Raw genomic sequence first — 115,364 nt, forward strand, 5'->3', positions numbered from 1 at the left:
CGTTTGTTATGGCTGTATCAGCAGCTACTTGTAAACAGAAATATAAATTGCTGTTATATTTTAGTTTCATTCTATAAGTGTTGATGTCAAGAGCAGCTGAATAAAGTCAGCAAACAACACGGACGTCTGACATTGTCATTTCGGAGCTTAGCTCGCTGTCCAGTTAGGACTTAGCTCCGACATCTTGGCTAGCACAGTGCAATGACATATAATACATGTTTTTGGATAGTTTTTTTTTTTTTTTTAATTTAGAGGGTGTTTTGAGTTATTTAAAGGGTTACTTCCGACTTCAGCGGAAATCTGGTTTACATCGCCAGCGCAGGAACGGAACTCGTTCGTGAACCGAAGACTACCAGTATTACAAAAAATGTAGGAAGTGAATTAGAAAAATGCTGCTTTCAAGAAAACTGAGCGAATAGTTGTTGTTGTTTTTTAAATGTTGTCCGTTGAAACCAAAACATGTAACAATTTAATACAAAGAATATAATAGACCAATTTGAAAATCACTCAAACATGTAATCTTTTTATTGTTGGTTCAGAATCTCCCTAGTTGAAAGCATCCCCGAGGGCTTGCAGTTCAACTCCAGCGACCCGTCTCACGGTTCTATCTACAACGCGTGGCTGCAACTGCTGGTCCAGGCCCGCAGTAGCATTGACATCGCCTCCTTCTACTGGACACTCACCAACCAAGACACAAGCACTCACGAGCCCACGGCAGATCAGGTGTGAAAACCCATTCGGATCTCATCCATTCATCGGTCAGTTAACATATTTTGCACATGAGCACAGGGCGAGAACATTCTGAAGAACCTAGCTGAGCTGTCGGGTTCCTTATCGGTCCGCATTGCTGTTAGCGCGCCGCAGCATGGGAGTCAGCCGAATGAAGACCTCAAACGGTTAAATGCTTCAGGTAACCTTCATCATTTTTTGGACTAGACGTCACTCCATTGTTTATTGGGATCTAGTCAAAAAATGCATCATGACGTCAAATAAATGTCGTCATTCACCAAGGAGCTATATGCTGTAACTATTATTACTTCAAAAGAAATGAACAGGGTGACTTGATGTCAAAACCACATTCACAGCTCAGTTGCTCACTCCTGCTATGCTAATGCTAATGTAAAGTTCCCTTAGATTAGCAGCTAATATAAAGTTCCTTTAGATTAGCAACTACATTACAGCCGCTTGGTGAGGTTTTTTTTCCCCCCAACTTTTGTAGCATGTACACAGCCTTTTACTCACAGTTTGGGGTAACTGTCCGCATGCCGAGAGTCCCGTTAGCTTAATTTAGCTGTAGTAACTTCACGTTGTCCATATTAGCTCCCGACTTTGGTTACTAGTTTCAAGTGATCAAGTTCTCGTCCAGCTTGCCTCCAAGACATTCGTGAGTCGTCCTTTCACCACTCAAGTCACATATCTTCCTTCTTTTGGCTCCAGAGACAATTTCAGACTGTCCAGATACTTGTGTAGCTTAAAAATCTACCCCTGAGTGGTTGGGAAAAAAATAAGCTTGATATCTTAATAAATGATTAAAGGGACATGAAAAAGCACATAACACTTAATAAAATAAATCAACGATCCTTTCAAATCGTTACTGTTCTGGCTTATTTCATATTTATTTATAAATTCTAAAATCACTTGTGCTTCTTAATCATAAGCCAAGAGTTTCCTTTAGCGGCTGGTAGTGTGTAAAATTTACTCCATGGTCGACCAAAGTTAAATAACATTTCAGACAATGTAAAATTTTATATGTGAACATTATATAAGTTTCAGCCCCAGCCAAACCATGATTTAAAAAAAAAAAAAAAAAAGCGACCTATAGACCCCATTCACCAACGTCACACAATGACGTGTCGCTGTATCCGGCCGCCATATTGTCCGTCATTGTTTATCTGTATTCTCAATGGTTTCAATTTGTCGTGCAATTTATAGTGCAATTCATGGAAGCCCCGGTGCTTTCAGACGCTGTAAACTCATTGGAGGCATTGCATAAAAGGCGTTATGTGGAAAAGCTTCAGTCTATCCATTCGCCAGATCCATATTTGATGCCTAAATCAATATTTTTCGACCCGCTGTCTTCGCCGTATCTGCCTCACATCTGCTACCCTGATATCTACAACTGTCTTGTCCACAGAAACTCAGCCTGTTCTCACGAAACTTTGAAAAACTTTAAGAGCAGCACTCTAAGCAACATTACCCCGTGTGACCCTTTACTTCCAATTTTCTAAAATGGCGACAATCAATAACAAAAATAGTTGACTGCGATGGCCGACGCTTCAAGGATAGGTGGATATTGGACTATTTCTTCAATAAAATACGCAACAACTGTGTCTGCCTCATTTGCAAAGAGACAGTCGCTGTTTTCAAAGAGTTCGATGTGACGCGATATTACCAAACAAGACACGCTGACTTGTACAACATTACAGGGAAGATACTTAGCGAGAAATTATAGCAACTTGAAGCTAGTTTAATTTCACAGCAGCAGTATTTCGCAAGAGCCCGAGTGTCAAAAGAGAACGCCACAAAGGCGAGATTGTTGAAATTATGAATTAAAAAAATAATAATAAAGCAAATGTGACACACAGAAGGGCTGCTTAAATTTGTTTAAATATATTGTTCTACGTAAATCAGCCAAGGTAGCCCCCCACATTTTTACCACACCAAATCTGGCCCCCTTTGCAAAAAGTTTGGACACCCCTGTTTAACTGATGATCCGGAGACGAAGCCAGCTTCTTTCACTTGGTACCAGCTAAATATTATTCAAAAAATAATGACGCGGAAGAAATAAACATCTTGAATTTGAAACTGTATGTTGTCGGCGATTTGCCTCGCAATGATCTTAATTGTGGTTGTCAGCCCAAAACCCTCTAAATATATATTAAATGCATCTTACCAGATATAAAATGACTACTACAAAATCTGGGGTGATCGTTTGGTGCCCAGTTTTCTCGTCCAATTGCAGCAGTCCATCTCGCTCTCCTCTCCGGGTCGCTCGGAATACGGTAGAACTTCAGGTCTCTCCGTCTATCTTCTCTGTTACTGCAACCGACCGCCGCACACGCCTTCACCATTTTGATTATTAATGTTAACGAGCAGAAAAACACGCCATAATAGGAGGAATTTACGTTGCGGTAATGCATAAACACGACAAGCTGACAGACAATATGGCACGGAGGCGTGATTGTGACGTCATGTGAGTGGGGTCTATAGTCCGGAAAATACTGTGGTGGGTAAAATGAACATTTAAACAAGCAAAAAAAATAATAATTGCTGACCTTCTCCAGTGTTGTGACTCATCTAAAAATTTAATACAAATATCATTATGTTAGGAGCTGCCATACAGATGGTTGATATGAAGGATTTGACCTCAGGGGTCCTGCACACAAAATTTTGGATCGTGGACAAGAAACATATTTACATAGGAAGCGCCAACATGGACTGGAGATCCCTCACACAGGTAAGATGTTTCAAGTCCAGCTATACCTAGAAAACGCCACTAGATGTCAATATTGCATAAAAAGCCACCATTATGAGTTCACATTATGGATTGGGCATATGATAATCAGGTGAAGGAGTTAGGGGTAGTTGTGTACAACTGCAGCTGCTTGGCAGCAGATCTGGGTAAGATCTTCGAGGCCTACTGGTTTTTGGGAGAGAGCCAGTCTATCCCGGCGCCTTGGCCTTCCAACTTCTCTACCGACTACAACAAGGAAACGCCGCTACAGCTGATGCTCAACAGTACGCCGTCCAGCGTCTACTTGACGGTGAGTCTCAACACTAACTTAAAGTGCCTGTGACCGCATAAAAAAAATCTTAAATAGCATTATTATGTGAATTATAATCATATTTTGAGACTATTTGACTATATACAGTGGGGCAAATAAGTATTTAGTCAACCACCAATTGTGCAAGTTCTCCTACTTGAAAAGATTAGAGAGCCCTGTAATTATCAACATGGGTAAACCTCAACCATGAGAGACAGAATGTGGGAGGGGGGAAATCACATTGTTTGATTTTTAAAGAATTTATCTCCAAATTAGAGTGGAAAATAAGTATTTGGTCACCTACAAACAAGATTTATGGCTGTCAAAGAGGTCTAACTTCTTCTAACGAGGTCTGACGAGGCTGCACTCATTACTTGTATTAATGGCACCTGTTTTAACTCATTATCGGTATAAAAGACACCTGTCCAAAATCTCAGTCAGTCACACTCCAAACTCCACTATGGCCAAGACCACAGAGCTGTCGAAGGACACCAGAGACAAAATTGTAGACCTGCACCAGGCTGGGAAGTAGTGATGGGATTTTCGGCTCTTTTCGGTGACCCGGTTCATTTGGATCGGCTCAGTCAAAAGAGCCGGCTCTTTTTGGCTCTCAAACGGCTCTTTCAACTTTAGCTTTTCTTTTAAATATTTATGACAAATTTAGCATATATTTTGATAAATGACTTTGTGAACTAAATATTGCACTCTACTGACTGCAAATAGCAACAATGATCAAGCAAAGAAAAGGGTTTTTACTTATTTTATTGAACATCAAAATACTTCACGAAATACTTCAACTTTGACAGGCTGATCCGGCTCCTTCTCTCAGTGATTATTTGTCCCGTCTTTTAGCTAAATCCAGATTTTTTTTTTCTCATGGAACCTGCAGATGCATGTGTTGACTTGCATCAATCATTTAAAAAAAAAAAAAAAAATCAAATTTCAAAATATTGAAATTCTAAGTATCAAATGTGTTACATTAGGCTATAAGGGGGTTAAATTTGCAGACACGGCATTCTGCCCTATTGTCATCTGACTTTAACCAATTTAAATGTCTCCAAATGTTACTGCGTTTTCGGCTCATCTTGAAGGCCTACAAACCGCGTTCGGGTGTCGTCTTTTCCTCCTCCTCCTCCTCCTGTGTGTCTGTGGCTGTGCACTTGCAGCTGCGCGACGGACAGTGCTCAGTGTGGCGTGCATTCCGTGGCGTGGCGTGGCGTGCAGTACTACCAAGCCCCTGGCCCCTCCCCTTTCTCTTCCTTTCTCGCACTCTGCGCACGGCACTCCCTCACCTGAGCCACTGCCACACCTCGCTTCAGACACGTGAGAAAGCGAGCGCGAGAGAGGGGGGGGGGTAAAGAGCCGGCTCTCGAGGGAGGGTGCCGGTGTTGTGCCGGCTATCTTCGTTCACTTCAAAGAGCCGGCTCTTTGTACCGGCTCGTTCGCGACCGACACATCACTACTGGGAAGACTGAATCTGCAATAGGTTAAACACTTGGTGTAAAGAAATCAACTGTGGGAGCAATTATTAGAAAATGGAAGACATACAAGACCACTGATAATCTCCCTCCATCTGGGGCTCCATGCAAGATCTCACCCCGTGGTGTCAAAATGATAAGAACGGTGAGCAAAAATCCCAGAACCACACGGAGGGACCTCGTGAATGACCTGCAGAGAGCTAGGACCACATTAACAAAGGCTACTATCAGTAATACAATGCGCCGCCAGGGACTCAAAATCCTGCACTGCCAGACGTGTCCCCCTGCTGAAGAAAGTACACGTCCAGGCCCGTCTGCTGTTCGCTAGAGAGCATTTGGATGATCCAGAAGAGGACTGGGAGGGTAGTTGACAATTACAGGCCTCTCTAATATTTTCAAGTGGGAAAACTTGCACGATTAGTGGTTGACTAAATCCTTATTTGCCCCACTGTACAACAATTTAGCAAAGCGCAGATGATGAGAAATTGGTCTTTTAATCTGCCATTTAGACCTGCCTGTCATTATAGCAATCTTGCGTCCCCAGCTGGGTGATGCCGTCAGCAGGGTCACGATTTCATCTGATTTAGAATTCAGCCCATTGAGGGGGGAAGATTCAGGACGAGGAAAATACGACAGAGAGCAGCAAAATATCATGAATGTTTCAATCTCTCTACTCCAATATTTTTAGAGGATATTCTTTTTATCTAAGTATTTTCCCCACATTGCTAAATAAATGGTATAAAATGAATGAAATATTTGTTGTCATCATCATCGGTATCAGGAACCGAAGAAGAAGACAAAGGCAGACGGGAGGAAGCATATGCTTATCAGTTTCCCATCCTCCATACAGCTAAAGACACACAATCAGACATGGTACAGTTACATACATCATATGGCCACAAACTGTACAATAACACTATCAACAATCTGGGTTTACTCAGCGTCCAGTCAAGCAGCTCGATTGCGGTTGTTGACACAGCAGTCTCTTGCACAAGATTAGTGGTCTGAGTAGATAATCCTTAATGTGTTCAAAATTCTTGTAGAGACTCCTGCCGTTGATAAGTTTCAGCCTACCGTCCACATCCACGGAGTTGTTATACTGGTCCGCTGTGTAGTGTTTACAGTTATCCAGCTATTGTAGAAGTTGTGGTCCAGATCAAGCTACTCATTTGGGTCATCATGGCACTCCTCAATCTGTTCATCCAGTTTTAATCGAAGTGTGGTTTCAGATGGGAGCTCGGAGGAGTGCGTCTGCACACAGTTTGAGCTGAATCAAGAAATGATGGTCATCACAGTTAGCAGTCTTTCGCTAAATGGAATATTAAATATTAAAAATGCATATATAAAGTTCGACAGGGCAAAATTACTGCATAATGGTCAAAACTGGCAAATGCCACCGGAGTTGGTCCGACTTTTGTCATTTCCCGGCTTCGGAGACGGAGGAAAGAGCGTCATTCTTTTGCGGCCACGGCAGTGCTCGTCCCCGGGAACGAAAGCCGAAAATAGCTCATTCTTGGTGGACAAAACGGCTGTTGTCGGAGTGGGGTGCTGCTCGTGGCCAGGCCGAGAAAAGCGCATTCTCGGCGGGCATGCAAGTATGACCGGGCAGGCTAGATCGGCCAGTCAAAACGGCTGTCGTCGGAGTGGGGTGCTGCTCGTGTTCAAGTGAAAAAAAGCGCATTCTTGGCGGACACGCCTTTATCGGCCAGCAACCACGGTGTGGGACAAGCTGCCGGTCATCGGCTTTTGGCCTTCTCGGTGGCCAGGGAGTATTTTCAGTTCACCCACAAAATGCAAGCCACCTCCTTATTAAAGCGTGTGCCATGATCTCAGTATTTGACATAATATAACACGTAGCTTACTCCCCTCACAATGGTCCCACAGTTGTCGGACTTGGTTTGGCCATTATCCGCAGTGACTGGTACTTTTTGAAACTCAAAACGGCTCACACGCCTCTCCTTGGTGCAGCAACCAAAGCCTGCAGCAGACTGGGCTGGCGTGATGCTAAAATTAAATGAAATAATGCGCAAAATCAGCTTAATCCGTAGTCGTTCTGCATACTGGAGTTAGCTGTATACTGAAGATGTTTACCCTGCTGACATCACATTCACATTCTTCGTAAATCCAGGAAGTCACTAATTTTCATGGCGTGGGAATGAAAAAATTGAATAAATATATAGATCACATCCAAGCGGTCCATTTCAATCAGGAGCATGAAATAAACATGCTTTTTGCTTTCATTGGCACTTTAACTATAAATTTGGGTCTTATGGTATTATTTTTTTTGTCAGAGTTCTCCTCCATCTTTCTGCGCCGCTGGCAGAACCTCGGACCTGGATTCCATCCTGAGTGTGATGGAGGACGCCCAGAGTTTCATCTACATTGCCGTCATGAACTACTTGCCCACCTTGGAGTTTTCGAATTCCAAAAAGTAATGTTACATTTACGGGAAAACGGGGCTGGTTGTCTTAATTTTTACTCATAGTTTCATTCCCATCCGGACGTTGTTAGAATAGTCATTTAAATTTTGAAACTCGCACTTAAAAAAAAGTACAGTGGTACCTCGGCGTACGATCGCTTCGACACACGACATCCGACGTAAAATTTGACTCGCTGTTTGTTTTTACATCCGACGACATGCTCTTAATACGACGATCTATGACAGCACCGTAGTTTCTTTGCTTTCCCGCAAGACGGGCGCATGGTATATTTTCTTGTGAGAGAAATCAACATGGGTTCGAACAATGTTAGTGGGGGTGGTGGAAAAAAAAAGGAAAAAGTTGATGCTTACTGTTACCATTGACACAGAGGTTGCGCTAGACATTTTCGTTGTCTGTCATTTTGACTGACAGGGTCATAAAAATCCGGTCATAATCTATTTTTACCCGTCACTTTTTAAAATGATAATAATGACATATTCAATAGTATTTAGTTTTCATTCATTTTTTTTAATTAATATTGTAACGCTTGCTTGGCGGCGAAAAATAAGACAAGGAAGTCGTATTTTTCTCCCTCTTTTTACTCTGCTTACCGCCAACAACTCCACCCCCAAAGAAAAAGAGGCAACTATATAGACCCAATCACCAACGTCGCACAATGATCTTAATTGTGGTTGTCAGCCCAAAATCTTCTAAATATATATTAAATGCATCTTACCAGATATAAAATGACTACATAGTCTGTGGTGATCGTTTGGTGCCCAGATTTCTTGTCGAATTACAGCAGTCCATCTCGCTCTCCTCTCCAGGGCTCTCAAAATACGGTAGAACTTCAAGTCTCTCCGTCTATCTTCTCTGTTACTGCAACCAACCGCCACACACGCCTTCACCATTTTGATTATTAATGTTAATGAGCAGAAAAACACGCCGTAATAGGAGGCATGTACGTAGCGGTAATGTGTAAACACGAGGAGCTGACGGACAATATGGCGGCTCCAGTCAGAGGGCGGAGTTGTGACGTCATGTGATTGGGGTCTATACACAGGCGGCAATCTAGTCCACCAATTGGATGACGCGCTGGCACACCGGGTGCGCCAATAAGAACCTCGCGTTGATGTGTCAATCACGGTGCCGCCGCCAGACCCCGGTGACGCTACAATATTCTGACTGAATAGCCAACGACGTCATGAATTAAGAGAGACAATAGCTAATTAATATGCTCACTCGCCACCCTGTGGTCTGGGGTGTGAATTGCAACCTGTCAAAATGACGGACGGACTTCAGTTTTTTCCGTCACCGTTTTAAAAAACCGGTCAACAACAGAAAATATTCAGTTAACGCGACCCCTGCATTCACATGAAGATAGATATAGAATAGATTAGAATAGAAGGCCTTTATTGTCATTACACAAAGTGTCATGAGATTCAAAGCTTCCACCATACAAGAATGCCTATATTTAGAACAACTACTTGGTACCATTGATTATTATCAGTACACTCCAAAAACTACACGATGACAACCAGGGACAATCGCTCTTGCCAAAAATCCTGTTAATAGACAGAGATGCAAGCACGTAGACATAAAATACCATTTTATTGGATATACTGAGATCAGGGAAGAGTAACATTGACGTATTGTCCAACAGATGACATGATAGCTGATATCATGACAAAACGTTTGACAGTGTTATTTTCGGAATTTGAAATGTAAACATTAATTTGTTTGTTAAAAAGGGCATCAACATGAGAACAAATGTGGGTGTTGAGAGAAATGTTTTGTATTTATGGATGTGTCCTCAGTTGATGTGGAAATAATGTTCCTATTCCGTGTTATTATTGACATATCTTTTCGCCACAAGATGGCATGGATGGGACTTAATTAATACGTCATTTTTGTTTGACTTTGATTACTTTGATTTGTGGCATTGCCTGTGAAGACAGCAATGAGAGTGGATGTATCCGCATGTCGGTGTAAATTAAATAGAAAATTATGAGCGTGAGGTGCACTTCCGTGATATGGCTCGCTTAACAATACAGCCGGCGGAAAACACAGACAAGACTGAAAAGGCAGTTTCTGCTCTTGATCTCCTCTTTAAAAGAAACTGCTGTATTTTAAGCCAAAAGAACTGTTGTGTTTGATAGAACAATATGTCTATATGCTGCCATAGCAGATTCACGGCGCATTAAGCCCCTGAACTATTTTTAATTTGTCCGTTTTACCCAGAAAACCCCCGTTTACAGATGTTGCGCAACCGCTTTTGTTTCAACCCAGACGTAAAACGAAGGTAATTATATTTATTATTCAAAATGACTGTCGGTTTTGGTTTAGAATCATTAATTGATGTCTCATATTTAGTTAAAAAAAAAAAACAACTTTAAAAAAGTATTCTCTCATTTTAAACTTTTAAACAAATTATGTCAATGAAAAAAATGGCATCTGTAAAAAAGTCACGGATATCTACCTCATAACTATCGCTTAATTGTATTTTTTTTTTTGGGTGACTCGCATTTTCTCAGATATTTTATATGATAAATAATAGATTCAAACAAAGAAAAAAAAAGTTTAAAAGGGTAAATATATGAAAATTAAAATCTCGACCACTCCTCGATGTCTGCGATTTCTGCATCGCAACCCTTGTTATATTACCATGTTTCACCCATAAAATCCCCCAAAAATCCAGCTGTGGCCATTCACAGCTGTGTCTTGACACTCAGTGATACTTGCTACATGGAGTTTTGGGATCGAAACAAGAAAATGTAGATTTTAAGCTGTCCAATTATGTATCACACATGCATATCGGACAATTTTGAAATTTGGCCAAATTGGGGGTCTCAGAGCGGAACTTCAAGTCACCTGAGTGTTTTCCGCCAGCCGTAGACGGTCCTCTTCCATTCGCCACCCTTTATAAGTTAAGGTGGCAATTATTATTGTGATAACATCGCCAAAGAAATCACCTGCTTCGTCAGGTTTCTAAACATTTATTCCATCAACATCAACGCCAGCATCAAAACATTAAAATAGGGAGTAAAATAGAACCGCACTCTTATCTCACCATCACTCACGTCACAAAAATTGTCCTCCACGTTAGAACCCGATTCATTACGTTATTACAGGTATTTTTATTTATTATTATTATTACTACTATTATATTATTTTTACGATTTTTATTCATAATTTATTTGTTTTGCTCTTTGTAATTGCTATATGCCAGGGGTCATGAGTTAAAAATCCTCTGGGTCTGAAATTAAAAAATTACAACAATCTCGGGTCCGGAAATATTTTTAATGCGTCTTTTTTTCCAAAAAATACAAACGTATCTTTACGTGGCCATGCTGATAATTGCATCATTCAAAAATGTAAATAAAATATAAAAAACAAATGTATCGTAAGTAATAAATGATATTTAATAATAATTAGTTAGTAATAAATAATAAAGCGATCATATTGAGCCCTTAATTCCGCTATTTTTTGAGAACAGATGGCAGAGTTCATAGGGAAACTTTGCGAAAAAGCTGCGTGCTTCGTTTCATAGTGCCTTTTCAAATGGCTGCTTTTTACAAGCGCTTCCATTGTTCGGTCGTTCCTTTCTACACGGCGAAACGTCTACACAACGCTCAGCGTGCTTGCGCAAGCATCCACATGCATGCGCACATCGGTTTGAAGCGGCGAGTACTCACTATTTTTGTATTTATTTAGTTTTTTAGAACCTTTTCATTGCCTGAAAAATACTGTTTGCATGTATTACCCTCTCATACTTTTAACCATTGTGGTTTTTTGTGTTGGCTTTGAAGCAGTTGACCACATTAGTCACATAGCGTATTTAAACCGTCCTTATTTGGTATAACTGCATTTAAATATTTTCTTAAGGCATTTTTTAGTACGTTCTGCCTGTACGCATCCAAACAAAACAAATTTAGCGAGCACGGTAGTACTTTGGGTGTCAAATTCGACTAATGTAGGACGTTTCGCCGATGTAACAGATTTGGGCAGAACACCATCTCTGAACAGATGAGCATTGCGGTCTTGTGGTGCCGCCAGGTAAAATGAACAAAAATGTGTTGGTCTACTCCTCCTTAAACACTCTGTTTTCTGGATCAATCTTGCGTAGTTTTGAGCACGCCATTTGCCGTACCTTTTCGCCTCTTCCTCCAACTTCATTTGGCTCAGTTTTTGGGTCCGATATTTAGAATTATGACGTCATCCCAATAAATCCAATAACAACATATATTATCGGGCCTATTAATATTAATTTTGGCACGGTGTCGGTGGATTGGGATGTGTGTGTTTGTTTCCACTCCTGTTTTGCCAGTATGTAAAGTTTTTTTACTGTTCTAGAGGCCGTATTTTTCCATCACTAAGTGATAAACTTTACTATGGCAATTAGCAAATGTTTGCATTTTACAGTGTTATTTTTACAAGTTCTTGAGAGGCCTCGTGGTTATTGATAGCTTTGCTGTCCTATAATTGCCAGGTTAAGAAAGTTGTTTCATGGACCAAGACCACAAAAGTCTCCTTTCCTGTTGCACGTTTTATCTGCTGACAAAGCACAATATTCAAATCCACCACTAGTATTTTTGACCTACAGGTGTTAAAAAATTCAGATGAATATTTTCATTTTAAAATTATATATATAATTATCGGTTATTGTATTGGTATCGGCTTTGAGGAACAGGAATTTATCGGTTTCAAAAAATGGATATCGTGCACCCCTACTAAAAATAACTTTCAAATGCTTCACTCCCATTGGCTGGCTCACACGCGTCACCGCTAAGGTTTTTGTTTGTTGCCCATCTCCGCTCTGCAAACCCGCAGAAAAAAATGATTTTTGTTGTTCGACGGGTGTTAGTCCAGACAGCTTGAGATCCGTTCCAGATGGCTTGGGGGTCGGGAACCGGACCGAGGTCCGCGGTTCCATGACCTCTACTATATGCAATAGTAACAGCTAGAGGATGCCAATCGATCGGGTCCGATCACATCATTTTCGAAGTATCGGAATCGGCAAAAAATATCGGCCTTTTTTTAATATATGTGTATATATATATATATATATATATATTTTTTTTTTTTTTATTAAATCGTTTTCTAATTGTATTTGATGTTACAGACATAATATGTTACACTCATCCAGAGTCTTTAGTTTAGGCTTAAGGTAGGGTTATCAAAAATATCCCAATAACGGTGGCAATTAATTGATTAAAAAAATGTGTCACGTTAAAATAATTAATGCAATTAATGTATGCGCTGCACGACCCTCTCACTCATTGTCGCGCTCAATCTGTAATGACGCTGTTTTACCTAGAGAGATAAAAGGCAGCGCTAAATGAGTAGAGTGAATTTTGGCAGCCTTTGGAGCCTTTCTTCAATTGGCTAAAGCCTTGCAATCCCTCTCCCTTAGATTAGAAATATCATGGGAAGCAATGTGGGGAAGCAAGGTGGCAATTGATCTTTGTCTTAACACTTTGTTATTTCCCATAGCAGAGAAGATATATCCATTGGTAGCATGACGCACAGTCATGGTTCCACTTCCCATCATGCATTGGGGCATGGCTGCAGTATCATTTACTGAAAGCTCAACAAATACACTAGATGGCAATATTTAGTCACAATATACAAAGTCACACGTCTTTCTATCCGTGGATCCCTCTCACAGAAAGAATGTTAATAATGTAAACGCCATCTTGAGGATTTATTGTCTTAATAAACAAATACAGTACTTATGTACTGTATGTTGAATGTATATATTCGCCCGAGTTTATTCATTTTTTTCTTAATGCATTGCCAAAATGTATATGATCGGGAAAAATTATCGGGAATGATTGGAATTGAATCGGGAGCAAAAAAAAAGCAATCGGATCGGGAAATATCAGGATCGGCAGATACTCAAACTAAAACAATCGGGAGCAAAAAAAACATGATTGGAACAACCCTACCAGTAACAGCAATATTTATTAAGGATTTAGTGTAGGTTTTTGGGCTGTGGAACGTACTAATGGAATTATAATGTATTCTTATGGGAAAATCCTGCTCGACCTACGACCATTTCGACTTACAAACAAGGTCCTGGAACGAATTAACTTCGTATGTAGAGGTACCACTGTAATTGCATCTTAACGCAACGTGATGTGACACTACTGTAAAGGGAATGTAGATTTGTTTTATTGGCGCAATTCTGATCATTTCATTACTGATATTGCACAACATTACCCTCTGGTGGCAAGTGTAGCAACCAACCCATGTGACAATCAACGTAGTTCTCCTTTACTAAATTTGTACCCAAAAGTGAACGGCTACATGTGGCGCCCCCCGTAGGTACTGGGGAGAAATCGACACCCAGCTACGTCGCGTAGCCTACGAGAAACGAGTGAAGGTGCGCTTGTTGATCAGTTGCTGGTCCAACACGTCGCCAGCCATGTTCTCCTTCCTCAAATCGCTCGATGCGCTCTACGAGCCAAAGAGCAAGCTGGACATCCAGGTGGTGAGTAACCATCATGTTTGCAGTGAATAGCCGCTATGTTTATCACAAGCTAAATACAACCGCGTCACCTTAGCGACTCTTCGTGGTTCCGGCCAACGCCGAGCAGAAGAAGATCCCCTTCGCCAGGGTCAACCACAACAAGTACATGGTGACTGACCAGGTTGCCTACATTGGTAAGAAGTTCTTGTGGTGTCGAAATCTGTTTTTCAGTTTTTCCCTCAAAACAAAATTGTTTTATTTTTACCGTCAGGTACATCCAACTGGTCCGGAGACTACTTTGTGAACACGGCTGGCTCTGCCCTGGTGGTCAACCAGACGGCATCCTCGTCCCTGCAGCCCAGCGTCCAATCACAGCTGAGGGATGTATTTGAGAGAGATTGGAACTCCATCTACAGCTCCCCTCTCATGCAGCACAGCGTTATCAAAGACATGTGTTAGGCCACATGCTTCCAACTTTTGCTGCTGCCGAGGTGGCGGAACATGACACAACATTAGGAAAAGCTGCGCCTTTTTAGAACATTTTAAAGAATAACATCATGACATCCTCCATTATAGCTCATCTCAGGGACAAAATCGAGGTGATTTTTTGTTTTGTTTTAAGGGGTCTGCTGTAGGTGTAAATAAAGGAAATCACATTCAAAATTAATTTTAAAAAAACTGATGTTTCTTTATGTATCACCAGATGATTCTGTGGGTAGGATACAATCAAGGTACGACAATGACACAATTAGGATCATAAAGACATGATTGTTACTTTGATTTACGATTTTATACCGTTAGATGGAATTTACTCAAATGCAGTGGGGCAAATAAGTATTTAGTCAACCACTAATTGTGCAAGTTCTCCCACTTGAAAATATTACAGAGGCCTGTAATTGTCAACATGGGTAAACCTCAACCATGAGACCGAATGTGGGGGGAAAAAAACCCAGAAAATTACATTTTTTGATTTATAAAGAATTTATTTGCAAATCATGGTGGAAAATAAGTATTTGGTCAATACCAAAAGTTCACCTCAATACTTTGTTATGTACCCTTTGTTGGCAATAACAGACGCCAAACGTTTTCTGTAACTATTCACAAGATTTTCACACACTGTTGCTGGTATTTTGGCCTGTTCCTCCATGCAGATCTCCTCTAGAGCAGTGATGTTTTGGGGCTGTTGTTGGGCTACACGGACTTTCAACTGCCTCCTCACCGTTGAGGAACTTTGACGTTGGCGTCAAAACGATAACAAGAACGGTGAGCAAAAATCCCAGAACCACACGGGGGGACCTAGTGAATGACCTACAGAGAGCTGGCAATAACAAAAGCTACGATCAGTAACACAATGCGCCGCCAGGGACTCAAATCCTGCACTGTCAGACGTGTCCCCCTGCTGAAGAAAGGGTACACGTCCAGGCCCGTCTGCGGTTCGCTAGAGAGCATTTGAATGATCTAGAAGAGGACTGGGAGAATGTGTTATGGTCAGATGAAACCAAAATAGAACTTTTTGGTAGAAACACAGGTTCTCGTGTTTGGAGGAGAAAGACTACTGAATTGCACCATACCCACTGTGAAACATGGGGGTGGAAACATCATGCTTTGGGGCTGTTTTTCTGCAAAGGGACCAGGACGACTGATCTGTGTAAAGGAAAGAATGAATGGGGCCATGAATCAAGAGATTTTGAGTGAAAATCTCCTTCCATCAGCAAGGGCATTGAAGGTGAGACGTGGCTGGGTCTTTCAGCATGACAATGATCCCAAACAAAGAGCCAGGACAACAAAGGAGTGGCTTCGTAAGAAGCATTTCAAGGTCCTGGAGTGGCCTAGCCAGTCTCCAGATCTCAACCCCATAGAAAATCTGTGGAGGGAGTTGAAAGTCCATGTTGCCCAACGACAGCCCCAAAACATCACTGCTCTAGAGGAGGTCTGCATGGAGGAATGGGCAAAATACCAGCAACAGTGTGTGAAAAGCTTGTGAAGAGTTACAGAAAACGTTTGGCCTCCGTTATTGCCAACAAAGGGTACACAACAAAGTATTGAGATTAACATTTGGTATTGACCCAATACTTTTTTTCACCCTGATTTGCAAATAATTTCTTCAAAAATCAAACAATGTGATTTTCTGGTTTTTTTTTTTTTCCCCACATTCTGTCTCTCATGGTTGAGGTTTACCCACGTTGACAATTACAGGCCTCTCTATTATTTTCAAGTGGGAGGACTTGCACAATAAGTGGTTGACTAAATACTTATTCGTCCCACTGTGCATTTTCCCCATTAAAACATATTTTTTAGCCAACCAAATTTTCATTTTAACGGGAAAGACGATTGTGGTCATATCTCAAAGCGCCAATGTTTTCTGATTCATCTGCACAGTTCTCTGCCTGTTCCTTCCTTTTAACTCACTATCATTGACAGCAACAAAAATTCCATTTGACGGCAGTAGACATCCAATCCATTTAGACTGAGATTTGGCAGTGATCGAACGATTTGAGAAAAAAAAAAAAAAAAAGTTAAACGTAATGTGAATTTAAAAAGCCACTATTTCTTGGAAGTGAGCAAAAAAGGCCAGGACTTTTTTGCCGAATTAAATGCAAGTATTTCGCATTGTCCCACCCACTCATCACACATTGGTGATTGCCAACTATAACATACATGTCTATTGGAGAAACTTTGGGTACAGTGGTATGAAAAAGTATCTGAACCTTTTGGAATTTCTCACATTTATGCATAAAATCACCATCAAATTTGATCTGATCTTTGTCAAAATACAGATGAAAAAAGTGTCTGCTTTAACTAAAACCACCCAAACATTGATAGGTTTTGATATTTTAATGAGGATAGTATGCAAACAATGATAGAAGGGGGAAAAACAACTAAGTGAACCATTACATTTAATATTTTGTGTCCCCCCTCCTCCCTTTGGCAGCAATAACTTCAACCAGGCACTTCCTGTAGCTGCAGATTTGTCTGGCACGTCAATCAGGACTAATATTGGCCAATTCTTCTCCACAAAACTGCTGTAGTTGAAGTCAGATTCCGGGGAGGTCTGGCATGAGTCGTTTTGGTCATGCCACAGCATCTCAATGGGGTTCAAGTCTGGACTTTGACTTGGCCACTCCAGAACGTGTATTTTGTTGTTCTGAAACCAGTTTGAAGTTGATTTACTGCTGTGTTTTGGATCATTGTCTTGTTGCAAAATCCATCCTCTTTTTAGCTTCAGCTGTCTGACAGACAGCCTCAGGTTTACCTGGAATACATCCTGATAAACTTTGAATTCATTCTTCCTTTAATGATTGCAAGTTGTCCAGGCCCTGAAGTAGCAAAACAGCCCCAAATCAGAATGCTCACTCCACCATTCTTCACGGTGGCGATAAAGTGTTGATGTTGGTGAGCTGTTCCATTTTTCTCCACACATGACGTTGTGTGTTACTTCCAATCAATTCAACTTTGGATTCATCAGTCCACAAAATATTTTGCCAAAACTTCTGTGCAGTGTCCAAGTGCCTTTTTGCGAACAATAAACGAGCAACAAGTTTTTTTTGTTTTTTTTTTTCCCTGCAGTGGCTCCCTCCGTGGAGTCCTCTCATGAACACCATTCTTGGCCATAGTTTTACATATAGTTGATGTGTGCACAGAGATATTGGACTGTGCCAGTGTTTTCTGTAAGTCTTTAGCAGACAGACACTCTATATTTTTTTTACCTCTCTGAGTATTCTGCGCTGAACACTTGGTGTCATCTTTGGTGGATGGCCACTTGGGAGAGAAGCAACAGTGCCAAACTCTCTCCATTTGTAGACAACTTCTCTGACTGTCGATTGATAAACATACGGACAACAAACTCTCTCCATTTGTATTTTGTAGACAACTTCTCTGTCGATTGATAAACATCCAGACTTTTAGAGATGGTTTTGCATCCTTTCCCAGCTTTATACAAATCAATTATCATTGATCGCAGGTCTTCAGACAGCTCTTTTGACTGAGCCATGATGCACATCAGACAATGCTTCTCATCAAGACATTTCTTACCAGGTGTGTGTTTTATAGTGGGCAGGGCAGCTTTAAACCACTCATCAGGGATTGGGCACACAACTGAGTTAAAATGTTTGGTTTAAATTGCTCTTTAAGTCTCCTTAGACAGAGGGTTCACTTACTTACTTTCCCCCATCTGTCATTGTTTGCATGCTATCCGCATTAAACTATGAAAACCTATAAGTGGTTGGGTGGTTTTAGTTAAAGCAGACACTGTATTTTCATCTGTGTGATTTTGCCAAAGATCAGATCACATTTGATGGTGATTTTATGCAGAAATGTGAGAAATTCCAAAAGTTTCAGATACTTTTTCATACCACTGTACCTACTATAATACAGAGGAACGCACAAATGGAAACTGTATTGCGATTTATTTGCGGAAAAATACTAGTCCTTCTAAAAAATTAGCATATTGTGATAAAGTTAATTATTTTCTGTAATTTACTGATGAACATTAGACTTTCATATATTTTAGATTCATTACACACAACTGAAGGAGTTCAAGCCTTTTATTGTTTTAATATTGATGATTTTGTCAAAAGAAAAAGTCAAGAAAAAACAAAAATCGCTATCTCAAAAAATTACTATATTTCATCCGACCGATACAAAAAAGTGTTTTTTAATACAAAAAAAGTCAACCTTCAATTAATTATACCAGCTATGCACACAATACTTGGTCGGGAATCCTTTTGCAAAAATGACTGCTTCAGTGCGGAGTGGCATGGATGCAATGAGCCTGTGGCACTGCTGAAGCGTTATGGATGATTCAATTGCGGCCTTAAGCTCATCCACAGTGTTGGGTCTGGTGTCTCTCAACTTCCTCTTCACAATATCCCACAGATTCTCTATGGGGTTCAGGTCAGGAGAGTTGGCAGGCCAATTGAGCACAGTAATGCCATGGTCAGTAAACCATTTACCAGTGGTTTTGGCACTGTGAGCAGGTGCCAGGTCGTGCTGAAAAATGAAATCTTCATCTCCATTAAGCTTTTCAGCAGATGGAAGCATGAAGTGCTCCAAAATCTCCTGATAGCTAGCTGCATTGACCCTGCCCTTGATAAAACACAGTAGACCAATTCCATCTCCCCAGTCTTCCTCCAAACTCTGGTACTTTGATTTCCGAATGACATGCAAAATTTGCTTTCATCTGAAAAAAGTACTTTGGACCACTGAGCAACAGACCAGTGCTGCTTCTCTGTAGCCCAGGCCAGGGGCTATGGCCACTGTTTCAGGTTCAAAAGTGGCTTGACCTGGGGAATGCGGCACCTGTAGCCCATTTCCAGCACACACCTGTGCACAATGGCTCTGGATGTTTCCACTCCAGACTCAGTCCACTGTTTCTGCAGGTCCCCCAAGGTCTGGAATCGGCCCTTCTCCACAATCTTTCTCATGGTGCGGTCACCTCTTCTGATTGTGCAGTGTTTCCTGCCACACTTTTTCCTTCCCACAGACTTCCCACTGAGGTGCCTTGATACAGCACTCTGGGAACAGCCTATTTGCTCAGAAATTTCTTTCTGTGTCTTAGCCTCTTGCTTGAGGGTGTCAATGATGGTCTTCTGGACAGCAGTCAGGTCGGCAGTCTTGCCTATGATTGCGGTTTTGAGTAATGAACCAGGCTGGGAGTTTTCAAAAGCCTCAGGAATCTTTCGCAGGGGTTTTGAGTTAATTCCAGGCATGCAACTTGCCACCTTTCGGCGAAATTTCGCCATTTTGAAATCAAAATGGGTCATTCTTCTGAATCACGTAGATCCGAGGAGCAAAAAATGGGGCAGGGTGGGGTGGGGTCTGTCAACGAGCGAGTGAAACCGTTAACTTCAAAACCATAGTCCATGCTCAAAACTACACTCTAGTCCAGGGGTTCCCATCTGCCGGGCCGCGGACCGGTTCCGGTGCGCATTTACTACCGGGCCGCACAGAAATATTAATTTAATAACGACCGCATTCTGGCCGAATTAACCCTGTGCCCCTGCTTAACACACCAATATCCCTGTCTACTCTAGATATAATACTATGGGATCGATTAGAATGCCGTCATAGGAATCCACTGATTGGACTGCTAGCAGTACATCTTGTTTGTGTATATAATATACTGTATCTATGTGCGCTTGTCTTTGCGTATTACTAGGCCGCGGGCGCAGCACATTTGTTCCCGGAAATAATTAGCCCCCACACGAGCGAAGATGACTGGAAAACAGACGTCTTTGGAGATATTTTTACGGCGAAAAGGGCACCTGACGAGTCTACAACCTAGAAGACCAACGAACGGTGAAGGAGTGGATTCGTGACCCGTTTGTGAATAAAACCGAGTGATTCGAGCATGTCTGTGCAACAGGAGGATCAACTTGTAGATACCACAAATGACGGCGACCTTATTAAACGTACATTTGAGACAACAACTCTACCAAGGTTCTGGATTAAAGTCATTCCGGAATATCCTGACATCGCTACGAGAGCATTGAAAACCTTGCTGCAATTTCCAACATCGTATCTTTGTGAAGCGGCCTTCTTAATTAATGCTTAACGACAAGGCGAAGTCGTTAATGGTGAAAGCGGTGTGCAGTTTTTTACGTGCAGCTAACATGGCAGGATGTACCTGTAGAGAACTTTTTTACAAGTCCTTTCATGATCAAACGTAAGTTAATATTCCTTTCTTTCAAGAAAGTTTGTGTAGTCTTGACTTTGAAATCGCTGCATTTGCGCATTTTGCGGCTATGTTTAACGTTACGCGCATGTGCAGAACCACATCGTTGCAATTTTTGAAGGGTTGCAAAATTTGTCCGAACACCGATCCGTGAAAAAAAGACCCAAATAACAATGGTCCGTGGTGCAAAAAAGGTGGGGACCCCTGCTCTAGTCCGATGACCTAGTCCTAGACCTATCACCGCCACTCTCTTCTCGTGACAACAAATGACTGACAATAGTGGGAGATGGGAGTACAGCTGTTCTCTGCTTAATGGAAATCGGACATAACCGTACATTTTATAATTTAGATTTTGTATAATTTGCCTCTTAATGCGTCTTATATGTTCTGATTTCAGGATGAGAGATTTAGACTTGTATATGTTAAATTATTATGTACTGTGTTTAATTCGAGATGTCTCTGGTTGCACTATGAAACGCACTTTTCCGCGCATGCCTTGTGTCCATGTTACTTTGTCACCTTTTTCACCCCTAACCATTTTGCATGCCTGTAATTCGTTGAATCAGATGTTTAGGTTAGTAGCTTCTTTAGAGTACCTTTTCATGATATGCTAATTTTTTGAGATAGGGATTTTTGTTTTTTCTTGACTTTTTTGCCAAAACCATCAATATTAAAACAATAAAAGGCTTGAACTCCTTCAGTTGTGTAATGAATCTAAAATATATGAAAGTCTAATGTTTATCAATACTAGAGATGTCCCGATCCGATATTTGGATCTGATCGGACGCCGATATGGCCAAAAAAATGCGCATCGGTATCGGATCAGAACACGGGAAAAATTCCGATCCAGACTTCCGATCCAGTTTTTCTAAAAAGTCCGGTCCGGGTTTTCCAGCGCACTGATTTACATAACCCATTCCAGTTTTTGCTTCGGTTTCCCTAAAATCCGGTCCGCATTTTACGGCACACTTTCAACGCACTACATTTACATTACCGTTTCCTAATTTACCGAGAGACTTTATCGGTAAAAATGTCAGCTGTGTGGGATCATTTCAACTTAAAGGACGACAAAGACGAAGAGGCAGAGTGCAACATATGCCACAATAAAGTCAAGTGTAGTGGTAAAGCTGTAAGAAGTTTTAATGCAACCAACCTAATCAAGCATTTAGCGAAATACCACCACAAACAATATGAGGAGTATGTTAAGAAAACCGAAGACAAAAAGAAAGGTCCTACGCAACTAACGCTGGCAGAAACTTTTGCTATGCGTGACAAACTGGCACTCGACAGTCCCAAAGCCCAGGGAATAACAAGAGTCATTGCCGAAGAATTCATTCTGGATGACGAGCCATTATCTCACGTGAGTAAAGACGCACCATCCAACACGCGATTCGGCCGCTGAAGATTCGAGAACGATTCACAAACATCCAAATTCCGATTATTGAAATATGTCAAGTAAAGCCGAACTAGTACACAGCGCGGTCTTCGGGACGCAATGAGAAACTGACCGCATTGCGTCCCGAAAGTAAACATAACTTGTCTTAGACCCGGGTAATGCCAATGCTCAACTCACGGCTTTAGCTCAACTCATGCCGCTCGATAAAAAACACAAGAATACCTGACTTCAGCTGACAGCTGCAACAAACTACGTCAACGTCGTTTTACTGGAGATAATAGATATCATATGTATATAGAACCAGATGCTACACGACAGACTCGACTGCGTTAGCAACATTGAAGTATTGAAAACCAGATGCGTTAGTAAACAGCCGCCATCTTAAAGCAGAAGATTTCCCAAGTAGGCTGTTGTGAACCTTCCAAGCGAACCTAATTAACTTTTTATCTAAAATACTCCTAAATCGGCAAAATCTTGACTTGAATCTATCTTCAAACAGTTTAAAACTTTCACATGTCGAAAGTAGACAGAAGGGAAATTATGGAATAACGGGAGCAATTTTAACAACTTTAACAGTTGATTCGCAAAATTAAATGAATTGAATGTAGTTTAAAGCTGCTGATACAGAATGGGGACTTGAGTATTTTATTTACTGTTTTAAAATGTTAACTTGATACTGAAATAGTCGTTTATTTAAACCTGAGAGGCTTTTTATACAATTTTTGTAACTAATGCACAAAACATTAAAAGCATCTAATAGCTTGGGGGATTTGGGGGATTTTCCACTGAGGTTGTTGGTGTGTTTTGCTTTTTTAAGACAGTTTACAATATTATTTGCACGTTTTACTGACTGACTGACTATGCCATTTCTGTTTGTTATTTATAATGTTTTGTGTTTGTCATTGAATAAACAGGTCAGTTTCTTGTGACCAACCGTTGTGTGTTATTCAAACTCACCTAATTCAGCTGGCTAGTTGTTATCAAGGGTACTAAAACCGTTTTCAACATGAGTCTGACAACTAAGTAAGGAGGCTAAATAACTTTAAACTTTAACACATGCTCAGATAGGTCTGTATCGGTATCGGCATCGGATCGGAAGTGCAAAACAATATCGGTATCGGATCGGAAGTGCAAAAACCTGGATCGGGACATCCCTAATCAATACATTACCAGAAAATAATGAACTTTATCACAATATGCTAATTTTTTGAGAAGGACCTTTAAGTTTGAGGTTTTTATGTAAAATTTCCGCCTGGTCACTTGTTGTCCAAATGGGACTGGACATATTTCAGTCACTTCAACAACGGAGAATAATGTGTTGATTAAAAAAAAAGTGTTCTGCTGCCGCAGTAATCAACGCGGTGGGGTTCAGTCTGCCATCCAGTATGCAGCCTGCGCTAAGCCCACCAACAACAGTTCACGCTAAAGCCTCCCAACGTTAGCAACAATGAGAGCTTTACGGGGACACTGAGCAAACTGCTGACTGTCCTCAACTGCTAATGCATGCCTATTCTGTGCTGTCTACACGCATACACACACTGGTCGATGATGCAAAGTTGGGTACTGGATAGGACCACCTCCCATCTTTTCCATCCCTCGGCGTGAGCCGCACAGAGAAGGTCGCTGGTGCGCCGGCCCCAAAGCTTCAAAGCCACCCCGGGATCACCTCCGTCTTGAGAGCCCCGAGTGCAGGCTGCTGTGTTGGTGTGCTCCGTGGGCGTCTTCCTACAGACCATGTGTGAGTGTCTCCGTGGAATATTCCGAGTCACCTGGACACCTTCCTCCGATGCAGGTCAGGATGAATAACGGTCGATCTGGATCGGCACAAAGTAGCAAAATTTGAATACCGCCACAGAAATCCACCAATATTTAGCTTTGTATTGAATGAAATGCAAACAAAGTAAGGTGTGACATCAGCTAATTGTCACATTTAGTGGAAATGTCTTCATTTATTTTTGTTCATGTTGATTATTCTTCAATTGACCATTAATCAATGTTCCAACTTCTTTTACTAATTTGCTAACCAACATCATAGGAAGACAGGTTGAAATCGGGTGACGTCACTATGAAGTTAGTTAAAATCTTTCCAGGATTCCTGAATGAATAGATGTTTTGGTTTCAGTGTCCATGTAGAGTCATGGATGCACTACAATGGGGCAAATAGGTTTTTCGTCAACCACTAATTGTGCAAGTTCTCCCACTTGAAATTTTTAGACAGGCCTGTAATTGTCAACATGGGTAAACCTCAACCATGAGTGACAGAATGTGGGAAAAAAACAGAAAATCACAGTGTTTGAGTTTTAAAGAATTTATTTGCAAATCGTGGTGGAAAATAAGTATTTGGTCATTACCAAAAGTTCATCTCAATACTTTGTTATGTACCCTTTGTTGGCTATAACGTTTTCTGTAACTCTTCACAAGCTTTTCACACACTGTTGCTGGTATTTTGGCCCATTCCTCCGTGCAGATCTCCTCTAGAGCAGTGATGTTTTGAGGCTGTCGTTGGGCAACACAGACTTTCAACTCCCCCCACATATTTTCTATGGGGTTGAGATCGGGAGACTGGCTAGGCCACTCCAGGACCTTGAAATGCTTCTTACGAAACCACTCCTTTGTTGCCCTGGCTGTGTGTTTGGGGTCATTGTCATGGTGAAAGACCTAGCCACATCTTCAATGTTCTTGCTGATGGAAGGAGATTTTCCCTCAAAATCTCTCGATACATGGCCCCATTCATTCTTTCCTTTACACAGATCATTCGTCTTGGTCCCTTTGCAGAAAAATGGTAAATGGACAAATGGACAGTATTTATATAGCGCATTTATCTGCATGGTTACCATGTCCAAAGTGCTTTACATGAGCACACATTTACCCATTCACGCACACATTCACACACCAATGGGGCTGCTGCCATGCAAGGCGCTGTCAACCCATTGGAGGCAAATCAGGGTTAAGTGCCTTGCCCAAGGGCACTTCGACAGTGGGCAGTCGTAGCCGGGAATCAAACCACTGACCCTTCGGTCCAAGGACAACTCCAGCTACCAACTACCAACTGCGCCACGGCTGCCCCAAAAAACAGCCCCAAAGCATGATATTTCCACCCCCATGCTTCACAGTGGGTATGGTGTTCTTCGGATGCAATTCAGTATTCTTTCTCCTCCAAACACGAGAAGCTGTGCTGCTACCAAAAAGTTCTATTTTGGTTTCATCTGACCATAACACTTTCTCCCAGTCCTCTTCTGGATCATCTAAATGCTCTCTAGCAAACCGCAGACGGGCCTGGACATGTACTGGCTTCAGCAGGGGGACACGTCTGGAAGTGCAGGATTTGAGTCCCTGGCGGCGCATTGTGGTACTGACTCGCCTTTGTTACTGTTGTCCCAGCTCTCTGTAGGTCATTCACTAGGTCCTTCCCGTGTGGTTCTGGGATTTTTGCTCACCATTTTTGTTATCATTTTGACGCCACGGGGTGAGATCTCGCATGAAGCCCCAGATCGAGGGAGATTATCAGTGGTCTTGTATGTCTTCCATTTTCTAATAATTGCTCCCACAGTTGATTTCTTTACACCAAGCGTTTTACCAATTGCAGATTCAGTCTTCCCAGCCTGGTTCAGGTCTACAATTTTGTCTCTAGTGTCCTTCGACAGCTCTTTGGTCTTAGCCATCGTGGAGTTCGGAGTGTGACTGACTGAGATTGTGGACAGGTGTCTTTTATACCGATAATGAGTTAAAACAGGTGCCATTAATACAGTTAATGAGTGGAGCTTCGTTAGACCTCGTTAGAAGAAGTTAGACCTCTTTGACAGCCAGAAATCTTGTTTGTAGGTGACCAAATACTTATTTTCCACTCTAATTTGGAAAAAAAATTCTTTAAAAATCAAACAATGTGATTTTCTGTTTTTTTTTTTCACATTCTGTCTCTCATGGTTGAGGTTTACCCATGTTGACAATTACAGGCCTCTCTAATCTTTTCAATTAGGAGAACTTGCACAATTGGTGGTTGACTAAATACTTATTTGCCTCACTATATATAACTTCACAGCTCGGTGGCATTAATCCTGATCCTATTTTTGCACAGAAAAGCCGCAAGACAACCAACCACAAAACCCATCTCATAAACCCTAATGCCAAAAACTTGCCCGAGCCCAGATACCCGAAACCTTTTGCTAAATAAACGTAAATCCAGGCTTTGTGGATCAAAGCTCATGTTTGCTGACACAGTTCTGACAACTACTCCATTGTAACATCATTCTGATACCACACCACTCCAAGCCAGCACCACACAAAGACGATTGTGATACACAAATCATACGATTCTTAAATTTCTCTTCTGGGGTTATCTTTTCGTAAAACATTGAGACATCCTTGCAATTGAACTGGCAACTCGTTTTAGCTGTACCCCACGGATAGAAAAGATTGAGGATATGAATGGATGATTGGATCTACACAACCCAAAATGTGACATCTCGAAAAAATTTCCACATCATTTTACCATCATCTCTGAAGCATCTCAATTGTATCCTAACACAGTGATGTAGTCTCTATAACATTGACAAATCCCATCACCATTCCTCCGATATCGTCACAAATTCCTTAATAATGCCATAAAATCTCCAGAACAAAATCTACACAACATCCTAAAAAGATATCAACACCATCCCCACAAATTCTCAAAATCATCCCACAAATTCAGACTAAATCCCCAGCAGGATATCCACAAATTCTCCAGAACATCCTGACAAAATCCCAATTTAATTAAAAAAAAAAAGTTCTTTATCTTAAAAACATCCTAACACAGCCACATCATCATCATCATCATCATCATCATAATCCCAACAACATATCCACAACATCAAAATAAAATCCCAACAGAATTTCCACATTATCTAGAACATCCTGACAAAATCCCAATCAAATCCTAACAAAATTTCTATATCTCAATAACATCCCAACTAGGCATGATAAATATCACAGTTTTACGGTATCACGCTATTAAAATTACAGCTCTAAAATGTGTTACTTTGAGATATCTGAGTTTAAAAAATAACAATAATGAATTCCATTGAATACGATTTTTATTTTTCAAAACATACTAACAAATTGGAACATAAGTATAATGTTAAGTTAAATTTTGGAAATAAAATTAAAATAAATGGAGTCCTTTAGGTGAGCCTAAACCCACAGCCACAGCTCAACATTATTACCATCAGAAAAAAAATAATTGAATTATTTTCCATAAAAAGCAAGTGTGTATGACTCGTATCATGTTTACTTTATACACACACTCTCTTTCTCAACACGGACAGTTGCCAGAGGGAAAGAAAAACATGTTTTACCACCGCTAGTTACACTAAATACGCTGGAGTTGACTGTTGTAGCTGCTGGGAAACGTTCACGACAATGTTACCTTTAATTTTGTATAAATGCGAAATCGTATTGGAGGTTTTGCCTCCTCGGCAGCCCCCCTCCGCAAACATGTTTTACATGTTGGTTGGCCTTCCTCCTCTAGGCCGCGGCCGTCAGTAACTTTTCTGTAGCCGAAGTATTCCCATACCAGCGATTTCATTTTCTTTTCACTTTCATTTTTCAAAGTTCAGGAGTTTCACCTCCTCCAGCTATCGTGTAGCACAGTTGACTCACTGACACTGAGCAACAATCGGTGGGGGAGGGTTGAGATTTACAGCTGCAAGCAAGGGATTTCTCCATGCATTTTTTGAGACATAAAAAAATAGCTAATACCTTAGGGACGATATGACGGAAAATGTTTGCGGTTTTAAAACCTTGACATTTTCCAACCACGGTATACAGTTAGGCAAATAAGTATTTAGTCAACCACCAATTGTGCAAGTTCTCCTACTTGAAAAGAATAGGGAGGCCTGTAATTGTCATTATGGGTTTAACCTCAACCATGAGAGACAGAATGTAGGAAAAAAAACTGAAAATCACATTGTTTGATTTTTAAAGAATTAATTTGCAAATCATGGTGGAAAATAAGTATTTGGTCAATACCAAAAGTTCATCTCAATACTTTGTTATGTACCCTTTTTTGGCAATAACGGAGGCCAAACGTTTTCTGTAACTCTTCACAAGCTTTTCACACACTGTTGCTGGTATTTTGGTGTTTTCACTCTTCGCTTGGTGTAAAAAAATCAACTGTGGGAGCAATTATTAGAAAATGGTAGACATACAAGACCACTGATAATCTCCCTTGATCTGGGGCTCCATGCAAGATCTCACCCTGTGGCGTCAAAATGATAACAAGAACGGTGAGCAAAAATCCCAGAACCACACAGGGGGACCTAGTGAATGACCGACAGAGAGCTGGGACCACAGAAACAAAGGCTACTATCAGTAACACAATGCGCCGCCAGGGACTCAAATCCTGCACTGCCAGACGTGTCCCCCTGCTGAAGCCAGTACACGTCCAGGCCCACCTGCGGTTCGCTAGAGAGTATTTGGATGATCCAGAAGAGGACTGGGAGAATGTGTTATGTACAGATGAAACCAAAACACAACTTTTTGGTAGAAACACAGGTTCTTGTGTTTGGAGGAGAAAATACATCCAAAGAACACCATACCCACTGTGAAGAATGGGGGTTGAAACATCATGCTTTGGGGCTGTTTTCTGCAAAGGGCCCAGGATGACTGATCTGTGTAAAGGAAAGAATGAATGGGGCTATGTATCGAGAGATTTTGAGTGAAAATCTCCTTCCATCAGCAAGGGCATTGAAGATGAGACGTGGCTGGGTCTTTCAACATGACAATGATCCCAAACACACAGCCAGGGCAACAAAGGAGTGGCTTCGTAAGAAGCATTTCAAGGTTCTGGAGTGGCCTAGCCAGTCTCCAGATCTCAACCCCATAGAAAATCTGTGGAGGGAGTTGAAGGTCCGTGTTGCCCAACAACAGCCCCAAAACATCACTGCTGTAGAGGAGATCTGCACGGAGGAATGGACCAAAATACAAGCAACAGTGTGTGAAAAGCTTGGAAAGAGTTATAGAAAACGTTTGGCCTCTGTTATTGCCAACAAAGGGTACATATCAAAGTATTGAGATAAACTTTTGATATCGACCAAATACTTATTGTCCACCGTGATTTGCAAATAAATTCTTTAAAAATCAAACAATGTGATTTTCTGCTTTTTTTCCACATTCTGTCTCTCATGGTTGAGGTTTACCCATGTTGACAATTACAGGCCTCTCTAATATTTTCAAGTGGGAGAACTTGCACAATTAGTGGTTGACTAAATACTTATTTGCTCCACTGTACCTTGAAACTGGTAATCGGCACATGTCTAATCCCAACACAAAACTATTATCATCGCCACATAATCTCCACAACATCCTGACAAAGTCCCATCAGGATCCCCACAAATTGTCCAGAACATTCCGAGATAATCCCAATTTCATTCTAACAAGTTTTTTTATATCTAAATAGCATTCCAGCACAAACTCAACATTATCCTCACATAATCTCCACAATATCCTAACAACGTCCACCAATCTAAGACCCATCCAAAATGTCCTTACACATTACCATCCCACTGCTGACGACTACATCCCTAAAGCATTTGGAAAAAAGGCTAACAACATTCTAACGATATTCTGACAAACATCCCAACAACATCCCAATGTCACCTTGACTACACCACAACAACATCCAAAAACATTCTAACACTACTAGCACGACGCTGGATGTGATTCTTCTTGGTTCTGGATGAATTCAATTCAATTTTATTTGTATAGCTCTATATCACAAAAGGTTGTCTCAAAGGGCTTTGTAGAGGCAATATGATACGCAGTCAGAAACAGTAGATGAATTAAACAAAGTCCAAGTCCTGGGCATCCCTCATCCTTAGACCCTCCATGTCGGCAAGGAAAAACTCCAAAAACCCTTTGGAATAAAATGAGAAACCTTGGGGAGAACCACAGTCAGGAGAGATCCACTCCCAGGACGGATAGACAAGATGCACCAGGACTGCTAATGGGAATTAGCAGACGGAGTTACAGTTTGTAAAGATGCAATAGAGTGAGGGAACAAGAGGAGGTCCATCTATAGCCTGGTACTCCAGACTCACTGCTGTTCCAGCTATTGAGTCTGGCCACCATTAAGCGGATAAAATTTCCAGGGCGGAGCAAGGCTCAGCAAACAGACAGCGGAGTTGACCAATCAGCGACGGGCGGGACGAGGGACTTGCGCGCGGAAGTAAACATACGAGGAGAGCGGAGTTTATTCAACATGGCTAGCGCGAGACAGACTGTTGTCAATGACTTGTGTCGATGTGTTTTTGGTAATTTAAAACTGATTTTACCGCAGATTGGAACATATTCTCGGCTCTCCTGTTCGCCACCTGTGTTGTTGTGGAGACGACTTCCGACGCGGAAGAGTGACGTTGCTCGTTAAGAACACGTCACGCAAATAAACGAATCTGATTTGTCAATTGATTTTGTACTTGCTGGAGAGGCCGTTAATGGGCTGGGTCCCAGACTATAGACCCCACTCACATGACGTCACAACCACGCCTCCGCGCCATATTGTCCATCAGCTCGTCGTGTTTATGCATTACCGCTACGTAAATTCCTCCTATTATGCCGTGTTTTTCTGCTCGTTAACATTAATAATCAAAATGGTGGTACCAAGTGAAAGAAGCTGGCCTCGTCTACGGCTCATCAGTTAAACAGGGCTGTCCAAACTTTTTGCACAGGGGGCCAGATTTGGTGTGGTAAAAATGTGTGGGGCTACCTTGGCTGATTTACGCAGAACTATATATTCAAACAAATTTTAGCAAGCCCTTCTGTGTGTCACATTTGCTTTATTATTATTTTTTTTTAATTCATAATTTCAACAATCTCGCCCTTGTGGCGTTCTCTTTCGACACTCGGGCTCTTGCGAAATACTGCTGCTGTGAAATTAAACTAGCTTCAAGTTGCTTTAATTTCTCGCTGCGTATCTTCCGTCTTGTCGTACATGTCAGCGTGTCTTGTTTGGTAATATCGCCTCACGTCGAACTCTTTGAAAACAACGACTGTCTCTTTGCAAATGAGGCAGACACAGTTGTTGCGTATTTTATTGAAGAAATAGTCCAATATCCATCTATCCTTGAAGCGTCGGCCATCGCAGTCAACTTTTTTTTTTTTTATTGATTGTCTCCATTTTAGAAAATTGGAAGTATAGGGTCACACGGGGTAATGTTGCTTAGAGTGCTGCTCTTAAATTTTTTCAAAGTTTCGTGAGAATAGGCTGAGTTTCTGTGGACAAGATAGTTGTAGATATCAGGGTAGCAGATGTCAGGTAGAGACGGCAAAGACAGCGGGTCGAAAAATATCGATTTAGGCATCAAATATGGATCTGGCGAATGGATAGGCTGAAGCTTTTCCACATAACGCCTTTTATGCAACGCATCCAATGAGTTTACAGTGTCTGAAAGCACCGGGGCTTCCATGAATTGCACTATAAATTGCACGACAAATTGAAACCATTGAGAATACGGATAAACAATGATGGGCAATATGGTGGCCGGATACAGCGACACGTCATTGTGTGACGTTGGTGAGTGGGGTCTATACTCTCAGTGTTTGGAAAAACACAGGGAGAACAGTCTGGCCTTGCCAGGCAAGTCCATCTAGCCAGATGAGATGGGGGGGGGGGGCAACGAGGACGTCCATCCAGCCAGGGATCCGGATAGTCAGGAGGCTGCGGCTGAAAAATAGCCCCTTCTCAGAGGGGAAAGGGGACACCGGATGACTAGTGATGAAGAGACTAGTCAACTAGATATTAAAATTAGAAAAGAGAAATAAAGTAAAAGTAAAGTCGAATAGGAACGTTTTTAGTCTAATCTTAAATGTACAGACTGTGTCGGCTTCTTTAATACTAGCTGGAAGCTGATTCTACAAGACAGGAGCTTGGTAGCTAAAGGCTCTAGCTCCTACTGTACTTTTAGAAACCCTGGGAACTACCAGTAGACCTCCATTCTGAGAATGGAGTGTTCTGTTGGGGCGGTCTGGAACCAGAGCATCGGTGAGATATGGCCCCAAACCATTAGTGGTCTTAAATGTAAGAAGGAGGATTTTAAATTTAATTCTAAACTAGACTGGAAGCCAGTAAAGGGCCTGGAGCACAGGGGTGATGTGCTCTCTTCTATTAGTTCCTGGATGAAGTGACCAAAACGCTCCAAAATGTGTCATGTGACCAGTCCAGTCCTGATCTCAACTTTACACAGTGTCCGTTTCAGCTGAAGGGAATTCTTGGAACATGTTATGTTTTGTCATCAATCCACCTCATCGCAACGCAGGAATTATATGCCGGTCCTGTTTGTGCAGTTGGGAAGACTTCAATGTTTACCACATTACTAACACAGACACACACTAATAATAGAGACGCATACACAGCTGCTGGAGCATAGTGAGAGGAAGCTTCACCCTTTCTCCAAATCCTGCTTTCTAATTTTAGACCTTTGCTTTAAAAATAATCTCAAAACATCTCCCACAAGGACCGTCATTCCGGCGCAACTTTCTCACCACATTCCCAACGTTCCCAAAGACAACATTAGCCAAAAAGATGATTGATGAGTGTACAAATCTGTGCTAGTTGACAATGTAGAAAGGCAATCAAACTTCTCATATAGATGTTTCACTCGGGCCTATACTTTATTATCACTTTCTCCCTCCCTACTTTATCAGTGACACAGCCCCGCCTCTCAGTACCCAAATATGAGGTAACCCCTTCCTACAAGCCAGTCAAAAAGGCAGCTCCGCCCCTTCTGGTGATGCTGTGGTCCCGTGTCGGGCCTGAGGCTTTCAGTGAGGGGAGCGACGGGCTGCCCAGTGACACGGGGGTCGATGTTATCGAAAGACGAAGGGGGGGAATTCAAGAAATATTGACAACAAGAAAGAGAGACTGGAAGTTTTAGCGCAAGAAGAAAAGAGGTTGAGATTGAAGCTCAAAGGCTGAGAAGGTAGGATGGACCTTCCGCTTTCTTCAAAGCCCAATTGCTCCATCTCCATAATTCTGGAGAAAAATGTGAAGTTTGTGTCCTGAAGTCATGCGAAGATTAATTGAAAGTTGTTTAGCACGTGCAGAGCAGAATGACTGCACATTGCTAAACAATGGCATGCTGTTTCAGCAAACACTTGAGTAGTGTGTGTGTGTGTCACCATGACTTTAAGAGTGTTGGCTCAAGAAGCTCAGGGAAGTGACTGGTAGCTACCTCATTTTAGTCTTTAATAAACAATATTGGGTGGGATCTGAAGTATTTCAAGGAAAACAGGCTTTGTTGTGGTCCAAAATTTATCTGAATGTTAAATGAAGCGGAGCTGTCAGAGGTGCTAGCAATGCGTTGACTTTGTTTAGTCTTGATCTTAGCATTACACACCAGTGACAGCTGCAGCGTGATGGTCATTGGATCTGTTTGCCCCCTCCTGCACCGAAATGGACCCCCCTTACCCAACCCCAGCCTGGTATGTCGGGATGGCGAGGGCACAAGGATGACACCCAAGATAGTCGCGTATGTCGCTATGATAACTCCTTTGTATACTAGCATTGTATCGGAAGGGCTTATAATGTTTTGTCACTGGGTGGTAGCTTCGATGGTTCTTCAGGAAAGGGTTCTGGTACTTTCAGTTGGAGGTTAGCCAAAACAAAGGTTTGCAAGATAGAAAAACAGAGGTTTGGGAACTTGTGAATTAAGGCACTACTGTACTTACATCAAATCTGGTTGGTTTGGACCGAAATATGCCAAGATATTTTTCGATCCCAATTAAGGGGTAACCTTCAAATTTGTAAACCCTTACCCATGAAGTTGATTCATTTGTAGTACTATTTGTCTGGACCAGTTAAAGAAACTGATGGACTTAATTGACTCCTGGGAAAGATACAGTGGTATGAAAAAGTATCTGAACCTTTTGGAATTTATCACATTTCTGCATTGAATCACCATCAAATGTGAGCTAATTGTCAAAATCACACCGATGAAAAAAACTGTCTGCTTTAACTAAAACCACCTAAACATTTATAGGTTTTCCTATTTTAATGAGGATAGTATGCAAACAATGACACAAGGGGGAAATATAAGTAAGAGAACCATATTTTGTGCAGCAATAACCAACCAGACGCTGCAGATCAGTCTGGCACGTCGATCAGGACTAATCTTGAACTATTCTTCTCTACAAAACTGCTCTAGTTCAGTCAGATTCCTGGGATGTCTCGCATGAATCACTGTCAAGTCATGCTAAAGCATCTCAATGGGGTTCAAGTCTGGACTTTGACTTGGCCACTCCAGAATGTGTATTTTGTTCTTCTGAAACCATTCTGAAGTTGATTTACTTCTGTGTTTTGGATCATTGTCTTGTTGCAGCATCCATCCTCTTTTTAGCTTCAACTGTCTGACAGACGGCCTCAGGTCGTCCTGCAAAACATCCTGGTAAATTTTTGAATTCATTCTTCCATTAATGAATGCAAGTTGTCCAGGCCCTGAGGCAGCAAAACAGCACCAAATCATGATGCTCCCTTCACCATGCTTCACGGGGGGATGAGATGTTGATGTTGCTGAGCTGTTCCATATTTCCTCCACACATGACCTTTGTCAAAATCATACAGATGAAAAAACAGTGTTTGCTTTAATTAAAACCACCCAATCATTGATAGGTTTTCATATTTTAATGAGGATAGTATGCAAACAATGACAGAAGGGGGAAAAATAAGTATGTGAATCATCACATTTAATATTTTGTGCCCCCCCCCCCCCCTCCTTTGGCAGCAATAACTTCAACCAGACGCTTTCTGTAGCTGCAGATCAGTCTGGCACATCGATCAGGACTAATCTTGGCCCATTCTTCTCTACAAAACTGCTGTAGTTCAGTCAGATTCATGGGAGGTCTGGCATGAATTGCTGTCTTTCGCTCCTGCCACAGCATCTCAATGGGGTTTAAGTCTGGACTGTGACTTGGCCTCTCCAGAACATGTATTTTGTTGTTCTGAAACCATTTTGAAGTTGATTTACTTCTGTGCTTTGGATCATTGTCTTGTTGCAGCATCCATCCTCTTTTTAGCTTCAACTGTCTCACAGACAGGCTCAGGTTTACCCACAAAACATCTTGATAAACTTTGAATTCATTCTTCCATTAATGATTGCAAGTTGTCCAGGCTCTGAGGCAGCAAAACAGCACCAAATCATGATGCTCCATTCACCATGCTTCACGGCGGGGATGAGCTGTTCCATTTTTCCTCCACACATGATGTTGTATCTTACTTCCAAACAATTCAACTTTGGTTTCATCAGTCCACAAAATATTTTGCCAAAACTTCTGTGGCGTGTCCAAGTGCCTTTTTGCGAACATTAAACGAGCAACAATGTTTTTTTAGACAGCGGTGGCTTCCTCCGTGGAGTCCTCCCATGAATACCATTTTTGGCCATAGTTTTAGGCAGAGGGTTCGCTTACTTATTTTTCCCCTTCTGTCATTGTTTGCATGCTATCCTCATTAAAATTTGAAAACCTATAAATGTTTGGGTGGCTTTAGTTAAAGCAGACACTGTTTTTTTTCATCTATGTGATTTTGACAAAGATCAGCTCACGTTTGATGGTGATTCTATGCAGAAATGTGATAAATTCCAAAAGGTTCAGATACTTTTTCATACCACTGTAAGAAATATGGAGTTGGTTTCTGGAACAGTTCTTCAGTTCTTAATCCTTAAATTTCTACATGGAGTATATGGCAAGAATTTGAATGAGAGCTGCTCGTTTTCTGTGTAGGACCTTTTCTGCACTGCTTCATTGTGCTATCATTGGCTTGTTTGTCATGTCACTGTTAATCGTTTCTTCTGATTGGTCAGGATTTAGCATGTGTACATGCAAATCGTCGCAATCTGATTCATCGTAGGACTGGTATTGTTTGACCACATGTGCTTCCTGTTGAAGTAGCGAACAGAGTTGGTAAAAACTCTACAAGTGCATTAACAAAGTATTTAATTCCCATCTTCATGGTCCTCAAAGATCAGATGTAGTGTCACGCTGCCTCAGACATGTTCGGCATCCAAAGCCTTCACGAGTCCAGCTGGCGTGTCAGATAACAAGAACTAAAATCTCCCCAAAAAATGTTCAGAAAATGGTGCGGTAAACACAGCTCTACGCTATCATATGAACTCCTTGACACTTAAGCATAAACAAAGACTAGAATTTATATGATGGACGGTGACGGAGGTTTCCTGATGTCCGGTTTTGGTCGGTGGTGGTTATAGGTGGGGTTGGTTTTCGAGCAGGAAGTTGGGTCAACAGTGGTTCAGTGGCTTGGGAGGGAGCCCCACGTGAGGAAACTATGTTTGACATTTGCTGGACGGTGAATTTCCCTGCGCACGTCAGTGAAGGAAGAGTCAAGTAAACACATCATTATGTACCATGAAACATGTCATGTCATCAGAGCGAGGTTATAAAAGTTTTGGAGGGATGGCTCAAAAAGTAACTTGCTTTGTTTCTTCTTGGTGACAACACTAAATAAAATGGCTCACCCTGTTATTCGTCGACAGATCAGGAGGAAATTTGGTAGATATATTCTAGAGATGTATGCACATGGATCTTTCGATGCTAATTCTTAATTTTTGTCTCAAGGTTGATTACAGTGATTCCTCATTTTCACGGTTAATGTAAACCAGAACCAGAAAGGTGAAAAACCGAGAAGTAGCGCCCACCCTAACAAAAAAAAGATTGTGTGTGTGTGTTCCAGGTATTTATTCAGATTTAGCATTAGAAAGAGATACATATAAGACATGTTTTTTCACTTTTTTTCCCAAAGTATAATTGAAAAAAAAAACTTTCATCAATAATAATAAGCACTTTAAATGTAATAATTATAAGTTTAGAAGGAATCTGAACTTTTAGCCAAATTGCTGGAATCGCATCAGCTGAACCGCCGGCCCCGCAATGGCGCAGCTCCAACGACCCGGGCCAATGCCTACAACCCGGCCAAAAGGCCAAACTCCGCACGTTTACCTTATTCTTAACCCCTTGTACTGACTCCATTTTGAAAGCGGGAGAAGGGCTTCGAAACATAACTTGACAATTTATTCTGAGTCGACGGCAATCAAACAGCACGGAGGGACCTAGGCGAGGATAAAGGTCACTATATTACAAGTCAACAAAAGGTTCCCGACAAAAAAAATGGCAATGCCTAGTTAAACATTCAGTTTTTTGAAGGGTCTCGTGGAGCGGGTCGAAGGCAGGCAGAAGGGTGTGTATGGGCGTTTTTTAGGATTATTGTCTGTTTGTGGAATGGACAGGAGGATTCGGGAGATACTGTTGTCAGGGCAACGAGGGTTGTGGATTTTGCCACTTCAGCGTCTAAGGGGCTCTTGGAGTCTTGTCAGTCGTGTTATCAGTTGGATATCGGGCGTTCTCCGGTGTTCCTTGTGTTGGGACAGGGCGTCCCGTCATTTGTTCTGGACTGTCGGGAGAACTGATTGCGAGAGTTGGTAGTGCAGGCGTGGGCTAGTCAGCGTGAATCTTGCCCAGTCAGCTGCATGATGCAGAAGTTGGGGCTCCGTGAGAAGAAGGCGTCATGTAGCTCTTATGCCCAATGTTCAGCTTGTTTTCCTTAAACTAGGGTGTAAGTGCTATTTATTTTATATTGAGTGTGTTAGAGTAATACAAACAGTTGATCGGTAAATATACTATTATAATGCTAATAATGCAAACAGTCAGACAGTGCCTACGTGAAAAGGTACTATCTTCTTCATTTTTAAACATGTTACTGTCCGACCAAATTAATTTTAAACAAGAATAAACTAGAAAAATGTGTCTTTATTAAATGCTTCATTGAGTGAGTCCACTCAAATCCGCTCAAGGTTCTCACTTACAAAATTACAATAAGTTGCCACAGTAACTGTTTAACAAGTTAAACAATGGTTGACTCATGCAGCGCTTTGAAGCTTCGACTTCCGAGCATCTGGCAAGATCAAACATTACATGTCTGTCAATCATCGTTAACTGTAACAAGCAACTCCAGTGCACTGCCTGACCAAGAAAGTGCAGCAGTAGGCAGAGTTAGACCACGTGATTGGCTCAGGATGGCTAATGTGTTTTTTTTTTTTTTTTTTATTGAAACAAAATCTGCGATGGACTGGGGACGCGAAGTTTGAGGGATCACTGTAATTATCAGTGTATTGAATAATTGTGGACTTGTTATGAAGTCACTCCAGTTATCCAAAAATGTCAGTATTTCATCCCATCTTGTTTGCGTACCGGGTGGTCATAGTTTATTTGAACTTTTTAATCATAGTTTAATTTAGTTTAGGATTTATTTTCTCTGATTTAGTCAGCTTTAATTAGTTTTAAAATGGATTTGCCACTTTTTATTCATTTTGTTATTCTTGAAATGATTAGTTTTACTTTCATTTTTATTAGTTTAAGTATTAGTTTTGGGTTTTTATACTTTAGGTTAATTTTCAGGTGAAGGACTCACCTATAAAAAATATAAAAATAACATAAAACTGAACAAAAGATGACTTATTTTAAAAAAAAACATTCCAGCATTTTGAATTTTTTTAGGAAAAAAATGTACAAGTTCAAAGATTTGAGTCTTTAGTTTTGTGAGCAAACAAAACAGTCTCACATTGTTATGCTTTTTTTTTTTAGGGCTATCAAAATTATCGCGTTAACGGGCGGTAATGAATTTTTTTCATTAATCACGTTAAAAAATTTGACGCAATTAACGCACATTCCCCCCTCAAACAGATTAAAATGACAACACAGTGCAATGCCAACTTGTTACTTGTGTTTTTGGGAGTTTTGCTGCCCTCTGCTGGCGCTTGGGTGCGACTGATTTTATGGGCTTAAGCACCCATGAGCATTGTGTAATTATTGACATCAACGATGGCGGGCTACTAGTTTATTTTTTGATTGAAAATTTTACAAATTTTATTAAAACGAAACATTAAGAGGGGTTTTAATATAAAATTTCTATAACTTGTACCAACAATTATCTTTTAAGAACTACAAGTCTTTCTATCCATGGATCGCTTTAACAGAATGTTAATAATGTTAATCCCGTCTTGTTGATTTATTGTTATAATAAACAAATACAGTACTTATATACCGTATGTTGAATGTACTGTATGTATCCATCTTGTGTCTTATCTTTCCATTCCAACAATAATTTACAGAAAAATATGGCATATTTTATAGATGGTTTGAATTGCGATTAATTACGATTAATTAATTTTCAAGCTGTAATTAGCTCGATTCAAAATTTTAATCGTTTGACAGCCCTACTTTTTTTCTTTTAGTTTTTATCTATTTCAGTTAACTAAAATCCTTTTTTATTTCTAGTTTTCCTCATTTAGTTAATTTTCGTTAACGAAAATAACCACGATTTAGAGGCCTCTTGATTTTAAGATGTCGCTGGGCTATTTCTACGTTGACTTGCTGATTTAGTTATGTTTCAGTGCCGTTGACGGGGAGACAACCAATCCATTTGAATTGGAAGAGGCTAGTAGCGAATGATAGTCTTGGTCTTGAGACCACATTTCAAGGTTATTGGTCTTGACTCTTAAAAGTCTTGATCTTGTCTTGGCCTCTGATAGTGTTGTCCTGAACACAACACCAGTATTTACCAACAAGATAGGTGGAAATCTTTGACAGAAATATCACTTTCCTGTTTACACAGAGGAATTTCCTGTCCAGAGATGTGATTTGTGGACTACCAGAAGTCAAGCTGGCTTTGCACACTGAGGATGATGGTTTAGTCTGCACTTGTTATCGTTTTATCTCAACAGTTAAACAGGAAGACGGAGGACGTGTGTGTATCCGCGTGTACTGGCGGCGGAAGGTCAGGTGACAAATGCAAATGCATACTGTAGTTACTTGCTGTAAGTAGTTGTTGTTTTTTGAATGTATTTCTACTTAAATCTACATTTCTCTGGTGACATCTTAGCTTACATTGGAAAAGAGATGCAGTATCTGTACTTTCTATTTGTTACTTGATCAATTCGGCTTGTTGCTTTTTCAACGTCTGTGAAGGACACAGCTGGGATTGACAGAGATTCTCTGGATATTATGAGATTGAAAATATACTATTCCTTCCCCAAAAATTTACATACTGTGATAAAGTTAATTATTTTCTGTAATGTACTGATAAACATTAGACTTTCATATATTTTAGATTCATTACTCACAACTGAAGTAGTTCAAGCCTTTTTTTGTTGATGATTTTGACCAAAAAAAAAGTCAAGAAAAAACAAAAATCCCTATTTAAAAAAATTAGCATATTTTATCCGACCAATACAAAAAAGTGTTTTTTTAATACAAAAAGTAAACCTTCAATTAGTTATATTAGCTATGCACTCAATACTTGGTCGGGAATCCTTTTGCAGAAATGACTGCTTCAATGCAGCGTGGCATTGGAGGCAATCAGCCTGTGGCACTGCTGAGGTGTTATCGAGGCCCAGGATGCTTCGATAGCGCCCTTAAGCTCATCCACAGTGTTGGGTCTGGTGTCTCTCAACTTCCTCTTCACAATATTCCACAGATTCTCTATGGGGTTCAGGTCAGGAAAGTTGGCAGGTCAATTGAGCACAGTAATGCCATGGTCAGTAAACCGTTTACCAGTGGTTTTGGCACTGTGAGCAGGTGCCAGGTCATGCTGAAAAATGAAATCTTCATCTCCATAAAGCTTTTCAGCAGATGGAAATATGAAGTGCTCCCAAATCTCCTGATAGCTAGCAGCATTGACCCTGCCCTTGATAAAACACAGTAGACCAAGACCAGCACCCCAGACCATCACTAACTGTGGGTACTTAACACTGGACTTCAGGCATTTTGGCATTTCCTTCTCTCCAGTCTTCCTCCAAACTCTGGCACCTTGATTTCCAAATGACATGCAAAATTTGCTTTTATCTGAAAAAGTACTATGGACCAGCAACAGTCCAGTGGTGCTTCTCTGTAGCCCGGGTCAGGCGCTTCTGCCACTGTTTCAGGTTCAAAAGTGGCTTGACTTGGGGAATGCAGCACCTGTACCCCATTTCCATGTTTCTGCAGGTCCCCCAAGGTCTGGAATCGGCCCTTCTCCACAATATTTCTCAGGGTGCGGTCACCTCTTCTGGTTGTGCAGCTTTTCCTGCCACAATTTTTCCCTCCCACAGACTTCCCACTGAGGTGCCTTTGACAGCTCTTTGGTCTTGGCCATCGTGGAGTTTGGAGTGTCACTGACTGAGGTTGTGGACAGGTGTCTATTATACCGATAATGAGTTAAAATAGGTGCCATTAATACAGGTAACGAGTGGAGCCTTGTTAGACCTCGTTAGAAGAAGTTATACCTCTTTGACAGACAGAAATCTTGCTTGGTTGTTGGTGACCAAATACTTATTTTCCACTCTAATTTGGAAATAAATTCTATAAAAATCAAACAATGTGATTTTCTGTTTTTTTACCACATTCTGTCTCTCATGGTTGAGGTTTACCCATGTTGACAATTACAGGCCTCTTAATCTTTTCAAGTAGGAAAACAATTGGTGGTTGACTAAATACTTTATTTGCCCCACTGTACCATAGTTTATGGAAAACAAGCAAAGGGTATAAGAGACACATGACACCTTCTTATCGCAGAACCCCAATGTTCGCATCATGCAACTCTGTGAACAGCCTATTCGCTCAGAAATTTCTTTCTGTGTCTTAGCCTCTTGCTTGATGGTGTCAATGATGGCCTTCTGGACAGCAGTCAGGTCGGCAGTCTTGCCCATTATTGCGGTTTTGAATAATGAACCAGGCTAGGAGTTTGTAAAAGCCTCAGGAATTAGGGTTGTTCCGATCATGTTTTTTTTGCTCCCGATCCGATCCCGATCGTTTTAGTTTGAGTTTCTGCCGTTCCCGATATTTCCCGATCCGATTGCTTTTTTTTTCTTCTTCTCCCGATTCAATTCCAATCATTCCCGATAATTTTTCCCAATCATATACATTTTGGCAATGCATTAAGAAAAAAATGAGTAAAACTTGGACGAATATATACATTCAACATACAGTACATAAGTACTGTATTTGTTTATTATGACAATTAATCCTCAAGATGGCATTTACATTTTTAACATTCTTTCTGTGAGAGGGATCCATGGATAGAAAGACTTGTAATTCTTAAAGGATAAATGTGACTTTGTAAATTGTGACTAAATATTGCCATCTAGTGTATAGAGATGTGACATATTTATGCACACTGCTGTTGCCATAGTGTGCACTTCCTGTGGGTGTGGTATTACAGTATAAAAGGGAATCTCTGTTATGTCTCTGTGACATATATGCTTAGAAGCACACTGAATAAAGAAGTGTTGTTCCATTCAAGTCTTGGCCTTACATGTACTTAGATCAAGGAAGTACATAACAAATACTGTAGCCATTTAACTTCTGCCCAAATGCATGATGGGAAGTGCAACCATGACTGTGCGTCGTGGTACCAATTGATATATCTTCTCTGCGTTGGGAAATAACATAGGGTGTTAAGAAAAAGATCAACTACTACATTTCTTCCCCACATTGCTTTCCACAATATTTCTAAATGTTGAGAGAGGGATTGTAAGGCTTTAGCCAATTAAAAAAAAGGTTTCAAAGGCTGCCAAAATTCTCTACTCATTTTACGTTGCCTTTTAGCTCTATGTATATGTAAAACCGTGCCATTTTAGATTGATCGCGACAGTGCGTGAGTAGGTAGTGCAGCGCATGCATTAATTGCGTCAAATATTTTAATGTTATTACCGCCGTTAACGCGACAAATTTGATAGCCCTACTTTAAGCCAAAACTAAAGACTCTGGATGAGTGTAAGACATTTTGTCTGTGACGTTAAATACAATTAGAAAACTATTTCATTCATTCATTCATTTTCCGTGCCACTTTTCCTCACGAGGGTCGCGGAGGTGCTGGAGCCTATCCCAGCTAACTACGGGCAGTAGGCAGGGGACACCCTGAACTGGTTGCCAGCCAATCGCAGGGCACAAGGAGACATACAACCATTCACGCACACACTCATACCTACGGACAATTTAGAGTGTTCAATCAGCCTACCATGCATGTTTTTGGGATGTGGGAGGAAACCGGAGTTCCCGGAGAAAACCCACGCAGGCGCGGGGAGAACATGCAAACTCCACACAGGAAGGCTGAAGCCCGGGATTGAACCCTTGATCTCAGAACTGTGAGGCGGACGTGCTAACCACTCAGCCACCGTGCCGCGATTTAATTTAAAACGATTTAATTAAAAGAAATATATATATATTAAAAAAGGCATGTCTGATATTTTTTTGCCGATTCCGATACTTTGAAAATGACGTGATCGAACCCGATCTTTATCAGGAATCTTTCGCAGGGGTTTTGAGTTAATTCGTTGATTCAGATGACTAGGTTAATAGCTTCTTTAGAGTACCTTTTCATGATATGCTAATTTTTTGAGATGGGGATTTTTGGTTTTTCTTGACTTTTTTGCCAAAATCATCAATATTAAAACAATAAAAGGCTTGAACTAATTCAGTTGTGTGTAATGAATCTAAAATATATGAAAGTATAATGTTTATCAGTACATTACAGAAAATAATTAACTTGATCACAATATGCTATTTTTTTTTTAGAAGGACTAGTAGATGGCACCCATGGCATTCTTCATGAGAATTGTTTGATATTGTCACGTTTCGTATCTTGTGCTTTTTTAAAATTCCCAATTTTACCATCTTATAGGTAAAAACACAAGTAAATCGTAAGTTGTTATCTTTAGCTGATTTGGGATTTGTGTTGCTCAGTTGACAACTCATAAGTTTAATTGAGGTAGTCCCCGGGTTACGAACGAGTTCCGCTCCTAGGCTGGCGATGCAACCTAAATTTTCGGAAGTAACCCTTTGACACTGGAAGTCCCGTTTTTTTTTGGGGGGGGGCTTTAAAGAAATACCAGAAAGGTTCGAAAGTTCCGCTCTGAGACCCCCAATTTGGCCAACTTTCAAAATTGTCCAATATGCATGTGTGATACATCATTGGAAAGCTTAAAATCCCAATTTTCTCAGGGAAGAAAAACTTTGAATAGGAGGGCATTTAAAAAAAAAAAAAAATTAAACAGCGAAACCCTATCTGGAGGTGAGAGCATGCAAGAGAAGAATTAAAGATGCCATGACTTAAACAACATATTATCGCGTATATACCTTGCTTCGATCCAAAAACTCCATATAGCTTGTATCACTGAGTGTCAAGACACAGCTGTGAATGGCCACAGCTGGATTTTTGGAGGGATTTTATGGGTGAAACATGGTAATATAACAAGGGTCTCGATGCAGAAATCACAGACATCTAGAAGTGGCGGAGATCTTTTTCATATATTTACCCTTTAAAACGTTTTTTTTTTTTCAATTTTTCTTTGTTTGGGTCGATTATTTATCATCTATCATATCGAAAAAAATACGACAGTAACAAAAAAATATACAATTAAGCGATAATTATGATGTAGAGATCCGTGACTTTTTTCCAGACACCATATTTTTCATTGTTAGGTAATTTGTTTAAAAGTTTGAAATATACGAGTGAATAATTTTTTAAAGTCTTTTTTTTTTTTTTTTTTTTAAAGGAAATATTATACATCAATTAATGATTATAAGCTAAAAATGACAGACATTTTGAATAATTAATATAATTTAATACCATCGTTTTATGGCTGGGTAGAAACAAAAGGGGTTGCGCGACATCTGTAAACGGGTGTTTCCAGGGTAAAACGGACAAATTAAAAATAGTTTGGGGGTTTAATGCGCCATGAATCTGCTATGGCAGCATATAGACATATTGTTCTATCAAACACAACAGTTCTTTTGGCTTAAAATACAGCAGTTTCTTTTAAAGAGGGGTGCAAGAGCAGAAACTGCTTTTTCCGTCTTGTCTGTGTTTTCCGCCATATGCATATGGTCGATTAAATATGACAAGCTGATCCCTGGGTCAAATCTTGAAACGTTTTAACAATCTTGTCAAAACCCAGCCCTTAATTTTTATACAGCTGTAGTAGCTTTTAGATTGATTTGAAGTTGAATTGATTCAAATCAAAGAATTTATAGAATCTAACATCAAAGCCTTTCCTAAGAATGGCTCGTCTTGAGGTCACCACGGACCTGCAACTATTTCATCTGATCACTTTTTAAGAACCTTGCCTTGGCTATGTATGTGCATCCACCTGTGTGCGTGAGGAATGGCTAGCCCGTTAGGAGCGCGTAAGCGGGTGTCTGGTGTCCAGCGGGTCACAAGATGACATAATTTGCATTCTCAGTGCTCATTTTCAGAGCAAGCGACCCTTGCTGTAATAAGTGCCGAGCTTTGAATTTGTCGACCGTTTAGTTTTCCGCCTAAAGTGCGTATGACAGGATTAAAAAAAAGTCTTAAATAGCATTATTATGTGGATTAGAATCATATTTTGAGACGACTCGACTATGTACAACAATTTGGCGAAGCGCAGATGACGAGAAATTAGTCTTTTAATCTGCTGTTTAGCCACGCCTACCATTAGAGAGCCAATGCCGTTTTGACTTGGGATAGCAAGTGTTGGAGGCAGTCTTTCAGGTCCTCCGTGTGTTCGTTTTCAATTCAAGTGAGACTGCTAGACTGGATTGTTAAATTAAGACTGGAGGCAAGACCTCAAAACTGCGCAATTTTAATTTCAGAAATTTCTGGGTGCATTTAGTTACAGAACAAGCCGTGTAGAGAAATGCACACTAAACAGAGCGCTCGGCCTTCCTTATATACATATAAGGAGCCGTGTCTGGAGCGTTTGGTGATTTGCTTTTTTCTTGCAGATCTTGCAAAATAGGTCATGAACCTTGCTGCCTTGGCAGTTAAAATTCCATGATTATCTGAGGCGAAACTAACTATCAGCAGTTTCAGTGAAAAACAACTCCATTCATGGTCATGCTTGCAAGTAAAGATGTCCCGATCGATGGGCATCCCGATCGATCGGGTCCGATCACGTCATTTTCAAAGTATCGGAATCGGCAAAAAAATATCGGCCATGCCTTTTTTTAATTTTTTTTTTTTTTTTTTTTAATAAATCGTTTTCTAATTGTATTTCACGTTACAGACAAAATGTCTTACACTCATCCAGAGTCTTTAGTTTAGGCTTAAGGTAGGGTTATGAAATTTATTCCGATGATGGCGGTAATTAATTTTTTTTTTTAATTAATCACATTAAAATATGTAATGCAATTAACGCATGCACTGCACGACCCACTCACGAATTGTCGCGTTCAATCTATAAAGGCGCCGTTTTACTTATATATAGAGCTAAAAGGCAGTGTAAAATGAGTAGAGTGAATTTAGGCAGTCTTTGGAGACTTTATTTAATTGGCTAAAGCCTTAAAATCCCCCTCTCAACAATTAAAAATATCATGGGAAGCAATGTGGGGAAGAAAGATAGTAGTTTATCTTTTTCTTAACACCATATGTTATGTCTCAACGCAGAAAAGATATATCAATTGGTGTCACTATGCACAGGTTGCACTTCCCATCATGCATTACAGTATTACAGTACATTACTACAGTATCATTTACTGAAAGCTCAACAAATACACTAGATGGCAATATTTAGTCACAATATACAAAGTCACATTTATCCTTTAAGAATTACAAGTCTTTCAATCCATGGATCCCTCTCACAGAAAGAATGTTAAAAATGTAAATGCCATCTTGAGGATTTATTGTCATAATAAACAAATACAGTACTTATGTACTGTATGTTGAATGTATATTATTCGTCCGAGTTTTATTCATTTTTTTCTTAATGCATCGCCAAAATGTATATGATCGGGAAAAATTATCGGGAATGATTGGAATTGAATCGGGAGCAAAAAAAAAAGCAATCGGATCGGGAAATATCGGGATCGGCAGATACTCAAACTAAAACGATCAGGAGCAAAAAAACATGATCGGAACAACCCTACTTGCAAGCATATCGGAAGATTGCATTAGGCGAGATGCATACTGACTCCACAAGTCAAAAGAACGACACAATATCCCATAATCCATCAGTGCTTGCGATCGACGATTTTGACCCGGAGCTGAATGATTGGCTCCTCCAGCCCGTTGATTCATTTAGGCTACGTTATTTAATCAAAATGACAAATGACCCTTTTGAGGAGAAATGAGACACCGAGAAGTTACATATGTCAATAAATTTGAAGACACAGAAATGTAAATTTAATGTCAAGACTGTTTAAGGTATTATTTCCAAATTCATAAATTCAAAGCTTTTAAGACTTTTTAAGACCCTTCGGGAACCCTGCATTGACAGCTATAAGGATTAAATCTATTTTATTTGGGATGCCTGGCATGGAAAAATGATGTTTCAATACCATTGACGACGCTAGACGTGCAATCCCTTTTGACAAGGAGGGCTGACTGCGATAATTCACTAACCTAAAACATGAAGTCGTCAATGGCACTAAAACTTACAGAAGTTCAGAATTTTTTACATTAATATTTGAGTTAGCAGGGATTTAATTAGAAGGTAGAGTTGATTTCAACAAATTCCGTGCAGTTTGTCAGTTATTTGTTAGTTTCAGGGCTCCGGAGTGGCTAAGCTAGCGCGAGTCAATGCTGCCATCTTAGCATGCCAATAAAAAACGATATTAAAAGATCTAACAAAAGTCAAAATGCAGATTATTGTTCCAAATATCCATGCAACCAAAGCAATGTCACATCAAACTGCCGTGATTTATTTAATTCTGCAGGACTATATTTTTTAGATGCGAAATGCCACCACAATAGAGAGGAGTGCTTCGGCCACTCATACTCAGACTTATCTTAAGCAGGCTATCTGAGAAAAACAACGCTGGTCCGTTTAAAACGGGCCAAACTGTGCTCGTGTGAAAGCGCCCTACACTGCTGGTCATAAGTATTGGCATCCCTGCAATTCTGTCAGATAATGCTCAATTTCTCCCAGAAAATAATTGCAATTACAAATGCTTTGGTAATAATATCTTCATTTATTTTGCTTGCAATTAAAAAACACGAAAGAAAATGGAAAAGAAATTAAATCATTATCATTTTACACAAAACTAAAGAAATGGGCCAGACAAAAGTATTGGCACCCTCATTCAAGCAGTCCAGTGCCAGAGGCATGAAAGCAACCCCAAAGCATCAGGGAACCTCCGCCATGTGTGACTGTGGGGACTGTGTTCTTTTCTTTGAAGGACTCGTTTTTTTCCCCTGTAAACTGTATGTTGATGCCTTTTTCCCAAAAGCTCTACTTTTGTCTCATCAGACCAGGGAACATTCTTCCAAAACGTTTTTGGCTTTCTCAGGTAGGTTTTGGCAAACTCCCGCCTGGCTTTTTTATTTCTCTTGGTCAGAAGTGGGGTCTTCCTGGGTATCCTACCATAGAGTCCCTTTTCTTTCAGACGCCGACAGATAAAACGGGTTGACACTGTTGTACCCTCGGACTGTGGGACTGCTTGGATGTTAGTCGAGGTTCTTTATCCATCCTCCGCACAATCTTTCGTTGAAATCTCTCGTCAATTTTTCCTTTCTGTCCACATCTAGGGAGGTTAGCCAGAGTGCCATGGGCTTTACACTTATTGATGACACTGCGCACGGTAGATACAGAAACATTCAGGTCTTTGGAGATGGGCTTGTAGCCTTGAGATTGCCCATGCTTTCTCACAATTTTGCTTCTCAAGTCCTCAGACAGTTCTTCGGTCTTCTTTCTTTTCTCCATGCTCAATGTGGTACACACAAAGACACAGGAAAGAGGTTGAGTCAACTTCAATCCATTTTAACTGGCTTTAAGTGTGATTTAGTTATTGCCACCACCTGTTATGTGCCACAGGTATGTAACAGGTGCTGTTAATTACACAAATTAGAGAAGCATCACAAGATTTTTCAAAGAGTGCCAATACTTTTGTCCGGCCCATTTTTGGAGTTTTGTGTAAAATGATAATGATTTAATTTTCTTTTCCCCATTCTCTTTTGTGTTTTTTCATTGCAAGCAAAATAAATGAAGACATTGCTAACAATGCATTTGTAATTGCAATCATTTTCTGGGAGAAATTGAGCATTATCTGACAGAATTGCAGGGTTGCCAATACTTTTGGCCAGCAGTGTAAGCCTAACGTAAAAAATTCTGAACTTTTAAGCTCTCACAGCTATTCCTGCCAGTTTAAATTTATTGGACGTCCATCGTTGTCAATGGGAGGCAATGATATAAATACTATGAAATTAACCATAGGCAGAGTGCATTTCTGTTTTTACTCATTTATTATATATTACATTATATAACATACATAACATGTATATATATAACATATATAACATTATATATTAATGTTGTTTTTACCATTTTTTTCATAGTTTTATTCATTCATAAAACTATATATTTAAAACAATGCTGATCAAAAATGTTCATTTTCTGTTATATGACTATTGTTTTAACCTATTCTATACAATACCTATTTTATAACATTTAAACACGCTTCCCTAATGTGATTTTGTTTTTGCCCCTCTAGACTCAGATAGAGAAGACGACGACGGCCATGTTTACAGCGCCAGCAGAGGTCAAACTGTAAGCAAAACGCACACCTCAGAAAAGGTCTCATTAGGTCAAGAAATCCAGGGTGAATCAATGGAAACATTTTGCCTTCACAAGGATGTAATGTTGCCCTGCGCAGGTGAAAGATAAGAAGCGGTCTCCCCCTTCCAGCAGACCCCCCACCGGCCCACAACGCAACCCTCACCACAGCACCTCTGCAGACGAACACGAGAGTCCTGAAAGAGTGGTGAGTTGCAAATACACCCCAACCAAGTGCAGTATATCCACATCTCATACATACCGTATGCCAACATATACAGTGGAGCAAATAAGTATTTAGTCAACCACTAATTGTGCAAGTTCTCCCACTTGAAAATATTAGAGAGGCCTGTAATTGTCAACATCGGTAAACCTCAACCATGAGAGACAGATGTGGAAAAAAACAACAGAAAATCACATTGTTTGATTTTTAAAGAATTTATTTGCAAATCATGGTGGAAAATAAGTATTTGGTCAAGATCAAAAGATCATCTCAATACTTTGTTATGTACCCTTTCTTGGCAATAACGGAGGCCAAACGTTTTCTGTAACTCTTCGCAAGCTTTTCACACACTGTTGCTGGTATTTTGGCCCATTCGTCCATGCAAATCTCCTTTAGAGCAGTGATGTTTTGGGGCTGTCGTTGGGCAACACGGATTTTCAACTCCCTCCACAGATTTTCTCTGGGGTTGAGATCTGCAGACTGGCTAGGCCACTCCAGGACCTTGAAATGCTTCTTAGGAAGCCACTCCTTTGTTGTCCTGGCTGTGTGTTTGGGATCATTGTCATGCTGAAAGACCCAGCCACGTCTCATCTTCAATGCCCTTGCTGATGGAAGAAGATTTTCACTCAAAATCTCTCAATACATGCCCCCATTCATTCTTTCCTTTACACAGATCAGTCGTCCTGGTCCCTTTGCAGAAAAACAGCCCCAAAGCATGATGTTTCCACCCCCATGCTTCACAGTGGGTATGGTGTTCTTCGGGTGCAATTCAGTATTCTTTCTCCTCCAAACATGAGAACCTGTGTTTCTACCAAAAAGTTCTATTTTGGTTTTATCTGACCATAACACATTCTCCCAGTCCTCTTCTGGATCATCCAAATGCTCTCTAGCGAACCGCAGACGGGCCTGGACGTGTACTGGCTTCAGCAGGGGGACACGTCTGGCAGTGCAGGATTTGAGTCCCTGGCGGCGCATTGTATTACTGATAGTAGCCTTTGTTACTGTAGTCCCAGCTCTCTGTAGGTCATTCACAAGGTCCCCCCGTGTGGTTCTGGGATTTTTGCTCACCGTTCATGTTATCATTTTGACGCCACGGGGTGAGATCTTGCATGGAGCCCCCGAATCGTGGGAGATTATCAGTGGTCTTGTATGTCTTCCATTTTCTACTAATTGCTCCCACAGTTGATTTGTTGACATGAAGCGTTTTACCTATTGCAGATTCCATCTTCCCAGCCTGGTGCAGGTCTACAATTTTCTCTCTGGTGTCCTTCGACAGCTCTTTGGTCTTGGCCATAGTGGTGTTTGGAGTGTGACTGACTGAAGTTGTGGACAGGTGTCTTTTATACAGATAATGAGTTAAAACAGGTGCCATTAATACAGGTAACGAGTGGAGCCTCGTTAGAAGAAGACTTCTTTGACAGCTAGAAATCTTGCTTGTTTGTGGGTGACCAAATACGTAATTTCCACTCTAATTTTGAAATAAATTCTTGAAAAAACAAACAATGTGATTTTCTGGGGTTTTTTTTTTCCACATTCTGTCTCTCATGGTTGAGGTTTACCCATGTTGAGGCCTCTCTAATCTTTTCAAGTAGGAGAACTTGCACAATTGGTGGTTGACTAAATACTTATTTGCCCCACTATACGGAGTAAAGTGACATCTTCCACTCTTCCTGATTGACTTTCTACAAATGATCGATTGGGAAAAAAATGTGTCCAAATACTTTTGTTGGTTCCACCGATGAGCCAAAGCAGCGCAGCCTCACAGCAGGCTCATTCAACTATTGTGGACCACAATGATCGGGCCGCATAAACACTTTCAATTGTGGGGAGTCAGCAGAGATGTCAGCAGCGTTCTTTTCACCAGGGCATCAACAACAAACAATGTGGCTCATCTTTGATGATGCGGATAAAATGAGAAATGGAAATTTACTGTCTGGCTGTGCAATATGAGCGAGATCATTCAATTATAATATGACTGTCACAACAAGGGTATCTCGCTCCGATCACGTGATCGGAAATCTGGCCTGATCACGTCATTTTTAGAGCACTGAAATCGGGTAATAAAGATCAGCTTTTAAAAATATATTTCTTTATTGTGCCCCTTTAAGAAATATAAAAATAACTGCACTGATGTAATTTTACATGCAGAAAACTAATTCGGCACTCAAATTTTGCAATTTAGTTACCATTTCATAGTTAGTCTGTTCAAAACAAGGCATTAGGGGATGTCCACTTTTTTCAGTAATTCTGCTCATCACGTCACAACCATAATTGATGATCATGCCTATCATGCCTAGCTTTCTAGTGCTGGGCTAGCTAGTACATGTTGACAGACAGACAGAACGGTCATACAGCAACAAATGACTAAGAAAACCTATGGATAGCATGCTAGCAGCATGCAAAAATCTGCAGCTCATTCTGGGTGCGACATCATCTTCTGTTTGGAGATTTTTTTAGACTAATTGGATCTACTATTGAAAAAGCGTTGTGTATTTCCCCAAGAAGGAAAAAAGTCAAATATCTATTTAAAAAAGAGATTGTTCAGAAAATGTTCCTTATAATCTAAATAATAAAAAGTTAGTTGTTTTTCATAATAGTTGGAACAATAGTAGGTATTTTTCCAGAAACGTTATATGTTATGTATATTCGTCATTTTTTTCCCCCCAAAACAGCCATTCCTATTTTGTACAGGAGCAGAAGGAGAAGCTCCATGCAGAGTTGAAGCAGGTGCTGAGTCAGAAAAGAAGTCAATTGAGAGCGTCCACCTGCCGACTGGCCCAACCAGAGATGGACCCCGAGCCTTCTAACGGGCAAACAGTAAGTGGCCGTAGTCATCAAAAATCTTTTTTGAATTGGAATCTTTCAAGTTATCTCAGCATAATACTGTATGTCATCTTTAGTTACAGTCCATGATGCTAATAGCTAACAAAGCCTATCCATTTCCTGTTCGAGGACCAGGCAACAGCAGAAGCCGCCGAGCCTCCAGTGGAGATCGTGGTGGAGACGGAGGCCGAAGCCGGAGCTAGCGGCTACAGCGTGACCGGCGGTGGCGAGCAAGGCATTTTCATCAAAGACGTTCTCAAAGACTCACCAGCCGCCAAACATCTCAGCCTGCAGCAAGGTGCTCAGAACCTCAATATTTGCAACCACTGCTATTCACCTTAGGGACTAAGACCCTTCACAAATATTAGATAGCACTTTTGAAGGTTTTATATTTTCGAAAAAAAAAAAAAAAAGTCACCCAAGAATGAAATAATTAAAAAAGATTATACATCCTTTAAAGTGCATATGACACCAAAAAGCATGTTTATTTCATATACAGTGGGGCAAATAAGTATTTAGTCAACCACCAATTGTGCAAGTTATCCTACTTGAAAAGATTAGAGAGGCCTGTAATTGTCAACATGGGTAAACCTCAACCATGAGAGACAGAATGTGGGGGAAAAAAACAGAAAATCACATTTTTTAAAGAGTTTATTACCAAATTAGAGTAGAAAATAAGTATTTAGTCATCTACAAACAAGCAAGATTTCTGGCTGTCTCGTTACCTGTATTAATGGCATCTGTTTTAACTCATTATCGGTATAAAAGTCACCTGTCCACAATTTCAGTCAGTCACACTCCAAACACCACTATGGCCAAGACCAAAGAGCTGTCGAAGGACACCAGAGACAAAATTGTAGACCTGCACAGGCTGGGAAGACTGAATCTGCAATAGGTAAAAAGCTTGGTGTAAAGAAATCAACTGTGGGAGCAATTATTAGAAAATGGAAGACATACAAGACCACTGAATATCTCCCTCAATCTGGGGCTCCATGCAAGATCTCACCCTGTGGCGTCAAAATGATAACAAAACGGTTCGCAAAAATCCCAGAATCACACAGGGGGACTTAGTGAATGACCTACAGAGAGCTGGGACCACAGTAACAAAGGCTACTATCGGTAACACAGTGCACCGCCAAGGACTCAAATCCTGCACTGCCAGACGTGTCCCCTGCTGAAGCTACTATACGTCCAGGCCCGTCTGCGGTTCGCTAGAGAGCATTTGGATGATGCAGAAGAGGACTGGGAGAATGTGTTATGGTCAGATGAAACCAAAATAGAACTTTTTGGTAGAAACACAGGTTCTCGTGTTTGAAGGAGAAAGAATACTGAATTGCATTCGAAGAACACCATACCCACTGTGAAGCATGGGGGTGGAAACATCATGCTTCGGGGCTGTTTTTCTGCAAAGGGACCAGGACGACTGATCTGTGTAAAGGAAAGAATAAATGGGGCCATGTATCGAGAGATTTTGAGTGAAAATCTCCTTCCATCAGCAAGGGCATTGAAGATGAGACGTGGCTGGGTCTTTCAGCATGACAATGACCCCAAACACACAGCCAGGGCAACAAAGGAGTGGCTTCGTAAGAAGCATTTCAAGGTCCTGGAGTAGCCTAGCCAGTCTCCAGATCTCAACCCCATAGAAAATCTGTGGAGGGAGTTGAAAGTCCGTGTTGCCCAACGACAGCCCCAAAATATCACTGCTCTAGAGATCTGCATGGAGGAATGGGCCAAAATACAAGCAACAGTGTGTGAAAAGCTTGTGAAGAGTTACAGAAAACGTTTAGCCTCCGTTATTGCCAACAAAGGGTACATAACAAAGTACTGAGATGAATTTTTGGTATTGATTAAATACTTATTTTCCACCATGATTTGCAAATAAATTCTTTAAAAATCAATGTGATTTTCTGTTGTTTTTTTTCCACATTCTGTCTCTCATGGTTGAGGTTTACCCATGTTGACAATTACAGGCCTCTCTAATCTTTTCAAGTAGGAGAACTTGCACAATTGGTGGTTGACTAAATACTTATTTGACGCACTGAATCACGCGGTGTTTTATGCTCCTGAATGAAATGGACTGCTTGGATGTGTGGAAACGATCGTTTTATGTACTGTATTCAATTTTGAATCCCGCACCATGAAAATGAGTAACTTCCGGCTTCAGTCTCGGGTTTAAGATGAATGCTAATGTGACGTCACCCGGGTCAGCATCTCACAATACAGCATTGCTTTATAACATGCAGACGGACTGCGGATTCAGCTGATTTGCGGATTAAATCGTTTATTTTTCACATCACGCCAGCCAAACTGCTGCAGGCTTTTGTAGCTGTACCGTGAAGAGGCGTGTGAGCCTTTTTGAGTTTCAGAAAGTTCCCGTTCACCCCGATATCTGCCAAAACAAGTATGTGACAACTGTGGGACTATAGGACTTACAAAGAAGTGAGTAAACATCGTGTTTTGTATTATGTCAAATACTGGGATCATGGCACACGTTTTAACACGAAGATGGCTTGCATTTTGTGGCTGACATGCTCCCTGTCCACCAAGAATGACACTCGGCCGACAACCAGCAGCTTCTCGCAGCCCCTCACCGCCAGGAGAGCACTATACTTGGCTTATTGCCTCTTCAAGTGCCCGGTGGTCTGTCAAATTTTCTACTCCATCAGAAATTGCAACTTTGTGTTAAAAATGGCCGCGAATACAGCGGTTACAAAGTAAATACTACAAACTTTCTTTCGATAAAGGACTATTTACTTACGTTTGATTATGAACGGAAATGTACAAAAGTTCTCCTCAGACACATCCTGCCATGTTACCTGCACAACAACTGCACGCTGTTCTCACACTGTTTACGTCCTTCGCCATGTAGTAAAGCATTATTTTACGCCATATTCGTGTTGACTATGCGGTGCTCCTCCAACGTCGGCCGGTTTGTCCGGCGGTCATTTTGCAGCTGCTTCCTCGGCAAACGAGCTCTCTTGCCTGCAGGACGGGAACGAGTCCGACGAGCTGTAACTTGCTCGCCGCCGGGCGGGTTGCCGCTCGGCAAAGACAATCGACAACCCCACCGCCGTTTGACATGATCCTGGGTAGTTTTATATGATTTTTCACTTCGAAAGCCAAGAATAAGACTGACACAGCACTCGGTTCAGGTTAGCATGTCGGCTAGCTGTCACGCCTCCTAGTTTGTTTAAGCTCTTCGAAGCCGGGGGCAGGGAAATGACAAAAAACTGCGGTGGCATAAAATATAGTTTGGTAGGTGCAAGAAGTGGAAAGTTTTGACCATTATGAAGTAATTTTGCCATGCCGTACTTACTAAATGCATTTTTAATATTTCATATTCCATTTAGCACAAGACTGTTATTTGTCATGACCATACCATTCATTTAGCAATTGGGGACAAATACTTTGATAAAAAGAATATCATGTAAAAATATTGGAGAGACTGAAACAATGACATTTTGTGGCGCTCTCCGTCGCATTGTCCTCATTCTGAATAATTCCCCCTCAATGGGCTGAACTGTAAATCAGATAAAACCATGACCCTGCCGACGTCATCCTCCTGTTAGGGACGCTAGAGCCCTATAATGGTAAGCGTGGCTAAACGGCAAATTAAAAGACTAATTTCTCGACATCTGCGCTTTGCCAAATTGTGGTATATAGTCAAATCGTCTCAAAATATGATTCAAATTCACACAATGATAGGAATTTCCTTTGTGCCAATCGGAAACCATCAGTCAGAACAAACCAAATTCACGTGTGGAGTCCCTCAAGGGTCAATTCTTGGACCACTCTTATTTAACATCTATATGCTTTCCTTAGCTCAGATTATGGAACAGTAAGACATCTCCTATCACACCTACGCAGATGACACACAACTGTACATTTCTGTGTCCCACATGATTATAGTCCCTTAGTCTCCCTGAGTAAATGCATTCATCAAATCAATGAATGGATGTGTCAGAATCTTCTCCAGTTAAATGTGGAGAAGACAGAAGTGATCATTTTTGGGCCAAAAAAGGAAAGGTCAAAGATAAGCAGGCACCTTAGCACAATGTCACTTACAGCTACAAATCAAGTCAGAAACCTTGGCGTAATTATTGACTCAGACCTAAAATTTGATAGCCATCTAAAGTCCGTCACTAAATCTGCTTATTACCACCTAAAAAATATAACCAGAATTAAGGGGCTTCTGACTCAACAAGACATGGAAAAACTTATGCATGCATTCATTTTCAGCAGAATGGACTATTGCAACGGTATATTTACGGGTCTTGATATAAAAATCAGTCAGGAAGCTGCAGCTAGTACAGAATGCTGCACCCAGAGTCCTCACAAATACAAGGAAGCTGGACCACATTACACCGGTTTTGAAATCGCTACACTGGCTTCCAGTGAGTCAAAGGATAGACTATAAAATACTACTGCTCGTCTACAAAACACTTAATGGCCTTGGACCAAAATGCATGCTTGATTTGTTAGATTCCTATGAGACCTCTAGACCCCTAAGGTCGTCTGGAACCGGTCTCCTGTATGTTCCAAGAACAAGAACCAAGCAGGGTGAGGCAGCATTTAGTTATTATGCTCCTCACCTCTGGAACAAGTTACCTGAACGTCTGAAGTATGCTCAAACTGTTAGCTCTTAACGCTTTTGTTTAGCACTGCATATCCATAACTGTCTATATATCTCAATGTACTTGCTTTCTATTCCTCTTGTGCTTATCTCCATTGCTGATTTCAATTATTATTTGGTAGATTTTGTTTTATTTTTATTTATTTTTATTCTATTTGTGATTAAATGCGATTTTTATGTATAATTTTATTTCCTATTTTGATTGTCCTGGTTTTTACATTGTATTGATTTACATCGTATTTTTATGATCTTCATGTGATGGAAAGCACTTTGAATTGCCTTGTGTTTAATTGTGCTATATAAATAAATTTGCCTTGCCTTGCCTTGCCTAATAATGCTATTTAAGAATTTTTTTTATCCTGTCGTACGCACTTTTAAGTTACATACTTCTAGAAAAAAGATGCTATTTGTGTACTGGTAAACCAACTTGAGTGAACAGCTTACAGTCATCTTCTGCAGGTCCTAAATAGTTGTCGCTGCCCTCCTATTTTCTTCGACAGGTGACCAGCTGCTCAGCGCCAAGGTTTACTTTGACAACGTACGCTATGAAGACGCTCTTAAGATCCTCCAATGTGCCGAACCCTACAAAGTCAGCTTCCTGGTCAAGCGGACAGTCCACGGACAGGAGGTCTGTATGCGACCCCGCCTACCCAGTGTGGATATCAAGGGTCCTAAAGCCAAGATGGCCAAAATGGTAAAGAAATATTCAATTTTATTTTCTTGTCTCTTTACATGCTATTTTACGACAGGCACACTAAGAAAGAAAAGAAAAAAAAAACAGGTCTATGAGAATAAAGTAGTAATATTACGATATTTAAGTCATGCCCCATAATACTATGAGATTAAAATCGTAACATTATAAGAATAAAGTCCAAATATTAGGAGATTGGGTCGTAATGTTATGTAATTTTACGTACTTTACGAAATACAAATGGATGAGCACAGCTAATTCGTGAAATTAGAAACAGTCTCGAGTTGAGAAAGAGAGCGCTGTGACATGTACGGAGGAAGGAGTCCTCTTCACTATACAGCCATACTGTTGTACGAGAAGGACTAAGGATTCAGCTGGTTTTGCGGTTTAATACGTTTATTTTTCGCATCACGCCAGCCAAATGGCTGCAGAAAAATCTTGCTGTAGGAGGGAGAGGCGTGTGCGCCTTTTTGGGGGTTCAAAAGGTTCCCGTTCATTTGTGGATATTGGCCAAAACAAGCCCTACTACTGTGGGACCATGGGACTTACGAGGAAGTGAGTAAACATCGTGTTTTGCATTATGTCAAATACTGGGATCATTTTAATATGTACAGTAGGTGCCTTGCATTTTGTGACATGCCGACGACCGGTGGCTTATCGCACATCCGCCCGCCGGGAGAGCACTACTAGTATACTCGGCTTATTCCCCTCTTCAAGTGCCCGGTGTTCTGTCAAATTTTCGGACCGATCAGAAATTGCAGTTTTGAGTTAAAAATAGCCGCAAATTCAGCGCTTACAAAGTAAACACTACAAACTTTCTTTAAATAAAGGACTACTTACGTTTGATCATGGATTGGCATGTAAATGTCCAGCGGTCATTGTCCAGCTGCTTCCTTGGCGAGCTCTCCTGTCCGTTTAGCAGGGAAACGAGCTGTAAATTGCTCTCTGTCGGGCGGTTTGCCGATCGGCGAAGACAATCGACAACCCAGTCGTCATGTGAAATGATCCGGGCAAGTTATGTGTGATTTTCTGCTTCGAAGACTTTGAAACATCACTCGGTTCGGTTAGCATGTCGGTTAGCTGTCAAGCCGCTTGGTTTGTTAACATTCTCCGAAGCCGGGAAAGGGAAATGACATAAGCCCGATTTAGGTGGCATAAAATATCGTTCAGGAGGTGCGACAGTAAAGGTGAAGTCGACAGTTTTGACCATTTGCCATGTCGTCTTGAATAAATGCATTTTTATTATTTCATATTCCATTTAGCACAAGACTGTTATTTGTCATGACCATGCCATTTATTTAGCTATTGGGGAAAAAAATACTTGGATAAAAAATAATATCCTGTAAAAATATTGGAGTAGAGAGACTGAAACAATGACATTTTGCGGCTCACTTTGTCGCCTTTTCCTCGTTCTGAATAATTCCCCCTCAACGGGCGGACTGGTCCTTCTCAAGCCATTTATTTAGCTATTGGGGAAAAATACTTGAATAAAAAGAATATCCTGTAAAAATATTGGAGTAGAGAGACTGAAATAATAACATTTTGCATCTCTCTTCGTCACATTTTCCTCGTTCTGAATAATTCCCCTTCAACGGGCTGCATACTAAATCAGATGAAATCATAACTCCGCTGACGTCATCCACCTGTTGGGGACGCTAGAGCCCTATAATGGTGGGCGTGGCTAACCGGCAGATTAAAAGACTAATTTCTCATCATCTGCGTTTTGCTAAATTGTTGTATATCGTCGAATCGTCTCTAAATATTATACTAATTCACATAATAATCCTATATGACTTTTTTTCTTGTGTTGTATGCACTTTAATACTCCGCTGTAGTGTTTGGCCTGTTCGACCTGTTTTGATATTCATAAAACGTCTAAAATGGTGGAATGTGACTGACCTTGTGGTGTGTTTCAGAGCGTGAAGGGCATGAAGCCTTTTAAGGCCAAGAAGAAGCGAGGCGGTCGCTTCGGTCTGAAGAGGCTGAAGGAGAAACGGCGTGAGGAGCTGGTGATTGAAGGAACGCCTCCCTGGCTGGAAATGAGCGACGTGGATGTAGAATTCTGCCTACCCAAATTCAAAAACAGACGGAGTGACCACCTGGAGGCAGAAGGGGGGGCTGCGGTCAAGGCAAAGAGGAAAATCAGGTGGGTCCTATCAGTAAACTATAGATAGAAATCCAATTCATTAGAATTGTGAGGACTAGCAGTTGATGCTCATGTGTCAGTGTCATCGATGGTGCTAGACGTCCAATTCAAACCTGTGAGAGGCTGACAGCAATCATTCCCAGAAGTGTGAATGGCAGCCAATGAGTTGAAAATGTCTGTACTATATTAAGAATATCATTATTGACTATGATCATACATTTTGTTATAGGTGTCAAATTCTAGGCCCGGTGGCCAGATTTGGCCCGCCACATCATTTTGTATGCCCCGAGAAAGTAAATCAGATATCATGTTTTTTTGCTAATATAAAATTTAAGAGAATATTTACTGTGATTATTCTTATTTTAAAAAGATGTCAATTTTTTTTTTTTTTTTAAAGTAAAACTAAAAGTTTTTAAAAATATATGTATGTATAAACATATGTATATCAACATAGTTAGCTGGGATAGGGTAGATATAAAATGAATTTACAGTTTATTTTCCTTTTTTCTTCTAATTTAAAATTAAAAACTACTTAAAAAATAGAAATGAATACATAAAAATAGAAACAAAAATAAAATATTTATTTTAAACTAAAAAATGAAAAGATAATATTCACAGTTTTTCCACGTTTTATATATGGTGGAAAACACAGACAAGACTGAAAAAGCAGTTTCTGCTCTTGCACCCCTCTTTAAAAGAAACTGCTGTATTTTAAGCCAAAAGAACTGTTGTGTTTGATAGAACAATATAGATGCTGCCATAGCAGATTCATGGTGCACTAAGCCTCCAAACTATTTTTAATTTGTCCGTTTTACCCTGAAAACCCCCGTTTACAGACGTCGCGCAACCACTTTTGTTTCAACCTAGCCATAAAAAAAAGGTAAGTAATTATATTTATTATTCAAAATGTCTGTAATTTTTAGCTTAGAATCATTAATTGATGTCCCATATTTAGTTTAAAAAAAAAAAAACACTTTAAAAAATTATTCACTCGCATATTTTAAACTTTTAAACAAATTACGTCACAATGAAAAATTTGGCGTCTGTAAAAAAGTCACGGATATCTACCTCATAACAATCGCTTAATTGTATATTTTTTTTGTTACTGTTGCATTTTCCCTGATATGTTAGATGATAAATCGATCCAAACAAAAAAATTTGAAAAATAACATTTAAAAGGGTAACTATATGAAAAAGAAAATCTCAACCACTCCTTGTTGTCTGCGATTTCTGCATCGCGATCCTTGTTATATCACCATGTTTCACCCATAAAATAAAAATAAAAAATCCGGCTGTGGCCATTCACAGCTGTGTCTTGACACTCGGTGATACAGTTGTGGTCAAAAGTTTACATACACTTGTGAAGAACATAATGTCATGGCTCTCTTGAGTTTCCAGTTATTCTTACAACTCTGATTTTTCTCTGATAGAGTGATTGGAACAGATACTTCTTTGTCACAAAAAACATTCATGAAGTTTGGTTCTTTTATGACTTTATTATGGGTGAACAGAAAAAAGTGATCAAATCTGCTGGGTCAAAAATATACATACAGCAGCGCTAATATTTGGTATAATGTCCCTTGGCCATTTTCACTTCAATTAGGCGGTTTTGGTAGCCATCCACAACCTTCTGGTTGAATCTATGACCACTCCTCTTGACAGAATTGGTGCAGTTCAGTTAAATTTGATGGCTTTCTGACATGGACTTGTTTCTTCAGCATTGTCCACAAGTTCTCAATGGGGTTTAAGTCAGGACTTCGGGAAGGCCATTCGAAAACCTTAAATCTAGCCTGATTTAGCCATTCCATTACCACTTTTGATGTGTGTTTGGGGTCATTGTCCTGTTGGAACACCCAACTGCACCCAAGACCCAATCTTCAGGCTGATGACGTTAGGTTATCTTGAAGAATTTGAAGGTAATCCTCCTTCTTCATCATCCCATTTACTCTCTGTAAAGCACCAGTTCCACTGGCAGCAAAACAGCCCCACAGCATAATACTACCACCACCGTGCTTGACGGTAGGTATGGTGTACTTGGGGTTAAAGGCCTCAACTTTTCTCCTCCAAACATATTGCTGGGCATTGTGGCCAAACAGCTCGATTTTTGTTTCGTTTGACCACAGAACTGTCCTCCAGAAGGTCTTATCTTTGTCCATGTGATCAGCAGCAAACTTCAGTCGAGCCTTAAGGTGCCGCTTTTGGAGCAAGGGCTTCCTTCTTGCACGGCAGCCCCTCAGTCCATGGAGATGCAAAACACGCCTGACTGTGGACACTGACACCTGTGTTTCAGCAGCTTCTAATTCTTGGCAGATCTGCTTTATGGTGATTCTCGGTTGAATCTTCACCCTCCTGACCAATTTTCTCTCAGCAGCAGGCGATAGCTTGCGTTTTCTTCCTGATCGTGGCAGTGACAAAACAGTGCCATGCACTTTATACTTACAAACAATTGTTTGCACTGTTGCTCTTGGGACCTGCAGCTGCTTTGAAATGGCTCCAAGTGACTTTCCTGACTTGTTCAAGTCAATGATTCGCTTTTTCAGATCCAAGTATGTATATTTTTGACCCAGCAGATTTGATCACTTTTTCTGTTAACCCATAATAAAGTCATAAAAGAACCAAACTTCATGAATGTTTTTTGTGACAAAGAAGTATCTGTTCCAAACACTCTATCGGAGAAAAATCAGAGTTGTAGAAATAACTGGAAACTCAAGAGAGCCATGACATTATATTCTTCACAAGTGTAAACTTTTGACCATGACTTTACATGCTACATGGAGTTTTTAGATCGAAACATGGTATGTACGCGATCATATCTCGTTAAAATCATGGCGTCTTTAATTCTGCTCTCGTTTTTTTTTCTAATATGCCCTCCTGTTTAAAATTTTGCTTTCCCCCCAAAATTGAGATTTTAAGATTTCCAATGATGTATCACACGTGCATATCGGACAATTTTGAAATTTGGCCAAATTGGGGGTCTCAGAGTGGAACTTCAAGTCACATGAGTGTTTTCCGCCATATATATATATATATATATATATATATATATATATACATATATATATAAATTGTCATAAATTTGAAAATAAAAATACACCAAATATCTTTTTTAATTCTTTCAATGCCATTGACAATGCAGGATGTCCAATCATGTGGCTCTTTTTCAGCCTTCTGCTGCGAATTGAAATGAATTTGTCACAAGATATTTTTTCATTCTTTCAATGCCATTGACAATGCTGGATATCCAATCATGTGGCTCTTTTTAATCCTTCTGCTGCAAATTGAAATGAGTTTGTCACAAGCAGACCTCCAATCTATGCGAACAGTTTCTAGCAATGTATTTTTTCCCCTTTTTTTGTGTCAGTTTTCATGCAAACGTAATCTTCTCTTAGATTTCCTCGGATGAAGACGAAAGGTCAGAGTGGAGGAAAAGAGGACAGTGGAAGACTGGAGGCAAAGGGGAAGTTTTCACCAGCTGAGATTCCTGGAGCCAAAGTGAAAGCCAAAGGAAAAGCTCCCAAGTTTGGAATCAACTTGCCTGTGAGCAAGGATGCCAAGTCTGTATCGGTGGAACTGGAGAAGCCGGACGTTAACATCCCGCCGCCATCTTTAGAGTTCAGTCTGCCTGCTGCGAAAGTTGTGGATGTGGAGTTGGGGGGACCGTCGTTGAGTTCCCCGGATGTGGAGTTCGCGCTCCCTTCCAGCAAAGCTGCTGCATCTTTGCCCGCTGGAAAGGTGGAAATTAAAGCTCCAAAAATTGAAATCAAAGGAGGAGATGCTGAAGTTGACATAGAAAAAGGCAAAAGTGACGGAAAACTACGAATGCCAAAGTTGAAACTTCCCAAAATGCGACTCTCGCGTCATTTGGATGAAATTGACGACGACAAAGGGAAGGTCACAGCAAAAGCAGACATTAGTATTCCGAAAGTGGAAATAACAGGGGGCGTTCCATCAATTCAAAAGCCTTCTGTTGACATCTCTTTACCAAAAGTCAAAGGAAAAACTGACATCAATGTAAAAACGACAATCAAGAAACCTGCAATAGACATTTCTGTGCCGGATGTAGAGCTGTCTGTTGGGAGACTTCCAGATGAAGTGGAGGGCACTTTCAAAGGACAAGAAATATCGATGCCTGCACATGATATTTCATTACCAACGATGGAATCCCCTGAACTGGATGTTGAAGGCACAGAAAGCAGAAGTAAATTCTGTCTCCCTTCCGCTGATGTTGGAGTAGACATGAGTCATTACATAGGTGGAGATGGAAAGTTCACCTTACCGAATTTTGATGTATCCCAATCACAAAATGTTCAAAGACCAGATGTTGAAGGAAGCTTCAAGTTGCCGAGTGTGGACTTGTCGCTTCCCAAAGGCAAAGAAGTGGACGTTGAGCTGCCAGATGTAGATATTTCTTTACCCAAAGTCAATCTTCCGGAAGGTGATGTCAAACTGAAAGGTCCAAAACTGAAAGGAAGAAAGTTAGAAATGCCAGACATCAATGTCTCACTTCCCAAAGGAAAACTCGATGGTAGCATTGCTCTTGAAGGCCCTGATATCAAAGGAGGAAAGTTCAAAATGCCAACATTAGATGTTTCATCCCCGAAAGTCAATCTTCCAGAGGGTGGTGTCAAACTAAAAGGCCCAAAACTTAAAGGAGGAAAGATGGAAATTCCAGATGTCGATGTCTCACTTCCCAAAGTTGAGGGTGATTTTGACATTGAAGGAGCAAAGTTCAAAATACCAACAGTTGATGTTTCTTTACCAAAAGTCGATCTCCCAGAAGGTAGTGTTAAATTAATAGGTCCAGAGGTCAAGGGAAGAAAGCTGGAAACACCTGACGTTGATGTCACAATTCCAAAAGTTGAGGGTGATATTAATCTTCAAGGTCCAGGCGTCAAAGGAGGAAAGATCAAAATTCCAAAATTTGATGTTTCTTTACCAAAGGTCAGTCTTGTGGAAGGTGGAGTTAAACCAAAAGGTCCACATATAAAAGGAAAAATGGAAATTCCAGATGTTGATGTCTCGCTTCCCAAAGTTGAGGGTGATTTTGAAATAAAAGGCACTGATGTGGAAGGGGGAAAGTTCACAATGCCAACTTTTGATGTTTCTTTACCAAAAGTCAGTCTATCAGAAAGTGATGCTAAATTAAAAGGTCCAGAAGTCAAGGGAGGAAAGATAGAAATGCCTGATATCGATGTCTCACTTCCCAAAGGAAAATTTGAAGGCGGTGTTGAGTTTGAAGGCCCTAATTTTAGAGGAGGAAAGCTCAAAATGCCAACATTTGATGTTTCTTTACCAAAAGTTAATCTTCCAGAGGGTGGTGTCGAACTAAGAGGTCCTGATTTCAAAGGAAAAATTAAAATTCCAGAAGTTGATGTCTCAGTTCCAAAGGGTGAAGGAGATTTTGATATTCAAGGCCCCGATGTCAAAGGAGGAAAGTTCAAAATGCCGACGTTGGATATTTCTTTACCAAAAGTCAGCCTTCCAGAAGGCGGCGTTAAATTAAAAGATCCAGTATTCAAGGGAGGAAAGATGGAAATGCCAGATGTTGATGTCACACTTCCCAAAGTTGAGGGTGATTTTCATCTACAAGGCCCTGATGTCAAAGGAGGAAAGTTTAAAATGCCAAAATATGATGTTTCTTTACCAAAAGTCAATCTTCCAGAAGGAGAAGTTCAACTGAAAGGTCCACAAAAAATGGAAATGCCAGACATTGATGTCTCAGTTCCAAAAATTAAGGGAGGTTTTGACATTAAAGGCCTTGATGTCAAAGGAGAAAAGTTCAAAATGCCAACACTGGATGTTTCTTTGCCAAAGGTTAGTCTTCCAGAGGGAGGTGTCAAACTCAAAGGCCCAAAAATCAAAGGACAGATCGAAACTCCAGAAGTTGATGTCTCCGTTCCGAAGGTTGAGGGAGATTTTGATCTTGAAGGCCCTAATATAAAAGGAGGAAAGTTCCAAATACCACCATTAGATGTTTCTTTGTCAAAGGTTAGCCTTCCAGAAGGTGGGGTCCAACTAAAAGGTCCTGAATTCAAGGGAAAAATGAAAGTTCCAGATGTTGATGTCTCAGTTCCAAAGGTTGAAAGAGATTTTGACATTGAAGGCCCTGATGCCAAAGGAGGAAAATTCAAAATGCCAACATTGGATGTTTCTTTACCAAAAGTCAGTTTTCCAGAAGGTGGTGTTGAATTTAAAAGTACAGAATTCAAGGGAGGAAAATTGGAAATGCCAGACATTGATGTCACACTTCCCAAAGTTGAGGGTAATGTTAATCTTCAAGGTCCTAATGTCAAAGGAGTAAAATTCAAAATGCCAACGTTGGATGTTTCCTTACCTAAAGTCAATCTCCCAGAGGGTGACGTCAAACTAAAAGGTACAGAACTTCAGGGAAGAAAGGTCGAAATGCCAGACTTAGATATTTCACTTCCTAAAGGAAAAGCTGAAGGAAAAATAGGAATTGAAGGGCAAGTTGGCAAAGGAGGGAAGTTTCATATGCCTTCTGTCGATATTTCTCTTCCTAAGATGAAAACTAAAAGTCCAGAGATCAATATTGAAGGCCCCGAATTTAAAGGTGGAAAAGTGTCCGCCCCAGATGTAGCTGTTTCTATTCCAAAGGTTGAAGGTCCTGAAGTTAATCTTCAGAGTCCTGATGTCAAAGGAGGAAAGTTTAAAGTGCCAACTTTCGATGTGTCCTTACCCAAAGTCAGAATCCCTGAAGGCGGTATTAAACTAAAAGGTCCAGAAATCAAAGGAGGAAAGATGGAAATGCCAGACGTTGATGTTTCAGTTCCTAAATTTGAAGGTGATGTTAATCTACAAGGCCCTGATATCAAAGGAGGAAAGTTCAAAATGCCACATTTGGATGTTACTTTGCCAAAAGTCAGTCTTCCAGAGGGTGGTGTCAAACTAAAAGGTCCTGAAATTAAAGGAAAAATGCAAATTCCAGATATTGATGTCTCAATTCCAAACGTTGAGGGAGATTTTGACATTGAAGGCCCTGATGTTAAAGGAGGAAAGTTCAAAATGCCGACATTGGATTTTTCTTCACCAAAAGTAAATCTTCCAGAAGCTGATGTTAAACTAAAAGGTCAAGAGCTTGAGGGATGCAAGATTGAGATGCCAGATTTAGATATCCCCAAAGGGAAAGCTGAAGGAAAAATAGGAATTGAAGGGCAAGTTGGCAAAGGAGGAAAGTTTCATATGCCTTCTGTTGATCTTTCTCTTCCTAAAATGACAATTAAAGGTCCAGAGATTAATATTGAAAGCCCTGAATTGAAGAGTGGAAAAGTCACTACTCAGAATGTAAACCTTTCCCTTCCCAAGGTTGAAGATGACCTGAGTCTTGAAGGTCCTGATGTAAAAGGAGGAAAGTTTAAAAGGCCAACCTTTGATTTGACTTTACCCAAAGTCAGTCTTCCAGAGGCTGATCTTAAAATAAGAGGTCCAAAAGTCCAAGGTGGAAAGATGGAAATTCCAGAAACCGATGTCTCATTTCCAAAAGGAAAAATTGATGGGGGATTCACTGTTGAAGGTCCTGATAGCAAAGGAGGAAAGTTCAAATTGCCTACATTGGATGTTTCATTGCCAAAGGTCAACCTCCCAAAGTTTGATCCAGATTTGGAAACGCCAAATATCAAAGGACAAGTTGAAGTGCCAAGTGTAGATATTTCTCTTCCAAAAGGAAAGGTTGAGAGCGATCTTGGCATTGAAGGCCCTCGTGTCAAAGAAGGAAAGTTTAAAATGCCACAATTGGATGTTTCTTTGCCAAAAGTGAGTCGTCCGGAGGTTGGTGTCAAACTAAAAGGTGCAGAATTTAAGGGAGGAATGATGGAAATTCCAGACATTGATGTCTCACTTCCCAAAGTTGAGGGTGATCTTGATAATATAGGACTTGAGGGAAAAGGAGCAAAGGTAAAAATGCCAACGTTTGACATTTCTCTGCCAAAGGTTAGCCTGCCAGTGGGAGGTGTCAAGCTGAAAGGTCCTGAACTTGAGGAAAGGAAGATTGAGATGCCAGATTTAGATATTGGATTCCCTAAGGGAAAAGCTGAAGGAAAAATAGGAATTGAAGGGCTTGTTGCCAAGGGGGGAAAATTTCATATGCCCTCTGTTGATCTTTCTCTTCCTAAAATGAAAACTAAAAGTCCAGAGATTAATGTCGAAGGTGTAGAATTTAAAGGTGGAAAGGTCCCCACCCCAAATGTAGATTTTTCCCTTCCAAAAGTTGAAGGTGACCTGAGTCTTGAAGGACCTGATGTTAAAGGAGGAAAGATAAAAATGCCAACACTTGATGTTTCTTTACCAATTGTCAATCTTCCAAAGGGTGGTGTAGAACTTAAAGGTCCAGAGCTCAGGGGAGGAAACATGGAAATACCAGACGTCAATATCTCACTTCCCAAGGGAAAAGTTGAGGGTGGTGTGGAACTCGAGGGCCCAAATGTCAAAGGAGGAAAGTTCAAAATGCCTTCATTGGATGTTTCCTTGCCAAAAGTAAATCTCCCAAAAGCTGATTCCCATTTGGAAGCACCAAAAGTTAAAGGAAAAATAGAGAAACCAAGAGTGGATATTTCACTTCCAAAAACAAAATTTGAGGGAGATATTGATATTGAAGGTCCAGATGTAAAAACAGGAAAGTTTAAAATGCCAACAGTTGATGTTTCTTTGCCAGATGTCAAACTTCCAGAGGGTGGGGTCAAAATAAAAGGTCCAGAACTCAAGGGAGCGAAGATTGAAGTTCCAGAAATGGATGTCTCACTTCCTCAAGGACACCTGCCTGCAGGTGTTGATATTCAGGGCCCTGACATCAGAGGAGGAAAGTTTCACATGCCTTCTGTTGACCTTTCTCTTCCTAAAATGAAATCAAAAGGTGCAAATATCAATATCGAGGTTCCTGATGTTAAAGGTGGAAAAGTCACAATGCCGACAGTTGACATTACTCTTCCCAAAGTAGAAGGAGAACTGGATCTTAGCTCCCCTGATCTCAAAGGAGGACAGGTAGAAATGCCAAAAATTGACATTTCTTTACCAAAAGTCAATGTTCCAGAAGGTGGTGTCAAAGGTCCAGAACTCAAAGGAAAGGTTGAAATTCCAGACCTTGATATTTCACTTCCAAAGGTCGAAGGGGATTTTGACTTTGAAGGCCCTGATGTCAAAGGAGGCAAGTTTAAAATGCCTAAACTTGATATGTCTTTGCCAAAGGTCAGTCTTCCAGAGGTTAGTGCCAAACTAAAGGGTCCAGACTTTGAAGGAAGGAAAACTGATGTCTCATTTCCCAAAGTTGAAGGAAATCTGGATGTTGAAAGCCCTGATGTTAGAGGAGGAAAATTCAAAATCCCAACATTTGATGTTTCTTTACCAAAAGTCAACCTTCCTGAAGGGGGTTTTAAACTCAAAGGTGAAGAATTCAAGGGAGGAAAGATGGAAATACCAGACATTGATGTCTCACTTCCCAAAGTTGAAGGTGATGTTAATGTTCAAGGGCCTGATGTCAAGGAAGGAAAATTCAAAATGCCAACGTTGGATGTTTCTTTACCAAAAGTCAATTTTCCAGAGGGTGGTATCAAACTAAAGCGCCCAGAACTCAAGGGAAGAAAGATGGAAATTCCAGACGTTGATATATCACATGAAAAAGGCAAAGTTGAAGCAGGTGTTGATCTTGAAGGTCCTGGCATCAAAGGAGGAAAGTTCAAAATGCCAATAGTTGATGTGTCTTTACCAAAAGCCAATCTTCCAGAGGGCGGTATCAAACTAAAGGGGCCAGAGTTCAGTGGGGGAAAGATTGACATGCCAGACTTTGATATATCATTCCCCAAAGGAAAAGCAGAAGGAGAAGCAGGAATTGAAGGCAAAGTTGGCAAAGGAGGAAAGTTTCACATGCCCTCAGTAGATATTTCCATCCCTAAAGTGAAAACAAAAGGCCCAGAGATCAATTTTGAAGGTCCTGGAAAAGTCACTACGCCAACAATTGATGTTTCTTTACCAAAGGTCAGTGCTCCAGAAGGTGGTGTTAAATTAAAAGGTCCACAAGTCAAGGAAGGAAAGATAGAAATGCCTGATATCGATGTCTCACTTCCCAAAGGAAAAATTGAAGGCGGCCTTGAGCTCGAAGGCACTGATTTTAAAGGAGGAAAGTTCAAAATGACAACGTTGGATGTTTCTTTACCAAAAGTCAATTTTCCAGAGGGTGGTGTCAAATTAAAAGGTCCTGAAATCAAAGGAAAAATGAAAATTCCAGAGGCTGACGTTTCAGTTCCAAAGGTTGAGGGAGATTTTGACATTGAAGGCCCTGATTTTAAAGGAGGAAAGTTTAAAATTCCAAAAATGGATGTGTCTTTACCAAGAGTCAATCTTCCAGAGGGTGGTGTCAAACTAAAAAGTCCTGAAATAAAAGGAAAAATGAAAATTCCAGAAGTTGACGTCTCGACTCCAAAATGTGAGGGAGATTTTGACATTGAAGGCCCTGGTTTCAGGGAAGGAAAGTTTAAAATTCCAACGTTGGATGTTTCTTTACCAAAGGTAAATCTTCCAGAGGGTGGTGTCAAACTGAAAGGTCCCAAAATCAAAGGAAAAGTGCAAATTCCAGAAGTTGACATCTCTACTCCAAACGTTGAGGGGGGGTTTGACATTGAAGGCCCTGATGTCAAAGAAGGAATGTTCAAAATGCCAACATTGGATGTTTCCTTACCAAAAGTCGATTTCCCAAAGGGGGGGATCAAACTAGAAGGTCCTGAACTCCAGGGAGGGAAGATGGAAATTCCAGACGTTGATGTCTCACTTCCCAAAGTTGAAGGTGATGTTCATCTTAAAGGCCCTGATGTCAAAGGAGGAAAATTCAAAATGCCAACGTTGGATGTTTCTTTACCAAAAGTCAATTTTCCAGAGGGTGGTATCAAACTAAAGGGCCCAGAACTCAAGGGAGGAAAGATAGAAATTCCAGACGTTGATATATCACATGAAAAAGGCAAAGTGGAAGCAGGTGTTGATCTTGAAGGCCCTGGCATCAAAGGAGGAAAGTTCAAAATGCCAATAGTTGATGTGTCTTTACCAAAAGCCAATCTTCCAGAGGGCGGTATCAAACTAAAGAGGCCAGAGTTCAGTGGGGGAAAGATTGACATGCCAGACTTTGATACATCATTCCCCAAAGGAAAAGCAGAAGGAGAAGCAGGAATTGAAGGCAAAGTTGGCAAAGGAGGAAAGTTTCACATGCCCTCAGTAGATATTTCCATCCCCAAAATGAAAACAAAAGGTCCAGAGATGAATATCGAAGGTCCCGAATTTAAAGGTGGAGATATCACTATGCCAACGGTTGACATTTCTGATGCAAAATTTGAAGGAGACCTTGGGTTTGAAAACCCTGACTTTAAAGGAGGAAAGATCAACATACCAACAATTGATGTTTCTTTACCAAAGGTCAATATTCCAGAACGTGACGTCAAACTAAAAGGTCCCGAAATCAAAGGAAAAATGAAAATTCCAGAGGTTGATGTCTCAGTTCCAAAGGTTGAGGGAGATTTTGACATTGAAGGCCCTGATATCAAAGGAAGAAAGTTCAAAATGCCAACGTTGGATGTATCATTACCAAAGGTCAATATTCCAGAGGGTGCCGTCAAACTAAAAGGTCCTGAAATCAAAGGAACAATGAAAATTCCAGAGGTTGATGTCTCAGTTCCAAAAGTTGAGGGAGATTTTGACATTGAAGGTCCTGATGTCAAGGGGGGAAAGTTCAAAATGCCAGCATTGGATGTTTCATTACTAAATGTCAATCTTCCAGATAGTGGTGTTAAGATAAAAGGTCCAGACCTTGAGATGAGGAAGATCGACATGCCAGACATCGATGTCTCATTTCCTAAAGGAACAGTGGGAGGACAAATAGGAATTGAAGGCCAAGTTGGTAAAGGAGGAAAGTTTCATATGCCCTCTGTCGATATTTCTCTTCCTAAGATTAAAACAAAGGGACAAGACATAGATGTTGAAGGTCCTGGTATTAAAGGTTCCTTTCCCAAAATAAAATCTCCAGGAGTAGACGTCAGTTTGGAGGGCCCTGGTGTAAAAGTTGCCACCCCATCAATGGCAGGAGAAGTTTCAGTCGAAGGTTCCCATAAACGTGGCACAGTCAAACTTCCGACTGTTGACATCTCAGCTCCGAAGGTGGATCTTGACTTTGGCCTCACCAAACCAAAAGGTGATGATGTGGAAGTTGCGCTTCTGAAGGCTGAAGGAAGCAGGCCTTCTTCTGGGGGAAGTTTTGAATTGCCTAATGTCTCACTGAAAGTCCCCAGTTTTACTCTTCCTAGGTTTAGTGGAAAGCGCAAAAGTGGTCATTTGGAGGTGTCCGGACAAAGCTCTGAAGGTGACATTTCTCTCGGGGCGCCATCAATTGAGTTGGACAGCAGAGTCAAAGGGAAACAAGCTCAACTCAAAAAGCCCCACTTTGGAGTATCCAAAACAGATGCAGATGTGTCTGTGTCTTGTCCTGAATTAGATGTCAATGTAAAACAGGGAGACGCGGACATTCCTAAACCAAATACCAATGCTGATGTGGAAAGTAAAGGTCGATTCCATGCACCTGATGTCACTATCAAATTCCCAAAATTCTCCATGCCAGGATTTGCTTCAAAAGATTTAGGAAAGTCAAGTGATGACTTTGAAGCTAAGGCGAAAGCCAAGATGCCCTCAGTTGAGCTATCACTTCCTGCCACTAAATCACCAGAATTGGAGGTTCTTCTCCCAAAAGCAGAGTTGGACATTTCAGAAGGTGACCTGAAAATTCCCAAAAAGCCTGTGATTGACGTGTCTGTTCCCAAAGTAGATCTGGCTGTCCCACTTCCTAAAACTGACAAAGGTGGTTCACATGTGAAGGGAGAACATACAGGTCTGAAACTGAAAATGCCAAGACTCGATATCAAAGGTCCAACTGGAGATCCTGAGCTGGACGTGCGACTTCAGAAAGGAGAGACTATGGTGGAAGTATCTGACTTAGAAACCAATAGCAAAATCAAAGAGCCCAAAGTCAAGGGTACAAAGTTCAATATTGGAATGCCAAAAAAGAAAAATGGTGGCGGTGTAAAAGTTGAGCACAAAATAACTAAAACTGGTATCTATGGTCCAACATCCACAAGCCACAATGGACACAAAGACGGAAACATTAATGTCCAAATACCCAGTCTTACATTACCAAGTGGAAGTATACAAAGCAAAGAAGGTTCAGCAGAATGTGGTCTCCCATCGTCATCTACTACAGTCCCCAGAATTCCAGACATCGATTTTGATATTGGCACAGCACAGGACGAAGAAGAGGAAAAATCAGGCAAGAAGATAAAAATCCCCAAGTTTGGTGTTCCGCTACCCTCCCTTTCTTCCCCGGAAGGTCGGCTGGAGATCTGTGGAACGGAGAGCAAATACGAGGGCCCCAAGGTTCCCAAAGTAAAGAAAGCAGTTTTTGTTTTGGTGAACCCCCCTCAAACTGACGATGTAACTTTATATACAGATGACGCCAAGGTGAAGATTCCAAAGTTCCAAACAAAGTCCACAGAAACACCAAAGTCAGGTGACGTTCCACTCAAGGGAGAATGTCCAAGTTCACGGTTCCACTTTGAGAAAGATTCAAGTCCTCACATGGGCTACAAAGTTGATGACGTGGCAGCGAGTGGAAAAGTCAAACTTCCAAAGGTAGAATTCACTTCTCCTTATGGCAAGAAACCTGCAGGTGACACCAACTTGGAAATAACAACCAGATTTGGAAAACCTTCATTATCAGGGAAAGACACTAAAGGGCTCCATATAAAACCGGGCAAGGTCTCATTTGGAGATTTTCCTGAGGAGTCTTCAACGGAAGTGGTCTCACACCACTCCAGAACGGAAAGGCTTGAACGTGACATCTCTGGATCGCCAGATGATTTTACCATGAAATTCAGCTCGACAAAGGTTCAATCCTGGAGCGAGGAAGACACTAGAGGAGACATCCAAGGGAGAAATTCTCCTCCGTGGTCCAAGGCCCCCAAATTCACCCTCAAGCCACACTCCACAGGTAAGCCCTTGTTTCTTACCTTGAACACAGTTGTTGTCATGACTAGTTACTTCTGCCAGTGGGTAAACCTAAGGAAGGTGAAAGTTATCTATTCGGTTCCGTATGTCTGTTTGTCTTTATGTTTGTGTTCTAGATAACTCAGGGGATTAAGGTTTTATTATCAAACTTGCAGAATATGTTAGTAATATGAAACATAAGTGGTGATTAAATTTGGGGCATTGAGTCAAAGGTCACAGAGGTAAGAAAAGGAATTATACGATATCTTGATAACAGATTAGACTATTTAAACCAATTTGCAGGGTTGTTGATTCATAAGAACAGAAAGACTAGTGGGGCATGAGAGGGGTGCCCACGCTACCAAATTTGCCAATGCGTAGGCAGTGGTATTCTTTTTCAGAGTGCCCCCCTAGTTTTGTCTTTTTATAAAACCACACTTGGACACCAAACAATAAACTGTATACAGTGGGGCAAATAAGTATTTAGTCAACCAGCAACTGTTCAAGTTCTCCTACTTGAAAAGATTAGAGAGGCCTGTAATTGTCAACATGGGTAAACCTCAACCATGAGACAGAATGTCGGGAAAAAAAACTGAAAATCACATTGTTTGTTTATTAAAGAATTTATTCCTAAATTAGAGTGGGAAAAAAGTATTTGGTCACCTACAAACAAGAAAGATTTATGGCTGTCAAAGAGGTCTAACTTCTTCTAACGAGGTTTCACTCATTATCTGTATTAATGGCACCTGTTTTAACTCATTATTGGTATAAAAGACACCTGTCCACAACTTCAGTCAGTCTTACTCCAAACTCCACTATGGCCAAGACCAAAAAGCTGTCGAAGGACACCAGAGACAAAATTGTAGACCTGCACCCGGCTGGGAAGACTGAATCTGCAATAAGTAAAATGCTTGGTGTAAAGAAATCAACTGTGGGAGCAACTAATAGAAAATGGAAGATATACAAGACCACTGATAATCTTCCTCAATCTGGGGCTCCATGCAAGATCTCACCCGTGGCGTCAAAATCATAACAACAACGGTGAGCAAAAATCCCAGAACCACACGGGGGGACCTAGTAAATGACTTACAGAGAGCTAGGACCACAGTAACAAAGGCTACTATCAGTAAAACAATGCACTGCCAGGGACTCAAATCCTGCACTGCCAGACGTGTACCCCTGTTGACGAAAGTACACATCCAGGCCCGTCTGCGGTTCGCTAGAGAGCATTTGGATGATCCAGAAGAGGACTGGGAGAATGTGTTATGGTCAGATGAAACCACAATAGAACTTTTTGGTAGAAACACAGGTTCTAGTGTTTGGAGGAGAAAGAATACTGAATTGCATCCGAAGAACACCATAACCACTGTGAAGCATGGGTGTGGAAACATCATGCTTTGGGGCTGTTTTTCAGCAAAGGGACCAGGACGACTGATCTGTGTAAAGGAAAGAATGAATGGAGCCATGTATCGAGAGATTTTGAGTGAAAATCTCCTTTCATCAGCAAGAGCATTGAAGATGAGACGTGGCTGGGTCTTTCAGCATGACAATGATCCCAAACACACAGCCAGGCAGGGGCGGACTGGGACTAAAAAGCAGCCCTGGACTTTGACTCAGCCCAGCCCATAAGAATCGCTATACGAAGGGAAACACAGACCCCATAGGGGGGTCCGGGAACATGCCCCTCCCGGGAGAATTTTTTTTTTTTTTTTTTTACATTTTATTGTAAAATGCACCAATTTCGTGCACTTTGAGAGAAAAATGAAGAAAATGTGTCTAGACTGTGACTGTCTGACTACGGGCGCTCAAAGTACTGCAAGGCTGAACTGGAGTTGGATTCATTTTCTGTACTAGCTCTATGATCAACCTGAATAAACAAATGAAAGTATTTTTCAAAGCAAGTTTTACGTATCCAATTGGTTATAATATATCTTTAAAGATCTCTGTCTATAAAATGACTTCATTGTTTATGCCATAATTCAGTGGTCTCCAAACTATTCCACATAGGGCTGCGGCGGGCGCAGGATTTCATTCCAACAAAACAAGACAAAACCTCTGCACCAATCTGGTGTCTTACAAGTGTAATCAGTTGATTGCAGTCAGGTGCTGCTTGTTTTAGCAGAAACTTCATTGGTTAAACTGTCGGTACTCGATCGGTTAAAACAAAAACCAGGCCCCACAGCGGCCCTTGAGGACCGGTTTGGAGAACCCTGCCATAATTAATCTTGCCATACAAATAATACATTTCAATGAAAATACAATACACATTTCAAGACAAATCCTGTATACATAAACTTCATTGGAAAGTATTAACCAGAAAACAAAATGATATATAAATGATTAATAATGTATATAACATCAATTTAACTACCTAAACTTTAAAGTAAAACCATTCATTTTATTAATATTTTGTTATATTTCTTCTGAATTAATATTGCTATGCTGCGTGTGCATACATTGTTTTACGGCTAAAATATTTTTTCTTAGGAGAGGGATAGTAGGACTAGCATACTGTAACTTGACACGATTGCAAACGGGTACATCGACTAGCTGGCACTAACCCTTTAATTGTCATTTATTTGATTTAAAATGTAGCTACCTGATGGATAACAATTGCCAGTTTACAGAGCAAGTAACCCTCTTCATCCCAATTTACTTGCCCTGCGCTTGTCTGGGGAACTTCCAACAGTTTATCGTTGCCCCCTCCCTCTTCTTTTCTCTCTCCAAGCACAGTCTGCACGTCAGAGCGGCTGCAGCTCCCTCTCACCATCGCCGGGAGCTGAGCTGTTGTTACCCGACGTGGCCGTTGCAGCCAGACTGCTGCTTGCGAAAATATTTGTCGATTTATGACATTTTAATGCTTCACTCTCCAGTTTCTTTAATTTTTTCTCTCTAACCTTCTCCGCGCCACCCTGCTCTTTTCAGTTTTTTTGCCACCACCATCCATATTGTGCATTAACACTCGTCGCTATTTTGCTTCCACAAGGAAGGAACCAATGAAGGCTACTCTGTGCTTTCGTCGTTCCTAGTCTATCAGATTGGCGGTGAAAAACCAGGCGCATTGCTGCCACCTGTCGGATTGGATGCGAACTGTAGATAATCAGAGGATAGGGGGGATAAAAACAGTGATGCATAATGAATGGCGGCCGCCGGCCGTCCAGGGCACCGGCCGTTCTGTGATCCTCCAGAACCCACAGATTACCAGTCCGCCCCTGCAGCCAGGGCAACAAAGGAGTGGCTTCGTAAGAAGCATTTCAAGGTCCTGGAGTGGCCTAGCCAGTCTCCAGATCTCAACCCCATAGAAAATCTGTAGAGAGAGTTGAAAGTCCGTGTTGCCCAACGACAGCCCCAAAACATTACTGGTTTAGAGGAGATCTGCATTGAGGAATGGGCCAAAATACCAGTGTGTGGAAAGCTTGTGAGGAGTTACAGAAAATGTTTGGCCTCCGTTATTGCCAACAAAGGGCTGACATAATAAAGTATTGAAATGAACTTTTGGTATTGACCACTTATTTTCCACCATGATTTGCAAATAAATTCTTTAAAAATCAAACAATGTGATTTTCAGTTGTTTTTTTTCACATTCTGTCTCTCATGGTTGAGGTTTACCCATGTTGACAATTACAGGCCTCTCTAATATTTTCAAGTGGGAGAATACGCACAATTAGTGGTTGACTAAATACTTATTTGGCCCACTGTATTTGACATTTATGTACAGTATGTATGGATTCAGGACCATGAGAGAAAGTGATTACCTTCCATTATAGTGTATGTTCAGACTTTGTGTTTCCTTGCTTATGAATTGTCCCATCTTGTTTTGTCTTTCTGCTATAAAGACTAACCTTCCCTTCCGTCTTCCATGCTCCTCTCGCTGTTTTCCTTCCTCACCTCCTGTTCTTTTGGCCTGACCTCCTGGCAGGCTTCCTGCAGATCACGCCGGAGGGGTCTCCTCAGGCTCAGCGGCTAGGAGAGCTGGGAGGTGAGGCCGTCTCGGGCTCATTCTGCCTGCGCACCTCCGACGTCACAACAAGAGAAGTGTCCTCACTGGGGGGAGGAGCCTCAGTTACCATGGTGACAACGACCACCAGGACGACGCGGCACGCCAAATCAACTGGGACGACTGCGGGAGACCCGGTGGGGACCACTCAGCCGCCATCAGACCTCTGAGGCGCCGGACACACCTGCAAAATAGAGGTTTTCATTATGGTACAGACAATCCCCAATTTAGGAACAAGTTAGGCTCCCGAAGGCTGTTCGCCAAGGATTTTTAAACTTTTTGTCATTTTTCTATTGTCACAACATGTTAGTTAGCATCTGTTTTTGTTCTTGTGATGTTGTTTCTCTAAAACCTAGTTTAACAATGAGTATTGTAATCATATAATGTACTCATGTAATTATAGACCTGCTGTACACGTACTATATGTAAATTGTCTTTGGCACAAGATCAGGGGCGTCCAAAGTAATCCAAAAATGGCTTCAGTGGATAAAGGTTTTCATTGCAACCGATCAAGAGGACACCTTTTCACGAATGTTATGTCTTACAACTTAGTGTAATCAGTTAATTGCAATTGGGCGATGCTTGCATCAGCAGAAGTCTCATTGGTTAGACTGTCTATGCTGGATTGGTTGGAACTAGGGCTGTCAAACGATTAAAATTTTTAATCGAGTTAATTACAGCTTAAAAATTAATTAATCGTAATTTATCGCAATTCAAAACATGTATAAAATATGCCATATTTTTCTGTAAATTATTGTTGGAATGGAAAGATAAGACACAAGACGGATATATACATTCAACATACGGTACATAAGTACTGTATTTGTTTATTATAACGATAAATCAACAAGATGGCATTAACATTATTAACATTCTCTTAAAACGATTCATGGATAGAAAGACTTGTAGTTCTTAAAAGATAAATGTTAGTACAAGTTATAGAAATTTTATACTAAAACCCCTCTTAATGTTTTCGTTTTATTCAAATTTGTAAAATTTTCAATCAAAAAATAAACTAGTAGCTCGCCATTGTTGATGTCAATAATTACACCATGCTCACTCATTGTGCTCGAACCCATAAAATCATTTGGACCCAAGCGCCAGCAGAGGGCGCCAAACACCAAAAAACAAGTAACAAGCGGACATTACACTGCTGTCATGTTTAATCTGTTTGATCGGGGCATGTGCGTTAATTGCGTCAAATATTTTAACGTGATTAATTTTAAAAATTCATTACCGCCCATTAATGCGATAATTTTGACAGCCCTAGATGGAACAAAAACCAGAGGTCCTGTTTTGGATATTATGAAAAGTGCGCTGAATTGAATAAAATTCATATATTCATCTATGCTGTAAAAATCCAGAAAAAAAATCACTTAAAAATCTATGGAGTGGATGTGCGAAAAATGAACTGTATTATAGCGAAGGTGACTTCAAAACACAATTTAACACTAAAGTGTTTACAAGTTTGAAAGTAATTGGAATGTTCATAAGTAGGGGAGTGTCTGTACACATTGGAAAACTCAAGCAAGCAGCATTATTAGCAGAGTAATATATATTTACTTTTTCATCTCTAACTGTGCCATTTTTTCTTACTGGATCTCCAAGTGTGTTAGTGTAGTTTGGAGTTATTTTCAAGATTTTACACAGTATGTCAAAGAGATTTTTTTTGTGGAGCAATTTCATTGTAGTTGTAGTTACATTTGACAGAACTACCAAAGAACGATGTAAATACAAGTATGTCCCATGTGGTTATAATTCATTCGATAGAAAGAAGTAGAAAGGTTTGTCACTTTGGTTTGTGTCTTTGAGGCTTCTTTGGGATTTTGGCACATTTTGTATTTTTAGATCAGCAGTCATGCTTTGAAAAAATCTCTAACCTGTAAAAAAAAAGTTCATTTGTCCAAACTGCTGTTGTTGTAGTTCATATCTGTATTTCGATCATATTTTCGCAGCTTCTGGCTAAATTTGAATGCATCCTTCACAGTTACATTGATCGCTTTCCCTGGTCATTACAAATGAATTGCTTGTACGTCCGTGTAGTGTATATATAGCTCACTCCATATTTGCAACTTAAATAGTGTTTCTTAGAGTACAAATTACTGTTTTTAGTAGATTCTGAAAAACAGAAAACATCTGACCACACAGGTTGTTCCCATTTCCTTTGACACATTTGATATTGTATATGCATTTATATTTTTGATTTTGGTTGCTGTGCCTGTTTTGCAGGTGAAATTTAAATTTTACTACACATTTTTTCAAATGCTGGATGAAGAGTATATGTCAGTACACACTGAAACGTTTGTCTGTGTAGAAACAATGAATTTATTAGTTTGAACTTGTTTATGTGCTAAATGTTGCGTTGTCACAACTGTATTGAAGAGACTGTTGGTGAAGAGGTTAAATAAAAATGTATTCATTTTAAGCATCATGTATATTTCAATGACAGTGTAAAAGGCTGCAACACTGGTGTGATTCAAAACAAACGTCACTAAATATTTAACTAGCAGGCAGATGTGGCGGCTCTACAGAATTCAAATGGCCCAACAAATGATATACACATGAGTACCCTTAGCACAGCTAGCAAATATATATATGGCGAAAAACACAGACAAGGCTGAAAAAGCAGTTTCTGCTCTTGCACCCCTCTTTAAAATAAACTGCTATATTTTAAGCCGAAAGAACTGTTGTGTTTGATAGAACAACATGTCTATATGTTGCCATAGCAGTTTCATGGCGCATTAAAGAGCATACGACAGGAGAAACAAAAGTCTCAAATGGCATTATTATGTGAATTAGAATCATATTTTGAGACGATTCGACTATATACAACAATTTAGCAAAGCGCAGATGACGAGAAATTAGTCTTTTGATCTGCCGGTTGGCCACGCCTTCCATTATAGGGCTTTAGCGTCCCCAACAGGTGGATGACGTCAGCGCGAGACTGGGCTCATCGGTTTTACTATTCTGCCCATTGAGGGGGAATTATTCAGAACGAGGAAAACGCGACGAAGAGAGCCGCAAAATGTCATTGTTTCAGTCTCTCCACTCCAATATTTTTACAGGATATTCTTTTTATCCAAGTATTTTTTTCCCCAATAGCTATATAAATGGCTTGAGAAGGACCAGTCAGCCCGTCGAGGGGGAACTATTCACAACAAGGAAAACGCGACAAAGAGAGCTGCAAAATGTCATTGTTTCTGTCTCTTTACTCAATATTTTTACAGAATATTCTTTTTATCCAAGTATTTTCCACAATTGCTAAATAAATGTCATGGTCGTGACAGATAACAGTCTTGTGCTAAATGGAATATGAAATAATAAAAATGCATTTATTCAGGACGACATGGCAAAATTACTCCTTAATGGTCAAAACTGTTGACTTCCCCTTTACTGTCACACCTCCCGAATGATATTTTATGACACCTAAATCGGACATATGTCATTTCCCTTCCCTTCCCGGCTTCGGAGAATGTAAACAAACCAAGAGGCGTGACAGCTAGCCGACATGCTAACCCGAACCGAGTGATGTTTCAAAGTCTTCGAAGCGGAAAATCACACATAACTAGCCCGGATTATTTGACATGACGACTGGGTTGTCGATTGTCTTCGCGGATCGGCAAACCGCCCGCCGGAGAGAAATTTACAGTCCGTTCCCCGGAGGAGGGTGGCTGCAGTTGTTGTGCAGCTAACGTGCTGCTATTGTGCATGAGGAGAGCTTTTTACATGCCTATCAATGATCAAACGTAAGTAGTCCTTTATTTAAAGAAAGTTTGTAGTGTTTACCAATCCAGTCCAATGGTCCCACAGTAGTCGGGCTTGTTTTGGCCAATATCCACGGTGAATGGGAACCTTTTAAAACCCCAAAAAGGCGCATACGCCTCTCCCTCATACAGAATGATTTTTCTGCAGCCGTTTGGCTGGCGTGATGCAAAAAATAAACGTATTAATCCGCAAAATCAGCTGAATCTTTCATCCTCATACACAACAGTACGCCGTATAGTGAAGAGGACGCCTTCTCCCGTACACGTCACAGCGCCCTCCTCCTCAATGCAAGACCGAAGCCGGAAGTCACTCATTTTCATGCAGGGGATTAAAAAAACTCAATAAATATAGCGATCGCTTCCACACACATCCAAGCGGTCCATATCATTCAGGAGCATAAAATACCGCGTGTATTATGAAATAAACATGCTTTTTTCGTGTCACATTCACTTTAAGCCCCCGAGAATTTTTTAAATTTGTCCGTTTTACCCTGGAGACGTTTACAGACACCACGAAACCGCTTTTGTTTCAACGCAGTCATAAGAAGAAGTAATTATATTTATTATTCGAAATGTCTGTCATTTTGAGCTTAGCATAATTAATTGATGTCTAATATTTAAATAAATAAATAAAAAACACTTTAAAAAGTTATTCACTTATATGTCACAATGAAAAAAAGTGTCTGTAAATAAATCACAGTCTACCTTATAACTATCACTTAATTGTTTTTTTGTTTTTTTTTTGTTACTGTCGCATTTTCCCCAATATTTTAGATGGTGAATAATCAATCCAAACAAAGAAAAATTGGGGAAAAAAAGTTTAAAAGGGTAAATATATGAAAAAGAAATCTGGACCACTCCTTGATGTCTGCGATTTCTGCATCGTGACCCTTGTTATATTACCATGTTTCACCCATAAAATCCCCCCCCCCCAAATCCGGCTCTGGCCATTCACAGCTGTGTCTTGACACTCATTGATACATGCTACACAGAGTTTTTGGATTGAAAAGAGGTCAGTACGCGATAATATCTTGTTAAAATTATGCTCTTTCATGCTCTCTCCTCCAGTTAGGGTTTCGCTGTTTAAATTTTTTATTTTTATTTTTTTTAAAGCCCTCCTGTTCAATCCCCCCCCCCCCCCAGAAAATTGAGATTTGAAGCTTTCCAATGATGTATCACACATGCATATAGGACAATTTTGAAATTTAGCCAAATTGGACTTCAAGTCACCTGAGTGTTTTCCGCCATATATATTTATAGAAATGCAAATGTATATGTTTATTATATACAGTGGGGCAAACAAGTATTTAGTCAACCACCAATTATGCAAGATCACCTACTCGTTCCTCCACTCGTTACCTGTATTAATGGCACCTGTTTTAACTCATTATCGGTATAAAAGACACCTGTCCACAACCTCAGTCAGTCACACTCCAAACTCCACTATGGCCAAGACCAAAGAGCTGTCGAAGGACACCAGAGACAAAATTTTAGACCTGCACCAGGCTGGGAAGACTGAATCTGCAATAGGTAAAACGTTTGGTGTAAAGAAATCAACTGTGGGAAAAATTATTAGAAAATGGAAGACATACAAGACCACTGATAATCTCCCTCGATCTGGGGCTCCATGCAAGATCTCACCCCGTGGCGTCAAAATGATAACAACAACGGTGAGCAAAAATCCCAGAACCATACGAGGGGACCTAGTGAATGACCTACAGAGAGCTGGGACCACACAGTAACAAAGGCTACTATCAGTAACACAATGCGCCGCCAGGGACTCAAATCCTGCACTGCCAGACGTGTCCCCCTGCTGAAGCCAGTACACGTCCAGGCTTGTCTGCGGTTCGCTAGAGAGAAACATCATGCTTTGGGGCTGTTTTTCTGCAAAGGGACCAAGACGACTGATCTGTGTAAAGGAAAGAATGAATGGGGCCATGTATCAAGAGATTTTCAGTGAAAATCTCCTTCCATGAGCAAGGGCATTGAAGATGAGACGTGGCTGGGTCTTTCAGCATGACAATGATCCTAAACACACACCCAGGGAAACAAAGGAGTGGCTTCCTAAGAAGCATTTCAAGGTTCTGGAGTGGCCTAGCCAGTCTCCAGATCTCAACCCCATAGAAAGTCTGTAGAGGGAGTGAAAGTCCGTGTTGCCCAACGACAGCCCCAAAACATCAGTGCTCTAGAGGAGCTCTGCATGGAGGAATGGGCCAAAATACCAGCAACTGTGTGTGAAAAGCTTGTGAAGAGTTACAGAAAAACTTTGGCCAAATTTGCCAATGCGTAGGCAGTGGTATTCTTTTTCAGTGTGCCCCCCTCGTTTTGTCTTTTTATAAAACCGCACTTGGACACCAAACAATAAACTGTATACAGTGGGGCAAATAAGTATTTAGTCAACCACCAATTGTTCAAGTTCTCCTACTTGAAAAGATTAGAAAGGCCTGTAATTGTCAACATGGGTAAACCTCAACCGTGACAGACAGAATGTCGAAAAAAAATGAAAATCACATTGTTTGTTTTTAAAAGATTTTATTCCTAAATTAGAGCGGGAAAAACGTATTTGGTCACCTACAAACAAGAAAGATTTATGGCTATCAAAGAGGTCTAACTTCTTCTAACGAGGTCTAACGAGGCTCCACTCATTACCTGTATTAATGGCACCTGTTTTAACTCATTATCGGTATAAAAGACACCTGTCCACAACTTCAGTCAGTCTTACTCCAAACTCCACAATGGCCAAGACCAAAGATCTGTCGAAGGACACCAGAGACAAAATTGTAGACCTGCACCAGGCTGGGAAGACTGAATCTGCAATAGGTAAAATGCTTGTTGTAAAGAAATCAACTGTGGGAGCAATTATTAGAAAATGGAAGATATACAAGACCACTGATAATCTTCCTCGATCTGGGGCTCCATGCAAGATCTCACCCCGTGGCGTCAAACAACAAGAACAAGAACGGTGAGCAAAAATCCCAGAACCACACGGGGGTACCTAGTGAATGACCTACAGAGAGCTGGGACCACAGTAACAAAGGCTACTATCAGTAAAACAATGCGCTGCCAGGGACTCAAATCCTGCACTGCCAGACGTGTCCCCCTGCTGAAGAAAGTACACATCCAGGCCCATCTGCGGTTCGCTAGAGAGCATTTGGATGATCCAGAAGAGGACTGGGAGAATGTGTTATGGTCAGATGAAACCAAAATAGAAGTTTTTGGTAGAAACAGAGGTTCTCGTGTTTGGAGGAGAAAGAATACTGAATTGCATCTGAAGAACACCATACCCACTGTGAAGCATGGGGGTGGAAACAACATGCTTTAGGGCTGTTTTTCAGCAAAGGGACCAGGACGACTGATCTGTGTAAAGGAAAGAATGAATGGGGCCATGTATCGAGAGATTTTGAGTGAAAATCTCCTTCCATCAGCAAGGGCATTGAAGATGAGACGTGGCTGGGTCTTTCAGCATGACAATGATCCCAAACACACAGCCAGGGCAACAAAGGAGTGGCTTCGTAAGAAGCATTTCAAGGTCTTGGAGTGGCCTAGCCAGTCTCCAGATCGCAACCCCATAGAAAATCTGTGGAGGGAGTTGAAAGCCCGTGTTGCCCAACGACAGCCCCAAAACATTACTGGTCTAGAGGAGATCTGCATGGAGGAATGGGCCAAAATACCAGTGTGTGGAAAGCTTGTGAAGAGTTACAGAAAATGTTTGGCCTCCGTTATTGCCAACAAAGGGTACATAACAAAGTATTGAGATGAACTTTTGGTATTGACCAAATACTTATTTTCCACCATGATTTACATATATATTTTTTTAAAATCAAACAATGTGATTTTCTGGGTTTTTTTTTTTTTCCACATTCTGTCTCTCATGGTTGAGGTTTACCCATGTGACAATTACAGGCCTCTCTATTTTCAAGTGGGAGAACTTGCACAATTAGTGGTTGACTAAATACTTATTTGCCCCACTGTATAGGAAAGTCAATTACATGCAGTGACACTTTTCGGTCACCAAGGGAAGCCTGGCCCCCATTAAACTCCGCTTATAGTCTCTCGGCAAAAATACAAGCGTCTTTAGCAGCATCCTCTAAAAGCTGGTGGATGAAGACTCTCTTTTTCCCTCTCACTTTGAGTGACAGCTCGGTGGGATCCGCCTGCATTCCCCGCCAGTGGTCGCTGGTGGGCCGTCCTAAACCTGCACGGGGGAGGTAGGCTTGGGCTTGCGGGTGCGTGGAGGCGAGCTGCGGTGATGATGCGGCTGCTCGCATCCAGTGCGTGTCGCAGATGACGCGCAATGGCCGCAGTGGTGCTTTTACTGGTGCTAGTGCTGGCGCGGTTGAAAGGCGGACGATGCTGAGGGAGGGAAGGAAGAGGAGGAAGGACGCCTTTGTACTTTTGTCGGGTCTATTTTAAGCAAGCGTGGCGTGGGGGTACATTAGGTGGATCGTCAAGGCCCACGGCGAGGATCAGGATAAGGAAGCACACCCTCGCCGGTGAATAAGAGACCGAGGGGGGACCAACTGCTCATCGAATAAGGTGAGAAATATTTGTATAGAATGTTGAGGATACGCGGCTCAGAAGATGAATGAATGTTGTTTTTCGGGTTCCAGTGACGCGGGTGACGTAAGCGCGTGGATACGAGCGAGCGTGACGGCCGACGAACGATTATTGCGTCACTTTTCCCTCTCTTCATGTTCAAGAGGCCATCTTTCCAACATTACTACCTTGCTTTTTTTTCCACGTCAGATTTCAGTTTTATGATATTTGAACCAATATTTGCACAAAAAACACGTAAAAATACAACAACATAATCAGATACGATTATTGCCTGCCGTTGATGGTGATACACGAACCAAAGTTGCTATAAAAATGAGCTGTTTTTACATTGACCACGCCGTAACTTTGACATATGAACACTTACAACATTGAAACTCAGGAAACAGATCAACAACCTTACTACTGTTCTTATGGTCAAGCCCGTCGACGGGGGGGAGCAAACCCTTTTATGTTATCCAGGGCCTCAGGATCATAGGAGCCCCTGAATGACCCTTAATTTATTTTACTTTACATTCACATATTTCTTTTTTATTTAAATCATTGTCTTATTAAATATTTTGCATTTCTTTTTTATTTAAATCAGGGGTCCCCAAACTTTTTCCTGTGAGGGCCACATAACTTTTCCCTTCTCTGATGAGGGGCCGGGGTCAGTTTGTAACAGAAAAAGTGTGACGATTGCAGGAGTGCCTAAATGTAAAAATGTATTGTTTTTCAGAAAGCCAGAATCAAATAACCCTTTCTGGATTCTTCACGGAACAAAAGTAAATAAAATAAAAATAATAATAATATAATAATAATAATAAATAATAATAACACTATTAATTAAATAGATAATAACCAAATAACCCTCTTTGGGTTCTGCATGGAAAATAGCCAGGAAATAAGTAACACTATTTAAAATTAAAAAAATAAAAATAAAAAAAATAAAAAATAAAAATGCTCTCTGATATTGTTCAGGGGGCCGGACCAAATGTGGAGGCGGGCCGTATCCGGTCCGTGGGCCGTAGTTTGGGGACCCCTGGTTTAAATCATTTAATATAATAAGTAGGGCTGTCAAATTTAACGCGTTAACGGGCGGTAATTAATTTTTTTAAATAATCACGTTAAAATATTTAACACATTTAACGCATGCGCGGAATGACCCGCTCATGCATTGCCTCAAACAGATTACAATGATGCACTTGAGAGCTAAGAGGCAGAGAAAGGTGTCTCGTTTTATGCTTTTTCTTAACAAAGGTATACCACACACAACGTGCTGGCACTTTGTTTCTTTATTAGCACATTCAGCCTAACATTAACATAGCTTACAGCTCTCGGCAGACCGTAACTCTAACTCACTCCTGCATCATGTGAGTAAACAACATGTTGACACCGCGTGCACTTCAAGGTGCCTCGGATAATTCTATATCAGAATATTACAAAAGGCGAGTGGACACGGGCGTTCATTGGTCCGCGCCGTTTATTGGCATAAGCTTCGGCAACTCCTTCACAACAAACATAAGTATCATTTAGTGAAAGCACAACAAAAATAATATCCCTCAAAAAAAAATGTTTGCAAAAAGAAAAGCGCTTTAATCTGTATTAATGAGGCCCTATTCTCACACAGTTAAACAACAGTGCAAAGAGAACTGGCATTCCCAATCAAAATAGCTATGCAACATACACATAAAACTTACTCAAGACTTTGGTCAAACTCTATTTCGTTTAGTTCAACAAATACATTGGATGGCAATATTTATTCACAATATACAAACTATCAGAGGTCAAGTACGTTGTGAAGCCAGAACTCAAATGACGTGAATAACAATGGATGGACCAGTAAACAGAAAACTACGGCGTCAGTCGAGGGACAAAACACACTATTTGGCTTGATTTCTAATTTAATTTAATTTAAAACTCGCCATTAACACCTTGTGGTGTCTTTAGTGTATCTAGTTAATTTTTTTAATAGAAATTTTTACAAATTTTGTTAAAACAGCAACATTAAGAGGGGTTTTAATATAAAAATACGGTAGTATAACTTGTACTAACATTTATCTTTTAAGCACTACAAGTCTTTGGTTCACTTTAACAGAAAGAATGTTAATAAAGTTAATGCCAGCTTGTGCATTTATTGTTATAATAAACAAATACAGTACTTATGTACAGTATGTTGAATGTATATATCCGTCTTATGTCTTATCTTTCCATTCCAACAATAATTTACGGAAAAATATGGCATGTTTTAGAGATGGTTTGAATTGCAATTAATTCCAATTAATTAATTTTTAAGATGTGATTAACTCGATTAAAAATTTCTCTGAGACCCCCAATTTGGCCAAATTTCAAAATTGTCCGATATGCATGTGTGATACATCCTTGGAAAGCTTAAAATCTTTGAAAGAATTTTTTTGAACAGGAGGGCATTTTAAAAAAAATGTTTTTTAAACAGGAAAACCCTATCTGGAGGTGAGAGCACGCGAGAGCAGAATTACAGACGCCATGACATTAACAAGATATTATCGGGTACCTACCTTGTTTCGTTCCAAAAACTCCATGTAACAAGTGTCAAGACACAGCTGTGAATGGCCACAACCGGATTTTGGGGGGATTTTACGGGTGAAACATGGTAACATAACAAGGGTCACGATGCAGAAATCGCAGACATCAAGGAGTGGTCGAGATTTTCTTTTTCATATATTTACCCTTTTAAATGTTTTTTTTTTTTTTTTCTTCTTTGTTTGGATAGATTATTTATCATCTAACATATCGGAGAAATGCGACAGTAACAACAACAAAAAAATACAATTAAGCGATATCCGTAACTTTTTTACAGACACCTTTTTTTTTTTTTCATTGAGACGTCATTTGTTTAAAAGTTTAAGATATATGACTGAATAATTTTTTTAATTTGTTTTAAAAAATAAATAAATAAATATTAGACATCAATTAATGATTCTAAGCGAAAAATGACAGACATTTTGATTTGATAAAAATAATTGATGACCTTCGTTTTATGGCTGGGTTGAAACAAAAGCGGTTGCGCGACGTCTGTAAACGGGGGTTTCCAGCGTAAAACTGACAAATTAAATATAGTTCGGGGGCTTAATGCGCCATATATCTGCTATGGCAGCATATAGACATATTGTTCTATCAAACACAACAGTTGTTTTGGCTTAAAATACAGCAGTTTCTTTTAAAGAGGGGTGCAAGAGCAGAAACTGCTTTTTCAGTCTTTTCTGTGTTTTCCACCATATACTTAGAAACTTTAACATAATAATTATTTCAAATATATATTTTTCCTTTTTTTGCACAACGCCCCACCCCCTCTGTCTTAGCACAGAATGGTTTGACCCCGCTCTGGCGCACTCAAGGCTACACTACGTACGTGCCCTGAAGCGGGAAATTAAAATCTATCATTGTTATAAACTCTAAACATGGCCAGTCGTCATAAATTGGGTAAGCAGAAAAGAAAAAGCGATGAAGATCATAGAGGTGAATGAGAAAAATAATGTTTTTAAAAGGGGGACAAGAAACCAGAGAATTAGGGCTAGAGTTGGCTGTGGACGGTGATGTCAGTAAGTGAACAACAGCCGCTAACACTGAACGGTTTACATTCGCGATCACCATGACCAAAGCCCGATTCGAGTCTGTCACCGGCCGCTTGTCGCCTATTGAGATGCGGTATAACAAGACATGCTGCTCGCGTTGAGCCTCGGAGAGAGAAGGTGATGGGAGATCAGGGATATATGTTAGTCCGTGGGGAGCAGGTGTGCGAGGCTGAACAGACTCGGGTCCGGCGGCTAGATTTATCTTGGGTTTACAACCCACTGTGTATCCTCGCAAACGCTAATACGAATCCATCACCGAAACAGCACAAACAAATCTGTTAACAACCTAGCAATGCTCTCCACTGAACGTGAGCTTGATCAAAAACTGGATTTCACTGATGTTATAAATGAATTTGCTGTCAAAAAATCTAGGCGTATGAGGGCTTGATAACCCCAGAGATGTGGAGGGGGCAGGCACAGGATGTTTAGTTATACTGTTTTGTTTCTTAGCAGGCAGGCATAGCACTCTCAGTTGTATTGTATTGTAGCCTACATGGGATAACAGATGGAAATTTCTTTATATTGTGTCACATCACATTAAGGTCTGTTAAATTTAACTGTCCATCTATAATTAAATTAGGGCTGCAGCTATCGAATATTTTAGTAATCGAGTAATCGACTGAAAATTCTATCGATTAATCGAGTAATCGGATAAAACAAATATATTTTTAGGTGAAGAGCAATTATAAATATACATGAGAAAACAAGACATTTCATCTAATTTTGAACCATTTTCAGTCAATCAATGTCTTTATTTTCGATGTATATTGTTGAAAACAGCCAACAATTGCATCTCAGATGGAACTAGAACTAAAAAAAAAAAGAAAAAAAAAAAAGACTAATTCACTGCTTTCACTCAAAAAACTTTAGATCTTATTACCAAAAAAATTATATATATCTTACCTAAAAATGCCGTTATGCTTGATAACACACATCACTTAAAAGTTTGGATTTTTTCCCACGTCTTTCAATTGAATTTCTCTTTGTGTCAAGCCATTTTTAAGTTCTAGTTAAGTTTTAAGTTAGTCTAAACTGCAAGTCCTGATAGGATTTTGAGTTTTTGCAGTGTTCAAAATAAATGTCTGATACAGGCTGTATTGGAGCACATTAGCACCAGTGCTACTTGGTGTTTTATCCAGCAATGACTACTGAGCTAAAATTGATAGTTAGCATGATTAAGTTTTTTTTTACACCCTCATCACTCCACAATGCTATGTTATGTTAAAGCCTGTATGTAAGACACGTTAGCCAAGCATCGACAGTGGTCATAATTAATAGAAACCTAGCCCTCCGCAGGGCTAACGTTACTTCAGAACAGTAACGTTAATCTTATTTATTAGCGCTTAGCGCTCTTTATTAGCGCTTAGCGCTGTACTGCTTTAAGATGGCGGCTGTTCACTAAAGCTGCCCAGACGCGGCCGAGTCTGTCATTTAGCATCTAGTTCAACATACATGTGATCTCTATGAGACGCATGAGACGCTACCTGTACCAACGTAGCATCGTGCGGGCTAGTATTTAGCAACGTCGGCGTCGTTTGTGGCGGCTGTCGGCTGCAGTAAGTTTTTTTTTTCCCCCCTTCTTCCTCTCCGCACGTGACAGCGCGTTGTCCCGCATTAAAAGTGGTCCGAGCAAAACGTGATGCTTAGAGCTGTCAAAATAAACGATTACTCGAGGTGAATAAAATTACTCGGATCAGTTTTTAAACTCGAGTTACTCGAGTTGCTCGAGTACTCGTTTCAGCTCTAAATTAAATAATTTGAAAATTTACACTGTTATTGCTTGCAAAGCGTTAAAAGTACTTTATATGTTGTCGTGACAAGCTGGTGGCAGGGGTGGGGTGGGGGCACCTATTATGGTCTCTTGTCCCCGGGCCCCTGCAAGTTTGTTGACAGCCCTGCTTATGTTTATTTCATGAAATAACATTTACGACGACAGACTTCCAATCCTTTATGACTGGAACAGGCTGGATACTGGATATTGGGCGTGAATCGTTGTCAATGGCAGGCAATCAGTTAATTATGAAAAAAATAAAAAATAAAATAAAACTTTAAAAAATATTTTAAAATAATTTAAAAAATATTATTTTTAGAAAAAATACGTAAATATATATATTTATATAATTATAATTGAGGCCATGTATCACATTTGGGTCATGTAGTTAATATACACTTGTAACCCAAATGTTAGTATTGTGAGTGACATGTCCTAAAATGTCATGTCCACATATAACCTTTAATTAGGAGGTTACATTTATTTGATTAATTACCGAAACTAGTAACTTGCCCTTTAAGTAGATTTTTTTTTTTAAACATAGATCAACTCTCTCAAAAGTAGAAAATGTCGTATCAATCTATTTTAACACCACTTTTCCTTGCGCGCAGTAGCCTATCCCAAATGACTTCAGGCAAAAGGTGGACAACACCCTAAACTGGTCGCCATTCAAACTCGGGGACTATGCCGAAGTCAGGCGAATGTACCACTACATACTTCACATTTAAAAAAGCATTTTTTTAAACTATAGATTTTACTCTAAAATATTGATATTTATGCTAGAAAAAAATGTCTCAAGTATTGTGGGAAAAATTTTTTAAAATGTTACGTGTAACCACGTTTAAAAATGTATCCACTATACCTGACTCATTTTAAATATAAGAATGTGAATGTAGTACTTTTTTATTGTGTCATTATATTTATTTTGGGATATCATAGCACTGTTGTGTTTACAAGCGTTTTATATTTTCTCCAGGTTTCTACAGACACACTGGACAAATGTGGAACACATCTGAGTGAACTTCCTGTTATCTCTCTTTGGATAAAATCTTCAGGGCAATGCTTTTGTTTTTAGAGACGATTTGAAAACGATCTTTCTGAGGTGCATCACTATCTGTATTGTGATAACTGAAAAGAAGCACTCGCTCTCTAGATGAGGCTCACGTGGAGTGCCATGTTGCAGCACAACAACAATAACAACTACCCGTGCCTGAAGGCGTCCCCCCACGAGGCACCCCTCATGTCTGCTTCTCAGCCAATCCCAAGCAGGCTGGAGCTAGGCCTGGGGGACCTGCCGCTCATCAGGGGCCTGAGGGCCTGGGTGCTGTGCTCAAAGAACCGTCAGAAGGGTGGCGCCCCACCAGCTGGCAGGCGAGCACCGGTGACACCACCTGCCAGTCGGAGGACTTACTGCCCCAGACCAGCGGACGTGCACTTAAGTGGTACATGGGGTTCGGGGTACGGCCTCCCCCATGCTGGAGTGGGTGCCCTTGTGACGGTTGCCACACTAAAGACATCGGAAGGCACTGGGAAGACACAGACTCAGTGTCTCTTTTTGCGGAACGACAAAGGAACTTGTTTGTACTCCACATCTGGCGGGACAAGTGGGGCCGGCGCGTGGCTCAGAGGGAAATCTGGTACTTCGCGGCGTGATATTTCCACTCTCCAAATGCAAACTGCGGCAAGTCGAGTTCGTTTGCGCTCAGGCCGGAGGTGGAGGAAGTCCGGTCACCCAGTTGTCCGAGAGAAAAGACAATCTGATGAGGATGTTGCCCAGGAACACGAAAAACAAGGCGCTAGTCACAAAGGGGAAACCTGTCAAAAACACAGAGGATCACAGGATACATCCGGAGGCCTTCAGAATCCATCCGATGTGGAAAGTCTGAGCAATTCCAGCCATGCAAACAAAACACTTCCTCATGAAGAAGCTATAGTGAAACTGGAGGAACCAGACAAAGTGTGTCTGGACTGCCTCAACAGATCTGACGGAGAATCCTGTCAGAAAAGCCCTGGATTCAGTCAAAATGCGTACAGGGAAAATTGTCAGAATAAGTCCAGTCATACTGCCGGTCCAGTAACAATTCTTCCTGAGAAAGACGTCACTGAGAACCAGTCCAAAAAAGTGGACCCACAACTCTTTGGCAGCCCTGACAAGGCAGTCTGTCAGAAAACCTGTGTACTGGTTCGGAATCCTGGATGTTTTCAGAATGCTTTAAATGAGGGAAGTCAGCAAGAGTCGAGTCATGCGCTCGATCAAGACAAAACACTTCCTGATGAGAAAGCCACCGTGAAAGAGGAGGAATCAGATAAAGTGAGTCCGGAGTGTCTCGACAGTCCTGAAAGGGAATCCTGTCCCAAAAGCCAAGAGTTCGGTCAGAAAAAAAATCAGTATAACATAAGAATTCCTGAGGAAGAAGTTACTGAGAAACAGCAAGATCTGCAGATATTTAGTAGTCCTGACATGGAACTCTGTAAGAAAACCCGTGGACTGGTTAGGAGTCTTCAAAATGCTTCAAATAAGGGAAGTCAAAGGAGGTCCAGTTATGCACCCGGTCAAAACAAAAGACTTCCTTATGAGGAAGGCACAGAGAAACAGGAAAAGCCAGGCAAAGTCAGTTCAGAGTGCCTTGCATGTTCGGAAGAAAGAATGTGTCAGCAAAGCCGAGGACTGCTGGGGAGTCCTGGATGTCTTCAGAATGTTTCCAATGAGGCAAGTTCTATTGGACAAAGCCCCTCGAGTGGGGAGATGTCAGGAATGAAAAGGGAGTGGGAAGAGAATGCATTCCACCGCAACACTTTATCTAGCTCGGTGGGGCCAAGCCCGGACCTGGAATCTTCACACTCTGCCTCAGAATGTGAGGGCAGCAAAGAATCCAAGAGCACAAAAAAGAGAATGGGTGAGGACGATGGCGTCATCCAGACGCCTTTTGATGACATTACACTCACAACCGTATGCACTAAAGCCTCTAGTCCTGCAAGGGGCAGCACTGGGCGAGCAGAAAGTAAGCTTTGCCAGGTTGAGAACAGAGAGGCGCACCCGGAGTTGGAGCAAAATGCTTCAAACCCAACACTGGATTCTTCTTTATCTTCTTCAAAAGAAAGCTTCAAAATCAACTTTATGGAGGGAAAAGAAGCTGACTGGACGCCAAAAGAGTTTGCACGTGGATGCATGGTAACTCCTGGTGGTCCCCGCCTGCAAATTCCCACCCCATACTTGCCCCCGTTGGGCACCATGGAGACCAGTCAGCAACACGCTGAGGTAGAAGAGGAAAATAGAGGCCCAGACGAAATAGCTTTGGAGAGTTGGGGCGAAAAACAGCAGGAAGAAGATGATTTTGGAGGGTTCATGCAAGCAGGAGAAGGGTGCAGTCAGGGTGTTGCTGTTTATGACCCAGCGGCTGAGCTCATGCAACAACGCAGCAGACAGAACCAAAGAGGTAAAATTCAAAATTTTCTACTTACAATACCTATGTATAGTAAAAAAGTATTTTTTTTTACTTGATAATGTTAAACTTTGTTCATAAAATAGCAGCATTATTCTTAAAATAGAAAAAGTTGTAATATACCACTTACTGTAAATACTGAAATAATGTATTTTTTCTAAACGTCATAACTTTATTTGAAAGATTATTGTATGTTTTCCTGCAAAATGTTATTTTCTCAAAATATACTTTTTCTCTACAATAGTTTTGTTTGCTACATTTACCTTTATTTTCAATATTCCAAATGTGTAACATAACATGATTACCAACAACTTAACTTTAAGAAATGTCATTTTTCTTGAAACTAGACTGAATTTGAACTTGACCATGCAATGTCATTTTACTGAATATATTAGGTATTCTAAAAAGTGTAAAAATATTTACTTTAAACCCTTTTTAGGGCAAATGACTATTTTTGGTAATTAAAAAAGCTCTCCCAGTCAAAATAAATTGTAATAAAAAATAAATCTAGCGTCATTCATGGCAGCCAGTCAGTTTCAATACGTTCCTATACATAAAATTTTTCCTCATAATTTTCATAATTCTACATTTAACCTAATTTTGGCATGTAAAAAAAAAAAATTCTGTGCGAGGTCAGACCTTGAAGCTGAGTTATGGGATTAGACTCTTGTTTACTTGCTCTCATATGATCCGCCTAATAGCATTTTTGGAATGATTGCTCAGGATTAGACAGGTTTGTGCTAAAGGGGCACACTACCGTTTTTAAGCCTGTAAATGCTGCTTGAATAAAAGTATTGGGACACCTACAGTTGCTCCGACAAGTGAGCACATCACCTTTTTAACAGTATTTTGTAGGGGTGTGACAAAATATAAAAATGGTGATATATCGTGATACTTTGTATCCCAAAAGGTTATCGATATGCTCCTGCCAAGAATCAAGATATCGTTTTAAAAAGGTGTCAATGTTTAATTTTTTAAAAAAAAATTTAATTAAAAAGGAACCAACAAGTTTCGATCAAAATCTTCCACCATAATAGTGTCTCAGTTAACTCTAAGGCTGCCATTGACGGTGCTCGACGTTCAATCCATTTAGGGTGGGAACATTCGTTCATTCAAAACCAGAGCATTAGCAGACATTCTGTCCTATTTGCGGGGCATTTACAGGTCACTTGTTGTTCATTTACAGGTCATTCCCTGTTGAGGTTGAGTCCCTGCCTATTCATTTGGGTGATTCCCAGGTCACTTCCTGTTCTGTAACTCCAAATAAACAGAAGTGACCCATAAAATACCCCAAAATCTACAGGAAGTAACTGAAAATCAACAGGTAAATGACCTTAAATGGCCCAAAATTACATCATTGCCTGACATTGACTGCCACTGACGGCCATAGACGTTCATTCGCTGCCATCCTCCCTGTTCAAATGGATTGGGACGTCTACTAGTGATAAACTAATTCCAATTCACAGCAGAAGCTTGTTTTTCTGTTTATTAGTTGTTTGTAGAATATCCTAGAATGATTTCCTGACCAATGTACCGAAAATCGTTGTATCACCATATCGTCAGATCATGGTTATCGTGAGCTTTGTATCACGTATCGTATCGTGAGGTACCAAGAGGTTCCCACTCCTAGTATTTTGTGTGTTGTTTCAAATAGCATTGGGGAGCAGTGACATCTCTGGGAAGTCGTGTGACTGGAAGCCCACCTGGACGGGAAGTCTGGACGCCTGGGCAACCTTTCCTCAGGACGTGTGGGACGAGGGTCGGGATTCAGCAGGACAGTGGTGGCCAGAGGAGGAAACGAGCGATGACAACACCGTCAATCATGAACTTGTAAGGAACATTAAATTGTGAACATTTACAGGCCATTCCCATTAGCAGCGCAACGGTTTGCGTTTCAAAGCTGAACCGTACGGTTCGCCCTGTACGGTTCAATACGCCTTTATGAACCGCGCCTTTTCGGTTTTGCAATTAATTTATTCCGAACGCTTGTGAAATGAATTGGTCGAGCTCTGTGTGCTTGTGTGTGACCTGAAGCACAGCTGCGGAGAGTAAATGCCGCAAGTAAATGTTCGATCGCTGTCAAGCACCTGTGTAATAGAAGCCGAGTAACGCCCTCTCTCGCTTATGAGCAAAGTGAAACAAGAAAGAAAGGAAACAAAAAGCTATGGCGAGCGGAGGAGTGGAAAGACCGAATTTTGAGGAAGCACCGGCTTCTTCTGCGCTGTGGCAACATTTCGGTTTCCCCGTGGACTACAATGCGGAGGGAGAGAAAATGTTGAAACAAAAATGAAACAATTTGCAAGCATTGCTTGGCGCTTGTTCCCTATGCTAATGGCAACACTTATAACATGGCTCCGGGACCTCAGGCGGTATCACCCACAGATATCACTTTCTCAGAGCAGGACAACCCCGAAGATGACACCAGTGAAAACACACGGTGGGCTTTGTTATTTATTTGTAACGCTTGACCCGCGTTACATTTTTCCCTCGCGGACGTATTTCTCCAACAACGTAATCCCAGACATTTATGAAATGGCACGCAAAGCCATAGAAGATGATTTCGCTAAAGCACATAGTTTCGCCCTGACCACTGATAGTTAGACGTCCCGTGCTACAGAGTGCTACTACCTAACTGTGACGGTCCACTATAATTCATACCTGTCAAGTTGTACGGTCTCGGCGTAATTTGTACAAGTGAGCACTGATTTTTAAATGTGTACGCCGTACATTACGTTCAAAATCTTTTTTTATTTCCTCCGTTCGGATGTTGTCACCGTTTCGGCAATGAGACAATGTGCGTCAATACGTTGGTTGAAAGACGAAGAAAAGTCACAGACACGGAGAGGGAAGAGTGTTTGTTGTGACGCTGTAGAAACGCGATGCTAGGCTAGGTGGCTCCAATATTTCCTGACTGTAGCCGACAGCCTACAATCTACGCCTAAATATCTCATGCATATAGAACTACATGCGAAATGACAGAATCAGTAGCATTAGTAAACAGCTGCCATTTTAGAGCAGTAAACTTCTCAGAAAGGCTTTGTTGTAGTGAACCTTCCTAGCGAACCTAAGTAACTTTTTGTCTAAAATACTCCTACATCAGCAAAATGTTGACTTGAGTCTATCTGTAAAGGATGAAACAGTTTTTAAATTTTCACATGTCGAAAGTAGACAGAAGTGAACTAATGCAAAAACGGGAGCAATTATATCAACTTCAGCGGTTGAATCACAACATTAAATAACCTCCAAACATAGCAAAGGTTACTATGTTTTTGTTTTGTTTTGTTTTTTTGAAAAAATGAAGAAAAAAACAACATGAAAGGTAACACCAGTTACTTTGCCAACTAACTTTTTTACTACGGTGTGTGTATTTCAGTAGTCAGTCACTACACTAGCCAAAGAGCTAAGAGTCATTTTAACAGTCAATTTGTTTACATTTTAAGTGTTTATTTCATTTTCTTAAAAGCAAAATAAAGGCAGTTTAAAAAAAATAATAATTGCAAAACGCAACCGTAACTATGATCCCAAAACCAAGGTTCAAACCGAACCGTGGGCTAACTGAACCATTGCACCCCTAATTCCCATGACACTGCCACAATAACATTCCCAAGCTACTTCAAATATGTCAAGGCCATTCCAATAAAACTCCCAAAACACTTCATGAACGTTTCTATGACACTCCCAGTAATGATTACGGGAGCTCCACTTCACATCCAGAACATTTATGGACCATTCCCCAAACACTATCCGGACAATCTTATGAAATTATCTGCCTACTCTGCAATATTACCAGTACACCGTACGTTATTACTGGTCCGCTTCTTTAACAATTCATGTCAATCTCATGGCACTTTTCAGTTTCATGACCTTCCCAGAGCCAAATAAAGCGACACTCCCATAGGGATCCATTATACGATTTTACTTCCGGGTTTTCCGGGTTACGGAGTCTCGGGTAGTTCCAAACATGGCTTTGACGAGGGCGGACTGCATTCAAACGAATGGCTGGCTGTGAAGTATATTCGGAGGTAAGTTAGGGTGACCATATTTTGAGTTCCAAAAAAGAGGACACTCGGCCCGGCCTCGAGATACTTCAATTTTACTCGAAGTTCACTCAAAGATGCCTATATCACTTTAATATATTTAAAGTGTGTCTAGACAGAAAAACTCAGTTTTATTTAAAAAAAGCCATATAGTATATATTATATACTATATGGAAATTTAAAAAAAAAAAAAAAAAAAAATTAATGACAAAAAAAAAATCCATGCAGACCCGTGGAAATATAGCACAGTCAATACAGACACACAGTAGGCTTGTGCCACATAAATTTTTTTATAAATTACTATCACGACAATTGTTGTTGAGAAATTGTTATTCCCACTCTATTTTTATTCTCATTCAATGTTCTAGATTACACGCAAAAAATAACCAAAATAAACCGACAAACTATTCAACCAGCATGTTTCCAAACACAGTAGTTCAAAACTACATTCCCCATAATGCCTAGCGCGGCTTAGCTCACTGATAGCTACCCTATTAGCGAGTACCGGGAGACGAGGCAAAATCAAACTTTGCTATCTGTGTTTACAATCATCGGTAGCGCAACAATTTGACATCAAACGGGATTTTACAGATCACGCCAGTACAAAGCTCCGACAGAAGTCAACAGTTGCCATTATATAAGAATTTATCATAAAAAAACCTCTTAACAACTGGGTAGGCGCTCCTACTTAAAATATAATACCAACATTAAACCAAATACACGAACGCAGAACAATTAATATAAGACTAATACAACATACTGCATCTCTTTGTACCCATATATTGTATAATATATAACAGAAGACACATGAGCGACATTAACAGAAGATAAACTTACAGAGAGGTGTACGGAGCACTATAAGCGTCTCTTAAAATTACTCCTTATTGTAGTCTGTAACTGCCTCTTCTCTTGCCAAACCGTCAACCCAGTAGATGGCGGTAATGCCCCATAATACAATACATAAACTGTACTTCTTCTCCCGCCCCTACTAGTAGGAGCCACGACAACGCAGGCAAGCGCTGCCCCTCAGTGGTCGGAGATATTCTCCTCAAATTGGTCCTGTGAAAAATCATAAAAACCGGACATTTTCACGAATTTCTAAAACCCGGCCGGATGATGAGGACACGACGTGAAAGGTGGACATGTCCGGGCAAAAGAGGACGTTTGGTCACCCTAGATGATAAAAACGGTCTCTTTTGAATTTTCAACAGTCTGTATTCTATAAGAGGCGTTTTATAATGTATATGTTGAGCTTTATTTGTATGTGCGTGGCATAGTTATACATATATTTTATCTAGGTGACGAGCTATTTTCTCCTACTTTTTTTGCTGACTCTGCTAACTGGGAATGTATCGCCAGGGATAAATTCATTAAGTCGCTACCTCTTTAAAATTGTCAACTCTTTCAGAGGCCCTTTGTGACGTTCACACTCATCTACAGTGGGGCAAATAAGTATTTAGTCAACCACTAATTGTGCAAGCTCTCCCACTTGAAAATATTAGAGAGGCCTGTAATTGTCAACATGGGTAAACCTCAACCATGAGAGAAAGAATGTGGGAAAAAAAAAGAAAATCACATTATTTGATTTTTAAAGAATTTATTTGCAAATCATGCTGGAAAATAAGTGGTCAATACCAAAAGTTCATCTCAATACTTTGTTATGTACCCTTTGTTGGCAATAACGGAGGCCAAACGTTTTCTGTAACTCTTCACAAGCTTTTCACACACTGTTGCTGGTATTTTGGCCCATTCCTCCACGCAGATCTCCTTTAGAGCAGTGATGTTTTGAGGCGGCATTTTGGCAACACAGACTTTCAACTCGCTCCACAGATTTTCTATTGGGTTGAGATCTTTAGACTGGCCAGGCCGCTCCAGGACCTTGAAATGCTTCTTACGAAGCCACTCCTTTGTTGCCCTGGCTGTGTGTTTGGGATCATTGTCATGCTGAAAGACCCAGCCATGTGTTATCTTCAATGCCCTTGCTGATGGAAGGAGATTTTCACTGAAAATCTCTCAATACATGGACCCATTCATTCTTTCCTTTACACAGATCAATCGTCCTGGTCCCTTTGCAGAAAAACAGCCCCAAAGCATTATGTTTCCACCCCCCATGCTTCACAGTGGGTATGGTGTTCTTGGGATGCAATTCAGTATTCTTTCTTCTCCAAACACGGGAAACTGTGTTTCTACCAAAAAGTTCTATTTTGGTTTCATCTGACCATAACAAATTCTCCCAGTCCTCTTCTGGATCATCCAAATGCTCTCTGGCGAACCGCAGACGGGCCTGGATGTGTACTGGCTTCAGCAGAGGGACACGTTTGGCAGTGCAGGATTTGAGTCCCTGGCGGCGCATTGTGTTACTGATAGTAGCCTTTGTTACTGTGGTCCCAGCTCTCTGTAGGTCATTCACTAGGTCCGCCATGTGGTTCTGGGATTTTTGCTCACCGTTCTTGTTATCATTTTGACGCCACGGGGTGAGATCTTGCATGGAGCTCCAGATCGAGGGAGATTATCAGTGGTCTTGTATGTCTTCCATTTTCTAATAATTGCTCCCACAGTTGATTTCTTTACACCAAGCGTTTTACCTATTGCAGATTCAGTCTTCCCAGCATGGTGCAGGTCTACAATTTTGTCTCTGGTGTCCTTCGACAGCTCTTTGGTCTTGGACATAGTGGAGGTTGGAGTGTGACTGACTGAGTTTGTGGACAGGTGTCTTTTATACCGATAATGAGTTAAAACAGGTGCCATTAATACATGTAGCGAGTGGAGCCTCGTTAGACCTTGTTAGAAGAAGTTAGACCTCTTTGACAGCCAGAAATCTTGCTTGTTTATAGGTGACCAAATACTAGTTTCCACTCTAATTTGGAAATAAATTCTTTAAAAATCAAACAATGTGATTTTCTGTTTTTTTTTTCCACATTCTGTCTCTCATGGTTTCACTCAAGGTTTACCCATGTTGACAATTACAGGCCTCTCTAATCTTTTCAAGTAGGAAGACTTGCAAAATGGGTGGTTTACTAAATACTTATTTGCCCCACTGTATGCCCTTACAAACTGGTGACTACGTAATCTTACAATGTTTAATATAAAGTGCAATATGAAACAAAAATAAAACTCAATGTTTAAAATAATTTAAATATTTTGGTAATATTGTCTCATATAGCCTGGTGCAATCAAAGAACAATCAATATCTTCAGCTAAATCATGATTACTAAAATTTAAGTGGCTTTTGTTATAATTGTATGTAGCACTTTTGGCAATTTCTATCATATCTTTTGATGGCTGCACTTCATGGGACTTCAGCTCGCAATTCAGTTTGACTTGAAGATAGTTTGTTAGTGCATCCAATTATAAATTAAAAAGGTCAGTTGATAGAATTAACTTACCAATGAAATCTTTGAGTCAGGGAACATTTCTTTTGCTAATTCTGAGAAGTGATTAGCAATAGTTGAATGTTAAATGGTGTTACACTTATATAGCGCTTTTCCACCTTTCAAGGCGCTCAAAGCGCTTTACACTATCTCACCATCCACCTACTGGTGACGCAGCACCAGGAGCAACATGGGGTTCAGTGTCTTGCTCAAGGACACTTAGACGTGTTCATCAGGGCGGAGAATCGAGCCACAACCTCTGGGTTGGGGGACAATTACTCTACCACTGAGCCACGCCACCCCATAGTTGAGGCAAATTGTGTTCAGTAACAAATTGACAGAATAAAATCTCCGCTTTCGTCACTTTTCATTCTGCAGACTTCATTTTTTATGACCAGTGTTGTTAATCTTACTTTAAAAAATAAGTTATTACAGTTACAAATTACTTCTCCCAAAAAGTAATTGAGTTAGTAACTCAGTTACCTGAATGTAAGAGTAATTAGTTACTTGGCAAAGTAACTGGTGTTTTCGTTCGTGTTTTTTTTCATTCCAAAAAAAACAAACAAAAAACAAACAAACCTTTGCTAAGTTTGGAAGTCATTTTATGTTGTGAATCAACCGTTAAAGTTGTTAAAATTGCTCCCGTTTTTGCATTACTTCCCTTCTGTCTACTTTCGACATGTGAAAGTTCTAAAACCGTTTCATCATTTAAAGACAGATTCAAGTCAATGCCGATTTAGGAGATTTTTAGATATAAAGTTAGTTTCGCTAGGAAGGTTCACTACAACAGACAGAGCCCCTCTGAGAAGTCTACTGCTTTAAGGTGGCTCCGTTATTTCGCATCTAGTTCTATAGATATCTAGTGGAGCATCAAGTGGGCGTAGATTGTAGGCTGTCGGCTACAGTCAGGAAATATTGGAGCCACCTAGCCTAGCATCACGTTTGCAACAGCGTCACTACACTCTTTCCTCCTTCCCACTCACGCGTCATTCAACCAACGTAGTACGCATAGTAACGCATATTGTCTCATTGCCGAAACGGTGACAAAATCCCAACGGAGAAAAAAAATGTAATGCACAAAAAATGTACAGATTTTGAATGAATGGCGTACACGTTTAAAAATCAGTGCTCACTTGTACAAATTATGCCGAAACCGTACAACTTGACATTTCCAGTCCACTTCAATAAATAAATCATGTGTCTCTTTCCCTTCTGCAGGCATGTCTGTTTGCTGTGGCCTTCCCCACACCGGCCACCTCGGCACCCCAGCACCCGGATGACGTCATTCCCACATTAATGCAGCTTCTACAGGAACGTGGACAGGAGCAACGGTCAGTAAAGCGCTGAACATTTATATGTTCAGATTAGTGAAAATGGCGTCATTGTGTGGTTATGTGGTGAACTGCAATGTGTATTTTTTTTAAAACAGGACAAAAAAAAAAGTAAAATATTCAAACACTTTACGTTTATTTCAACTTTAACAGTAATATTTCGCGTTGTTTTTAGAGTAATTAGTCAATTGATGACAATAAAAGTTTTTTTGTTCTTTTAAAGTATATTATAAGAATAATAAATATTTTGCTTTTCACTTTTTATTATAAATCATTAAAAATCCAATGGATTAAACTGTAAAAGTATTTGTTTTCCTAACTTGCTTTTTTAAATAAAACAAATAATAGTTGAAGCTCATATAATCAAATATTTATTTTACTAATTTTGTTTGACATCAATATGTTTATTGATAAAAACATTTTAATACTATAACCATGAACAATTTTACACACACACAATTAATAAAACAAAATAATTATTACTAATAATAAAACAAAGGAATAAATACACCAATCAATGTTGGACAACAGGCTAAATTAATACAATTTCTCTTCAGACTGCTGGACGGCTTCCAGGACGTCAGCAAAATGTCCATCCCTAGATACAAACAAGGAGGCGGCGTGTCCCGAGGTCTCTTGCTGACCTCATTACACGTGGAGCGACCCAACACTGTGAGTGATCATGTTTGAGTACCAATGACAGCGATAGACGTCCAAACCAATGCTAGCCAATGTGCTAACTTTCGAGCTGTATTGGGTTTAGTAACCAACTTTTGATTGACGCTGTCTTCACAGGACAGCCAATCCACCAATTGCCGGAGTTATTGTCGCCCCTTCCCTGGTCTGTACTCGCCCAATCAGCGCGTTCCCAACACGGTGGTCAAGCGGCGGCTCTCTTGCGATTACAATAGGAGCGGCCCAGAGTGACATTTTTTTAACCTGCCGAAAGCAAAGACTTCTGTGTTACTTTATGTTATTTCCTATTTTAATCAAGTCAACAAACCAAAACAGCAAACAAAAACAGAAAGTGTATTTTTACGTAAGGAAGGCAAACCTTTAATACTGGAATACCTTTGGAAGTTACGCTGTTACAATTGTATGTGAAGAACAGAGGAGATTGTTGCCACTTGAAAGATCGGCCACCAGTTGCCAGAAATTTTTTGCCGCTTCCATGTTGCCAAATTTTCTGCTCAGCTTTTTTTTTTTGTGTCTTCCAACACCAGGAAACAATTAGTCGATAAAAAACTTAATGACAAATTTAATTGAACTTGTAATTTCATCAATCAATTAACTGCATAAATATTTGAATCAATTAATAGTTGTTAGTTGAATTAATTGAAATAGTAATTAATTGAATTAAATTTTTAAATGATTTCAAATTCAATTAATTTTATATTGTTCATCCAAGATATAGAGGATAGGGCACATTGTTGTCTAATGTCGAAAGAAAAATTGCTGTTTTATCTTTTCACCAAGTGTGTGTGTTTTTTTCGTGTGTTTTTTTTTTTTTTTTTTTTTTTTTTTGCACGGCCCTTTTGTATTTTAAAATGGTAATGTACTGGTACAAGAATTTTTTTTTTTTTTTTTTTGCACCACAACAACCATTACATTAATTTGTTTGTTTTTTTAATTACAAAATTTGTCTATTGCCATTCAGTTTAATAAATCTGGTAGATTGATTTTTGTAGGGAAGCTACAAATTTCTGCTCATTCTTCATGTTTTTACCTAATATGATATCTTGTTTAAAACAGTTTTTTTTTTTTATCCCATTTTCTTTCTAAAACAAATTGTCATACAGAATAAAAAAAAACACCAGGAATATTTTCCACTATTAATATGGATGCCTGTGATCATGGCTTTTTATTTATTTTTATTTTACCATTGTTTTGTTGTTGTTGTTTTTTACAACCTTGTTTTACGAAACAGACACGTCACATGTAGCAGAGTCATGTGAAAAAATTATGACACCCCATTAAATAGTCAGTTCTTCATTGAGAAATGTTCACATATTAATGTCTGAGCTTGTTTTTCTTTATCTCTGGAAAAGAAAGTGATTCCATTGCAGGTAAACAACAAAAACTAGCATTGTTTTACTCAATAAACCAAATATATCAACATAAATGCATATTCTAACTGAGGAAAAAGTTAGGACACCCTACGACCTATTAGCTAGTGTTACCCCCTTTGACTGAAATAACTTTAGTGAGACACTTTTTGTAGCCATCTACCAGTTTTTGACATCGGTCTGAATAAAGTTTGCCCCTCTCCTCAACGCAGAATACTTTCAGCTGTGAGATGTTTGAGGGGTTTCTTGCACGTACAGCCCGTTTCAAGTCACCCCACAGCATCTCAATGGGATTCAGATCAGGGCTTTGGCCCGGCCATTCCAGGACACCTCATTTCTTCCTTTCCAGCCATTAGATTTACTGGTAGGTTTTGGGTCATTGTCATGTTGTTCATTTCAGCTGTAATTTTTCACAGATGATCTCACATGTTCCTGAAGCACCCTCTGATACACGATAGAATTCATGGTGGATTCTATGATGGTGAGCTGGCCAGGTCCTGCTGTAGCGAAGCATCCCCAAACCATGACACTTCCACCTCCATGCTTCACGGTTGGTATGAGGTTCTTTTTCTGGTATGCTGTATTGGGTTTATGCCAAACATGTCCTCTGTTCTGGTGTCCAAATAATTCCATTTTAGATTCATTTGTCCAAAGAACATTATTCCAGATGTCCTGGTCTTTGTCCACATTTCCTCTGGCAAACTTCAGTCTGGCTTTCATCTTCTTCTTGGAGAGCAAAGGTTTCCTCCTTGCACAACTTAAACTTCTGAAGTATTTTTCTGAATGCAGAGGCATGCTCTTACACATCAACAGTAGCAAAAACCTGCTGTAGGCCCGTGATGGCATTTTAGGGTTTTTGGAGACCTCTTTTAGCATCTTGCGGTCTGCTCTCGGGTCGAACTTGCTTGGACAGCCAGACCTGGGCATGTTGGCAGTTGTTTAGAATGTTCTCCACTTATAGACTATTTTCCAGACACTGGAATGGCTGATTTTATATTCTTTTAAAATCCATTGCCAGACTCATAAGCGTCTACAGTCTTCTTCCTGAAGGCCTCAGACAGCTCCTTTGATCCCTGCTGTTTTCTCTCATTTCATCAGTCAGTCACTGTTGAGAGTATTCTGCGTTGAGGAGTGGGGCAAATTTGCTTCAGACCGACGTCAAAGACTGGTAAATGGCTACAAAAAGCGTCTCACTGAAGTTATTTCAGCCAAAGGGGTAACACTATCTACGAGGTTGTAGGGTGTCTTAACTTTTTCCTCAGTTAGAATATGCATTTTTGTTGATATATTTGGCTTGATGAGTAAAGCAAACCATGTTAATTTTTGTTGTTTACCTGTAATTAAATCACTTTCTTTTCCAGAGGTAAAGAAAAGATCAGACATTGATATGTGAACATTTCTTAATAAAGACCAGAATATTAAATGGGGTGTCTTAATTTTTTCACATGACTGTATTTAAACGGATGTTCCGTCAGTTCACTTCACTGCTGTTTGTAATGTTTTTACACACCGGAATAAGTTTTACTGTACGTAGGTCTTAATCAAAATCTATGAAGAATATATCATTCTCACTTTGAAAAATGGGAGATTGTTTTCACATGTCAGACTTAAGTAGCACTTTTCCATAACTTTCTTCTTGTATTTCTAACTTTTCCGTTGTCTTATCTCACACTACTTTGCTTTCCCACAACCCAGGTACACAAAGAATATAGTTATCACATGTAGGACACGGCCACAAATCTCTGCAGCTCCTTTTTTCAGTGGATTTTTTTTAAATAGAGACTGCTACTATACCATTTTATCTTTTAAAACTTTTCATGCTGTCAATCAATATGTGTTGCTATGGAAATACGATGTGCACTTGGATGACTCTCACTGGTTTGTTTGTGTTGTCCTGCTATGTTTGTACTGTCACAATTTTCATTTCAATGAACAAGGACTTTGACCAGATAATTAATAAAATGGTCTTCCTGATTAGACGGCATTCAAAATGTAAGCTCTTATTTCAAGTGAGATCTGTGTAACATTCCTGAGATTTTTTTCTCCTGTCACACATGGACACTAAGGCTACTGTGCGTTTTTCTCTTCTCTTTGCTAATCACTTCGAGACTGTGTGTTTTTAATTTCTCCTCCTTTGCGAGGAAAGAGTTAAGCATAATTTTTGCAGCGTCAGGGCAGTAGCAGTATGATGACGAGAAGTGCTTAAAGCTACTGGAGGAAGCAAAACAAGGTTGCATAAAGGGAACATGTCGAGTGAGCTAAAACAAGGAACACAAACAAGAGACGTGTGGACGAACCCTCGTGATCCCCAGGACAATCTGAGGGGAAAACAGGACTTTCAAATGAATTGTCATCTTTGTCATGTGTGCCAGTCACAAGAAAGCAGCTGTGCGTGATCTAATGGATTTCCAAGGTTTACAATGCATGCGTCAAATGAACGCTCATGGGAGGATTATTTTGGGAAACATAAAATTGCTAGAAAAAAAAAAAAGTCTGACTTGAGCCACATCAAATGTTCTGTACATTCGAGTGACTAATGATTGGACGGGATTCTGTATACATCATACCATTGGTGGGAAATGAGGGAGTCTGCCTTTGACACCAGTTTCATCAAATTACATGAAATTGGGTGGACATGTCTATGATGGCAGGACGCACCAAAGAGGTTTCAACGACACATGACTCAAATTTAACTTAAAAGCATAGGTGGAGTTTGACTTTTGGGACAACATGTTGATTACCCCGAAACACATTGTCAGCAATAAAATGAATTTACAAGAATATTTGTAATATCAAGTTGACAATGAACGTTTTTTGTTTCCCATCATTCTTGAGGGGAATTCTAAATCAGGCTGCTTACGCAATACTTTTCGCCAAGATCGTCAACCATTGAATATGGTACGCCCGCTGATGTCGTGCCAATGTAGTTACCCCAGTCAAAAATTGTATCCCCTGGGCGGAGCCAAATGGAGGTAGATTCGTGTCTTTATTATTCAATCCAAAAAAAAGTTGCTTCAATAAGAAAAAGTCGCTTCAATCAAAAAAAAAAATGTGTTTGAATGCAAAAATAAATTTGAAACACAAAAAAATGCATGTGAGAGCTCTTTTTCTTTGATTGATTTTGGGGGGGGATTGAAGCAACTTTTTTGATTGAAGTAATGTTGATTTGTGTTTGGGCCACATTTTGGCTAGGACGTTTTTGTCTTTATTATTAAATCAAAAAATAAGTTGCTTCAAAAATTATATATTTTCAAAAACAAAAATCACTTCAATCAAAAAAAGAACAATTTCAACCGTAGAAAATGTTTTTGAATGTGAAAAAATATTTGAGATTGAAAACTTTGCATTTGAACACTTAATTTTTCATTGAAAAAGTTTCAATTGTTTTGAAGCAATACTTTTTGTGTTTGGGCCATATTATGGGTAGGACATTTGTGTCTAAACCGTTCAATCTAAAAAAAAAAGTTGCTTCAATCAAAAAAAAAAAAAATTTTAGATCAAAGAAAAAAAAAATCATTTGACTAATAAAATTGCCCTCCCCTAATTATTATTTTTTGTGTGTGTGTGTGAAAATTATATGCAAAGCAAATGACCGTCTAAGGTGCTAGTCACATGATCTGTTCGAATAATAATTTTGACCCATTATAAAAATATATTTTTTGTTCATTTCATTCATTTTTGTTGCAGTTTTATTGCTTTACAACTTTTATATATATATAGAAAAGTCAATTTCATGCAATGACACTTTTCGGCCACCAGGGTGGGCCAGGCCCCCCTTAAAATCCACTTATGCTTAAAAGGTGAAAACATTCATTCATTTGTGGCCACACCTCCCACTTCATACAGATTGAACATCTATGGTGGTCAATGGCAACGAAGGACTTTAATTTCAAGTCATTTGCTGTTGATTTTCAATCCCTTCCTGCTGATTTTGAGTCATTTCTGAGTCACTTTTTATTGGGTTCGGGGCATTTATGGTTCAATACCTGTTAATTTTGGGTTAAAGAACAGAAATAGACCCAGGAGTCTTCCCAAATAAATAGGCAGTGACTCAAACTCAACAGGAAGTGACCTGTGAATGTCCTAAAATGTACAGAAAGTGACCAGTAAATGCCCCCAAAATCAGAAAGACTCACTGCAAAGGATCTGGTTTCGAATGAACGAATGTTCATTCGGCCCCTCCCAGTTTAAATGGATTGAGCGCCTAGCGCCGTCACTGGCAGCCATTGAGTTTAGAGACACCATCCTAGTGGAAAATTTTGGTAGCAACGTGTTTGTTCCTTATTTATTTTTTAACAATGACAACTTTTTTAAATTATAGATCCATTCTTGGGAAAAGCATATCAATAACCTTTTGGGATACAAAGTATCACAATATATATGCCCATTTCGATATTTTGTCACAACCAGAATGAGCTGCAGTTTTTTGTAGTCTGCTAGCATGTCAACCATATCGGCTTTCTATTCTGTTGTTTCAGTGTGACTTTTCTGTCATGCTGCCAACATGTACTAGCTAACGCAGCGCGAAAGAAAGCTTGGCATGATCAATAATTTTGGTTGTGAGTTCGCAAACAGAACTGCTGAAAAAAAAAGTGGGCATTCCTTGATGCTGTTTTGGATGGAATAACTAGGAAATGGTCAAACATACTAAGATTTGAGTGCCAAATTTGTTTTCTACATGTAAAAACAAAACATGGACAGGTATTCAAAAGTTGACACTTAAGACCTCTAATCTTTCATAGGAAACGTGACAATAGACAATTCTTTTCCGAGCGAAATATGGGCAGAGCCATCTTGTAAAATTTCTGCTCTGAATTTCCGGTTTAGAAACAACAACATGAATTGTGGTTGAAGTAAGCAGTGTGGTGACAAAGTTAAACTGTAAAATCAAACCAGAGGAATCCACGGAATCTCCAAAAATGGATTCAGCACGACGTAGATAACACTCCGAGACTTTCTGTGCTGTGCGTCAACTCCTTGAAGCTCGTATTTGGATCTCGGGATCTCCCAACTTCAGCCTCTCAGCCAGTAGTCTTGATATATGTAAATTAACGTACAGTAAGTGTTGTTGTGAGGCACATCAACTTGTCTTTCCTTGCCTAACAGTGTTTTCCACCTGAAAACAAACAAACAAAAAACTTGTAACATTTGCATTTATGCATTGACATAATCATGCCATCCAACACGTACTCATTAACAACAGGCTAGCAACAGATACAGTAGTTGTAGTAAATATTATTAAAGATCATTTTAATTACAATCATCATCGTAATAATAATATCAAAGGCAACAAGTTGTTTAATGCGCAAGATTTTAGCTTTAGCATTTTTTGAGCTCCGGACACATGAAAATGCAGGGATAGGAAGAACATACCTTCCATAACGCAGCGGCAACATGGCTACAAAAACACCCGGTCTTTGTGGTGGCACGAGCTTGGTTCCACATCTGCCTTCATGAACATGTTGTCCTCCCGTGACGTGATGATGGCAGGGATGCAGAATTTCCCAATAGTATTTTTTTTTTATGAGAAATGTTACTCCAGCTCTACTGTTGTTTTGGATGCAGAAATTCTAAAACGGAAGTTGCTAGCATACATGCAGAAGTAAAGCGGAAGTCCAGTGGCATGAAAAAGTATCTGAACCTTTTGGAATTTCTCACATTTCAGCATAAAATCACCATCAAATGTGACCTGATCTTGGTCAAAATCATACAGATAAAAACACAGTGTCTGCTTTAACTAACTAACCACCCATACATTTATAGGTTTTCATATTTTAATGAGGATACCAAGCAAGCAATGACAGAAGGGGGAAAAATAAGTAAGTGAACCATCAAATTTAATATTTTGTGGTCCCCCCTTTGGCAGCAATAACTTCAACCAGATGCTTCCAGTAGCTGCAGATCAGTCTGGAACATCAATCAGGACTAATCTTGGCCCATTCTTCCCAACAAAACTGCTGTAGTTCAGTCAGATTCTTGGTATGTCTGGCATGATTCGCTGTCTTTAGGTCATGCAACAGCATCTCAATGGGGTTCAAGTCTGACTATGACTTGGCCACTCCAGAATGTGTATTTTGTTCTTCTGAAACCATTCTGAAGTTGATTTACTTCTGTGTTTTGGATAATTGTCTCGTTACAGCATCCATCCTCTTTTTAGCTTCAACTGTTTGACAGACAGCCTCAGGTTTTCCTGCAAAACATCCTGATAAACTTTTGAATTCATTCTTCCATTAATGATTGCAAGTTGTCCAGGCCTCGAGGCAGAAAAACAGCCCCAAATCATGATCCCTCCACCATGCTTCACAGTGGGGATGAGGTGTTGATGTTCGTGAGTTGTTCCATTTTTCTCGCATGACGTTGTGTGTTACTCCCAAACAATTAAACTTTGGTTTCATCAGTCCACAAAATATTTTGCCAAAATTTCTGTGGAGTGTCCAAGTGCCTATTTGCGAACATTAAACGAGCAACAATGTTTTTTTTTTTTTTTTATAGACAGCAGTGCCTTCCTCCATTGAGTCCTCCCATGAACACCATTCTTGGTCATAGTTTTACATATAGTTGGTGTGTGCAGAGAGATATTGGATTGTGGCAGTATATTCTGGAAGTCTTTAGCAGACGCTCTATGATTCTTCTTTTACCTCTCTGAGTATTCTGCGTTGAACTCTTAGCGTAATCTTTGGTAGACGGCCCCTCTCTCCATTTGTAGTCAACTTCTCTGACTGTCGATTGATGAACATCCAGACTTTTAGAGATGGTTTTGGATCCTTTCCCAACTTTATACAAATCAACAATCCTTGATCGCAGGTCTTCAGACAGCTCTTTTGACCAAGCTGAGATGCACATCAGGCAATGCTTGTCATCAAGACATTTCTTCTTACCAGGTGTGTGTTTTATAGTTGGCAGGGCAGCTTTAAACCACTTTTAGGGACTATTTTCGAGAAATAGCCAACGAGAGGCTTAGCAGGCTATGGGTTTCTTGACTCGTTGACTCCTTTCAAATAAACTGAATGTAAAGTTTAAGGTGTTTATTCCAACTCAAATTCAAACAATATTACTTGTGGGTTTCAAAAACAAATAAATAGAACTAAACAATAACGGGCAGTAAGGAAACAATGGTCATCGGAGAAAAAAATGCCTTTTAGCCAGCTAACCCCAGTCACTCTATATGTTCAACTGACTTGGGTCCTTCTGACAGCCCCATTTCAGCAGGCATAAACAGCTGAAATGTTTCAAAGGCTGATTACCTAAAACCACGCCCACACCTAACAATGGCGTACCGCAAGCAACACGTCACTTCGGCTATTAATATTCATGACATTAGCTACTGTTGCTAAGTAGGGACAAGCCACCGTTTGTCCCTAATAGGAAATGAATGGTAATCGTGTACGAAGCAGATGTTTACAGAGCTAAACTTACCAATTCTCTCTGAAAATGATGTGCCTGGTGCCAAATTGACTGGCAAAGATGTGGAAGAACATAAAAATGTTCAGTTAAAGAGATGGCTTTAGTGTCGAAGGCTGAAAAACACGAAAAAAAAAACGAGCCGACCTAAGCATAGCGTTAGCTTTTTTATCGACGCGACTGACAATGACATTCTCCTGTTTCAACAAGCTATCCTTTACCATCAGCCCTGTCTTTCTTATATATCATCTGGTTGTCCTACGTCTCTTACCGTTCTTGGAGGTAATTTAGTTAGCTTTGTGTAGCGATCGCAAATGCTACTCAGTGACAGCCAACGAACACTTTTAATTTTTTCATTGATAACACATCTTAATCCTATAATTTATTTACACTTCCCCCTTACTAAAGTTGTTTTTTTTTATATGTATAACAGAAACGGTAACAGTGGCAGTCAGATACCATTGTAATTCTTTTCAGGTCATTCATTGTCAGACAGAAGCAGTACGGCACAACGTTACGCTAAAAAAATAAGTTTAAAATATAAAAATGGTTTACCTCTTTGTCCTCTGAAAGACCATGCCAACCCAACATAATGTTTACTGCATATGAAACGTGAATGGATTCGCCGAGTTGGTGTTAAAGTCTGCACAAGTTGATTCGGTCTTCACATTTTTTCTTCCCGAGTTTTTGGTTTCCAGAAACGTATGAAGAAAACATCCTTCATGTGTCGTAAATTCTAGAGTCGTTTCTACAAGTTCCAAAAAAGCAATGCGTGATCGGCATGCCCGTTTTTGAAAGATTACCGGAGAAAAGTAGCACTAATTACGTTGGGTCTATGCGAGGGCGGGTCTATAATGTCCCACTTCGGCTTTACTTCCGCTTTACGATGCGACGTCACGGTCCAAAAATAGCCTGCGTGCGGTACGCCATTAGAAACCCAAGTACAAAGTCAAAAGATACGTAAAGGAAGATAAAGGAAGATAACTAGGCTCCTAAACAAAAGAAATAGTATAACATCATCAAAATCACCACTAGTAGACACTATGGCTCATACACCACTCATCAGTGATTGGGCACACACCAGACTTAAAATTTTTGGTGAAAATTGGTTTCAATTGCTCTTTAAGTCTCCTTAGGCAGCATGTTTCACTTACCCCCCTCAGCCCCTTTCTGTCATTTTTTGCATGGTATACTCATTAAAATATGAAAACTTATAAATGTTTGGGTGGTTTTAGTTAAAGCAGACACTATATTTTCTTCTATGTGATTTTGAAAAAGATCAGATCACATTTGATAGTGATTTTATGCAGACATGTGAGAAATTCCAAAAGGTTGTCTATATTTGGTCATTAAAAACATAAATATTAGCAGTTATTATAGTTGTTTTTAAATTATTAATTATTATGTTTTTTTAATGTAATTATGAATAAATTTATAAATGAATACAATCTTAACAAAAGCTAAATTAATTATATTTAAAAATAAATAAATACTCTATTGTTAATCCCAAGTAACACTCTAAAGTAGTCTACTCATTGAAACTGGCTGAACTGGCTGTGAATTATCTTTTTCAGTGCCATTGCCAGCACTAGACGTCCAATCCATTTTGACTGGGGGGGGGGGGGGGGCGAATAAACATTTCATCTCGTTCATTCGCTCCTTTCAGTCGAAATAAATTAGACGTCAGTGAGTTAACAAGGTAGAGACCCGAAAATGCCCCCAAATTATTAGGAATTGACCAGAAATATACAGG

At 40.3% G+C, this 115,364-nt stretch overlaps 3 protein-coding genes across 6 annotated transcripts in view; all 3 read left to right on the forward strand.

The window, feature by feature from the left end:
- LOC130911247 (5'-3' exonuclease PLD3-like) overlaps positions 1-14,947 on the forward strand; it is a 20,591-nt gene extending 5,644 nt beyond the window's left edge. Inside the window, exons 5-12 of the mRNA XM_057829094.1 lie at positions 540-723; positions 790-910; positions 3,330-3,457; positions 3,567-3,764; positions 7,534-7,673; positions 13,990-14,155; positions 14,229-14,328; positions 14,406-14,947. Coding sequence (XP_057685077.1) covers positions 540-723; positions 790-910; positions 3,330-3,457; positions 3,567-3,764; positions 7,534-7,673; positions 13,990-14,155; positions 14,229-14,328; positions 14,406-14,593 — 1,225 coding nt within the window. The 3' untranslated portion in view covers positions 14,594-14,947. The remainder of the gene's footprint in view (positions 1-539; positions 724-789; positions 911-3,329; positions 3,458-3,566; positions 3,765-7,533; positions 7,674-13,989; positions 14,156-14,228; positions 14,329-14,405) is intronic.
- Positions 14,948-23,832: 8,885 nt separating this feature from the next.
- Positions 23,833-81,052, forward strand: LOC130911245 (neuroblast differentiation-associated protein AHNAK-like). Of its 4 annotated transcripts, none has more exons than XM_057829088.1 (9): positions 23,833-23,995; positions 49,684-49,739; positions 49,846-49,953; positions 52,660-52,785; positions 52,921-53,089; positions 57,925-58,118; positions 60,032-60,261; positions 63,651-74,287; positions 78,203-81,052. In XM_057829088.1, the coding sequence occupies exons 1-9, from the start codon at positions 23,938-23,940 to the stop codon at positions 78,448-78,450; spliced, it is 11,826 nt and encodes a 3,941-aa protein (XP_057685071.1). In that variant the 5' UTR covers positions 23,833-23,937; the 3' UTR covers positions 78,451-81,052. The 4 variants fall into 4 exon arrangements, with proteins under 4 accessions (XP_057685071.1, XP_057685074.1, XP_057685073.1 ...); XM_057829091.1 differs by lacking the exon at positions 23,833-23,995 and adding an exon at positions 33,008-33,155 and having other exon boundaries at positions 52,641-52,785; XM_057829090.1 differs by lacking the exon at positions 23,833-23,995 and adding an exon at positions 33,008-33,155 and having other exon boundaries at positions 78,203-81,051.
- A 5,204-nt stretch (positions 81,053-86,256) lies between these two features.
- On the forward strand, positions 86,257-109,174 carry LOC130911246 (uncharacterized). Its single transcript, XM_057829092.1, has 6 exons — positions 86,257-86,580; positions 92,939-95,399; positions 97,060-97,235; positions 104,032-104,144; positions 104,702-104,816; positions 104,940-109,174. Exons 2-6 carry the CDS (start codon positions 93,116-93,118, stop codon positions 105,069-105,071), a joined length of 2,820 nt encoding a protein of 939 aa, XP_057685075.1. The 5' UTR covers positions 86,257-86,580; positions 92,939-93,115; the 3' UTR covers positions 105,072-109,174.
- The last annotated feature ends 6,190 nt before the right edge of the window (positions 109,175-115,364 follow it).

The sequence above is a fragment of the Corythoichthys intestinalis genome, unplaced genomic scaffold (assembly GCF_030265065.1).
Source record: "Corythoichthys intestinalis isolate RoL2023-P3 unplaced genomic scaffold, ASM3026506v1 HiC_scaffold_23, whole genome shotgun sequence".
NCBI classification, from domain to species: Eukaryota; Metazoa; Chordata; class Actinopteri; order Syngnathiformes; family Syngnathidae; genus Corythoichthys; species Corythoichthys intestinalis.

Coding starts and splice junctions, on each gene's coding strand:
- LOC130911246 (XM_057829092.1), top strand. CDS start 93,116: ATGAGGCTCACGTGGAGTGCCATGTTGCAGCACAACAACAATAACAAC. Junction 97,236..104,031: donor ACACCGTCAATCATGAACTT/GTAAGGAACATT, acceptor TCCCTTCTGCAG/GCATGTCTGTTTGCTGTGGC. Junction 104,145..104,701: donor GAACGTGGACAGGAGCAACG/GTCAGTAAAGCG, acceptor ATTTCTCTTCAG/ACTGCTGGACGGCTTCCAGG.
- LOC130911245 (XM_057829088.1), top strand. CDS start 23,938: ATGTGTGAGTGTCTCCGTGGAATATTCCGAGTCACCTGGACACCTTCC. Junction 23,996..49,683: donor GACACCTTCCTCCGATGCAG/GTCAGGATGAAT, acceptor TTGCCCCTCTAG/ACTCAGATAGAGAAGACGAC. Junction 49,954..52,659: donor ACGAGAGTCCTGAAAGAGTG/GTGAGTTGCAAA, acceptor TATTTTGTACAG/GAGCAGAAGGAGAAGCTCCA.